The sequence below is a fragment of the Chanodichthys erythropterus genome, chromosome 4 (genome assembly GCF_024489055.1).
Source record: "Chanodichthys erythropterus isolate Z2021 chromosome 4, ASM2448905v1, whole genome shotgun sequence".
NCBI classification, from domain to species: domain Eukaryota; kingdom Metazoa; phylum Chordata; class Actinopteri; order Cypriniformes; family Xenocyprididae; genus Chanodichthys; species Chanodichthys erythropterus.
The window spans coordinates 19,923,579-20,067,757 of NC_090224.1; the positions used below are offsets into that span (position 1 = coordinate 19,923,579).

Sequence of the window (144,179 nt, forward strand, 5' to 3'; positions counted from 1 at the left end):
AGACGAGTGTGACCTGCAGCAGGCAGGTGTGACCTCTACAAGACACGTGATGTATGAAGAGAGATTTGTTTTCATAATGCCACATTGTTGTGACACACCAAACAAACGCATGCATTTTAACACTCTTTCATAGCTGAGAATGCTAATTGGTGATCTTGGTTATGTTTCATTGTCGTATCACTCTTGTCCTTATGAGAATTAAAAATAGACAGAAATGTGATATTTCTTGACACACAATAAGAGTACAGAGCTGTGAAGTGAATGTGGAACGCAGCTCAGATCATTTGTTCTTGTTACCGTTCACAGGTTTGGGGTTCGTAAGACTTTAAAACAGCAATATTGTCTGTTTGGATATATTTTAAGATATAATTTATTCCTGTGATCAAAGCTGAATTTTCAGCATCATTACTCCAGTCTTCAGTGTCACATGATCCTTCAGAAATCATTCTAATATGATGATTTGATACTCAAAAAACATTAATTTATTTGTTATCAATGTTAAAAACAGTTGTGCTGCTTCATATTTTTGTGGAAAAAGTGTACAACGGTACCATATTCATATACCATAGAAGGAAACCATAGAATCTGAAAATGGTGGCCCGACTGTAACATGTTCAAAACACTATGAATACTATTGTACACATCCAAACAGAAAAAGAAAGACGACACTATCATGGTAATGGTTGGTACTTTATTGTTAGTGAAGGAAGTGCAATTAATCAGTCTCATTCTCTCTCCCAGCATGCACCAGCTCCCTGGATCCGACCTCAGATGATGGATACCAGCTGAAATGTGTCCAGTTAAATCATTAGGACACACACTACAGGCCAGTCATTCAGAGAGGCAAGTAAAGTCAACATCCAGCCCTCTCAATGATGCTGAACTAATGCTGATTGATCACTGCTGGTCTGTGTGTGTGATCGGTTTCAGCTGTAAATCATATCAGCTTGTTGTTTGCTGTATCTTCAGATGCCTTTACCTTGTTTTGTTCTGGTTTGTAAATGTCGGCCTCAGTGTGTGTGCGCGCGCGCGTGTGTGTGTGAAAAGGCTTTATCTGCTGTTATCTTCGCCGGCCCGCTTTGCAGCTGCTCTCCACCTGTCACTCACACAGGGAGTGGTGCTCGTGGTCTGGGCTGAGCGCGGGTACATGCGCGTCTGTGAGTTACGGGGTCGTAGAGGGTTGCATTCTGTAATAAAATACACTGATGGAATGTATGCAAAAATTAATTAATACTGAAGATGTGTATTGCATGTGAAATTTCAAGCAGTGACATGATATACTTAATCTAAAGCTATTTTATCTGTATTTTTTTCTCATTCCTGTGCAAGTAATTAGTGTTTTTTTATTTTTATTTTTTTTATTATTATTTTTTTTTATGAGTTCATGCTGCTTGAGAGACTACATGGAATATTTATATTTAAAACATTTGTATAATATATATATATATATATATATATATATATATATATATATATATATATATATATATATATATATATATATATATATAATATATATATATATATATATTTATTATGTAGTAATATACTAATATACACAATGCAATATAAAATTATGCAAAGATGCAAAGATAATACTTATTTTACTGTATGTTTATGCAATTTCTTTTTTTTTTTTTTTTTTAAATATCCCTATCAGTTTTCACTAACAGCTTTTATACTAGATGTAAATTTAAAAAAATGTCAGCTATATAATTAACAATAGACAAGAACATTTATCATAAATATCAGGCTGGGGCAAGTTGTATATGTATTTTTTTATACAATTTATCAATCATATTACTTTTTCCTACCAGTTTTTCTAAAAAAAAAAAAAAAAAAAAATTGTACTGAAAGGCCATTAAATAACAAGCAACGTTTAAAATACAGATGTTTTACACTATACTTCAAACAAGCATATTCTTCTCCAATCAGTGTCAAAAAACAGCAGGTTCCTGTTGTGACAACTTGCCCCAGCATGAGGCTCAACATGTGGTAAATAACCATATCCCGCTCTATAACGGTGGAAAGGTCATTTAAAGTTTCAGTTGACCCACGGTGAGAAAATGGAGTACAAAATGTGACAACTAGCCCCGGGCTCTCATATAACGTTATCTTTAGATGAATTCCTGTCAGATCTGTAAGGCTCTATTTCTCATCTGTGAGGTGAGGCAGTTTGTGGACGTGTGCTTGCTTGTGTGTGTGTGTGTGTGTGTGTGTGTGTGTGTGTGTGTGTGAAGAGCTTATGACCTTTGGGAGGCGTCTGCATAACAGCAGTGTGTCTGAGGTGTTGCATTGTGGGATTTGGTGTCTATGGTGAATTCTGTAGAAAGTCCCGTGCATGCCGACACCAAGCAAGACTATTTTCTGTTTTCATTATAGTATTTTAAAAGAATTTCAACCATAATTTCCCTTCTTCCAGACTCTCAACCAACCCAGAGACTCCCACTATAAGACTTCATCTGTAACCCTGTATATTATCCTTATTACTGTGCATCATATAATGTTTAACAGATCATTCATTCATGGTGGTATTATTTTAATTATTCAATTTATTAATTTTTTTCTGATGTAAGATGATCTGCTAGTATTGTTTGGATAGTTTACAAGAGTTCTACTCCATTTTTAATCGCATTTTTAGCTTTCTAACTGACCGTTATTCTATTAGAACACACATTCCATTTAGTCTCTATATGATGTCAGAAATTCTATTGGAATTAGAAAAATGTTTCAAATAGTTTTAGATGAAGAATTGCATCAACAACCTCTTTACTATAACTATATCCTGGCCTATACTGCTGGAAAAGTCATTTAAAGTTCAATTTAATGATTTAAAAAGTACAAATATTCCATTTAGTTTCCATATGAGCACAAATTCTACAGGAATTAGAAAAATATATCAAACAGTTGCTCTGCTCTTCATTGTTAATAATCAGTTTGAGCTCGATTACGTCTCAGGATGTAATTAATCACAGACAAACAGACTGTTTTAGGTTGATGTGTTTTATTAAGTGCAGACGTATCTTGGTACAGAATCCAGTTTTCATTGTATAGATGACGGTGATGGTGGTGATGATGATGATGTACTTCTATGTGTTCACAGTGTCTGGGTTTCCACATGACAACACGCACGTCTCTGGTCTTCAGATTGCTGGAATGTCGCATCAAACGTGGATCCCATTTTGACTTTTTGGACTGTTTATTATTATTATTATTATTTTAAGCATTTTTGGACAAATAGCAACTGCAGAAACACACAAGCACTGAACACGTAAATCATAAAAAAATAAATTAATAAACGATTGTATCTAATGCAAGGTGAATTTCAGACTTTCAGCAGACGAAGAAACTGATCTTTAGATCAATAAACGAAACATTTGGCTGTCGAGACAAATTTCAAATCAATCACAAATGAATTAGGCAAATAATTTAAATAAAACATTTGAAATAAATAAATAATAATAACAATAATGATAAGATAAATAATCACAAACATATACACACACAATAATAAGAATAATAACAACAATATAAAAATTATTATCAGCAACTGCAATCCCTCCAACATTTACATGATTAAGGCAGTTTTACAGCATGTCGAGATCTAATTCAAGGCATTTCCGGCTACACTAAAGGGAGAAACCCTTGTCAGTTTTGAAAGCTACAGTCAAAGTCCACAGATTCACAAGCTCTATTAAAGCTAGAAACGATGGAAACGTATGTACAGCCTGTGAATTCAAGGCATGTTCTAGGATTCTTAGGTCTAAAAGCTAAAAGCACTTGTGCGGAGATCCTAGAAAAATAAGCGAACAGTCTAACCTGTTGAACCTCCTCCAGATAAACTACCTTACACTCTCAGAAACAAAGGTTCTGCATTATTGAGACACTGATGCTTCCATGAAGAACTTTAACATTCCACGAAAGGTTCTTTAGAATTTTGAAAGTGTTCTTCAGAGCAAAAAAAAAAAAAAAAACATAATAATAATGCTGGTTCTAATGCAAACCTCCTTAGGAACCTTTGTTGTTAAGAGTGTAGACTTGGAAAAATAGCAGGATTCGCAGTCAGTCTCATCCAGGTTGATTCTGTGGTTTAAGGCAGTGCTTCCCGACCCGTCCTCCTGTAATAATAGTCGTGTCAAATCCAAAATGTGCGCTGTTAGGGTTGGATTGGGGAGCACTGGTTTAAGGCACAGCGCTGTTCTGTTCAGCAGGCTGGACGCACCGGCATCTGAAGCAGGATGACCTGCCTGTTTTCCGACGGGTGGCATTTGTTGATGTGTCTCGTGAGTCCCGGTGAGCTGTAAAACATGGCGGGACAGTATTTGCACGGGTAAACCTGCGCCGAGTGCTGCAGACGGATGTGCCTCTCCTGGCTCATTCTGCTCGGGAAGTTTTCCCCGCACACCGGGCACAGGTGGCACTCGGAGGCGCTGAGATTCAGAGGCGCTTGGCTTTGGGATTTATCGCACGCTTCGTGATGCGCCGTCACGTGCTTTTTCAGGTACGCTTGACGTTTGAACTTCTTCCCGCAGTGCTGGCAATCATACAGGCCGTCTTCCGAGCCAGATTCGGAAAGTCCAGGACTAGGAGTGTCCCTGTCGCTGGAAGTCTCGTCTTTCTCGGGCGCGGGGGTCTTATTGCTTTCCGGGTTCTGCGGTTTGGGTTTGTGCCACCGCCGGTGCGAGGCCAGGTTCGCCGGGCAGCTGAAGAGCTTGTCGCATTCGGGGCACCTGTACTCGATCCGGACGATCCTGGAGCACTTGTGTTGGGCTAGGGAGAAGGGATCGGCGTACGCCTCTCTGCACAGCTGGCACACGAACTCGCCGAGCGGCTTGTCGCCGCCTGTGCACTGAGATCTGGGCTTCTGCTCCACCGGACCTTCTTTGATCTTCAAGCCCAGCACCGGGGAAGTGGTCATCTCGTCCTCAAACTGCAATTTGCGCATGGCTTTGGCTTTCTTGGACGCGGGTTTGCCTTTGCGCTCTGCGTCTGATGCGGGTCTTTTGGTGGCTACTGTGGTGCCGGTTCGGTTACTGTTGCTGGTGCCGATTTTAAGATCCACGGGCGCGAACGGCGCGTGATCGGAGCCATTGGGCGCAGCCGGGAAGGACTCCGCTGAAATTGGTGAGCCGAGATTGAAGCGCCTTTCCAAACACGCCCTCTCGTGCTCTCTGCTCACGGGTCGGGTCGGGCTGTACATGGATCGGTAGACTGTTTCGGGGTTCCCGAACTGCACGGGTGAAGCCGGGCGGCGCGCGCACAGCGCGTCCTGCTGCGCGGCTGGAAACGCGCCCTGCTCATCCTCCTCCGAGCGGACGCGGTAGGAAACAGGTGTCGCTTTCTTATTTCTTTTGACTAAAAATCCTCTGGGCATCTTCGCCAGCTGAAAGGCACTTCAGACGGGTTGAAATCAGAGGCACACCTGGTTTTACTATATTTGGACGCGTGCGGTGATCTTTCCATCACGGAGGCATAGCAGCAGTCTTTTTAAGCAGGAATGATGACATTGTTCTCGCCCCTCGCTGCCTCGTCCAATCAGATGGAGCTGGAATCCCAATGGATTTGGAGATGGGAGGGTCTGCAGATTGCTCGGGCAGATGTACCTGAGGTTTATTATATTAGGATGCTTTAGGCACACGCTGGTTCCTCCTCTTTTCACGCTTTGATGCTTCCCGTCAATGCGCACGTGCCCTGCCTTTGTCAGCATCCTTTAGGGTCTCCTTCACTCTTAGAGCATCAGAATTTCAAATTAAAAAGGGGGAAATGGCAACAAAGAACTCGCGCAATGTTCAATTTTTAATACTCGGCGCAGTTTTAACACAAATGTTTTGAAATCAGTTGCAAAAGGGCTGCGAGGGCCGTGCGTAATTTGTCTCGAAACTAATTAAATGTATAAATCAGACGCCTGCAGGCTTAGGACATGTGCGACAGTTGAATGCTGGACGTATTAATCACTCATTGCGCGCATACATAATTCATAAAAGAGGCTCCTCTCGTTTGCATCACAAAAGACACGCTTGCGCGAGCTGTGGGGACAGACGCACATCATCCTTCTGTTCAAACGGACTCATTCCTGTCTCAAACTCACCCGTGCCATCATCATCATCATCATCATCATTGCGCTCGTGTGTGATGATGTCATTCCAATGCAACGGTCTCGTCATAGCGGAATTTCGCGTAATCTCCATCAGCGCAATCATTCGGAGAGGAGCATCACATAAATGGCGTTATTGTAGTTCCAGAACAACACTTTTGAAGCACTCTGTCATTTCATAACTCGTTTTAGAGGAAACTTTTTTTAATTGTATTTCTACACACAAGACCAGATTGCCTAACTTGGACTAACACATTTGTTGCATCTGACATCTGATGTTTAAAATGAACCCAAAATAGGTTGAAAATCAGACATAATTACTAGAGGCAACAACAATAATCAAAAGGTGAACATTTATTAATAAGGAATTAAATGTTTATTATTTAATTATTATTCATTGAACTTATTAATGTTCATTTCCAACATATTTTGGGTTAGTTTTAAGCAAACAATACAGTCATTTTTTAAACAATAGTTGAGTTAAATGAAACAAAACGATCACTGGGTTTGTCCATTTTCAACCCAACTTGGGTTGTTTTTAACTTAGCATTTTTACTATTTCACTTGATTTGCATTTTAGAGAAACCTGTGTTTTTTTTTACTGCATTTTTTATTGTATTTATTTCCACAATCAAGACCCAGCTTTTAGAAAAACACATTTGTTGCATCTGAAATAGTTTAATTTTATTTAATTTGTTTTATTTTCATTTGTTGTTATGTTTAAAATCTGATCTGGTGGCATTACTACCCATACACGAGCTATGTGACTGTTGGATCATGCGTCTGTGATTTTCTGCCCCACGTTCATTATCATACAGCTGCTGCTGCGCTCCATCTTCACCCTCGTTCTGCTGCTCTTATCTGCCCCGCCGCACTGCCTTCAAGATCTCAGCATAATATACAACCCAGTACTGGATAACACATACACAGACTATTCAAAAGAGCAAAGTCAGATATTGTTAATGAATTGTCACTCAGTACACACCAAACATTTGCTTTTGACAAAACAAGAAGCTGTATTTATTTGCTCAAGTTCTTTGGCCCCCACCCCCCACAATGTGACATATGGTGCAGCAAATGTAAAGAAATAAAGAAACAAAAGAAGAAGTAGTGAATAAATGTAAAATGGATATTGATTAGAGCAGTCCCGGCCGGGCGTACATGGTCAGATGGTATCTGTTGTACTTCAGATAATCCAGAACAGTCTTTCTCAGGGCAGAATAAGCCTCGCTTTTCTGAAACACCTCGCTGAGACTCGTCGGCTGATCGGACTCTGCTTTATCGTCCACTATCTTCTGAAGAGCCTCTTGAATTGACACCGAACCACTCTCACCCTGTGGAGACAAGACACTATACAATTTTTTTGTGTTCCTAAGTGAGATGTTCTTCATAGTAAACAAACATTTTATTAAATCTTATAATCATGTTTGAAGCACCTTTTAAAGGAACCTGTCTAGTTTTCCCCCCATGTTTATTTCCATATTCAAGACCCAACTTTTAGCAAGATGCTTTACTTGCCAGACTTGGACAAACGCATTTGTGTTGCATCTGATTTTTATTTTATATTTTATTTTTAACATCTGATCTGGTTGCATTTCTGCCCACCGGAGCTACATTGCATTAAAATGAACTGTGCGTGTGGAACCATGTTACGTAATTGTTTATTTGACAAGTTTTGGAAAGTCTTTTCAGAGGGTAAATGATTCAAACATAGATGTAGATGTACAGGAAACCGACCTCTAGTTTGGCTGAGTCCATGATTTGGCGCACCTCCTGTTCAAAGTCAGCAAAGCGGTCGTGATAAAGAGCCAAGCACCAGTTCTCTCTAAAATAACTGCGGAAAAGAGGAAATTAAAAAGTTATGTTTGGATTTAAAGACATACACTTCTGTTTAAAGTCTGAGGTTGAAAGAAATTAATACTTTTATTCAACATAGATGAATTAAATGTGTCTAAAGTGACAGTAAAGACATTTATAATGTTAAAAAAATCTATTTTGAATAAATGCATCAAAGAATAATAAGGAAAAATTGGAAAAGCATAGCGCCAGATCACAATCCAAACAAATACTTATACATACAGCTTCTGGTGGTGCGTGGATCCAAAGATAACTCCAAAGATCCGCACACGAGAATGAAGTCAAAAAATCTCCAACAAATTTATTATCCAGAGGCTACAAAAAGTGCAAATTTGTTGGATATTTTTTGTCTTCATTCTCGTGTGTGGATCTTTCATTGTTTTGATCAAAGAATAATGCAAATTTTTAACAATTTCCATAATATGCACAAAAGGATCATGTGACACTGAATACTGGAGTAATGATGCTGAAAATTCAGCTTCGATCACAGGAATAAATTATATTTGAATATTTATTCACATAGAAAACAGATATTTTAAATTGTAATAATATTTCCACAATATTACAGTTGTTACTGTATTTTTGATCTTGGTGAGCAGAAGAGAATTTTCAAAAGCATTAAAAAAATCTTATCAACCCCAAACTTGTTGTTCACTCAGAATTCTATCATTATGTCTATGACTTGCTAGACATGCAATTTTTAATGATGTTTTTATGGTGTTTTGTCTTTTTTTAGAGCATATGGACACTGTAGAAATGAGATGGTCCTTTTGCACTTCATGAAAAACCACAAACAGGTGTGGAACGACATGAGGGTGAGTAAATAATGACAGAACTTTCATTTTTGGGTGAACTGTCACTTTAACTCTGGACACACAGCATGTTCATCTAATATCCTCCGTATAGCAGCACGGTTGATCAATTATGTTCACAGGTCTTGATGATCAGCCGTTCTCTGTAATGACATTGAGTGCCGGCCACATTCAGAGTCATGACAAAAGAGCAGTGAAGAATCCCATTTTGATAAGTGTGATCAGCACTGCTGGGTGGCTTAACTATTGTCTCCTGGTGGTGTGGCAAAGCGGATTGCACACCTGCATAAACAGATTAGTAATGCAGGACAATGGCTCTGGTGGTGAAGGGTCAGTGGTGGTAAAATTTTTGGAGCAGAGGTCACACTGTCGGAAATGGATCTTTATATAAAGTGTGACCACATGAGGACAGATATGATTAAGGTTTGAAGTGTCATAAATAATCCTGTGCATTAATTCAATTAGTTGTTAGGTTTGGTATTTGAACAATCAAACCTGGTTCTATAATGTTTATTATTTCCACCATGAATAAGGTATCAAGGTATTATGTTAAATAGACATGTTTTGAATGTCAATTAGATTGTAGTGTAGAACTTTCATTGTAGAATTTTTTTTAGATTTGAAATGAAGAGTTAGTCTTTGAAAGCTGTACATTGTAATTTAGGATCAGGCCTGACTTTAGCCCTGACTTAGTTCGTTTAGTGTGTAAATGCATTGTCTGACGGTGACAGAAAAATGAATTTTTTATGTGAGAAGGTTGGACCTGTACAAGTCATGGACCAAACCCTCGTGGTAGCGTGAGCAGAGATGATTCAGCAGCAGCTGGTGTTTCCCATAGAGACACAGGAGGTTCGAGACGGGAAGTGCATTCTTCGAGAGGCATGTGATGCTCTCCACCACATCATGCTGGCTGAGATGCAGATGAAAGTAGTTCCCCGTTTCAGTGCGGCCAGTCACCATGTCACGACCCTGCAGGACACAAATAATAAAGACAGACCTTTTTGGCTCCTAATGCAACACCTAAAGTAATCTACTACGATTGTTCTGTGATATGATGCAGACTAATATTTGATTTTGACCTGCAGAATTTAAACGTACTTTCTGAGCTGATGGAGGTTCATGTCCTTTGGATGTTGGTTTTGCGACACGGAGGTAATTGTAGCCGCCTGGTAATCTTCCCCCTGTGAATGTGAGTATTATTACAAGTTATTCCTATGGAAGCTTGTTCCCGCCATGGATTAAAACAATTAAAAAGATAATTGAGACTTTATCATATTTATATGCAAGATATAAACTCGCAATTGCAAGAAATAAAGTCAGAATTGTGAGATATAAACTTGCATTTGCAAGAAATAGTCAGAATTGTGAGAAATAAACTCAAAATTGCAAGAAATAAAGTCAGAATTGAGAGAAATAAACTCACAATTGCAAAAATAAAGTCAGAATTTTTAGATATAAACTCGCAATTGCAAAAATAGTCAGAATTGTGAGATATAAACTCGCAATTACAAGAAATAAAGTCAGAATTGTGAGATATAAACTCAAAATTGCAAGAAATAAAGTCAGAATTGAGAGAAATAAACTCACAATTGCAAAAAATAAAGTCAGAATTGCAAGATAAACTCACAATTGCAAAAATGGTCAGAATTGTGAGAAATAAACTCACAATTGCAAAAATAAAGTCAGAATTTTTAGATATAAACTCGCAATTGCAAAAATAGTCAGAATTGTGAGAAATAAACTCAAAATTACAAGAAATAAAGTCAGAATTGTGAGATATAAACTCAAAATTGCAAGAAATAAAGTCAGAATTGAGAGAAATAAACTCACAATTGCAAAAAATAAAGTCAGAATTGCAAGATATAAACTCACAATTGCAAAAATAGTCAGAATTGTGAGAAATAAACTCAAAATTACAAGAAATAAAGTCAGAATTGTGAGAAATAAACTCACAATTGCAAAAATAAAGTCAGAATTTTTAGATATAAACTCGCAATTGCAAAAATAGTCAGAATTGTGAGAAATAAACTCAAAATTACAAGAAATAAAGTCAGAATTGTGAGAAATAAACTCAAAATTGCAAGAAATAAAGTCAGAATTGAGAGAAATAAACTCACAATTGCAAAAAATAAAGTCAGAATTGCAAGATATAAACTCACAATTGCAAAAATGGTCAGAATTGTGAGAAATAAACTCACAATTGCAAAAATAAAGTCAGAATTTTTAGATATAAACTCGCAATTGCAAAAATAGTCAGAATTGTGAGATATAAACATAAGTCCAATTCTGAGGGGGAAAAAGACTGACTTTTTTTTCTCTGAATTGCGAGTTTATATCTCACAATTGTGTCTTCATATCACACAATTCTGACTTCATAACTCACAGTTGTGAGTTTATATCATGCAATTCTGAGAATTGCGAGATAAAAATTCCCAATTACCTCTTTTATTTTTTATTCAGTGGCAGAAACAAGCTTCCATATATTCCTCATAACCCCTTGTTTTTACAAACACAAAATTAATAGCATTTCGCCCTGAACACCACAAATATGATTATAAAGCTGTTTATCTCATATCAGACACTGTGTTTCTGTGTAACAGATGGTCCATTCTGCTATAATCACTTAGCCTGTGATTAGATTATGCAAATGAACTGTCAATAGTTTGGTGTCGGTCAGAATTAGATAAGGGGGGAAACTGGGTGACGCAACACATGCTAAACATTTTAACCACCTGCACCTGTACTGGGCTTGTGATTCAGAAATACAGAAGGAGAATAGTGACCTTGGATCTTGGCCTGACTGTAGAGTGGAATGAGGTGCTCCTGGTCAGACGGTGGGCCGGCGGGACGCTCCAGGGTCGGGTCACATAAGGGCAAGACAACAGATGCCAAACTCTGCCCCACCTCGTTAGAATTAAAGCAGGAATCGCTCCACTGGTCAGCATGGTAACGCCGGGAGTATTTGGTCAAAGGGCCAGCGGCGTATATGGAGGAGTCGTTGGTATGGGAGGTGGTATCTACCACCAAATGGCCATCAAACACTAAACAGGCATCATTGATGGCCTTGAAGGCGTCGCGGTCGACGGATTTACAAGAGAAGCTGAAAAACACCTGTGACAAACACACAGCATTTAAAGTGTTTTCCAAATCATGATGGGCTGAACATCACACAACCATTAAACGAGTACATTAAATGAGTTTCTGTTCCTAACCGCACACTCCAGTCGCCGGGTCGGACCGTCAGTGGTGAAGGACACCGATGTCACGGGATCTGTGGGTTGACCATCGTTGAGATGCTTCAACAGGCAGTCATGATGGATTTGGACTTCCTCCTTTTCCAGAGCCTGTTTCACTGCATGATCCACTGAGCCATCATGGAAACAGGAAGATGGGTCATCTTTCGGAGGATGGACTACATGAATCCGGCGGCCGCTGACACCGAGGCGCATGAGCGTCTCCACACAGGTGTACACGTCAATGGTGTTTCCGTATACCACAGCGTCGCCTATGACAGATTTGTTGGTGGTGAATACTTTACACAGTTCACATTAAAAAAGGCAGCCTGATTTGACAACATAAGACACTAGACTTCCTCCACATCCACACCAACGATAATTCATCGTTACATTCCCTCCAATAGAAAGATGGTTTACTTAACAGTAAAATAAACTTAATGCCATTTACCCTCCGCAAGGAGGAAGGGAAGCAATTTATTACGGCCATTTGGAGAGATAATATCAGTGACAATGAAACCGAGAAGGGTCACTTAGCAACCTGGAGAAGGTTTTTTTAGGTTAGAAGATGGGAAAGAAAGAAGGAAGAGAAGATGAAGGAAGTGATGTCCTTTCACTGCTGCATCTAAACAGTGTCAGAAACCCTCTTACACCATCAGTGCTGGATTGATTTAATTGAGATCTATTGTGAAGGAAGGTCTTTGATGTTAATATTAGTGTACTCAAGTATGAAAACTAATCAGTCGGAGCTCACATAACACCGAGTGAATATATAAGGCGCAAATGCATGATCCTGTATAATGACAGATGATTGGTGTGTAAAATCATCTTATACATGGGTATAAATACATGAATTTGGCTGTGTTTAAAGCATGATTACTTTGATCATATTGCTGTTATCATCAGTGCTCATTAAATAGTTCATTCATTTATCAGAATATAACATTAAAGCTACAGTCCGGAAGTTTTGCCTCTTTGCTGCAATCTCTGTTTGAAATCTGCAATTGCAGTTATATGCCGAATTATTCTCGTTGCGTGTTTTGTGCATTGGCGGATGAATCTAATGTTTGGTGTCAGTCACCACACCGGTGGATACTGTACTTCGGAAACACAGATTCTATGTCTTGGAAGTATGAACAAAATAAGAATTTTCACCAGAAAATGTCATCTGAACAAGTAACATGTCTGCCACTTTTGTTCTGACCAACTGAGAAAAAAAGCATTAGCTACAATAAATGAGCTGCCAATGGTGTTTAAATCTAACAATGGCTCAGCTAGGATCATGCCAAATTATGCAAATTATTATTACTGTTATACTTTGTTCTCAAATAGTTAAAGGTGCCCTAGGATCAAAAATTGAATTTATATTGGCATAGTTGAATAACAAGAGTTCAGTACATGGAAAAGACATACATTGAGTTTCAAACCCCATTGCTTCCTCCTTCTTATATAAATCTCATTTATTTAAAAGACTTCCGGAAACACGCGGATCTCAGCATTACACCGACAGTTACGTAACAGTCGGGATCATTAATATGTATGACCCCAATATTTGCATATACCAGCCCATGTTCAAGGCATTAGACAAGGAAAGGCAGTATTAACGTCTGGATATGTGCACAGCTGAATCATCAGACTAGGTAAGCAAGCAAGAACAACAGTGAAAAAAGGCAGATGGAGCAATAATAACTGACATGATCCATGATATTTTTAGTGATATTTGTAAATTGTCTTTCTAAATGTTTTGTTAGCATGTTGCTAATGTACTGTTAAATGTGGTTAAAGTTACCATCGTTTCTTACTGTATTCACGGAGACAAGAGCCGTCGCTAGTTTCATTTTTAAACACTTGCAGTCTGTATAATTCATAAACACAACTTCATTCTTTATAAATCTCTCCAACAGGTGTAGCATTAGCCATTAGCCACAGAGCATAGCCTCAAACTCATACAGAATCAAACGTAAACATCAAAATAAATACTTTACTCACATAATTCGAAGCATGCATGCAGTATGCATGACGAACATCTTGTAAAGATCCATTTGAGGGTTATATTAGCTGTGTGAACTTTGTAAATGCACTGTAATTTAGTCGAGAGCTTGTGTGGCAGGGAGCATGCGATTTAAAGGGGCGGCGTGCTGCCAAAATCAGTGTATAGTTAATGATGCCCCAAAATAGGCAGTTAAAAAAATTAATTAAAAAAAATCAATGGGGTATTTTGAGCTGAAACTTCACAGACACATTCAGGAGACACCTTAGACTTATATTACATCTTGTGAAAAAGCATTCTTGGGCACCTTTAATGTTAACAACATCAGCATTGCGTGACTATGTGTATTTAGTGTGTATTAGTGTTACCTGTAGATTTCAATTTCTGTAGCCACTCCACAGTCCGACGTCTTTTGCTTTTGACTACGGGTGAATCTCCAGTTGTCACTGATGACTGTCATCTAGATCTTTCTGGATTGCAATCCACCATCAAAATGATAAGTTTAATTATTTCAGCTTCTGTGAGAAAAGGCTATAAATGATCCGCTACACGCAGCATCCTCACATGATACAGCTACTAGCTTGGACTGACGTGATGTAATGATGCAAAGACGAACGGCTGCATGCTGAAATTTCCCACTGAAACCCACCAGTAACTCTCTTATTATAAAACATTATTACAAGCTTACCGTTGTGAATCAATGTAGTTTTAGATAGTTTTGAACACTGGCTGGTTATGTACTTGCTCAGAAATTGATTTTGGATAATTTTTAACTAAAAAAAGTTACGGACTGCAGCTTTACATGGGGACCTATTATAGCCCTTTTTACAAGATGTAATATAAGTCTCAGGTGTCCCCAGAATGTGTCTGTGAAGTTTCAGCTCAAAATACTCCACCATTCATTTACTGTATCATGTTGTAAATGCCTATTTTTGAGTGGAAGGAAAAACATGCTGTTTTTTTTTTGCATGTGTCTTTAAATGCAAATGAGCTGCTGCTCCCCGCTCCGCTTTCCAGAAGAGGGCGGAGCCTGTATAACTGATACCTCAGATACTCTGCCAAAAAGTAAAACATCTGTTTGGTTTTGATTACCATCTCTATCACGGTCATGCTCATGTGACACTGCAGTTTATTATTTGCATGCGTTTTAAAGCAGAGGTGTAAAGTACTTGAGTAAATGTAATTAGTTACTGTACTTAAGTATCTTTTTGGCTACTTTGTAGTTGTACTGTGTATCAAAGATATTTGCAACTTTTACTATCTACTTAAGTAAATGCACTTTTTACTCCAATACATTTGAGTTAAGTAATGCAATTACACATTACATATTTCATGGCACCTAACCTTTTCTGCAGCAGTCTGTTTATGCTATAAAGAAGCAATATTGCCATCTATGGGCATTGGAGATAATATATCTTGTGCGTTTTGCCCTTACTCACCCTATCTTTCAACAAGGCTACTTTACACGAATGCGAGTGCATTAGCAGGTAGTTGCTGAATCGCAGGTGTCTGATTTATGAAATGAGGTCATGCAGCCGGTGATGAGGCCGAAACCAGCTCATCCAGTGCAAGCAGTCTTTGACAATTTAATTTTACGTAACATTATTTTATTTTTCCGCTATATTGACGGGACTTTTTTGATGGATATTGATTGACTCATGGCCTTTTTGTGCACTTGAGCTTAAATGACATTTGAGAGTTTGTAGACGTTTAAGAGGCTGTTGTCAACCTTGATTTATTGCAATATTAAGGTGTTCAGTTTTAATTTGATTTTAGAAAATAAACATGATTTCTTATCTTACAAATCAATTGTTTCTTATTTTCACTTGCACGTCTCTTAGGTATTGAGGACTAGTGCAATTTGAGCCTACATTCAGTATGAGTAAAACACTTAAGTACTGTTAAAATCAGATACTCTATGACTTTTACTCAAGTCATTTTGGAACTGGTGAGTAATTTTCACTGTAAGGTATCTGTACTTTTACTCAAGTGTGGTTTTCAGGTGCTCTTTACACCTCTGTTTTAAAGCCACAACTTTTTAAACTTCTGATTAAATGTTTTTCTGAGTGCATGTAACTGGTTCTACTGACCCGCTACAGGTGGGATTTGAACTGTGGTCTCAGACGTGGGAGTCGGGCGCTCTAACGAGGCTAAAGACTGCAGTCTCTAGAGTGCCTCTTGAGATCAAGGGAATGAGATTTACACACACAGCTCTTATCGGCCTATGTCCATTACACTGACCCCCCCCCCCAAAACCTCATTCCCATCCGGGTCGGGTCCCAAGTCCGGCTCGGGTTCACACATCCAAAACACTTGCACAAAAAGCTGGCTGTCAGATGGCGCTTCCTGTGAGTATTAAACTGATTTCTCTTACATGTCTTATTACACCTGTCAAATTCTCACAAGGTTATGTCAAAAACACACGGAGTTCACAGGCGGTTAGAATTGCATGTATAGTGGATCTGTGTATTAAAGTGACAGTAGCGTAATACAGTACCTACTGCTTAGTAGCTTTAATAAGAATACTTTTCTTACTTGAACGCTGCTGTTAAATGCTCTTGTGAGGAGATAAACATGGCGGGATGTGTACAGCTCTCTGAGGGGCGGAGCTGAGCCAATAGGGCAGATCGTCACCAGTCATGGGCGGGGCTCTTACGTAAGAGTAGGGGGAAATCTGGAACCACTCATTTGGAGAGACTGTTAATGATTTATGGGGATTATATAAAAAAGGAGAGGTTGGATTTTTACCATTATAAGCTTCTTGTTGCACACTGTGGACACACTTCTGTGTTCAAACACCATATAAAAGTGAATTTTGCATAACCGGTCCGCTTTGATGTATACAAAATAATATTAAATGTGCATCAATATAAATGTGGTTTTGTCTTCTATTCATCTCACACATGCAGTTTTATAGCTCCAGATTTCTTTATGCCAGTATATGTTAAATAGGATTTTGTAATGGCGGTCATTTACATATCATCTGTGTGGTGAATGAATGTGCTTCTTTCCCCATGCAGCGCTGTACAGCTGAACAGTTTGAGAAAGCCTCGCTCAATGCCCTGTCCATGGTGCTGAACCACAGCCAGCACTGCACAACACTCAACCTCTGAGCACAGGGATGTTTTCAACCCGAACAGGATTTCTGCCAAAACTATTATCAGGTAATTTGTGTTGACAACTTATTCGGAGCCAGACCCAGAGAAGCCTCTCTGGTTGACCCAAATACAAATTCTCATGCCACTAAATTGATATCTTTCATGTGCAGACGGTATAATTAGCATTCACTGATAATTGCACTACTTCCTGGATTATTAAAGGAGGCTGTAATTAGTAAATATAATAGGCTTAATCAGACAGATAGCGGTGGCTCATCTCTGCCCGTGCAGATTAATTCTTAGCTCACCCTGCTAATATTAATATTCCCCTGTAAATGGATGGAAGGAGATTAGATTTCACTCACGCTAATTAGCTACTTGTTATGCTCTGACAGTTGGATGCAGCTTTAGAATAACAGTGGCTTGGTAAATGAGATTATGCATGAGAGAGGTCTGGATGTCACACTGATCTAGACTCAGCTCTGAAGAATGGCTAATAAAATCTTTATAAATTTGCAGTGAATGCACCTGTCAGTTCCACGAAGTTGTCCATGAGCCACTGGTGGACGTTTGAGCAGTCGTGCTGATCGTTGAGGGTGAAGAGGTTGGACGGAATGGGCCATGTGGATCTGTATCTGGGCTGATGTGGGTTCAGACTGCTGGTGGTCTGGTTAATGACGTCGATACTGGTGAGACTAGGCATCTGAAGTGTCATTAGAAAAAATAAATCTTGATCTCTCTTTCTCTGTATAATATGTATACATATAAATAAATAAATCATATCATTTTTCTATACTCTAACCACACTGTTTACTATCATTTATTTAAATAAAAATAAATCAATTTAAATATTAAATTGATATTAATATTATTTATATTAAATAATTTAATATCAATTTGTCAACAGAAATTACAGATACTTACTTTTATATATATATATACACGTACCTGTACGTACCTTTTATTTGTGTTGACATATTAATATTAAATTATTTAATATAAATAATATTATATGTTATTATAAGTGCTGTCAAATCAATTAATCACATCTAACATGAAAGTTTGAAAGTTTGTGTTTACATAATATGTGTATATACATTATTTTATTTTTATATATATATATATATATATATATATATATATATACACACACACACATTTTATGTAAACAAAATTTTATGTTAGATGCAATTAATCGCAATTGATATATATATATATATATATATATATATATATATATATATATATATATATATATATATATATATATATATATATATATATATATATATAATGCAAATATTTAAAATTTATTTAAATGAATTTCATATATTAAGAAATTTATTTGATATATTTCTAGCTTCTACATACTCAGTATTTGCAATGTAATACTGCTAAATGTATTGTCAGACTTTGCCAAATACAGCAGCATCCACACAAGCTGATTTCTCATGTGCTAATTATTGTGCTCTGCATGGATAACAAATTAGCATTGCATTAATTTGCAAACACTGAGCTAAGTTGGCTCATAATACATGTTTCATAATTCATAGTGACATCTTGGTTCACTGAATTGTGTTAATGTAGTGTTTGTGCGTCTCTGACCTGATACTGCAGGCCGGTGCAGAGGATCAGATAGTCATAGCTCACTTTACCATTCGCCATCAGTTCCACATGCTTGTGCTCGCGGTCGATGGCCTTCATCTTACCCGTCACCACACTGATCCAGGAGCGCAAAGACAGCTGGGCTTGATCCTGATCGCTGTAGCAGTGACTGTAGAGGAACAGAAACGGTATCTGTCTTACACAGCAATGAAAAGAGCAGTCTTTAAGTGCGGCCAGAAGGACATCAGGGAATCATTCAGTGTAACCTTTTCAGATTCTCAATGCTCAAGGTTAACAGACTCATTCACTGTTTTACGCTGTAATTGAAATGCTGAGAATCAAGGTTTCATGTGTAAGCTCTTCTCCAGAGCTCTGATACAGTGTCTTATCAGTTGTTTGGATCAGTGGATTGGATTAGATGTGCCAGTCATGCAGAACCACTAACAGACGTGATAAACAGACGCTCACTGGAGCTCAGTTCCTGCTTTCCATCATGAGCACCAGGAAGCGATGCCTTCGGTGAAGCCGCAGCTCAGGTAAGACCTCTTGGTCAGAATCTCTTGAGAGACCAAAGCAGTTTTAAAGTAATACTTCACCCAATTTTATCTTGATTTATTCATTCCAGTCAAGTATTATTTGTTCCTCTTTGAAGAAAAACACAAGATGCTCTGCCAAAAATGAAGCTTGTTTTCCAGTACAAATATTATTATAACATTCTTAAAGGCACAATATGTAAGATTTTTGGATTAAAATATCTAAAAACCACTGTATTTTGTTGACTTGTGTACTTACATTATCCCAGATATAAGCAATTTTAACCAGGACACAAATCGTGTCCATGTGTCGCCTATCAATACGTCAACCTCGAACCTTGATTTTATTTTGTAGAAACCATGGAAACACCAAAGACGCTTTTATATATTATGTGTTTTTATTAGACAGATGAGCTGTTTGGCTACATTTTTAGACAGAAAACGAATCATTGTTATATAGCTCAACTCAGTAAGTCTTGTTTAAATCTTGTTTTCTTGATTTACCATGAGTACCATGCTTTACCATAACTAATATCGATCTAGCTTACTACAGTGAGCAACAGGTGACTCATAGCAGCCGCCGAGCGAATGCACAGAGTAGCATTATACCAACTTTCAACACACAAACGTATCTAATATGATAAACAGTGCTGCTTTAACCCACACACACATGACCGGAAGAAGCGGAAGTGGAGACTATGGCATAATAAAAGCTCCACTGCTCTCGAGCCGTGTGTGTCGCGTTCGTCTCTCATTAGCAATCGCTCCAGCGGCATCGTTCAGCTCCAACGGCTTTCAGACACACCCTGCTTCATGCTGGCTGTAGACGTGAAGACAACAACCCCCATGATTCCTCGAAATCAAGGCATCATCAAGCTACGCCTTTGATTTGAATGAGCGCCCTCTAGCGGCAAAAAATTACATATTGTGCCTTTAAGTCAAGATACACTTACATATGAAGTAAAATGTGTTGTTTTCTGAAAAAAATATCAAAATTAAGTGAGTTTATACTTAAAACTGATTTTTTTTTTGTGTGTGTTTTAAGCATAAACTCATTTTTGATACAATAAGATAAATCTATATTGACAAATAAGATTTTGTAGACATTTTTAAAACAAAAATAATGAATAAAAAAAAAAAATCATGTTTTGCACTATATAAAAGCATCACTAAATCTCATTTGCAATAATCATTTTCATACTTTTTTCTTGTCTTTTTTGGAGCGGTGCAGTTCTGCTGTCTAAACTGGTCTTCTAAGAAATTATTAATAATGCTTATAATTAATTGACTTTATGGAATGCAATATTAAAATACAAGTCAATGTTTCAAGTTTGGACTCCAATGAGGGACCAGAACAGCTTTAATGTTTTAGCACCTCACATCTGTATGATAGAATGGAAATAACCATTTTTTTCCCTCTCTCATGAAGTAGAAATATGCCGCTTGGAGTCTAAATGCCTCTCGTTTGTAATGCATCGCTCACCTTGTAGCCAGAAATCTCATGTTATCATCAGAGCAGCGATCTGGAAGTCCGTGAGTGGAGATGAGAGTGAGATTGTTGAATCGAAGATGAGGACTGGTCAAATACAAGCAGGAGAGAGAAATGAGAGTCAAACATCTTTATCAACTTTCTGCATCTCGACATGATACGAACGAATGAGAAACACTGGTTTATACTCTTAATCGACTTCAGGTACAGAAAACGTGTTCTTTTGAAGAACAGATCCTGTGTAGGACAGATCTTGTCCATTTTGGATAATGAGGCTATTTTTGTCCAATTTTTTGTTCTTTTTGCTGTTCAGAAATGAATACCATTGAATGAAGAGAGGACAGTGATGACACCTGAACAAAAGCATGCGGAGTGTGTGAGGTTATTCTGCAAACACTCGACGGACAGATGCTGAAATCCCTTAATTTCCAGCGCAGCGCTGGCCTGCATTAAATCGCTTTCTTCTCTCGAACCATCACAGTAAAAGCCTTTCCTTTTGTTTTGTCTTTTTTCCCCCTCTTGTTTTGTTTCCTGTGTGTAGTGGTCTCCCCCTGTCGCCCTCCTCCCGTCCCCTCAGGAGTGTAAAAAGGTCTCTTGTCATGTAAATGACCTGTTTTGTATGTGCTAGAAAGACATGATCTCTATCTGTGGCAGGAGAGGAAATCAGGCTAGCGTGAGTAGAAAGAGGAGCGCGTGAGGCCTGTGGACCGTCACGTTTGATCAGACGGAGGACGCTGGACACACAGCCTCAGGTCTGCGTTCTAGCGCTCTAAGCAACGCAGACAGACAGTGCCGCTACTGTCATCTTCAGCTATCTGTCTTTTATTTTAGCTGTTTTTTCCCCACTTAACTCCTTCCTGCACAAACATTCACATGCAAATGTTTCAAAAAAATGGCAATTTTTAACAGCGCTTTGAGCAGCAGTGTACAACACAGGGTTTGAAACGTTAAGTCAATTTATTTATTTTTAACAAAATTCATTAAATATTCTATTGTCTATTTTATTTTCTATTCATTTATGAGGTTTTGAAACCTGTTAACAAAAATTTGGGACATAAATACAGTAAATAATAATAAAAAATGAATAAAGTAAAGAATAAATGTACTTGTGTGATTTTTATTTTATTAAATTAAAATTAATGTTTAATTAAGGTTTATTGCTAAAATAACATTAACATTTAAAAATATGTATCCATCAAATTTGTTTACATTTTTTGGGACATGCCTAAATACACTAAATGAATTGGTTTGTGTGATTTTTATTTAAGCCATAAACATTAATTAAATGAATGCATAATTAATGTTTATTGCTAAAATAACATTAAAATAAAGTTTAAAAAAATTGGTATACATTAAAATATTTATATGGGACATTGTAAATAAACTTCATAAATTTAACATAAATGTTTTTTGTGTGATTTTTATTTTATCTATAAACATTAATTACTTAAATTAATGATATTGCTAAAATAACATAAATATATTTTTTAAACATTTATACATATACATGAAAATATTACTAATACAAATAAAATAAAAATGTGGTTGCACATTTAGCTTAAATTAGCTAAATTATTGTTGTAGATATTGATAAACATAATAATATTTTTTTCTTACAATAATTGTTTTTATTATTATTTGTTTTAGCTTGACAAATTCAGTACACAATAGGGTTTGTGTAAAATTGAGAAATTTTGATTATTTACTAACTTCTTTTTTTTTATTTTTTTTTTACCATTTTTATTGCCATATAGAATTATTTGGAAAACAGAATTATTTGTCCATCCTTTATATTAGAAAAAAGAAATCCAGAATGTGTGTCAATGTGAAATGTTAATCTTGTGTGTGTGTGTGTTTTCTCTCCACAGGCTGTTCTTGACCACCAGCTCACAGCGTTCTGGCCTTATCAGCAGCTGACAGGCCTCTATTGTGACCAATGTCTGACTACTAAGTTTAGGGGCCAAGCAGAGGCCAAGCATCTTTATCGGTCCTCTATGGTCCTGCGTTTCACCCCATCCTCAGGGGTGATAAAGGACAAGAGAGCGAGCGTGAGGGGGGCCAACGGTTTTGGCTTGACAGATAAGCGCTGTCGGCAATGGCCTCCACATTCTCCATTAGTTAGGCGGCCTCTACAGGGGCTGACCGGCCATAAGTTTAGTGGACACTAACTGCCTCATTAGTCAAGTCATTAGCGACAGCAAACACCAATTGCGGCCTAGAGAACAGTGGCAGGGCTAATTAAAGGGCCAGCGCGTGACCTCCGCACACTGCCAGCTCTAGACAGCTGCGTGCCCGCAGTGCCTGCCAAAGCAGCAGGAGTTAACACACACACACACAACCGCAGAGCGACCCCTGGTTGCCAGGCAGTTATCAGCTTTCAGGAAACAAGAACGCCTTAAATCACAGCTTTGTTTGGTCAAACGCTCTGCGAGAAGCTGCAACTCCTGACATCTCCTGATATCCTTTCGATAAAATGACATTCTGAAAAGTGAAATCCTTCAGAGACTATACTAAACGTGTGTGGAAAAAAAGTTGTTTTTTTGTTTCGTGTACAATTCTGTTTAAAAATTTGGGGGCCAAATTAATACTTATATTCAGCAAGGGAATGCATGAAATTGATAATGCATGAAATGTATTATGGTTTCCACAAAAATATGAAGCAGCACAACTGTTTTCAACATTGATAATAATAAGAAATATTTATTGAGCAGCAAATCATCATATTAGAATGATTTCTGAAGGATTATGTGTGAGTAATGATGCTGAAAATTCAGCTTTGATCACAGGAATAAATTACATTTTAAAATATATTCAAATAGAAAACAGCTATTTTAAATTGAAATAATATTTCTCAATGTTACTGTTTTTACTGTATTTCTGATCAAATAAATGCAGCCTTGGTGAGCAGAAGATATTTCTTTAATTAAAAACTTTAACAAATCTTAACAACCCCAAACTTTTGAGTGGTAGCGTACATCAAATGTTCAAGAAAGACATAATGGAAAATTTTACTCTAGATGTGGCCATTTACAGTTTTTCTAAAGTGACATTTAAATGTCTGTTTAAATAACTTTTTTTTCCCCTCAATCTAGAATCACATTTTTTTTCTCACCAAAATATATGGACCTGATATTTAAGTCAAAATCTTTCCAATCTTTCCCCTTGGAACCATTGATGGGTTGGGAATCGCTGCTTAAAAATACTTTAATAAAGATAATCAAATATTTTATTTGAAAAATGTTTTTGAATTGAAAGAATCTGCTTTTCAAATTCAGCGCATTGGCTTTCTTTAGAACACAAAGAGATCTCTGTCCAGACCCAGAATACAGGTATTAATTGGCCCGTGTAGCGCTGAGTGTTATTATATAAAGCCCTAAGCTCAGATTTCATGCAATCTTTGTTTCGCTCAAATCCCTGAGGGTCACTCTCACTAATTATAATCACACTTGAGATGATGTCCCCCCACCCCCCAGAAAAAAAAAAACCTGTTTCAGATAGAAATATCTTATAAAGAAATCATAAATGCTATTTAGGGCTTCATTATCAGTGTTGACCATTTGATTAAAGTAGCATTTCTAAAAATGGCATATGCAGTACTTACCTGAATGTCAGTGCTTCAAGAAAAGCTAAACCCGTGTCGGATGCTCCCACTACCACGATTCTGGCATTGATGGTGACCTTCGGCTCCATGATGAGTTTTCTGTTTGTGTAGTACAGGGCAAAATGAGCCTGGAAGAAAGAAATGAGAAAAGATCTTTAGTTGCATCTAACCTATAGAAACGCTCACCGGTGTTAATTTCTTTTGAACCTTCTATTCATCAAAGAATCTGAAAAAATATATCAAGATTTCCACAAAAATAAACATCAGAACTGTTTTAACATTGATAATAATCAGAAATGTTTCTTGAGCAGCAAATCAGCATATCAGAATGATTTCTGAAGGATCATGTGACACTGAAGACTGGAGTAATCACAGGAATAAAATATATTCACATAGAAAACAATCACTTGAAATTGTAATATTTCACAATATTATTGTTTTTACTGTACTTTTGATAAATTAAATGCCTTGGTGAGCAGAAGAGAATTCTTGAACCATCAAAAAATATTACTGACCTCAAACTTTTGTACAGTGTGCAGTAGTGCAGACGTTTGAAAACAGACAATGCGATCATGTTTATGTTTTTTATATCTTACAAATGAAAGCATAAAGTTTGTGTGATATTGAACATCACTGTCTGATTTAAATATGTCTCCAAGATAAGATGAGGGTTTATTGAAACTGTGACGAAAATCTTGAACATATCACTTCCACAAAATTATAAACCAAGGATGCAAACAGGTAAGGGGGGAAAAAGGAGAGAACATTGCATGGGGCTGGGGCATGCTTTGCACGGAATTGTTTTTTAAAGATATTTGCTTTACATGCTCATTTGTAGTTACTTTATGTGATTTTTAAATTTATTTTTTATTACCTTATACAGTGGGTACAGAAAGTATTCAGACCCCCTTAAATGTTTCACTCTTTGTTTTATTGCAGCCATTTGCTAAAATCATTTAAGTTCATTTTTTTTTCCTCATTAATGTACACACAGCACCCCATATTGACTGAAAAACACACAATTGTTGACATTTTTGCAGATTTATTAAAAAAGAAAAACTGAAATATCACATGGTCCTAAGTATTCAGACCCTTTGCTCAGTATTTAGTAGAAGCACCCTTTTGATCTAATACAGCCATGAGTCTTTTTGGGAAAGATGCAACAGGTTTGTCACACCTGGATTTGGGGATCCTCTGCCATTCCTCCTTGCAGATCCTCTCCAGTTCTGTCAGGTTGGATGGTAAATGTTGGTGGACAGCCATTTTTAGGTTTCTCCAGAGATGCTCAATTGGGTTTAAGTCAGGGCTCTGGCTGGGCCATTCAAGAACAGTCACGGAGTTGTTGTGAAGCCATTCCTTCATTATTTTAGCTGTGTGCTTAGGGTCATTGTCTTGTTGGAAGGTAAACCTTCGGCCCAGTCTGAGGTCCTGAGCACTCCGGAGAAGGTTTTCGTCCAGGATATCCCTGTACTTGGCCGCATTCATCTTTTCCTCAATTGCAACCAGTCGTCCTGTCCCTGCAGCTGAAAAACACCCCCACAGCATGATGCTGCCACCACCATGCTTCACTGTTGGGACTGTATTGGACAGGTGATGAGAAGTGCCTGGTTTTCTCCACACATACCGCTTTGAATTAAGGCCAAAAAGTTCTATCTTGGTCTCATCAGACCAGAGAATCTTATTTCTCACCATCTTGGCAAACTCCATGCGGGCTTTCATGTGTCTTGCACTGAGTAGAGGCTTCCGTCGGGCCACTCTGCCATAAAGCCCCGACTGGTGGAGGGCTGCAGTGATGGTTGACTTTCTGCAACTTTCTCCCATCTCCCGACTGCATCTCTGGAGCTCAGCCACAGTGATCTGTGGGTTCTTCTTTACCTCTCTCACCAAGGCTCTTCTCCCCCGAAAGCTCAGTTTGTCCGGACGGCCAGCTCTAGGAAGGGTTCTGGTCGTCCCAAACGTCTTCCATTTAAGGATTATGGAGGCTCTGTGCTCTTATGAATTTTTTTTGTAACCTTGGCCAGATCTGTGCCTTGCCACAATTCTGTCTCTGAGCTCTTCAGGCAGTTCCTTTGACCTCATGATTCTCATTTGCTCTGACATGCACTGTGAGCTGTAAGGTCTTATATAGACAGGTGTGTGGCTTTCCTAATCAGTCCAATCAGTATAATCAAACACAGCTGGACTCAAATGAAGGTGTAGAACCATCTCAAGGATGATCAGAAGAAACGGACAGCACCTGAGTTAAATATATGAGTGTCACAGCAAAGGGTCTGAATACTTAGGACCATGTGATATTTCAGTTTTTCTTTTTTAATAAATCTGCAACAATTCTGTGTTTTTCTGTCAATATGGGGTGCTGTGTGTACATTAATGAAGAAAAAAAATTTACAACTTAAATGATTTTAGCAAATGGCTGCAATATAACAGAGTGAAAAATTTAAGGGGGTCTGAATACTCTCCGTACCCACTGTATGTCCAAAACTGTAATTTTTCATGAATACTGAGCTAAACTGCAAAACTGTTCTCAGACCTCAAATTCATAAAATATTACCCTTTATAGATGTAGTTTTTAAAGTAAAGAGTAAAGGAAACACTGTATAGTGCTTATTGAAACAACCAGTTATTTATTTACCCTTGTAAGTTCACAAGTACCCTTGTAAGATCTATGCAGATCCCATTGGTGACCTAATTTGATCTCAAAAAGGTGAGTTGTCACTGAAAGGTGAGGAGTTTGCATCTATGATAAACAAATCAGTAATGTTTTGTAACATATACCATAATTTTACCAGCAATACTGTTGCTTATCAATCTACAAGCATCAAACTTACTGAAAAATATAATGAAAAATGCGTGCTTTACTAACATGATAACAAGATATGTTGCTAAAACAGCTGTTTACCATATTTGTGGTGATTTGAACTACCAGCTCAACCGGGCCTTATTGTCGAACCCTGGATAATCTCATAAGCCTTTGCTTGTCAATGCTGTGAAATGGTCCTGTGTTGTGTTTCAGGTGAATGTTTGTCCTTTAACCAGTGAGTTAACAACTAACAGCTAAGCTCACTTAGCAGCTAACAATAATTGCAGTTTTCCTAAAAGCACTGCTGATGTCCTACAGACGGACTATTCCATTTGAAAGGGTTCCCCTGCATGACAATAGTTTAATCAGCGCGAGAGCGACAGTATGTTTCACTGAGCACTTATTGAGCTAAAAAGATACCAGCACAGCGAACAGGAAAAAGCATTTGCATTAGCGAACACTATAACTCATCTAAAATATTGAAATGTGCTGCGTTCCATTGAAAGAATAGAAGCCCACTCTATAAAAAACAGTGCAGACCACTTCAATAGGCTCTGCACCTAATATGAAGCATTGAAATGGTCAATTCTTAGAGCAGATTTACAGAAAGAGACATGTTTGGCCGTCTCTGAATCAATTCAAAGCGAACAGCTGCCGTGTTCTCCTAATCATTCTCTCTCTAGTTCTCTAATTGGCCCTTGAGCATGAATAATTTGAGGGATTTGTTCTGTGGTACACCTTATCTGATTTAACTTGGAAGAATAGAGACGCGGTGGACTCTGGGAAGGGAGAGGCCCAAATTGTCATTGTAATTTAAGGAAACGTAGCTGATTACATGGCCATCAGTGATTGGCTCTTCAAAGTCATTCATTAATTGCTGTAATCAATGGCAGGGACTGAAGGAGGTTTAAATTCTGGACATGCGGGGCCACTTGAAGGCAGAAATCAGAAAACGCAGGAATCGTGTCCACAAAAATCACACACACATCATTATATATATATATATATATATATATACACACACACACACACACACACACACACACACACACACACACACACACACACACACACACACACACACTCTCTCTCGCTCTCTCACTGGCCACTTTATTAGGTACACCTTGCTAGTACTGTGTTGGATCCCCTTTTGTCTTTAGAACTGCCTTAAATGGAGATTATGGAGCAATGGTTAGAGATTAATAGGAAACTAAAGCTTTATCCGAGCTGTGATATAAACAAAACTCTATTGGCTATATTTTAAAAAAGGGGGAGAAGCTGTTCGATATGTCCCGCTCTGTTTTTCTTGTTTCAGTGGAAATTACATCAAAACATTGAATAATGCTGCGCGTTTCAAGGCACTTCAGTGGGCCTTTAATTCTTTGTGGCATACATTCAACGAGGTGCTGTAAACATTCCTCAGAGATTTTGGTCCAAATCGTCATGATAGCATCACAAAGTTGCAAATCCCCCATTCCACCAGACCCCAAAGGTGCTCTATTGGACTGAGATCTGGTGACTGAGGAGGCCATTTGAGTTTAGTGAACTCACTGTCATGTTCAAGAAACCAGTTTGAGATGATTTGAGCTTTGTGACATGGTGTGTTATCCTGAAGCCATCAGAAGATGAGAACACTGGTCATAAAGGGATGGACAAGGTTGGCAACAATACTCAGGTTTGCTGTGGCATTTAAACAATGCTCAATTGGTACTAAGAGTGTGCCAAAAATATACCCATTATGCCACCAAAAGCCTGAACCGTTAAAGACAGGATGGATCCATGCTTTCATGTTGTTTACACCAAATGCTCAGGTAAAGCCAGCACAGGTGCGCCTGTCTCAAACACTCGTGGACATGCAGGACTTCTAACAGACATAATGCCCTTCGTAACACAACACTCTATTGACGAAGACCGAACAGGTGCTTTAACTCTGATTAATTCATCTGAACCGGACAGAGGATTAACGCAGTCATTGCGCTCTTATCTGCAGTGCTGCCTGGACACCGGCGTTGCTGCGCTACCAAATGGAGCTTTCTAATGTGGTCTGAAGGGTGACAGCTTGTGTTTCTTGCTAATGCACCACACACACACACAAAGCAGCATATGACACAGCAGCTCTGTTCCAAAACCTGAAGAGTGGCCTTGTTGTCTATTGCCTTTTGCTTCAGAGCCCAGAATTTACATTGGACTTTAAGTGGCGACTGAATTGTTTGTAAAGCAAAAGAACACAAAAATTAGCTAAAAATGTGATACCCTACACGCTAAAAAATTATGGGTTAAAAACATTCCAAGTTGGGTTGAAAATGGACAAACCCAGCGGCTGGGTCGGCTGTGCAGATTTATGTAACTCAGCTATTGTTTAAAATTATTCTATTGCTTGCATAAAATGAACCTAAAATATGTTGGAAATTAACATTTATTAATAAGTTTAATGAATAAACAATAAACACTTAATAAATCAAACATTTAACCCAACGCTGGGTTAGTCCATTTTCAACCAAACTTGAGTTGTTTTTAATCCAGAGTGTATTAAACATAAAAACACACAACACATTATCATAATTAAATATAGATAATTTCCGTATTTTGTAATGTTTTTGAAAGAAGTCTTTTATGCTCAAAAGGTCTGTATAAATCTGATCAAAAATATAGTCATAGAGTAATATAGTGAAATATTATTACAATTACAGTTATAAAACAAAGTTTTCTATTTGAATATATTTTAAAATCTGATTCAGCAGCCAGAACAATTTTTTTTAAATAATAAATTGCATTTATAATAAACATTTCATTAATGTCATTGTCGTCCACCATCTTGGATTGACTTCATAGCAGTGCATGCAGCGATTGGCTTTGTAAAGGATGATTAAGATGCAACTTTAGCATTTGAGATACCTTTTGTTCGGTTAATAATTGTTATGTGACCTCTTGGTGACATTAAGTAATAAGTGGGTCGTTTTACCTGTGAAACCACTTCCCTCCCTCCGGCAGTATATGTATGAATGCCCATTGTGTCACCAGAGGAAATGTCTTTCTCCTTGTGTTACTGGAAAAAACAACACATGAAATGCAGTTCCTCATGTCTGCCCGGTGATTTGATTGCCGTCGGAGGAAGCGTTACGCAAACATGTTGTGAACGTACCTATGATGCCTTTAAATGCTGTCTACTTACAAGCTTTTTAGCCTTGTGTCTGTAAACTGCCAATGCCAGTGGGATAGACAGCACCTAAAATGCCCTATTTATGCTCTCCTAAGGTGTTTTACTGAAGAAAACTGTGAAATTATGTGGGCTGAATGTGCTCTTTAATAACACCTCATGATTAATTTAGCTCGTTTAGATTGTATTGATGAAGAAACATTGTGTGAAGTGAAATCCCCCCTCTGGCTAGTGGGTGTGTGGAATCTCACTCAGGAGTAAACACACACACACACACACACACACATTAAGCATGTCTACAGCAGATGTTCGTTGTTCTGATGATAGCTGGATAAGAACGCTGCTGCTTTACCTGTTAGAAACCAGCGTAAACATTCACCGCCATCTGCCACCATCCATCCATCTGTTTCTTTACAACTAGACATACAATAACCTCAGGCAACAACGGCCCTGTGGTCGGCTTCACATACGGCTAACGATTCTGATACACAAAACGAATAATGAGTGGAATAATGCAGACAGCTATGGCGTTAATTATTGATAAATGTAAGTGTGAGGAACAAGATGTCATGCTGTCCCTTGACAGTTCAGGGATGGAGAGTTACAAGTGTGTCACAAATTGTGTGACAAGTGTGATCGTGGCACATTCATTTACTGCACAGCACCCTCTTGTGGCACATCATTTCCTTCTCAATGTTTGCATTGTTACTATTGCTCATACTGAGGGTTAGCGGTTTAAACAGACCCCTAGCCCTAAGTATTACAGTTCAGCATGTAACTGGGGCCAGCTGCATATACACAACCACTATGCTAAGACTGTGTCTTTCATGTTCAGCTTTCTTTAGTGTGTAATGTTACTGTTTGAGCATAAAAAATGTCTGCAAAGTTCAAAAGCACAAAGTCTCTATAGCTCTATAGCTGCGTCTCATTTCGGAGGCTGTGTCCTCCGGAGGTCGCATTTGAAGGCTTCATACATCATCAAGGATGTCTTATTTAAGAGAAGTAACTGCAATAAAATTGACTGTTATTCCTCGTGAGGTGTAAAATACTGTAATTTCTTTCTCATTTTCCAATCCAATCTTACTTTTCTCAAATGAGACCATCTCGATGATGCATGCTGCCTTCAAATGCGACCTCCGGAGGATGCAGCCTTCAAAATGCTTATATCAGTGTCACTGTTTCTGAACTCCCTGAAATGCCTCCATTGTAGTCTTGAGTTATCTTTTGGGAATGAACACGTCACAATATTCCCACCAAAGGCATATGTAAAATAAAGAGGCGGGGCCTGGTTGAGTTAGCAGTGTGTTGAAACTCGGGTAAACTATGGTAAGGCCATGATATTCCCCCTAACACATTCAGAGCAGTTGACCAATCACAACACACTGGTCCAGTTGACCAGTCAGAGCACAATGAGAAGCAGAAGATGGGGCTTTATAGAGACAGGAACTAAACAGAGTGTTACTGACAGACTGGGAAGAGAGGAGCTGCAACAATGGAGAATATGGGACAAATAAGTTTTTTTTTTTTTTTGAACATTCAAGCATGAAAACCTATTCCAGTAGAACCTAAAAACAAAATCAAGACATTGTAAAAGGGCACAATAGGACCTTTTTAAGAACACAATAGCCAAGCATTATGGCAGTGAGTTGCATGGAAAAGTCTGAACTAGATGCTCCCACAGTATTTAATTGTCAAATTGCTTTAAATGCTTAATTATGTTCATATTTCAGGAAGCTGGTTTCGGTCTGACCTGTTGTTGGGTGATCTGCTGGGACGGCGCGTTGATACCCAGCTCTTCCAGCGGGTAGATTATCTGTCGTCTCGTGCTCACCGGCACCATGAAATTCAGCACTGTTGTTAGAGATTGACAACTGACATTCTGAGAGCAAAGATGGACAAATGAAGAAGTGTTTATGAGCAGATAACGTGGTATGAAAAGGTCGCTGAATCAGAAATCCAGACTTTTGATTGCAGACTTCCCAAAATTTTTGTCAGCCAAATTCCTTAGACATTTAACGTTTACTTGAAGTATGCCCTGAGATTTTAAATTAATATTTCAGTAATAAAACAAAACATTTGTGGTTCTCTGATTTTGGTTAATGGTCACATGACATGCAAGTAAACAGATAAAATATATAAACTTTTTTTCAGTAAGTGTTTTAGTTTGATTGTTTTTATTTTAAAATTATTTATATATAGGGCTGTCCTTTTACAAGGTTTAATATTATTATTATTATCAGATATAAATATATTATTGTTGCAAATTACAATTGTCCTGTGAAATAAAAAAAATAAAAATTTGATAATTATAATAATTTTATGTCTTAAATTCTTCACTTTCAAACGTTCAGATCCTCAGGCTGTTATTTTGGGCAGAATACTGGTGAAATTCTGTATATTTCTACCCACAAAAATGTTGGAAATGATTAAATTTAATTTTTTAATCAAGTTAATTATTTAGTAGCTGCGACTCACAAACCCTCATTTGGGAAACCTCTGCTCTAGAGAACACACATGTGAGATTACTGTGGTCTTTTTTACAGGAGAAAATCTGACAGGAAGTCGACTTGTGCCCACCTTATGGCTGTAATGGGGTGGATGGAGAAGGTAATAAAGGCAGGACTTGTGCGCCAAGCGCAGCACCTCTTTGAAAATATATTTGGCGTGATGCTGGAAAATAGGGTTGAGGAGAAAGTGACACAGTCGACCGTGCTCCTCTCGCTGGTGATGGCTGAAGTACATGAACCTCTCGACGTCAAAGTTGGCTCGGATGAACTCAATGTCCTGGGAGAACGAAACACGTGACAAATGATTAATGGAAAGAAACGGCAAACGCCATGACACATCATTAAATATTTACCTCTTCATCTCTGATGATTATCAAGCCAATAACTCGCCCCTCGACCTGTGCCACAAATGCCTGAAGAGCAGTTCCATCCTGAGAATGAGAGACAATGCTCAGACATCACAAACACAGCTCTGTTGACGGTCTGAGACAGTCTAGTGTGTGGTTGGTGACAGACCGGGTCTTTTCGGGCCTGTAGGAACAGATCCAGATCTTCACTGATGGACTCCCGCTGGCTGAGACTCTCAGTCAAACTCTGGATTGCTGGGATATCTGATGACACTGCCACACGCACCTCCAATGTCCTTATGGACAGGAAAACATTAGTCTGAAACATGAATCCAAGCACTGCATTTTGTAGCCATTCCTGTCAGTATTTTGTAGAATATTTATTTTGGTTAACACTCTACAGTAAGGTTCCATTTACATTAGTCAACATGAACTAACAATGAACAGTTGTATTTTTATTAACTAAAATTAAAAGATAAATAAATATTAAACATTGATATATATTAATAAATATTGCTCATTGTTAACTAATGGGACCTTATTGTAAAGTGTTACCTTTATTAGTATTATTTCTTTAAAATGAATTCATTAATTTCCTAATGAATGAAGAAATGTTTCCATGTGATTATAAAAAGACTATCTTCCTAGAAACCTCTGAGAACAAATATGTTAGAACACACAGAACAATTGATTTTTCTTCAGTAGGACATCTTTTGAATCTGGCTTTATTCACAAGCAAGGCCACGATATTGTTCTGTTAGTGCATTGTGGTTTCAACCATGCTTTATTTTACAATTCATCTCCTAGAAAAGGAACTATCGATGCTTCCTTTAGAGATTGATTTAGATGTTGAGAGTGTGTGTGTACCTGAGCAGACCCCACCGGTGACACAGGTAGAGTTCCTGCGGGAAGATGCTGGTGTCACGAGGGGCGACTCTGATGAAGGACTGCAGAAGCGGGAAATCTGGAGTCAGTTTAGGCACTGAGATCACACAGAAGTCCCGATCCTGTGGAACACATGAACACCATTACAATAATATCATATTTATTACATTTATTACGTTACATGTCAGATGTCAAAAATGTAGGGGGACTGTTCACTAAAAAAATGAAAATTCTGTCATCATTTACACTACCATTCAAAAGTTTGTTCGCTTTTTAATGTTTTTGAAAGAAGTCTTATTAAGGTTACAAAATCACATTCACTTGATTCAAATGGATTAGTTTTCCAATTTCTTTATGAAGTTTTCAAAGTAGTCATCAAAGTAGTTGCATCAAAGTAGTTGCAAAGGCAGTCTATGGAAGGAATTCAACAGCATTCTGTAATCAAAAAGATCTTAATTTGTGTTCTGAAGATAAATTAAAGTCTTATGGGTTTTGAACGACACAAAGGGGAGTAATCAATGACAGAATTTTCATTTTGGGGTGAACTAACACTTTAATATTCATAATAATCTCTCACGCAAAGCTGTCATATGTCTTCAGAAGATTCGGAGTACAACACACAAATCATATTGACTACCTTTGGTACTTTTTGTAGGAAAAGAAAGTCAGAGCAGCTGGGTGAGTAATGGATGCAAATTTTCATATTGGGGTGAATTAATACTTCATTGTATTTCTTATTTGGGTGATTGCTTTAATAAGCTGATTTATGTACTCACCGGAAACAGTTTAAACAGGTACGGCAAGAAATCTGCTGATCTTTGAGGAAAGAAGACGACAACAGAAATGAATGCTTATGAGCATCATCTGTCCTGTAGGAGCAATGAGAAAGGCTGCCATGTTGGGCACTAGAAAGAGAGTGTGGTCTAGTTGGTCTCGCTGTCACTTTAAGCATTCTACTCATTAATTACATGTTCATGCTCTGTGGGTGGGACAGGCCTCCATATTCCACAACAGCTGGCCAATAAGGTGGCACACAGACCAGCTCAGCAGGAGCCAAATAACACTCAGAATGATTTTTGCAACAGCTCCTCACTGAAAGCCACTGGAGCTCGGCCAGACAGTTTTCATTTAACCAGTACAAATCCTGCTGACTTCTGATAGCTTACATACTAGCCATATTTTACACTTTTATAGCTTTTTTCCCCACTAGTCATGATTTCTTGCACCAAAAGAAAAAAAAAAAACCTGTCCACCTTCTCTCTGACCCCCTGAATTAATCTGGCTGTTCTGGTTATTGCTAGAATGTTGCTTTGCAATTTTGGCAAGTTGCTAGGTGGTTAGTGACACTGCAGAAAACGTATTTCAGACTTGTAAATAAAGGTGATAAGAGTATGTTTTACAAGAAAATACTATTTCTACTTCAAAATTTCATGTTTAATTCAATGTGTTACCATTTTCTTTGTCATTATTTGTGAAATTACTAGCTATTTGTGAATGAAAATTCTACACCAAATTATTTTCCCATGTGACATCCTCACCTCATTTCAAACTTCTTTTCCACGGAGAAGAGCTGTATGCAGAATGCATTAGGAGGTCCGTCTGGTTCAGAGTCCTCACTGGAGTCCATTGTGTCTTTGATGTTTGACTCAACATACTCTGGCTAGTTAGAAAAATCAATAGAAAGACAAAAATAAGCATTTGAAATGAACCACATTCCCAAATATAGAAACCATTATTAAAAAGCAAAATAAGTAAGAAATAGCTCTGACCTGAGATATATCAGTATGCTCATCTCCACTCTCTTCCTCTGCCGTCACTTCACCCTGTGAATTTCATTTGGGTTAGTAAAGCTGGAATTCATACATAAATGATCCCTAATGAGCACCATTAAACATGCTGAACGTGTCTTTTGAAACTCACTTCCACAGGTTCTTTGGTTTCAGAAGATTCCTGGGCATCAGTGACATGGTTGTCCTCCTCCAGCGGTTGCGGTTCCTCTGGTGGTTCCTGTTGATGTGCTGAATTTGTCTTTCTCAGTCCTTCAAATGCTCCAAGATCAAAGCACTGATTGAGAAGCTTCAAATCCAATTGACCACTCACAGAGACAAAGCCAACGACAGCTCCTTCACTCTGGGTAAGTAAACACACACACACACACACACACACACACACACATTAACAATTTGAATAATATTGCATTTTCTTGCATTACAATAAAAGTAATACGTTTTTAATCATATGATAATCATATGATTTGGGGTACAATAATGGTACTAAATAGGTTTATTTTTCTTAAAAAATATATAATTCCTTTCTATTTCTTTTTGATTTTGGGGTGAAATATGACCTGGACATGCTCCTGACAGATTTCATGAAATTCGCCTATTTATAATTTAAAACTCTCATAAAAGGCCTAGAAAAACAACACCTCTGTAATAATTTATGAATTTTCTCTGGAAATTTTTTTTTTGTAATCCTCCTGGGCAATGTAGTACAGTTGTCCCGCTGAATGGACGGGACATTCAGACAAAAGGCAAAACCGCTACAGATGTCTGGACACAATATGTTCAGTGTGAGTATGTCTTGGCAGGGCTTGAGCTCTCATCTGCCATATGTCGCATGAACACATGTCAGCATGCGCCGCAGGGGAGAGAGTGGGGCGATCTGCTGTCCTGTCATTCCTGAGAAAACACAAACTAACACAATTTCTGCCCCACTTTGCATAAAGAGTCTATGAACTAACTGATTACTGGGCTATTTTTCTCAATATTCAGAAGCAAGAGGCATGCAAAATTCTCCAGTTGTTCTCCATTTTGTTGTCTAAGAGAAAACCCTGATAGATAAGTAGAAATTAGATTTTTTTTCCTATGTGCACTTACAAAAAATGACCTTCTTCTTAAACCAAATGATCTGAGCTTTATTATCCCCCATTATATTTTTTTTTAGCTCTATACTACAGGATGCTTTAAGCTCCTAAGTGTTAAAAGAAAGACTAACTTCACAGACGGCTGCATGGTTCTCCTCGTCTTGGACCTCGATGAGCTCAGACAGGAAGTATGGCCCGTGGGACTCCACCAGTGGCGTGATCTGCTCCGCAAATATGTGCATGATGTCATCGTGATCCTCTACTCTGGGGAATTTGAAGTTATTGCATCGAGATTTTAATTCATTGCTGTGCTGCAGATGTCCTGTATAAACTGAATATTGATATAAACTGTGTACAGCAGGACAAAAACAGTCTAGACGTGGATTACGATCGGCTTTACACTAGATGAAATTACACATATGTCTGAGTGACTTTCACAGAAACATGGCTATGTCATATTTCAGCCCAAATTAGAAATTATATTTTGCACAAAGAAAATGAATATAACAAGATTTCTTTCAATTGTGACTATTTTTTTATGACAATTAAGCACATTTCCTCCATTGGCACTGTCAGAAAAAAGGTACGGCGCTGTCACTGGGGCAGTACCCTAAGGTACAAAGGTAAAAAGGTACTAATATGTACTTTTACAGTACTAATATGTACCTTTCAGGTACTAATATGCACCATTTAGGGGTAAGTAAGGTACAAAGATGTACCTTTTCACTTTTGTACCTTAGGGTACTGCCCCAGTGACAGCACCGTACCTTTTTTTCTGACAGTGTAATGTTTATGGATGTTTTACTTTGTAGTTCTTTGTCATTTTCAGTGTTCTTATATTGATGACTGACATTAGTTTCTCGTTAATGCAAGACTATTGAAGTGTTTTTTATTAAATACAATTTTAAATTAAAATCAGCATAATAGAACCATGATATTAAAATGCTTTACACACACACACACACACACACACACACACACACACACACACACACACACACACAAATATATATATATATATATATATATATATATATATATATATATATATATATATATATATAGTAAATAAATTATATATATATATATATATATATATATATATATATATATATATACTACCAGTCAAAAGTTTTTGAATGGTATGATTTTTTAATGTTTTTTTAAAAAAGTCTCTTCTGCTCACCAAGTCTTCATTTATTTGATCCAAAGTACAGCAAAAACAGTAATATTGTGAAATATTTTTACCATTTAAAATATTATATTTTAAAATGCAAATTATTTCTGTGTTGGCAAAGCTGAATTTTCAGCATCATTAAAACTTTTTTTAAAAAAAGAAATTAACTAAATTAATACTTTTATTCTGCAAGGATGCATTAAATTGATCAAAAGTGACAGTATTGACATTTATAATGTTGCAAAACCTTTATATTTCAGATAAATGCAGCTCTTTTGAATAGCAAATCATATTAGAATGATTTCTGAAGGGTCATGTGACACTGAAGACTGGAGTAATGATGCTGAAAATTCAGCTTTGATCACAGGAATAAATTACATTTTAAAATATATTCAAATAGAAAACAGTTATTTTAAATTGTACAAATATTTCACAATATTACTGTTTTTACTGTATTTTGGATCAAATAAACGAAGCCTTGGTGAACAGAAGAGACTTAAAAAACTTTTGACCAGTAGTGTATATATATTGTAATGAAATATTTTAACATTTATAATACATATTAATTAAAAACATAGTAAATATCATATATATACAAATATTAAAATGTATTCAAAAAATTTGCTTAGTTGTGAACAAAATGTCACAATGCAGTTAAATATGACCCAGCCATGTTCTCCTCCGTTTTCCATGAGATTCACCAGTCCATGAGAGAGTGAGAGGTGTTTGTAAACCTGGCTTTGCGGATGTAAAGTCGAGAGCAGTGACTGTGTCGATGACAAACGTAGGCCGAATACTGAACTTCCTCCATAACGGGTGTCAGTGGTTCAAAGATCTTCTCCAGTCCTGCCTCTGATATGAAGAGCATGACAGAAAAATGTGTTGAACAATGTTACTGTCAAAGGTAGCATACAAAAAATGTCCAAAGTAATATAAATTCTTACCAAGTGAGCCTCTGTGGGAAGTCAGAAGGCAGATGTGTTCCAGCTCCACAACGGCATTGAAAACTGTTCTAGAAGTTGCAAGGAACGAAGGAAATAAAAATATTTGATCATGAAATGTTATATAACATGATTGAGTGGATACAGGAAGTCATTGCTATACAGTCAATACAATTTGTGCTGCCTAAGGACATATTCACTCTAACCAAATAACAATAGAAAAATCTGTCTTGTTTTATTAAGTCAAATATAAATCAATGAGCAGACTGTGTGTATTCATGTAATAGGACCGAACTGTAATGCTTATAGTTGGACTTCACAAAATCTGTTCACCTTTACAAAGGAGTTTCATTTTACCTCACTATCTCTTTAGCGCCCCCTATGGAGAAGCCGGGCTGAGCCACAAATAGACGCAGGAAAAGAGTGTTCATGGGCTGGAAAAAAGAAAAACAAGACATCAGATGGCTGTTAAAAAAATATATGTTAAATATTAATGGACACCTTGGTTGATTTGCTTTGCTTACAGTGAATTTCTCGCCATTTACGTGTCTCTGAAGTAAATTCTCCCAGCATGCCTGATCCACTAGCTCTTCAGTGGGGTGATCTGAGAAAGATGCATGGGCGAGCACTTCATTCTTAGTGGTGCTCAGGGTCACGGCTAAATTGGCTTTCTCACTGCAATGAGAAATTAAAACAAAAATCTCCTTTATAATTGTCAAATGACAAATTGACACTATAAAGGTTGCACAGAAGTGGCAATTGAGTGTCTTTACACAGACTGTGGCATAAATGCATTTACACAGCAGTTTTAATAGTGTACTTTTATACTATTGAGGTTAAGGTGGATCAGAGCAGGCGTGATTTAGTCTGGCTTTTATGCAGCATTACACTACCGGTAAAAAGTTTGGAAACATTACTATTTTTAATGGTTTTGAACAAAGTCTCTTATGCTCATTAAGGCTGCATTTATTTCATAATAAATACAGAAAAAACAGTAATATTGTGAAATATTATTACAATTTAAAATTATGTTTTTCTATTTTAATATACTTTAAAATATAAATTATTTCTGTGATCAAAGCTGAATTTTCAGCATCATTACTCCAGTCTTCAGTGTCACATGATCCTTCAGAAATCAGTATAATATGATGATTTATTATCAATGTTGGAAACAGTTGTGCTGCTTAATATTATTTTATAACCTGTGATAATTTTTCAGGATTCTTTGCTGAATAAAAAGTTTAAAAATATCAGCATTTATTTAAAATAGAAATCTTTTGTAACAATATACACTACCGTTCAAAAGTTTGGGATCTGTAATTTTTTTCCCCCTTTTTTTTTTTGAAAGAAATTAATACTTTTATTCAGCACGGATGTGTTAAATTGATAAAAAGTGATAATAAAGATTTATATTGTTAGAAAATATTTATATTTTGAATAAATGCTGTTCTTTTTAACATTTTATTCATCAATGAATCCTGAAAAAAGTATCACAGGTTCCAAAAAGATATTAAGCAACACAACTGTTTTAACTGAGTATCAAATCAGCATATTACATTGATTTCTGAAGGATCATGTGACACTGAAGACTGGAGTAATGATGCTGAAAATTCAGCTTTGATTACAGAAATAAATCATACTTTAAAGTATATATAAAATATTATATATATATATATATATATATATATATATATATATATATATATATATATATATATATAATTTTAAATTGTAATATTACAATTTTTTTCTGTATTTATTATGAAATAAATGCAACCTTAATGAGCATAAGAGACTTTGTTCAAAAACATTAAAAATAGATTTTATACACACACACACAAATATATATATATATATATATATATATATATATATATATATATATATATATATATATATATATATGTGTGTGTGTGTGTGTGTGTGTGTGTGTGTGTGTGTGTGTGTGTGTAAATACAAAAATACACACTACATATACTAACTACTTTAAACTGACTAGCTCTTAACACTTACAGTAGATGGATGACATTGAGTCTCCCAAACACAGCAACAGCTGCAGGCCTGATCAGATTATCGATCTCTTCAGCATCTGACCATTCTGTCCTCCTCACAGTCACACTTTCAACTTTACCAGCGGATGAAGTGATAGTGCTCATTTTAAATCTAATACAATAAACAAATATAATTAGATACAGACATAAATTGTATTGTAGCTGTAAAAAAATCGCAGTTTGATTTTATGATTCATGTCTACGCTGCCAGTCAAACGTTTAGACACACGATGAATTAGTTTGAGCTTCGTCATTTGTACACAATAAATAAGAAAACAATGTTCATTCACTTACATTGAAGAGAAATATAATGTAAAGGCAATATAGAACAAACGAACACACATAGAATACTAAAAAAACAGTGTTTTAAAAGCAGTAATTTGCACGTAATCTTTCATCTGCAGTTAACACTAACCGTTAGTAGGCGTCCTGTAACCATGGTGATGAGACTCCGTGACGTAGCTGCAGTCAAAGGTTACAGCGCGTCACGACAGACGCGACTCGCGACACACGGCACTGAAACGTCGCTAATGCTTTAGCGGCTTATCGAAGTTTAAAAACTTAAATAACTACATAAAGGTTTATTGTAATAAAGTGACAGGAGCGTAATAATCATGGCGTCCACCGCGGCGGGTAAACAGAGAATCCCGAAAGTGGCGAAGGTACCAAATAATGTTTTGTGAGATAGCAACTTAGCATTAGCATGTAAACAACGTGAATATGTTGTGTTCTTCTGTAAACAACTACGATGTACTATTTAGAGTTGTGATTAAACGAGGTTTGTATTTGTATTTATTTTGCGTTATGTGTTCAGGTGAAGAATAAAGCCCCTGCAGAGGTGCAAATCACCGCGGAGCAGCTGCTCAGAGAGGCGAAAGAGAGGGAACTAGAGCTGCTGCCTCCTCCACCCAAACAGAAGATCACCGATAAAGAAGAGCTCAACGACTATAAACTGAGGAAGAGGAAGGTATGAGCGCTATATCTGTAGGCCTATGTGATCACGAAGTTGGTATCAAAGTAGTACCATGGTATTTGATGTATACCAGAGTGCTGTTTGGTTACTATTCGCATGCACCATGATATTAACATATCAGGCTATTGGCCAGAACATGGTATTACCATAGTACATGCCCAGAAAACTTGGTGTTATCATGGTATGTTCCTCAAAAACAGTGTTAGCAAAGTACATACAATAAAACATGTTTTTAATGCATGTACCATGACATTACTATGGTACGTGTCCAGAAACCATGATGTTTTCATGGTATGTACCCAGAAAAGCACAGTACATAAAACATGATTTTGCCATGGTTCATGGTTTAAAAACATGACATTACCATGGTACATGTGCAAAAAAAATATGGTATTACTATAATACATGTCCAGAAAACATGGTGTTGTCATGATGTGTGCCTCAAAAACATAATATTAGCAAGATACATACAATGAAACATGTTTTTTAAGCATGTACAATGACAATACCATGGTACATCTTCAGAAAACACAGTATTACCATAGTGCGTGTCCAGAAAATATGGTGTTGGCATGGTATGTGCCTTAAAAACATAATATTAGCAAGGTACATGCAATAAAACATGTTTTTAATGCATGTACCATGACAACATCATGACATTACCATGGTACATGTCCAGAAAACATGGTGTTTTCATGGTACGTGCCCTGAAAAGCATAGTATAAGCTAGGTACATGGCATAAAACATAATTTTGCCATGGTTCATGGTTTAAAAACATGACATTACCATGGTACATGTCCAGAAAAATATGGTATTACTATAATACGTGTCCGGAAAACATGGTGTTGTCATGATATGTGCCTCAAAAACATAATATTAGCAAGATACATACAATGAAACATGTTTTTTAAGCATGTACAATGACAATACCATGACATTACCATGGTACATCTTCAGAAAACACAACATTACCATAGTGTGTGTCCAGAAAATATGGTGTTAGCATGGTATGTGCCTTAAAAACATAATATTAGCAAGGTATATGCGATAAAACATGTTTTTAATGCATGTACCATGACAATACCATCTTCAGAAAACATGGTATTATACCATAATACATGTCCAGAAAACATGTTAATGTCATATAGAAAAATGTGACTTGCCATGGTCCATGATCTAAAAATTGCATTACCATCATAGTATATATATATATATATATATATATATATATATATATATATATATATATATATATATATATAAATTAAAAGCCAAAGAAATCAATAAAGTTAATTTTTTTCTCTCAACACAGGGGTTTGAAGACAACATCAGGAAGAACAGAACTGTCATCAGCAACTGGATCAAGTACGCACAATGGGAGGAGAGCCTGCAAGAGGTCCAGAGGTGAGTTTCTGTTCAGCACCTACTGAATGAATTGCAAACTGGAGGCGATTTCCCTAACTGTTTTTTTTTTTTTTTTTTTGTCTTCAGAGCTCGCTCCATCTACGAGCGTGCGCTCGACGTAGATCACCGCAATATCACACTGTGGCTGAAGTATGCAGAGATGGAGATGAAGAACCGGCAGGTGAATCACTCTCGCAACATCTGGGACCGAGCCATCACCATCCTGCCCCGTGTGAATCAGTTCTGGTACGCTTTCTCATCATGATTATGTTAGGGTTGTCATTTCACCAAAATTCCAGGTTCTCTGTAACAATTTTGGCAAGATAAGTTTTGGTTTATATATAAACATTGTTTACAAAAAAAAATCAAGTGGAAAATTAGTAATAAAATGGACAAAGAAACACATACACATTACATAAAACAAGTGTCAGGTCTGTTAGTTTGCATTTACACTCTAAGACTTAATGCATAGATCAATTTTGACATACAGTATCAGATTGTTTTGTCCTGTCTGTTGCTATGGTTATATCAATGTCAATCATTGCAGTTTCAGATTCAATCAAGCATTTCAATACAGTTGTAAATCCAGAAACTTTGCAATGTACTGATCAGCACGAAAAACTAAACTTCTATTCAAATTGTTAATGGGGGCTGTCAATCACTTAGACTATGTTCAGCACCTGCTCACTGAGATCTACATTCCTGCGAATCTCTTATTTACATCATGTTTACACTTTGTTGGTAATAATGAAAGGATTCGCGAACATGCAGAACTCTAAAGCACGGTGAACGAAAACTCCTGTGTGTTGAGCGGATTCTGACTAACTTAAGCGCCTCTGATTGGTCATTGTGTTCACACACTCAACATAAATGTCTGTGATTGGCTACAATGATCAACGCTTCAGAAACACGTTGTTAATAGAAACCTTTGATGCTCTTCACAGAGTGCTTACACAGATACACACAGAAGCATTTGAAAGCAGCCACCTTTTAGTGGGTGCCGAATATACTCTGTACTACCGGTACTGCAAAAAATCCTGGTATCACACACTTTTAATATCTCCGTACCGACTTAGTAACGCAGTACCAGTACTTTTGACAACCCTAGATCATACAGACAATAGTGTATTTAAACAACGATACTCTTAGTTTTTTCTTCTTGTGACTCATGTGTTTATACACCAGGTACAAGTACACCTATATGGAGGAGATGCTGGGGAACGTTGCCGGCTGCAGGCAGGTGTTTGAGCGCTGGATGGAGTGGGAGCCGGAGGAACAGGCCTGGCATTCTTACATCAACTTTGAGCTGCGCTATAAGGAGGTGGACAAGGCCCGGAGCATCTATGAGAAATATATCCTTTCATGAATCATCTTTTCACTCTGAAATATTATATCCAATGTTTTCCGGATACATACAGTACATTAACTTAAAGCAATATATACTATATAGCATATACTAATTGATTTATTTTGTTGCAATATGTAATTATATTATCATCAAGCTGTTTATATATGTATGTCGATCTTAAACCGCACACATACAGTAAACTCATGTAGTGCAATATACACTATATTCTATATAACATAGCTCAACTGTTTGATTGCTTGTATTGTTGCAAAATGTAAACAATATTATCGCCTAGCTCTAATCTGCTGTATGCGACTATTAAGATATTATAGACAATAACATCATGAATTTCTGTAAAGTTGCTTTGAAACAGTGTGTATTATGAAAAGCGCTTTACAAATACATTTTACTTGCCTTGAAATATGTGCAAATAAGTAAATGCATTTAAATCATGTTTATTATATAATTTCTCATTTGAGATTGAATGGCTGTTACGTAAAAAATGTAGTTACATTCCTTAACAGCAGAGCACTCGTGATGGTCCATCCTGAAGTGAAGAACTGGATCAAGTACGCTAACTTTGAAGAGAAGCACGGCTACATCGCTCTCGGGAGGAAAGTGTTTGAGAGGGCCGTAGAGTTTTTTGGTGAGGATCACATCAGTGAGAGCCTCTACGTGGCTTTTGCCAGATTTGAGGAGAAGCAGAAAGAGGTATGCCATCCTGCGTTCATGTCATCCAATAAACAAGATGTTTCCTGTTCACACGTGACCATTCCCTTTGTGTCTTTCAGTTTGAGAGAGTTCGCGTCATCTATAAATACGCTTTGGACCGAATCCCCAAGCAACAGGCCCAGGAGCTGTTTAAGAACTACACTGTGTTTGAGAAGAGGTTTGGAGACAGGAGAGGAATCGAAGATGTGATCGTCAGCAAAAGGAGATTTCAGTACGAAGAGGAAGTCAAGGTGCGTAAAGTTTGCTTATATTTATTGTTATTATATAATTTCCTGGTCAAGACTCACATTTTAAGTTATTTATATGTGCCTTTTGTATTGTTTTAAGTGAAATCTTCAGACAACTTCAGATATATATACAGTAGTCAACATTTGAAATGGATCAGATCCTTTCATCAAAGTTGTCCTGGAACCTTAAGACAACTTTGATGAACTTTGAATATATATATATGATTTTACATTTATTAAAAATTAATTTGGCATAGTACAATGTGTATGAATGCCTTGCAAACATTTTGTTTTGTTTCCATGTGAATTACTTCATATGAATGTATATGAATTTTACACTGTAAGTGACAACAGAAACAATTATAAATATTTATATGACTATTAATCCTCAGTCAAAATGTCATAAGTTCGGATTTTAAAAAACTCTTTGGTCTTTACTAAACCTGTTTGTAGTTTTAGCCAAGTTCATAGCATCAGTTTCTGGCTTAATGACTTAATGACTTTTTTTTAACATAATTTCCTCCTGTATAGGCCAGCCCACATAATTATGATGCTTGGTTTGATTACCTGCGCCTGGTGGAGAGTGACGCCGATGCAGACACGGTTAGAGAAGTGTATGAGAGAGCGATAGCCAACATCCCCCCCATCCAAGAGAAGAGACACTGGAGACGCTACATCTACCTGTGGATTAACTACGCTCTCTATGAGGAGCTGGAGGTCAAGGTATGAGAGACATCTGTCAGCTGAAGTATTCAGCATTCAGTAGTACAGTCTTGTAATAACATGTTCATGTTTTTGAGGCAGAGTATGATGTAGTAAATTTTGTTTAGGACCCTGAGAGAACGAGGCAGGTGTACCAGGCGTGTCTGGAGGTTATACCACACAAAAAGGTAAAATTTTCTTAATAGTGGTAAAAATATTATTTACACAACCTCATGTTATTTGTAGTAAAATAATCCTTAAACTTCATAATTCTGCTTCCTTGTGGAGAATTTGCAACCATTTCAACATCTGAAAAAAAGAAAATGTTGTGCTTGACGGTGTATTTTTTTCCTGTGAAAAGGTTTTACATTATGCTGTTGCTACCATTTCTAAGTTTAATTATTTTTAATAGTTTTCTAACTATATGTTTTTTTTATACTCAAGTTTACATTTGCCAAGATTTGGCTCTTATATGGGCAGTTTGAAATCCGACAAAAGAACCTCCAGAATGCTAGACGAGGCTTGGTAAGTTTTTCACTCTAAAACTGATTTATACTTTTATACTTGTTTTTTGAAAGAAAGAATTTAATAAATACTTCTACTCAGCAAGTATGCATGAAATTGATCAAAAGCGAAAAGTTTTCTATTTCAAATAAATGCTGTCCTTTTCAAAGAATCCTGAAAAAATCATATTTTCCACAAAAATAATAAGCATCACAACTGTTTTCAACATTGATAATAATCAGAAATGTTACTTGAGCAGCAAACCAGCATATTAGAATGATTTCTGAAGCGTCATGTGACACTGAAGACTGGAGTAATGATGCTGAAAATTCAGCTTTATAAAGTTTTAAACTATATTAAAGTATTTTCACATAGATAACACTAATTTTAAATAATAATATTTCACAATATTTCTGTTTTTTTATTGTATTTTTGATCAAATAAATGCAGTCTTGGTGAGCAGAAGAGACTTCTTTCAAAAATCACACTTTTAAATGGTTCAAGTTTATTATAAGGTATTGTATATGACCTCTGACCTTTGTCCTATCAGGGCACAGCCATCGGAAAGTGTCCCAAAAACAAACTGTTTAAAGGCTACATCGAGCTGGAGCTACAGCTGAGGGAGTTTGACCGCTGCAGGAAGCTCTACGAGAAGTACCTGGAGTTCAGTCCAGAGAACTGCACCACCTGGATCAAGTTTGCAGAGCTGGAGACAATCCTGGGAGACACAGAACGGGCCAGAGCTATATTTGAACTGGCCATTGGACAACCACGACTGGACATGCCAGAGGTCAGAACTTCACGGATCTCTTTCTCCTTCCAGGCCATTTTCACATTTAATTTTGATCAAAGTCTGGTTCAGACCAAGCAGTCGGATCAAGTAAATTCTTATGTTTACTTGAATATCCATACATAATTTTTTTAGAAGAAAATCATATTCAAATCAAATACAATCCATCAGGCTTTTGAGGAACATTTATTAGTTCATCTTTGATCATCATTGTATTCATTGCATTATATTTTTTTTTGAAGCAACGGAGCTTTGATCATAAAACTAGGCATTTAAATATCATCTTACTAAGACATGTTGTTGGGAGATATAGAGTGATTACAGATATTTATATTAATAAAGATCTCATTAATTTACAAGCTATCAAAATTTCATCTTTTTGGCCATGTAAATGGACTACTTGCACTGAGCCTCGTGATGCACATCCGGTTTGAAATATTACGGCTCAGTTGTTTCCGGTTATATATATTTTCAATGCGCCGTTATCACATAGATAACTAAACCCCTCTTAAAACGAGAGTCCTTGGGATGATTTTAAATTCCAGCCATATTCAGAGACAAGAGAAGTGATTCTGATGATTACCGTGTACAGACCTTTCCAAACTCAACGTAACTTTAAGTTTGAATCCAACATAAGCTCTGATTCTTTCACCACAGGGTGTCAGCGCTCTACTAGTGATTGCGACGCTGCTGTGAGAGACGTGATAAATAAGATCAGAATGAACATAATATTTTAGTCTCTATTCTGTGCCATTTTTGCTGACAACTATTTATGTAATTCACACATTTATGCCAAAAATCCTAATATTCAAGGTAGTTGCGCTGTCATTGCGTTATTCTTTAAGATTAATTAATAACACTGTTAAAGCAGTTATCACATTCATTCAACTATTTCAAACACTGGAATAAAAGAGCACCAGTGCAAGCAATCGTACAAAAATTAACCAGCATTACTACACTCTTACTACAGTAAAACGTTTGCCTTCATAAGTATTTAATTAATTATAATTATTATATGAAAGGTTCTTATTATATACTGTTGTTTAATCGTCAGCTTGGTTTGTTTGTGCATGTCTTGTATGCTCTTCTGCTCATTTACTTGAAATCACCAATGAAATCTGACAATAACTTTCTCTTAAATGTTGCTTCTAAACACTCGAATCATGACAAAAACTAATGCGCATGCGCAAGCCGGCAGCTGCCATCGTGATAATGCGTTGTTGTCACCCATCGTTACTACACTTACCATAGTAAAACAATGCACTCCCTTAAGTGTGTTTATCAGTCAAATTCATTTAAATGTAAATTTCACAGGTATGAAATATGATGACTAAGAGAAAAACACTGCTAATGAGAAGACGAGCACTTGACGGCGGAAGGTTACTGGGGAAATATATTTATTTATTATTCAGAATGCGCATTTGGAAGGGAAATATATTAATAAACATTTCAGCAGGTTGAAGATAATTAATGTTAATGCAGAGAATATAATTAATTGTTTAAAAATATGATTCATTGTTTGGGTTTTTTCCCTCCTAGGACTTTTTCCCAGTGTTAGCACGCTGGGTTTTTCTCCTAGGGTTTTTTTTCCACCCCTGGGAGTCAGCCGACATTGGCTTAATTTAGCACCATCTTGTATATGTTACATATTACCACGCTTGTTTGTACAGCTTATTTTTAACCACTTCTTTTTTTCTGTGCTTCTAATATGTAAAGCTGCTTTGAAACAATTACCAATTGTAAAAGCACTATATAAATAAATTTGACTTGACTTGACTTGACTTAAAAAACATATTGCAGCCCTAAAATGTAGTAATAATCTGCGTTTTCACAAGAAGCTCTCTGTATATAAGTGCGCTGAATGCTGACCGGAAACGCTTGAGCCGTAATAAGTAGAAAGCGGAAGTAGCTGTGCAAGTAGTCCATATCAGCAGCTGCACCAAATTGCCTATTTTTTCTCAGATTGGACCTCTGAATAAAACTGAGATGTGCTCTCCTTCAGTATGAGCTCTATATTTTCACTATATCATACTATAAAGTAAATAATATTTTAATAATAAAATAAACTATTTCATTTTATTATTATTTCGGACTGGAGTAAAGGTAATTCTTAACTGTTTCTTCACTGTATTGTTTACATCAGGTGCTGTGGAAGTCATACATCGACTTTGAGATCGAGCAAGAAGAATACGAGAACACACGAGGACTGTACAAGAGACTGTTACAGCGTACTCAACATGTCAAAGTAAGCAATCAAAATGATGGCAACATGGCATGCTCATTTTAAATAAATATCCTACTTGGCTGATTCCAATCTCTTCCAATTGTAGGTCTGGATCAGCTATGCGCAGTTTGAGATGTCCATTGACAGCGACGACCGCATACAGCGATGCAGACAAATCTACGAGGAGGCCAATAAGAGTATGCATGGCTGTGAGGAGAAGGAGGAACGTCTGATGCTCCTGGAGTCCTGGAGAGACTTTGAGGAGGAGTTTGGAACGTTCGCCAACAAAGACAGAGTCCGGAAACTCCTGCCTGAGAAGGTGAAGAAGAGGAGGAAGATCACAGCGGAGGACGGGGTGAGAGTCTTTTTGTGTCAATTTTGTGGGTGTATTTTCTTGCATCGACTAGTCGTAACTAACACGATGTCATTGGTTTATTAGTCGGATGCAGGTTGGGAAGAATATTACGACTACATCTTCCCAGAGGATGCTGCCAATCAGCCCAACCTCAAACTGCTGGCCATGGCCAAAATGTGGAAGAAACAGCAGCAGCAGGAGGATGAGGAAGAGCAGGAAGAAGAAGAAGAAGAACAGCAGCAGGTTCCTCAAGGGAAGGAAGCACAGGAGAGCTCAGAACCAGAGGAGCAGGAGCCTGTGGCCCAAAGGGAACAGACGGAAAATGACTATGACGATCGCGACGATGACGATGAGAGCAGCAGCAGCAGCAGCAGTGACAGCGAGAGTGATGGAGACCACAAAGACGACAAAGATAAGACAGAACAAACAAAGGCAGATGAGGAAAAACAGTGAACTGGTGTGGTCAGAACTTAACATATTATTTGTGTCTGTTTCTTTGTCCCTTTTCTTTTGTAACAAAATAAAGGTGTGAACCAAATATTCTTGTGCCGATTATTGTTTTTATATATATATATATAAAAAAAAACCTCTCGTTCACTTTAAAGTCGTGAAATGAAAATTCACCCTGTCTATTTTCTAAATGCATATTATCGATCTTATTGTGAACAATTAATCTTTGCATGTTTAATTAATGTTTAGTCAAATGTTTAATCAAAATGTCATAAATGGATCTTCCGGTGAAAACGAGACAAATCGGGTCCTTCCTCAATTGGGTATCCCAAAGCTGTCAGTTAATGATTATCCTAAGTATATACAAATGATAATTTAAAATATGCATAGCTTACTATATAATGCATACAAAAACACACTAGTGCATAATAAAACCAACTGAATGTCACTTAACACTTGATTAACTGTTAATTAATAAATAGACTAAAATGATATTATATTAATAGCCTATTCAGTGAATAATGAACATCATTAATTTGTTTTATTTATAACTTAAATATTTGGACACTTAATTTAACACATAATTACATTAAAGATGATTGTGAATACATGTAGGGTAAGTGCAAATGTGCGTATAAACTAAGCTATCAAGCTAATGTTTGCTTAACTAGTATATAAGCTTAACTAATACAGACATAAATGGTCATTATAGTTGAAACAATATCTTAACATGATTTTGTTGGGATTGTAATCAGGCGCTAAAGAGAGTACCTATTAAAAGCCATTTGAATCGCTTGGGGTCCTAAAGGAGACATGATTTGGTTCATTGTGACTTTGAAAAGGCATCCTCGAGCTGACTTGCGATCACAAGTGTTGCTTACATAGTAGTTGAAGAATCAGAGGGAATCATATCACAAATGTTCCTGTTATCCATGATGATGTGCAAATTATTTTGCTGTGGATCTACACTTAAATAATTTATACAATAAGAATGCAGAGGCAGAATACTGTTTATTGAATTTTACTGTGCATGGATGCATATTTACAGGATAAAATTTATTATACATTTTTATGTCCGTACAGTCTTCCCTTGTTTTATTTTGACTGCCTTTAAAGTATTAGGGGGAAAATGAGAGAAATTTCAGATGCAATCATAGAGGATATCAGAGGAAAAATAGTATATGACCCTGACCATTACTGTTTCCAGTATGATAATTAGGTGTCAACCTGAACAAACGTTTTATATTTTGTTAAAAAATACAAATCATCCCAGGTTTTCAATTTAACCTTTTTATTTCATGTAATTACAGTTCCAATGTCTTTTAGTTTCAGCTTTATTAACCCAATAGAAAACAATTCAAAGCAGTGACTCTCTGACATTTCAAATCAATATTGTGACACAAAAAGCAAATGTCTGTTTTCCCAGTTGGATGTTGATCATTTCAGAGAGCCACATATTAGTGTTATTCAATATCTTCTGGTCGGACAGGATGCGGAAGCGGAATTATGGATTTCTTCTCTGTGTCTCTGGATAAAGCCTTCCTCATGTCTGTCAAATGAAAGAACAGTTCGAATCAGTATTGTACATTTTCTGAGGAAAACATGAGTTTAGCTTTACCGTGATGCTAGAGGTCTCAGTGGGTTTTAGTTCACTGATAATGTGAAACAAGTGAAAAGCTCACCATAAGCATCTTCGTCAGGTTCACCGTTACTGGCAGAGTAATATTCTATAACCGTTCTGTACACGCTGTAGCCGAGCTGTTTGTACATATTCACAGCAACTTGGTTGGAAACCCTCACAAAGAGATCCACAAAGAATCCGCCCTTCCTAAACAGAAGAGAAACACAAAATAAGTCATTGTTTAGAATCAGGACACGGATATACTGTTGACAAAACTAATGTTTGATGTCATGTTACAGCTAATAATATGATTTCAGATTTGACTGTTCTGCCTGCTTTCATTTTTACACTTTTGTAAAGTTGGTTCTACCTTTCTGAGATCTCCTCTAGCATCTCCATGAGTTTAGCAGCCAGACCCAGTCGTCTGAACTCTGGGGCCACAGAGAGAGCGGTGACGTGCCCGTGCCACTCCTCCCTGGCCACGGATCCTTCTGCCTTTCCCATGACTACAGGATGACGATTGACATATAGGTTATATATATACACTCTCCAATCTGACTGTTAAAAGTCGACATGAAATCAAAATTGACCCTAGTTGCTGGTTGTATAGTGAACAATTCATCAGTGCATCTTTTTCTTAAGAAGAAAAATAATTTTGGATTAAAAAGTAATCATTTGCTCCACTTCTGAAACAACTTTCCTTTTCAGATGACATCATCAATCACTTATACTTTTCAGCCCCTCCCCTTTAACTCATTCTGGTATGTAACATCAATTATACACAATCTAAGCTTGTTGCATATTTTGTTTCTCTCAGGAATAAGAAAAATGGAGTGCTTTCATTAACAGTAATATGCTGACTTGAGTTAAAGGATTAGTTCACTTCAGAATAGAGGATATGCATGTGACATCACTGTCGACCGTTATGACTGCAGTTACCGCCACTGAGTGGCAGCATTGGCTTTCAGCATGAATACCACGAAAAAAACACACAAAACACACAAAAAAGCTTTGTGACTGACTGTACAAATAGCATTGCATTAAATCTTGAGAAAAAAGTCAAGATAAAATGTTGAGAATAAATTCATTAACGAATTTATTCTCGTAATTTAACGAATTTGTTCTCGTAATTTAACGACTTTTTTTTTTCGTAATATAGCTTTCAAACAAAATCTGAGGTATATTTTTACAGACTTTTTGATGAAAGCTACAGAAAAAAGAAGCAAATAGGTTGCTGCAATTCATAGAAACAGCTGGACTCCAGGCAAGGAAACATGTTTTGCAGTTATCATTTTGTGTCAAAATGTTGGATTTTGGGGTAAAATCATACCATATACATTGTATTGTTATATATTGTACGGAAGAGGATTGGGGCCAAGCAATAATAAAAAAATTAAACCATCTCGAGATTAAAGTTGTTACATTTTGAGAATAAACTCGTTAAATTTCGAGAAAAAAAGTCGAGATAAAATGTTGAGAATAAAGTCATTAAATTAACGAATTTATTCTCGTAATTTAATGAATTTATTCTCGTAATTTAATGACTTTATTCTCAACCTTTTATCTCGACCTTTTTCTCGAAATTTAACAAGTTTTTTCTTGTAATTTAACGAGTTTATTCTCAACATTTTATTTTGACTTTTTTCTTGAAATTTAACAACTTTAATCTCGAGATAGTTTTATTTTTTTATTATTGCTTGGCCCTAATCCTCTTCCGTAATATTGTGTTGATAACTCAACAATTAAATATTTACCATCTTATATTCTCCATAATTGGGTGTTTTTAAATAAACACTGACAAATTCTACACAAGTTTTAGGTCTGGACGATATGACGAAATATATAACATTGATATAATGATCGCTCCAATTTAGACCTACCAATATTGTATTTAAATAAAGCATTCACAGTCGATTTGCTTTATGTATTTCCCTGGCGTCGAAATCAGGCACATATAAATGTTAGGACACACGATTCCTGGCTGCATGCTAATATTCATGGATTAGGTTTCTTTGAAATGTTATAAGGAACACTTTCGAGCCCAACCTTTAGTGTAATCGTCACGTTTTCACAGTTTCCCCTATTAAATCTAGTCATGTGGCAGGTTATTTTGCCACTCGGTCCAGCTGAGGGAGCACGTTCCGGTGGGAAAGTGACGTCTATGCATACCCACTATTAAAATTTCCTGATAATTTCATCACCTCCATGTCATACCAAGATGTTTGTGTCTTTCTTTCTTCAGTCAAAAGGAAATTAAGGTTATTGAGGAAAACATTCCAGGATTTTTCTCCATATAGTAGACTTCAGTGAGGTTCAACGGGATGAAGGTCCAAATATCAGTTTCAGTGGAGCTTCAAAGAGCTCTACACGATCCCAGACAAGGAATATCTAGTAAAATGATCGGTCATTTTCTAAAAAAAATAAAAATTAATATACTTTTTAACCACAAATGCTCGTCTTGCACTGCTCAGTGATGCGCCGCGCATTAAGCTGGAAAGGTCACACGTGACGTAGGTGGAAGTACAGCTCCATCTCATTTTTAAAAATCGTCCGACATCGTTGTATTTTTTTTTTTTTTTATAGAAAATAACCGATGGTTTCTCTAGATAAGACCCTTATTCCTCATATGGGATCATGTAAAGCTCTTTGAAGCTGCACTGAAACTGACATCTGGACCTTCAACCCGTTGAACCCCAGTGAAGTCCACTATATGGAGAAAAATCCTTAATTTCTGTTCGACTGAAGAAAGAAAGACACAAACATCTTGGATGATTGTTCCTCAGTGCTTTCAATGTATGGAAAAGAGCAGCATGAGCATTCTTCTAAACATGTCTTTTTTATATTCCACAGAAGAGAAAGTCATACAGGATTGGAAGGACATATGAGTGAGTAAATAATGTCTGAATATTCAATGCACCATCAACTAAAATGTTAAACTGAAAACACATTTCACTCACTGTAGCCCATCAGTTCACCTCCTGGAGCTTCTGCTACTATGAAATACTCCGGCCAGTGAGCCAAATACTGAAGATAGAAGGGAATTCCATACTGTACAATGAATGAAAGTTAAGAATAATACACAAATATACGTGTAATAAAGAGTAAAACGACTCGTGACAGGCTGATAATCCACATAACAGCGTGTAATTGTTTTAAAGGATACAGTTTCTGTCAGGGGGTCCAGATTACTGTGGGATACAAACACACAAATTCATTTAAATATCACAATTTCATATATGATGAGTAGAATATAGACACAAAAATCAGATATAACATATAAATATGCTGACAAATACAATATTAAACTTATAATATTAATAAGTAAAGCTAGTTTATAACTAAATGTTATACAGCATGCACATAATTATCAGTATAAATGATGCATGTTCCTTGTACATAAATACATGAATGCATCTACTTTCTGTTAGTAAACTGTGCTGCATCATCATGTGGAATATGATCTTAATTAACATTTAACAACTGTAGCGGTACCATAGTACAAAGAAGGTGTTTCAGTAATACCATGGTACCGAAATTAAGGTATTAGTCTAGTAGTGCCTTCACTTTACGATGGTAACGCTAAAGCACATTTCTGAAATGCTAATTACCAGCGCTATTATATAATTTGTACTTCTATAACTCACATATTGTTGAATTTAAACAGATCATCGCACGTGAAAGCTCGTAATGTTGTCATTCTCTCGTGTGTGCAGCAGGACGACGCTCCGACCTCTCACCTCTGCGTCACACGTGTGACGTTACATTGTCTTTTTAAACAGCGACATCTGTCGGCATGATGGAGAAACACACATGCAACTTTTATTTTTTATGACTACATTATTAATTTATGAACAAAAAATGTTTGTTTGTTTATTTCCCATGAATTTAAATTCCACATTTCATTGCAACATTTAAGATTTGTTAAGATTCATTAAATGATTTCTCTTTGTTCTTCTCAAACATGTTATACAAGTCTTTATATAGGTCCCTTCATTGTCCGGTGAATGGGCTGTTATTCCCTCAGGTGTGTAGGTGGAGTGATGAAGGATCAGGTGTTGGATCGCTCTTTAAAAGCATCTGTTAGTCTTAATAGTTCAGTAAGTGCTTTCACTGGAGTGTCACACCTGCAAATGGAGTGGCTTCAGGTCTTTGGAGTCTTGGGATGTTTACTATTCTGCAGTGGAACTCTGACCACACCAAGGTTTGATACATTTCAGTTGTATTTTAGTAACATGTTTAAAAGGTGATTAATATGTTAAAATTCTATTTTTAATGCTCAGTATTCTAAATCTGTATCTTTTGTCTCTTGACAAGATTTTCTTCATTCTTCTTTATATTAACACACACTGCCATTTAAAAATTTGGGGTTTTTTGAAGGAAGTCTCTTATTCAAACCTAGGCTGCATTTATTTGATCAAAAAATATGAATACTTTGAAACATTATTACAATTTAAAATAGCTGTTTTCTATTTGAATACATTTTAAAATGAAACAAGAAACATTTCAGTTGTGCTGCTTCATATTTTTGTGGAAACCGTGATTCCTTTTTTTTTTTTTTAGGATTATTTGATGAATAGAAAGTTCAAAAGAACAAAATTTATTTGAAATATAAATCTTTTTGTCCTTTAAATGTCTTTACTGTCACTTTTGATGCATCCTTGCTCAGTAAAAGTATTAATTTCTTAAAAAAAAAAAAAAAAAAAATCTTACCAAACCCAAACTTTTGAATGATAGTGTATTTACTGTTTCTGATAATATAAGTTTTAAAAAAAAGAAAAAAAAAAGTTATTTATGTTTATCTGCATCCAATTTAAGCCGATTCACACAACAATATTCATAGTAAAAAACTAATTATTGAGAGAAATATATAATATGGAATATAATCACAGATATATTATGTATCTATCATAATCCCATGAAAATAAGACATTTTTTTTTAGTTTCAGCCCAGCACAGAAACCCTCCTACCTCATATCCGTCTCTGAAATTCTGCGCTGTGACGTTCCCACCACAATATCAGTCACCATTCTGTCAGATTATCCCATCAAAGTCACAGCTGAACTCATCCATGGAAACACCAGTGTGGCCCAAACACAGAGCACCATCCCAGCAGGTAAATCACCATCATTTACTGTCATCTAACGTTTATTATCGTCAGGATCATCTTATTGTATCCCTCATCTATCTATCTATCTAAGATGCAACGATTGCAATTTTCTTGGCCAATACCGATTTTTGCCAATTCCTATTTTCTTACTAAGAACTATAATTGGCAGCATATACAAACAAAAATCTGCTTTTCTTCAACGCAGTTTTATTTTCATAAGAAAACACAAGTAAAAAGTCAATCATAAAATAAGAACAAATACACAAATGGACCCTTTTCAACAGTCATCAGCATTGTAAATCTTGCAAAGTTATATATATATATATATATTATATATATATATATATATATATTTTTTTTTTTTATGTATGTACATTTACAACACTATACTTACTTAGTATATTATATTACCTTTGCATCAAATTACAAAAAACGACTTCTAATACAACGGCTGTGGGAGTGATTGTAAAGTTGACATCTTTCTCTCTTCTGACTCCCATTATCAATCTCTCTCTATTTTTTTCCTCTTTTTGACAGTTGTGAAAACACTGTCGTTGAGATTTTCTTTTGCTATTTGAGAACATGGGAACACACAGAAAATTTTCAATGCATTCTCTCCTTCACCGCCATAGAATTTTACCCAACTATGATGACTTTGCTTCTGAGAAACCGGGAAATGTCAAAAGGGTCATTGCAAACAACAGCACAAATAAATGCAATAGAATAAAGAGAGCTTTGAAACTAAGTTTTACAGGTTTAGTAGGTTTTTATTAATTATTAAATTAAAGTAATCAAATGTGAATTAACACTAGTCTTCATTGTAAAAATTAAATACAGATTCATGCTTACAATTAAATATAAAACGTATTCAGTCAAGAGTAGAGAGTGATTTTCTTTGTCACTGTTTTTGATTGACAGCCATGCAGCAGCAGGAATATTAGGCTGCTGTCACTTTAAGAGTTTATGCGCGGACCCAATATACTGTTGCACGACATGTGTTCTCTTTTTCTACTATTTAATGTTCCAAAACTCACTGTGTTTAACTAAATACTCACCAAGACAGGTGTTATGACATCATTTTGTATGTATTTGACCATTTATTCGCAGTAAGCCACATGAAACCTGACTATATGACTAAAATTAAGTGCAATGCACTATTTCACCAGAGCAAATGAGACAAGTGAGAGAGAGGAGGCAGGTGTGTGTCACTTTGACATCTCTCTCTCTCTCTCTCTCTCTCTGACTGTCTTAGTAGAACAACTTTGTTTCAGAAAATACAATAATTATTTTTTTTTCTCTCCAAAAAGTACATTGTAATTTCTGAAGGCACAATTACATAACATATAATCACATTTATTAATTTAGCCTGAACTGTTTAAATTTACACTGGAAATGACTTTGAAAGGCACCTTTATAGAATGACCTATTATATTATATACAACTCCACCCTGTTCAAACAAGTATTCATGTCTGTTCTACTTTGATTTTAAAGGCTCTACCAGACTGCTGTCTCTTCCACCTGTGAGTATCAGGACTGTAATAATTTCTATGTTTGAACCTCCAGATTATAAAAAGAATTGGTTGCATCAGTGGCTGTTTGTCTGTGACCTACATACTGTGTGTTTTTTTCCCTCCGCAGGTCTATTATGACGACTTGACCTACTGGTATCCATATCAGCTGTACGTTAAGGGGTTTGTTGGAGCTGCTCAAGTGTTTTCAAACTCCACCACGATGCACTTCAGCCCCAAGTGCATGTCCATCTTTATCCAGACTGACAAGAATAATTACCAACCAGGGCAGACGGTGAAATTCCGGGTTGTATCGATTACACCCGATGGAAAGCCGTATGAGGGTCAGATCAACATTTATATCAGGGTGGGTGTCTCAAGCTGTTTGATGATGATTATTTTAGCAGAAATGGCTAGAATATGAACAGATACATCAGCAGAGTCATCATGACAGGTCTGGAGTACTAAGAGATGAATGGATGAAACCTTACTTCATTGTATTTGTGTGTATTTAATGTGAGCAGGATCCTAAGGGGAATATGATTCGGCAGTGGCTGTCTGTGGACGGTTTTCTAGGTGTTGTTTCAAAAGAGCTGAACATCTCTAAGAACCCTCCGCCAGGCCAATGGAAAATTATAGCCAGAATCAATGTGAGTTACACCGCATAACAATACACTAGAATTCACAAAGAACACATTAGAAACTGCAATCAATTCACTAGTATCCATAATAAAAACCACAGACACCTCACAAACTGCATATGTCTTGTCAACCACCACCAACAGCCTAGGATTGTGCTCAGCAAGTTTTGCACAGGCATTCAACTCTCGCACAAATAGAAAAAAAAAATTATATTGATTTCATTTCAGCTTTATTGCTCTTCTAACACTGTTATTTTTGACACAGGATGTTGTACAGGAGAGATCGTTCATTGTGGACTACTATGGTAAGATTTCACATGATGATACTTATCTTTTAGGATTAATGTTTTGTCAAGACATGAATCTTGAAGGGGTCCTATAATGCCCCTTTTTACAAGATGTATGTGAAGTTTTTGCTTAAAGGTGACAGAGAGGATTTTTTCGTCGACTGAGAAACCAAAGACTGTTAGTGAGTTTTTTAAATGAGCGCATGCGTAAGAACAACCCCCCACCTTCACAGCTCATTTCAAAGGAGCGCCTCCCAAAACTCGTGCACGAGTACTGGAACACGAGTGTTTACCACCGGCATTCGCTGTATCGTGTTAGTGGATTCATTATGTCGGACTCACCGCAGGTAACTCTGTTATAGTATAATCTGCAGTTGTTACTCCTGTCTCCTGACAAAAACATTGCATGCGGCGCCTGTGGAGTGTGGAAAGTTACTGGAGCGCGCAGCCGCGCTCGTCTCTCACAAGGAACGCCACGGCAGTGATTGACAAGCCAGAGGGCCAATCGTTTACGCGATGATCGTGTAAACGATTGGCTGATGTTTTTAAGGCCCTACCTCGTGCACAGATGATGTATATTAATATTATTCCTTTCAGTGCACCTAATAAATAGTCTTTTATCAGTTAGTAAAGACAGTTTCAAGTAATATTGCAAAAATGTATAAAACAAAACATCCTATTTAGCACCTTTAAAATACCCCACAGATAATTTTTCTAGCATGTTAAAATTGTCACTTTTTGAGGATGAGCAAAAACACGCCACTTCTGTGTGTGTCCCTTTAAATGCAAATGAGCTGCTGCTCCCCGCCCCTTTTCAAGAAGAGGGCGGTGTTTCAACAGCTCATGTTAACAGCTCCGATTACCTCAAGCAGACACTAAGGGTGCTTTCACACCTGCCTCATTTAGTTCGGTTGAATCGTACCAGAGTTCGTTTGCCCCTTTGGTGCGGTTCGTTTGGGCAGGTGGGAAAGCAGCAATCGCACTCGGGTGCGCACCAAAAGCGGACCAAACAAGCGTACCGAGACCTGCTTGAAGAGATGGTCTCGGTACGCTTCCAAACGAACTCTGGAGCGGTTCGCTTGAGATGTGAAAGCAATCGACCCAGTTAACGGACCAACGAACCAAATTATATCATTTCATAACGGAAAATATGATATAAAAATCAGTAATGTCTGATTCTGTGAGTGAGCACATTATTTACAATATCTGAAAGCCAACGATCGCCTCTGGTGTGAAATTACACTTCTCCGTGCGAGAATGCTGTCCCGACGAAGTCTCAATTCCCGCTCTGCTTCATTATAAAATTCAAATGGTCTCTCTCGACAGACGGACAACAGGTCGCCTACTAGACAGCGCTGGGAAATCCAGAGATGGAGAGAGAGAGAAAGAGCGCAGGTTTGAATTTGCCGCAGCAAATATGAATTAACTGCGGGAGAGAGCTACATTTATAAAGTGTTTGTGTGTGTCTGGACAGTTACAAATAAAGCCACAATAAACTCATGGAGCGAACTTGTCAATCATTATTTTGATGGATGACGCAGAGAAAATTCTGACCAATAAGAGGACAGTTTTACTCCCATGTGACTTACCTTAACGCATTTTGGTACGCTTTGAAATTTTGCTATGTGAAAGCGAACCGAACCAAGAAAAAAAAGCAACATTGTAACCAATTTAGTCCCTGTTTCGGAACAAAACAAGCGATCCATAGGTGTGAAAACACCCTTACTGAAAATGTCAGAAACTGTTCAACCTTTTATGTTCAAAACGAAGTCGGACAATGATGGAGAGACTCAAGAAGAACTGACAACATGTAGAATGCAACTGGACGTTTCTAAATGGTTAGTTGTTGAATTTATGTAGCTGATGTGGAGTTAACTACTGTCATGTTAATCTATAAATCGCTCGTGTGGGAACTGTTGTAAAATGCCTACAGAGCCAGAGAATATATGCAGCATTAATAAGGAACAAGTGTAATTTAGTTTAATTACGGGTATAACTTATGTTGTCATATTGCCATATTGACACTACTGTATTGCAATAAATGCGACTCCCAAATGTGCTCTACTACAACAACTCTTCCTCTTCTCTAAAGCAGCCCAACATGGCCTAACTCCCTTTGTTGTGTGTTCTCAGTGTGTTCTCTGTCACCAACCCAGGAAGAAGCTTGTTGTAGTCCCTACCAGCCGTTTGTTGTAGTCCTTAAAAAGCGATTTCTGTAAAAGAAAATATCTCCCTTTGCATTGAACTTTGAGCGTCGTAACTTTGCAGATGTTGTTTATGATCAAACCGCAACATTACACACTAACTAAAGTTAAAGGGGTGGTTGATTATGGTTTCACTTTTTTAACTTTAGTTAGTTTACTCTTTATATGTTGTAGTAGAGTGTTGTTGACATGCCGTCATTTTACTCCGGACTGTTTCACAAACGAGGGTCAATTCAACACTGGATTTACACAAAAGACTAACATGACGGCACATGCTAGTGGATGAGCTGAATCAACTCCACAGCAACTACATTAATTTATCCACTAACCATTCAGAAACGTCCAGTTTCATTCTAAAATTTGTAACTTCTTCCTGAGTCTCTCCATCAGTGTCGACTCCGGTTTGAACAATGTAAGGCTGAACACTTTAGTCATTTTGGCTGCGTGAGATTCTCCAGCTTTGTTGTTGTTGAGTTGTTAAAGCTCCGCCCTCTTCTGGAAAGGGGGCGGGAGCAGCAGCTCATTTGCATTTAAAGGGACACACACAAAAACAGCGTGTTTTTGCTCACACCCAAATAGAGGCAAATTTTACAAGCTATAATAAATGATCTGTGGGGGATTTTGAGCTGAAACTTCACAGACACATTCTGGAGACACCAGAGACTTCTTGTGAAAAGGGGCATTATAGGTCCCCTTTAAAAAAGTGAAATCATATATGTGAATTTAAATGTATGTCTTTACAGTACTTCCTAGATTTGAGGTGATGGTGGACGTCCCCTCCGTCCTACATTATGAAGACACGCTGACAGGGACAGTCACAGCAAAGTGAGCACTTGTCCTAAACATAGTTTTATTATTCATTACGTACTAAGGAAGAATCCATTCTCTCATTTTATTCATTCTTTTCCTCATTTTGGTTAAATCGTAGCGTATTACTACAAAGTGGCCACCCTTTTCACAGACTGTGATGACACATTTTAACGGTCAAATATAACATAAATAACTTTTATCTTTTTTCTCAGATATTTTTATGGGAAGCCTGTTAGTGGGCTAATGTCTGTGACATTTGTCCACGCTTTTGATGGCCTTGCAAGGCGTTACGAACACAATAAAACTGTAAGTACCATTTGACGAGAAACATATAACGTTACACTGAAAACCTCATATATTGAATTTAAAGTTAGCATTTAATGAACTGTTAATCAGACTGGTATATCTGGTGTAGATTGACGGCTCTGCTGATATCACATTTGATGCGTCGTACTTGAACAAACTCTCTGCTGATTACGGAAGTACATATTATGAAGGATACGGGCCCAGAGAATATATCGACATTACTGTGAACGTCACAGAGGGTGTTACAGGTGCGTCCCGTCCTGCTTATGTAAAATTATTTTTTGCATATTAATAACCTACACAAATTGTGAAGACCCTTCAGATTTCATTTGAGCTGTTTTTCCATTTCTCTGCCTGTAGGTTTAACATATAACAGCAGCGTGAGGGTTTCTGTTGTGAATAATAAATATAATCTTGAGTTTCTGCAACATCCACAGATCATTAAACCCTCCATGAACTTCACTGCTCAGGTAAAGAAAAACATTACGTTTCGGGTCCATGAGTGAGTCATGTGATGTATCCACCCGAAAATCAAAAATCAAAATATTTTTCATAAAAAAATAAACCCTATTTTGAGGGAAATTAAGATTTATTAGATTATTATGACATTATTTTCATGGCAATTAACCAAAATTGTGTGATGCATCCTTGTTTCATTACTATAATGCAGGAATGTTTTACTCATAGCTTTTACATTATTACACAAAAAATTACTGTAATGAATTTTTAAAATGAAAATAATAATATATTTATTTTTCATATTAATGACCGTATTTAATTAATATATATAATTATTTTTTCACATTAATGGCAGTATTTAAATAATATATCATTATTTTTTGTATTAATGACAGTATTTAAATAATATGTCATTATTTTTCATAATGACATTTTTAAACAATATATCATTATTTTCATATTAATGACAGTATTTGAATAATATTTCATTATTTTCACATTAATGGCAATGTTTAAATAATATATAATTATTTTTCTTATTAATGACAGTAATTAAATATATAATTTTTTTTTTAATTAATGAGAGTTGGGAGGTAAATATTTGTAATAAAAATAATCACAATGCACAAACCTTACTTGTTCTAAAGAATATGCTTCATTTTCTTTAAACAAAAGAACTGACATTACAATAGTCATTATGCAAAAAATCTTGATCTTGAACCAACAGATTTTGTTAGATTCGTGCTTTCAAACTTTTTTTTTTTTTTTTTTTTTTTTCTGTATTTCTATTTGACAAGGTGAAGTTAAGCACTTATGACAAGCGGCCACTAACTGCTGAAGATCAGAGCAGAAGTGTGCGGCTGGCGGTGACCCAGCACGAGTTCAGCCCCTGGTCGTGGATGTGGAACGAGAAAGAATCCCTGGGGCCTCGCACGATGAACAGCACAATGGAGTCCAGCTTCGCTCCCATTTTCGATATTCCAGTCCAAGACATCGAGCTTCCTGTTGCTGCCGATGGGGTGATGTCATTTCAGGTTCAGCTCTCTGACAGCGTTGCCACACTTGATATAGAGGTGCGCACACTTCATCCACACTTTCCATGGCCTTGATATGCATAGTAGAAGTATGTAAATTGTGATGCAGCTTAGAACACTTCCTCCTGATGTTGGTTTCAGGCCCGGTTTGGAGACACAGTCCAGCGTCTTCAGGTCTACAGCAGTTATTCTTCACCCAGTAGATCCTATATACAGCTTCACAGAGACAGCGAGCCTCAGGTACTTCAGCTGTTAGTGTATATATTTTGCTGCGATTTTTGTTTTCACTGAGTGTTTTTACTGACAGGGTGACTTTTGCAGGTCGGACAGCCACTCTACTTGACTTTGGAGAGCAATTTTAACCTGACCAAATTCCACTACATTGTAAGTATTTTCCAGAGATAATATGTCCATGTTAAGCTACTGATAAAGACTGTATGAGAAACCTCTTTTTGTCAAAACATGATGTCAGCAAGATTAAATAATCATTTTTGATGGAGGAAATGTCATGATGGGGTTAAACAGAAAAAGCAGGGAAAAATTCTGAAATTTCAGTACAATTTATTTTACTGATATTATATTTTATTAATTTATTTAATTACATATAATGCAAATAAAGTTTTTTGCATATTATGTACTATATTTATTATATTATTTAGTATTTTCTGATTTTTACAAAGTGGATTTTATTCTGTAAAATAACGTAGGTTCAGTACCCTTTTGCATACTTTTGAAAAGAGGACTTATTACAGAAATAATTAATTTTAAATTAGTATACTTATATGTGAAGTGAATGTAATGTTTTCAGACACTTTATTGCATGTTAGTTGCAATTATATGAAAAGGTGTTATAGTTTAAATTTATATTAAATGCAATAAATTGAACTTTTAAATAAATTGAAGATTTTTTAAAGTAGGTTTTAAGTACATCGTTACATGTAATTTTATAATTACTTCTATTGTATTTGAAATATGGTTAAAGTGTATTGCCTAATGTACTGTACTGTATTTTAATATCAACTTGTTTGTCATGTATTTCAATATTTTATTAATTATATATTTGTAATGATGAAGTTGCAATTCAGTATATTTAAAATATATTAACTTTAAATGTATCATTAAATAACACACTACAGTTAAATCATAATCAAGTATGCTTTAGTGTTAGTCAGCATATGTGTACTTTAAAGCATAACAAAAGATTATTAAAACATAATGATTTTCAATTTACTAATATCATATTAGAAGTTTTATTTCAAAGTGAAACTTTATAAAGTTGTACTTAAGTGTGTTAAGAAAGTGTAATCTTTAAGTACACTTCAGTATTAATATCTGTGAGTACAGTTTAAAAAAATACTTTAAGATATAAAGAACACTACTGTACATTCAATTCTATTAAGTGCAATTCTATTTCACAAGGGTATCCTGTTAATGATATCAGTAATTTGGACGTTTCTGAGGATGAGCCTGTAGTTATGATGTGTTCTGTAGGTGATGTCCCGCGGTCGGCTGGTGGATGCTGGGACGGCTAATTCCTCCTCCTTCAGTCTGAACACAGATCACTCTTGGACTCCACTGGCTTGTGTGATGGTGTACTACACGCTTCCAGACGGAGAGATCGTGAACGATGCTCTACAAGTTACTTTCACACAAGTCCTGAGAAACACAGTAAGAATTCAGAACAACAAAATCATCAGGGATAACAAAGATGTACTAAACGGAAACGTTTTTCCTTTGCTTTATGTAAAGTTTTGCGCACAGACGACAGCGTTGTCAAAACAGTCACACGGCAAAATGCCTAAAAACTCTGTATTGCTCATGCCAGACCAGTAGTTGGCGATGTCACTTTGTAAAGAAACACTACACACCTGCGCACAAATGCATTCTCCAGTCCTGTTGTCCACCATTGTTGTTTTAGTTGTCAAGTACTCGCTCACGCCTATAGACTGAATGCGTAACACGCATGCGCATGACATCACTGTTTTCACAAATTTGCGTTTTTGTAGTTTACATGGAACCGATAACGATATAGTTTTCAAAAACTTGCACTTTAAAACCAATTTTCAAAAGTCTGTGTTTTCAGGCCCCCATAACGTCGTTGTTGTTGTTCCATTTTTTAGTTGAAAACGGTTTAATTTAAACGCCCTTTCATTAATATGATTTATTTTACTCTTCAATAAATTAGCTATTTAGTGTACGTTCACACGACATTGATGTACTAAAAACTGAAGTTTTTCGCATACAGACAACGTTGTCAAAAGATCCCATTCACACGAATCCACAAGAATGACTAAAGGTGCTGTATTATGCTGTCAGGCCAGTAGTTGGCGATGTCACTTTGTAACACTACACGTCTATAGACTGAACACATGATATGCACACATGACGTCACCGTTTTCACAAATTTGCGTTTTTGTAGTTTACATAGAGATGATAACGGTACTGGCTTTTTAAAAAACTTGCAATTTGAATGCCGTGTTCGAAAGTTTGCATTTTCAGGCCAATGAACTGCCAAAATGCATTTCCATTTTTAGTTGAAAACTGTGCTGTGTAAATTCCCCCTTAGTCATTGTGTTAGGCTACTGTTGTAGGTAATCTTAGCAATAGTTAGCACAGTAATTTAATGCTGGTTAATGTTAATATAATAAAAGTTACAGTAAGAAAATCAAATAACGATAGACTTCTTAAAAGTGCTTCATACTCAATTGCTGATGGATTTTCTCATTGAATATAAAATATAAAAGATATAAAAAAATAATCTTCGGAACACAAATTAAGTTGAAATCCGATGGCTCCGTGAGGCCTGTAATAAATGCATCATAGCATAAATTTATATTAAATGCAATTATTTGAACTTTGAATACCCTGTTTCACATTACAGAAGTAAAATGGGTTGTGGTGTAATAATGAATTATAATCATATATTATGTCATATGCAGGTATCTCTGAGCTGGAGTCAGGATCGTGCCGAGCCAGCAGATTCTGTGTCTCTCTCCGTTTCTGTGTCCGAGCCTGGATCTCTGGTGGGAGTTCTGGTGGTGGACAAAGCAACAATGGACTCCAACAAAGACAATGGCATTACAGAGAAGAAGGTAATATGGTCTTCTAGAGATTATAGATCATTTACACTCATAGAATAATTTGCGACATCAACACTGGGCAATATTGAGATCCATTGTTTTCCAACTTTCTCACCCGATGACTTATCTTGTTCAGTTTATTGAGGTTTAAAGTGTGGGAAATCATCTTTGGGATTTCAGACGATTGTTTCTTCCCACAAAAAGATCACATGATAAGTAAAGCCGGTCGTCCTATGTAACCAAACGCCAACACCACGCCCGGGTTTCACTTGTTTGACAAAAGGAAGAAACTGAGAGCAACTGTGTTTATCAGAACTAGGTGAACAGGTTTGATAGTGCAGACACTATTGTGTTGTTCAGTTTGTTGTTCTGGATGTGATTTACAACAATAGCTGGTTTGTGATATCCAAAAACTGACCCCAGAGCAGCTTGTCCTATTAATATGATGCTAGTCATCACAAAAACTTATCTAAGATCAGCAACATGATCTTTTGTGTGTGTGTGTGTGTGTTTTGCAGGTGCTTGAAGAATTTATGTCGTATAGCAGAGAGATGACCCATACAGATTACAGCAGCATGAAAATGGGAGATCCATATTCCACATTCATGGTAGATCAGACACATCAATGTTATCTCAGGAACAGAAATGTATCACTTTTTTGCACAGGGTTTACGGATATTGTTTCATTTTGCAGACGTGCGGTGTCACGGTTCTGACAGATGCCAGTCTGAATCCGGAGAAGAGTCAATTTTTCCCTGTGTTTCGTAAGTCTTAAGGCTGAACCTGCCCTAGCAACCCATCAGAGCACCTTAGCAACCTCATAATACACAGTAACCTGGCAACCACCCGAAACACAGTAACATCACATTGATGAGTTGTGCACTACTCAAATTTTCTAAAGGCAAGAGAAATTGATCTCAATATGATCTCAAACATTTTTCAAGTTTTTCCAAAACCAAATTATGCTATCCACATTAAAATTCCAGCTCATTTGTTGCACAAAAGTAAGGGCACGAGCAGCAGAATATTGTACCAGTTGCAGGCGATTAAGGAATTTAGCTGGTAGGCCACTAAACAAGGAGTTACAATAGTCCAATCTAGAGGTTATGAAAGCTTGGATAACATTTTCAGCATCTTTATGGTTAAGTGAAGGACATACTGTATGTGAACTATTGCAGATGTGGAGAAAACAAGATTTAACAAGCTGGCAGATATGGTTCAAAACATAATTTAGAATGAAACAGTACTCCCAGATCCTGAGCAGTGAGTGAATGGAGATCTGTCATGCTGGGAAGAGCCAATCGATTTCGGGCCAACTAGTAGAATATCATTTTTGTCAGTATTCAGTTTCAGGACGTTTTCCACCATATATGCTTTAAGATATTGTAGGCAAGAAATGATAAGCCGTATATCCAATGAAATTACCTGGTACAATTTGTCGCAGGAACTTTTTTTCCCAGGAACTTTTTTCCACCAGACCTGCTGATGTCTGTGTTTCCATCGCCAGTCTAAAGTACCATGAGGACTAGGCAAATTAGTTTGGTGACGTAGGACTGCGTGCGACTTTCCAGTTCCCACTGAATTTTGTCCTCAACATATTCAGGTGCTGGTCATATAATTAGAATATCATCAAAAAGTTGATTTATTTCACTAATTCCATTCAAAAAGTGAAACTTGTATATTATATTCATTCATTACACACAGACTGATATATTTCAAATGTTTTAATTTTGATGATTATAACTGACAACTAAGGAAAATCCCAAATTCAGTATCTCAGAAAATTAGAATATTACCTAAGATTAATACAAAGAAAGGATTTTTAGAAATCTTGGCCAACTGAAAAGTATGAACATGAAAAGTATGAGCATGTAGAGCACTTAATACTTAAGTATGAGCATGTAGAGCACTCAATACTTAGTTGGGGCTCCTTTTGCCTGAATTACTGCAGCAATGCGGCGTGGCATGGAGTCGATCAGTCTGTGGCACTGCTCAGGTGTTATGAGAGCCCAGGTTGCTCTGATAGTGGCCTTCAGCTCTTCTGCATTGTTGGGTTTGGCATATCGCATCTTCCTCTTCACAATACCCCATAGATTTTTTCGATGGGGTTAAGGTCAGGCAAGTTTGCTGGCCAATTAAGAACAGGGATACCATGGTCCTTAAACCAGGTACTGGTAGCTTTGGCACTGTGTGCAGGTGCCAAGTCCTGTTGGAAAATGAAATCTGCATCTCCATAAAGTTGGTCAGCAGCAGGAAGCACAAAGTGCTCTAAAACTTCCTGGTATACGGCTGCGTTGACCTTGGAGCTCAGAAAACACAGTGGACCAACACCAGCAGATGACATGGCACCCCAAACCATCACTGACTGTGGAAACTTTACACTGGACCTCAAGCAACGTGGATTGTGTGCCTCTCCTCTCTTCCTCCATACTCTGGGACCCTGATTTCCAAAGGAAATGCAAAATTTCCTTTCATCAGAGAACATAACTTTGGACCACTCAGCAGCAGTCCAGTCCTTTTTGTCTTTAGCTGCTTCTGACGCTGTCTGTTGTTCAAGAGTGGCTTGACACAAGGAATGCGACAGCTGAAACCCATGTCTTGCATACGTCTGTGCGTAGTGGTTCTTGAAGCACTGACTCCAGCTGCAGTCCACTCTTTGTGAATCTCCCCCACATTTTTGAATGGGTTTTGTTTCACAATCCTCTCCAGGGTGCGGTTATCCCCATTGCTTGTATACTTTTTCCTACCACATCTGTTCCTTCTCTTCCCCTATCTATTAATGTGCTTGGACACAGAGCTCTGTGAACAGCCAGCATCTTTTGCAATGACCTTTTGTGTCTTGCCCTCCTTGTGCAAGGTGTCAGTGGTCGTCTTTTGGACAACTGGCAAGTCAGCAGTCTTCCCCATGATTGTGTAGCCTACAGAAGTAGACTGAGAGACCATTTAAAGGCCTTTGCAGGTGTTTTGAGTTAATTAGCTGATTAGAGTGTGGCACCAGGTGTCTTCAATATTGAACCTTTTCACAATATTCTAATTTTCTGAGATACTGAATTTGGGATTTTCCTTAGTTGGCAGTTATAATCATCAAAATTAAAAGAAATAAACATTTGAAATATGTCAGTCTGTGTGTAATGCATGAATATAATATACAAGTTTCACTTTTTGAATAGAATTAGTGAAATAAATCAACTTTTTGATGATATTCTAATTATATGCCCAGCACCTGTAAGCTTAATAAAGCCTGAACCTCACTGTCAGTACATCTGTCATATTTTTTAAACTCCATTGTTGATTCAAATAGCAAACAACTCTTACTGCACGCATCAACTTTTAAAAATGGTCAATGAAATAAAATGAGTCAACCAATCAAAATGCTGCATGATCTTAACCAATCAGCATGTTCAGCACCCAAGTCTCACCACCCAAAGTTCCTGAACTTTGAAAAAGTACTACTTCATGAGCAGGGACTTTCTGAGGGGGAAATTTTTTACCTGGAACTTCCTTTAGACCCTAGTTGCTGAGGTTGAAACGCACAGAGTACCACCCCAAAGTCCCTAGTTCCTGGGGAAAGTTCCTGCGGGGGAAACGCGGCTATAGATGGGAGTGGAAAGATGGAATTGGGTTGGATAAGAAAAAAATGTGTGTATCTTTGGCATAACTATGAAAATTAAGACAATGATGTTTAATGATCTGGCCTAGAAGAAGCATATCAATTAGAAATCATAGTGGACCAAGGACCGATCCTTGAGGCACACCTCTTAAATGTGTATTTGGATGTTGTTGTTTTTTTCCATTAGTCTGAAAGAAGACATGTTATTGAAGCAGAATAGCTCAAAATCTCAAAATTGACAAGTTCCTAAAAAAACAATGGTTTTGCCTGTAGTCTTGTCTTAAGAAAATGTAAAATTCTGTCTCATAATCATTTTCTCACTAATGCTAATGTGTTCCACAGCAGGGGAGGGACTCTATCTGAATCAGATGGCCGATGCAGAGCCTAGAGAGCGAAAAGATTTTCCTGAAACCTGGATCTGGCTGGATGCTAATATGAGGTACGACGAGGAATATGTCTGTCCTTGAGCTGATTTTCGCTAGGATAATACCTAAGTGTATTAAAAATACTTTCTGAGCTATGAACAAGCAACTTCTGATCAATAACTTTTGTTTACAGTATGCAATCACTTAGGAATGAAAAACCACAAGTCTCTGAGATCTCTTTAATATCTTAATCATTTCTTCTAGAGAGCATTGAGATGAAATGTAGAGCAAATTATTACAGTCATCCTGTGGAGTTTCAGAAGACACCTCAACAATGTCTCAAACTGTGCTCATATTTGCCAAGATACAGTGAAACGTTAGATATCACAATATGAATTCAAATGTTTCTCATCAAAATTCTTCAAAGGTCTCTATACCCACATCCATTTTATGAAAGCAACTGACTCATTTATGTCTGTTTTTATTTCTTATGTTGCAGTAATTCTGCCTCGGCTTCCTTCCCAGTGACCGTGCCGGACAGCTTGACCTCTTGGGTGGCCTTTGCCATTGTGATGTCAGAGAATCTGGGTTTGGGCATCAGCTCTCCTGCAGAGGTGATGCATCGTGTACAGTTTACCTGTCACTGAATATTAATATATATAACTGATTATTAAAAAGGAGTTTGTCTCCCAGCTGACCGTGTTCAAAGATTTCTTCCTGTCACTCAATCTCCCGGCGTTCCTGATCCGTGGGGAACTGCTACTGCTTGAAGTCAATTTATTTAACTACATGGATGAAGATTTGGAGGTGAGATTTGTGTCAGTAGCCCAGCTAACAGGGAACGTTCTGGCAGTTATGAACAAACATTCTTCCAGTAACATACAATATTCGTTCATTTCAACATTAGCACAAAAATGTTATGTTATTACATCATTAATTTATACATTGAAATGGCTTGCAAATGCTGTTTCATGTTGACTTCAACCCATGTTACTTTAGGGTCGCTCTGTTGTAAATGAATTATAGTCTGCTGAATGCAGCTCTCTTCATGTCTTTGCCCATCACAGGTGCTGGTTGTTGTTGCAGAAAGTTCGGCATTTGAATTTGTGTCACCAGATAATAGAGAATTTTCTATGGGCAACGTGAGGAAAGTTTCAGTGTTGAGTCAGAACATTATGACGCTCCTGTTCCCCATCAGAGCCACAGCGTTGGGAGACATTCCCATCTCCGTCAAAGCCACATCCATCTACTCTTCAGATTGGGTCTACAAGACTGTTCTTGTCAAGGTGATTCAAGTCAGCATGATGTTACACCCCAAAATAAAAAATAAATTTAAAAAAGTTTTTAAAGAACTACTATTTTAAAGAAAAGTATGTTTGTTTTTAGGACCGTTATTTATTTATTTAGGCATATTCATGACAGTTAAGCCCATTTTGCTGCATAGATTCATGACTGCAGTGCATCTGGAGGTTGTTAGCTTTTTTGCTCATTATTTTTGATGATATTTATTTCTTTGAACAAAGCAATATTTGTAATACAATATGTTTTTGTTTAAACTGAAGACACTGCAAAAAAAAATGTATTTTGACATTATTTTCTTGACAGTTAAGCAGATTTTCTCCTCATGTTCATGACTGTAATGCATCTGGACATTTTAAGATTTTTTTCTCTTAATATTTTTGATTTTATATTTATTAAAGCTAAGCAAAATCTGTCAGACAATTATGTTTTTATTTAAATAAAGACAGTACAGCAATTTATTTTTGCAGTTTGACTTTTTTTCAATGCAATGAAATGAAAAAATACAACAATTTATTTTTTGCATTTTTATATTTTTTTGTGACAATGAAAATGAAAACATGCAGATTTTCGATTCATGTTCATGAGTATAATGCATCTGGACATTTTTATCTGTTTCTCAATATTTTTAATGGTTCTATATTTATTACAGCAAAGCAAAAAATGTAACAATTTTGCATTTTTACTTAAATTACAGACAGTACAATGATTAATGATTAATTTATTTTTGCATTTTTTTCATGAAAAAAATGCTGTTTTGCCTCATGTTAATGACTGTGATGCATCTGAACATTTTTAGCTGTTTTTCTCATTATTTTTGATGATTATATATTTAAAGTACAGCAAATACTCTTATAGCAGCCTTCTAAACTCTTTTTGTGTTGAATGATTTCTCTTTAGCCAGAGGGAATGGAGCAGTCGTCAACTCAAACATTGTTTCTGGAGTTTCACCTGAACCAGAACACGCTGTCTAGGGCGATGACGTTTATTTTTCCTGCAGATGTGGTTCCTGACAGTCAGAGGGCCACTGTATCTGCTGTGGGTATGTGTCCTTACTCTGTGTCTCTATTGTAAAAGAATTTCTGGCTGTTATCAGGCCTCTTTTGAGTGCAAACACCTCATCTAAACACCTCTTCTACATGTGTCAATGTTGAAGGTGACATTCTGGGCCCATCCATTGGAAATCTGGACTCTCTCATTGAGATGCCGTATGGTTGTGGTGAGCAGAACATGATCCATTTTGCTCCAAATGTTTATGTTCTCCAGTATCTAAGAAGTACCAAGCAAGCCGAGCAACAGACAAGGAACAAGGCTATGAGCTACATGATGGAAGGTGAGTGTTGTGAAGTCTTATAGTCCTGAGACACACAGCAGATGTCCTTGAGTTAACATGTGTGTCCTGTTTGATTGCAGCGTATGAACGTGAGCTTTCCTACCAAAGGATTGATGGCTCTTTCAGTGCTTTTGGAGACAGTGATTATTCTGGCAGCACATGGTATACATAAATAAATACATCACAGCTTAAGATCTACCCTAAAAACATAGTAAATTCTGAGTTGGGAGTAAAATTATGTAAAATCACTAATTAATATCAAACAGTTTCATTTATCTTTCCAGCTCAGTACTGACTTCAGAACCGATGGATGAAAAATGAAATGAAACACAAATCAAGTGTATGAGTGATGGTGGTGTGCTTTGTGATTTTCAGGTTGTCAGCGTTCGTGCTCAGGTGTTTCCTCCAGGCTCAGGACTTCATTTCCATTGACCCGATGGTGATACAGAGGACAGCATATTGGCTGTCAGTCCAGCAGGACCCTGACGGTTCATTCAGAGAGCCAGGTCGGGTCATCCACACAGAGCTCCAGGGCGGTCTGGATGGACCTGTGTCTCTCACAGCGTATGTCCTCATTGCTCTTCTGGAGAATGCTGAATACAAGGTGAGTTCAGACAGACGGATGGATAGATAGATAGATAGATAGATAGATAGATAGATAGATAGATAGATAGATAGATAGATAGATAGATAGATAGATAGATAGATAGATAGATAGATAGATAGATAGATGGATAAATGGATGGATAGAGATATAGACAGATGTTAGATGGTTGGATGGATGGAGAAATAGATAGACAGTTAGATGGATGATAGATAGATAGAAGGATAGATAGAAGGATAGATAGATAGATAGATAGATAGATGAAGAGATAGATAGACAGATGGATAGAGGGATGGATGGATGGATGGATGGGTGGATGGAGAAATAGATAGACAGTTAGATGGATGATAGATGGATGATAGATAGATAGATAGATAGATAGATAGATAGATAGATAGATAGATAGATAGATAGATAGATAGATAGATAGATAGATAGATAGATAGATAGATAGATAGATGGATGGATGGATGGATGGACGGACGGACGGACGGACGGATGGATGGATGGATGGACGGACGGATGGATGGATGGATGGATGGATGGATGAAGAGATAGATAGACAGATGGATAGAGGGAGGGATGGATGGATGGATAGAGAGATAGACAGACGGTTAAAAAAGTTGTGACATTGTACAAATTGTGAATAAAAAAGGAATGCAATAATTTACAAATCTCATAAACTTATATTTTATTCACAATAGAATATAGATAACATATCAAATGTTGAAAGTGAGACATTTTGAAATGTCATGCCAAATATTGACTCATTTTGGATTTCATGAGAGCTACACATTCCAAAAAAGTTGGGACAGGAAGCAATAAGAGGCAGGAAAAGTTAAATGTACATATAAGGAGGACCAATTTGCAACTTATTAGGTCAATTGGCAACATGATTGGGTATAAAAAGAGCCTCTCAGAGTGGCAGTGTCTCTCAGAAGTCAAGATGGGCAGAGGATCACCAATTCCCCCAATGCTGCGGCCAAAAATAGTGGAGCAATATCAGAAAGGAGTTTCTCAGAGAAAAATTGCAAAGAGTTTGAAGTTATCATCATCTACAGCGCATAATATCATCCGAAGATTCAGAGAATCTGGAACAATCTCTGTGCGTAAGGGTCAAGGCCGGAAAACCATACTGGATGCCGTGATCTTCGGGCCCTTAGACGGCACTGCATCACATACAGGAATGCTACTGTAATGGAAATCACAACATGGGCTCAGGAATACTTCCAGAAAACATTGTCGGTGAACACAATCCACCGTGCCATTCGCCGTTGCCGGCTGAAACTCTATAGGTCAAAAAAGAAGCCATATCTAAACATGATCCAGAAGCGCAGGCGTTTTCTCTGGGCCAAGGCTCATTTAAAATGGACTGTGGCAAAGTGGAAAACTGTTCTGTGGTCAGATGAATCAAAATTTGAAGTTCAAAAAGAGGACAAGGACAACCCACGTTGTTATCAGCGCTCAGTTCAGAAGCCGGCATCTCTGATGGTATGGGGTTGCATGAGTTTGTGTGGCATGGGCAGCTTACACATCTGGAAAGGCACCATCAATGCTGAAAGGTATATCCAAGTTCTAGAACAACATATGCTCCCATCCAGACGTCGTCTCTTTCAGGGAAGACCTTGCATTTTCCAGCATGACAATGCCAGACCACATACTGCATCAATTACAACATCATGGCTGCGTAGAAGAAGGATCCGGGTACTGAAATGGCCAGCCTGCAGTCCAGATCTTTCACCCATAGAAAACATTTGGCGCATCATAAAGAGGAAGATGCGACAAAGAAGACCTAAGACAGTTGAGCAACTAGAAGCCTGTATTAGACAAGAATGGGACAACATTCCTATTCCTAAACTTGAGCAACTTGTCTCCTCAGTCCCCAGACGTTTGCAGACTGTTATAAAAAGAAGAGGGGATGCCACACAGTGGTAAACATGGCCTTGTCCCAACTTTTTTGAGATGTGTTGATGCCATGAAATTTAAAATCAACTTATTTTTCCCTTAAAATGATACATTTTCTCAGTTTAAACATTTGATATGTCATCTATGTTGTATTCTGAATAAAATATTGAAATTTGAAACTTCCACATCATTGCATTCTGTTTTTATTCACAATCTGTACAGTGTCCCAACTTTTTTGGAATCGGGTTTGTAGATGGATGGATGGATGGATGGATGGATGGATGGATGGATGGATGGACAGATAGATAGACGATAGATTGATTGATTGTTTTGTGTCTCCTGGTAGAGTGCATATGATGGCAGTGTTTCTTCAGCCTTGAGTTTCCTGAAGTCTCGACTGTCTCAGGGCATCTCCAGTAACTACAGCCTGTCTTTAGTTACCTATGCGCTGTCACTGGCCAACAGCACCACCGCTCCATCGGCCCTCACCCAGCTGTTGAACAGAGCAGTAATTGTTGGTAAATATACCCTGCAAATGTGAATTGAAGTGAAAGTGACATGTGAAGGCCAAGTATGGTGACCCATACTCTGAATTTGTCCTCTGCATTTAACCCATCCAAGTTAGTACACACACATTAGGAGCAGTGAGTAGTGAACACACACACACACACACACACACACACACACACACACACACAGCGATTTGAGGTTAGGTGCCTTGCTCAAGGACACCTCAGTCATTTCCTGTCGGTATTGAGAATTGAACTCGCAACTTTCAGATTACCAGTCTGACTCTCTAACTATTGTCTGTGATAATCAACAGCATGCCACAGATGTGAAACATACATAAAGCTGAAAATAACCCATTTCTTTTACTTCCACACAGTGTGGCGACCAGCTGTACTGTTATGGACGAGCGTTGTACCTGGCACAGTAAAATGTGTTAAACGCTAATGTGTTTATAATAGTTGGATGGTGACGCTGCATTCTGGGTCTTTCAGATGGAGTGCCAACTTGGAGATCTCCAAGCGACATCTTGTACAATTCCTGGCAGCCACGTTCATCCGAAATTGAGATATCTGCATATGTACTGCTCTCCATGTACAGACTGAAAGTAATGGATGAAGGATTCGTTCTGATGAAGTGGCTCAGTCAGCAAAGAAACCATCTTGGGGGATACGGATCCACTCAGGTACATGTCAATCAGACGTTCAACTCGCGAAAGACAATAGAAACTGTTTATATAGGACAGAATGAACGTAGACTGCACTTTTAGGCATTCAGGCTCCTGAAATGAATGTCGACATTTTAGAAAGACAATTTTTTGAGGATTTAAAAGCAGAATTTTATCTTGCAATTTTTTTTTTTCTCTAAAACTAATTGTTCCTACTAAAATCATGTTAACATGCTTATTGTTTACATCTGCTGCACTGTTGAAACGGTGAGTATCTGAATGTTTGCAGATTCACTTCCATTGTATGTGCCTCAGGTTTTTGCTTGTTTTTTTAAAGAACAAGTTGAAATTAATTTGAAATCATGCCACAAATGAAATTAAACAGGCTTTGCATCTATTGAGGTACTAATTAGTGACCATGTGTTTATGATCACACGCATCTTTGATCTAACTGATTCAGAGAGATTTGTTGACAGGCCAATGTTTCAATTGGAAATCAAGATGTGCAAGAGGCCATTAAGATGAGATTATAAAATGTACTTTTAATTTTAAAAAGACCCTCATGACATTAACCCGGACGTCTGGCTCGAGACCGAAGGCCTGCGTTCTGTCAAGAACACTGACCTCAGTGAAGACTAGCAGTTTCTGGGCCGTGAGCTTTGATAATGCGCTGCGCTCATGTTGAAGGCCCTCGCTTTGACACCACAACTTAAATCCAACAGGAGAACATCTGACTGTGATTGCCAAGAGAGTCCTGGTGGTATTTGTTTGAGCATGTAAAGATTAAAGGACGTGTGGCTGTTTTTGTGCTCTGTTCTGCACATGTGCAGTTTTATTTTCCAGGCGGCAGGGATGATCAGATCTGCCTTTTACATATGAAATCAAAACATGAAACAATACATGCTTATCCCATTTTTCCCCTCGTTGAATGGCCTTTTTGTTGTTTTGATCAGTTCTGAGGCTTTACTATAATATCTGTGCTCTGTGTTTTTCTTTATCGTCAGGATACGGTGATGGCATTGGAGGCACTGTCCGTCTACGCCACCATCAACAACGGCGAGTCCATTGATCTCACCATCACAGTTAACGGTGCCTTCGGTGTTGGCGCCATATTCAACATAGACAGATCCAATTACCTGCTGCAACATAGCCAAGACCTCCCCGTATGTATATAATACACAGATCTAGATCTGTGCTGACACAAACTACTGCGCAAAAGTTTTTTTTACAAAGAAATCAATACTTATACTGAGTTAAATTGATCAAAAGTGACATTAAAAACATTAATTATGTGGAAAAAGATTTCTATTTCACATAAATAGAACTTTCTATTCATCAGATATTCCTCAAGAATGATGTTTTGACAAGATTGTTATATAACAAATGTTTCCTGAGCAGAAAATCAGCATGTTAGAATGATTTCTGAAGGATCATGTGACACTGAAGACTGGAGTAATGATGCTGAAAATTCAGCTTTGATCACAGGAATAAATTACATTTTAAAATATATTCAAATAGAAAACAGTTATTTTAAATGGTATTAATATTTCACAATATTACTGTTTTTACTGTATTTTTGATCGAATAAATGCAACCTTGGTGAGCAGAAGAGATTTCTTTTTAAAACTGAACAGTATTTTGAACAATTGAGTGATTGATTAAAGTGATAACTTTGGCATGTGTGCTGTTTCTTTTCAAAGTGATCATTAGAGTTAACTAGCTGACTGCTTGTGACCTTAGTAATTTGTCAAGATCTGCTAAGTAAGGCATGCTAATGTTTGCTTTGCCTCTGCAGATTGATGGAAATGAGAGCATTGACATTGAAGTGGTAACAGAGGGTAAAGGCATTGCTCTGTTTCAGGTATGTCTAAACTCGTAGTTAACATCTGCTAGTATGTTGTGATCAAAACAGATGTCATGCACAGCATATGCAGTGTGTGAAACTGGCATTAATGACAGATGCGACAGGCCTTTTAATATAGAAACTGCTGTTTGCACACTAAAACCCTGGTTGAGAATTTGTCCTTATATTCATTGTTAAAGGGTTAGTTCACCCAAAAATGAAAATTACTCACCCTCATGTCGTTCCACACCCGTAAGACCTTCGTTCATCTTCAGAACACAAATTAAGATATTTTTGATAAAATCCAATGGCCCAGTGAGGCCTGCATTGACAGCAAGATATTAAACACTTTCAAATGCCCAGAAAGCTACTGAAGGCATATTTAAATCAGTTCATGTGACTACAGTGGTTCAACCTTAATGTTATGAAGTGACGAGAATACTTTTTGTGTGCCAAAAAAACAATATAACGACTTTATTCAACAATATCTAGTAATGGGTGATTTCAAAACACTGCTTCATGAAGTTTCGAAGCTTTACGAATCTTTTGTTTCGAATCAGTGGTTCAGAGCGTGTATCAAACTGCCAAAGTCACGCCCCCCAGTGGTGAACAATTGAAATTTCGAAACACTTATGATGTAAAAAAGCCTCGTTTACTGAAATCACATGACTTTGCTAGTTTGATACATGCTCCGAACCACTGATTTGAAAAAAAAAGATTCGTAAAGCTTCGAAGCTTCATGATGCAGTGTTTTGAAATCCCCCATCACTAGATATTGTTGAATAAAGTCGTTATTTTGTTTTTTTGGCACAGAAAAAGTATTCTCGTTGCTTCATAACATAAAGGTTGAACCACTGTAGTCACATGAACTGATTTAATTATGTCTTAAATAATATCTGGAAGTGTTAATTATCTTGCTGTCAATGCATGTTTTCAAAGTGATCATTAGAGTTAACTAAGCCATCGGATTTCATTAAAAAAAATCTTAATTTGTGTTCCGAAGATTAACGAAGGTCTTACAGGTGCGGAACGGCATGAGGGTGAGTAATTAATGACAGAATTTTCATTTTTGGGTGAACTAACCCTTTAAGCATTGGTCTGGTACAAAAAAATAGTATAGCTACAAAACAGTAAAAAGTAAAACAAGCTGCTTGTTGAACAACAAGTGGACCGTCTTGACCATTTAGCAGGATCAAGCTATCACCTGTCAAACAGCAAGATATTGCAAATGAAAACAGGTTATGAAGGTTCGGCAGCTGTGAATAATAACTGAAACCCCCATAAAAATAAAAAGAAACGTAATGGCAAAAATATGTCATCGGCGGTCGGATTCTCATCTTTCTCAGTCCAGTGTGTAATTATACCTTTGATTGCTCGCCATGGAGCACGTAAACAGGCACAGACGCGGTTTTCTTCATCAGTGAGACACCAACAACATCTTGAGCCGCTTTGAGAAGCAGTAAAACAGTAAAATAGTGTCCAGAAGATTCACTAAAGCAAAAATGATCTATTTTTAAGTGATGTTTGTTCATTTGTGCTTCAGACGTGAATGATTCCTAATCATCTGACTTCTTGAGGAGAGATGAGCTGGTTCTTCACGAAGCTATAAAATGGGAAAACGAATCCCAAAGGCTTCTATAATTCGTTTTCTCTTACTGTTTCAGCTTACTGTGTTCTACAGCGTGATGAACCTGAGAAGGTCTCTCAGACGGCGTGATATACACACAGATGAGGCCTTTTATTTGTATATAGACGTAATGGACAATGAGAAGTTTCGTGTAAAGCTTCACATATGTTTCAGGTGAGTGGTTGGACTGAAAACACATGCACGGCTCGCTTTTTGCCAAGATTATTTCATCAGCACCAAAAAATGTGATTAAAAAGTCAACAAAACTCGATTATGGGAAAAAATCATGATCACGATTATTTTGGTCAGTATTGAGATCATGATTATTTAGCAAGATTAGGCATTTAACTTTTAACAGTGCATTTCCTTCCACTTTAACTCAACCGAAAAATAAAATATACAATAAAATATAATGTGTGTGTCTGTTTCTGTTTATACATACACATTTAAATAAAAAAATTAGATCAACAATTGTTTAATCTTGATTTTTTTCACAATCCCAAAATCAAAAATGAAAATAAAATAAAATTAATCACCCAACCAAAACAAGTTTATTTAATTTATTATTAAATAAATAAACAAAAAAAGTGTATGTACAAAGGGATGCTGTACATTAAGAAACATTGAAATAAATGTACGATTTTGCCTGACATTAATGGGAAGAAAAAAACACATTCAGCTCAATTAAATACAAATAAGTATCATGCATACCAATAAGATAATAAAAGTATAATATTAATAAACAGTAGTCGACATCAAAGCAACACACTTATAATATAATATGTATATTCTCTATCATCAATATTTACATTCATAAATTTAGCAGATGCTTTTTTCCAAAGCAAATAGAGAACAAAAGCAATTTATCAAAGAGCCATCAATAATCAATATACAATACCAGGTTTATTAGACAACAAGCAATATTACATTAGATAATTTATTTCTAATGCAAATCATAAAATTTGCATCCAAATACTTTTTGGGGCCACTGTAGATATTTATAGAATCACCTTTGAGTAGAAATCTGTCTGAAAGCATAATTTTTGCCATTTCTTTAAGGCTGAGGGAAGGCCAGGGTCAGACGGGAATGGCCATACTGGATGTGGGCTTGCTCACAGGCTTCAGTTTGGCCCAAGATGGTGTCCAGATAGATGATGTAGTCAGAAGAGTAGAGACGCCTTCAGGACGAGTTATACTTTATTTAGACACGGTGAGTTCCTCATAGTAACTTATTTACTTAAGGCTGTCCAAAAACATGATGATAAAAGTGTCTGGAGTCATATATTTTTTACTTAATATCACCAGTCATTTTGCTACTCAAGTAAATGTATCTTGATTCAAGAATGTTTAAATATTTATACTGGAAAACCAGACACAAATACTAATCAAGAATATCCATTTTTGCAGTGTATTTTTGTTCTTATGTTTTTGTGCATTATGCATCAGATGGTTCGTGGCTGTATCCAATTTTAAAAAAATTTCTCATCGCAGGTGACAACAATTGAAAAGTGCATTGAAATATCCACCATAATGGACTTTAAGGTGGCCAATGTCCAAGATGCTGTGATGATGATCTACGACTACTATGAGCCCCGTGAGACTCTTTAAATAATTGCTCCATACAATCTAATTCATGGTCCTTCATATGCTGTTCTGTTCCAGTACGTGTTTCAACTTCTTTGTTTCATTCACTTATCCTCTGCAGAACGGAGGACGGTGCGGTCCTACACGTCTGAGATAAGACAGCACATGTCTGTGTGTTCGCTGTGTGGGTCGGATTGCTCCCAGTGTGGGGCTCAAGACGTCAGGGTGACTAATGGGACGCCCCCCGTCAGCCAACATCCACTTCTGGCTCTAAGCCTGACCACAGCACTTATCATCCTTCTGTCTATCTTCAATTAACCAGTGTGTTCCATAAATCTCTACCATTTTAATCAATAACACTAATACATGCAAAGTTGTAAATTGTTCCAAAAAGTTCTGTAAATGTGATTTTCTTTTTTTTGTATGAAAATTGACATTCAATTTAGCGCAACAGTGAATGATTTTACAAACCGTTTAGGGAGTACTTTATTTAAATGACATTTCATTACTGACAACTTCATGAAAAATAAGTGATTAAAGTGATTGATTAATTAATTAATTAATTAATTAATTAATTATGAGTGAATAAGGGATGCTTTTGTCTTAGATTTTTCCAATGCAGCATTTTTTATTTTTTCATTTTGAGAATAATTGAAATAGTAATTCAGGGTGTAAAACTGATAAATTAACTTTTTAAATGTGAACACTGTGATTCTTACATTCCTTTTCACCATTATAATAATCCACTGCATAAAATGTGTCATGTTGTCAATTATCGCAATTACAAATTGCCCAGTAGCACACGTGTTCATGTCTTTTTTGATCTTGTAAGTTGAAACCTCAACTCATAATTTGGAAATCTTTTTCAAAGCTTTGACTTCTACCAGATTACTGTTGTGAAATCACTTAAAAAACTAAATATCAGAGGATAAATGGCTATTTCAGTCACATGTTTTAGATAATTATACCTAAATTTCTGATTTAATTTTGGCTGATTTCTTTGTTTTGTGTTTTCAGTTATGTTTAGCATGCTAAGCTAGCCTTTTTATTGTGCGGCCTAACAAACTCATCAACACAACATTATGAACATATTGTTTAGACACAACAAAATCATTTTGCACATTGTGACAACATATCAGACAAGACTCTTTTAAAACCACCATAACAGACCAGTTAATAAAGTTGGGAGAGTAGCTAACCACCTTGGATTTGTGTAAGCTGCTTTCCCCCAGCATTACCATAATAGTTATGCATAGGAATTACAATTCATCTAACTTATTCTGGCTCTTGTGAATAAATAACAGACACAATGAGCAGAGGATTTAACCAGCATGAAACGTTTAGCGCAAACTTTGACTCTACATCCCACTTGTTTTCATTCAGTGATGAACGCTTTGGCCCGAGAGTTGAAAACGAGACAAATGTGCTCCATAGTCAGAGCCAATCAAACACAGCACCGCAATTCAAGATGGTAAAACCACAGACTTAGTTGATCTTATGACGAGAGCAGAAGCGCTTGTAGTCACCCTGTATGAGTGTTTACGACAAAGTATCGTAATGAGCCCAAGATGTGTTTAGATTCATTAGCAGAGATCCATGAGTCTGTTTTACTGAGCACGGGAGGTTTAATCGCTTCCTTTCTCCATGTTCACATGATCGAGCTGTACAGGACATTCTTCCTGCCACCTCATTAGTGTGGCCCACATGGAGAGCTTTATCTAACAGGAAACGCATCATAACACGGCTCCATCCTGACCCGTAGGCCTGGGTTTCCTTTTGAAGCCCAAATCCTCCACCTTCAAGTTGACTGTTTATGCCTGTTTGTAAACAACGGATTTCTGATTCAATGTAAACACATGAATACTGAGGTGTAAGAGGAACTTGTTTGTGTGTCTTGTTTTTCTTTATTTAAGCCTTATCTGTCCAGCTAGATTTATTTTAAAAGGATGTTCCAAAATTAATATAATTCAGTTTGATTTACTTCACATTATGTGCGAGTCGTTATCTACTTACAAATAGGTGCTGTAATACAGTAATGAAAATCTTTTTTTGTAGTTAGATAAATGCACAAATTAAATTAACTAAAGATGCTATTTAAGTATATATATATATATATATATCATAAATATATATATATATATATATATATATATATATATATATATATATATATATATATCATAAATATATTTATTTTCATTAATATATTGCATTGCAGTAAGGAAATACTCTAGTGACTGATGCTAGAGACTGCGGTCTTTAGCCTCCTTGTTAGTCCGCCTCCCATGCAGATAGGCCCGGGTTCAAGTCCCTCTTAGAACAGGTGGTTCGAACTGGAGGGGCTATAATGGCATGAATTGGTGCCCTGCAAATACTCCTGCCATAGAAGTTGTGTAGTGCCCAGTCCCATTAGAATGGTATGATGAAATGGATTGTGTCATATCTCAAGGTCTCCAGTATCCTCTGGTCCCACCCAGCCTCAAGTCTCCTTTATTGCAGCTGGTCCTGCCCAGCCTCTCACTCCCTCCTCCCCTGACTACACCCTTCAGTTTCTTGGCCCCACCTTCGCTGGCTCCATTTAGCTCCTTGGTTCCTACTTCGGTGGGTTGGCCCAGCTGCCTGGATCCACCTTGGGCTTTTCCGGTCTCCAGCGGTGTTGATCCCCTGGCTCCGCTTTGGTCCTCTGAGCCCGTTACTCCGCCTCAGCCCACTGACCAGTTGGCTCCTCGCTCCCTCTGCTTCACCTGGTACCATCATCCTTCTGGCTCCACCAAGCTCCCTCATCCTTCCGGCTCCGTATTGGTCAGTTGTCACTCCACCTCCACCACGGACTTCCGGGCCTCAGGCTATGCCTCATCTCTCCACCCCATTAGCTCTGTAAGGCTCCTCCTTCCCTCCAGCTCCTCAGTTCACACTCCCACCGGCTCTACCTCAGTCTTCCAGTACCTTGGCTCCACATCGGCTGCTCATCACCGGGGCTCTGCCTTGGCCTCCTGGTCCTCCAATGTTGCCCAGTTTCTGGCTTCACCTTGGCTCCTCTCTCCATCAGTTCCGCCATGGGCCTTTGCTCTTCTCTGGGTTGCTCTCTGGCTCCTCCCTCCGTTGGTTCCACCTTGGTGTCTCCTCCTTGGTGTCACCTCGACCACTCATCAGCGGGGCTCTGCCTTGGCCTCCTGGTCCTCCAATGTTGCCCAGTTTCTGGCTTCACCCTGGCTCCTCTCTCCATCAGTTCCACCATGGGCCTTTGCCCTTCTCTGGGTTGCTCTCTGGCTCCTCCCTCTGTCAGCTCCTCCCTCCGTTGGCTCCACCTTGGTGTCTCCCTCTTGGATTCACATTTACTGTATGCTTACACATAGTTATTTCTGTCATTAAATCTTAATCTCTGCATACTTTACCTTTAAATTAAGTGATATTACTGCATGTGTTCACACTAAAAGTTTAGTTTGGTTAGCTAGCAGACTTGTGGAAAAAACTTCTAAATATTTTAAACAACATATATGGCTAATATTTCATTGTACATGATCCAGTGCCTACTATAGACTAAAAATGTAAAATGGACTTATTCTTCCTTTTCTGCTTGACGTCACCTTGACATAAGCCAGTTAGTGTTGTCATTATGCCAATTATGGAGCTTCAAAGTGATTAGTCACATGACATTTACAGTTTAGGTGCTCAAATAAACTTCTGTGTTAAATGAGTAAAGATGTCCAATCACATACTCCCAGAGCTGTGGGATAGCCAGGTAGGTGCCTTTGAGATGAATGGGAATGTTAACACATTGCTCTCTAGGTATCATAGACCTCATTGGTTCATATTGATTCCCAAATTGTTAAACCATCAGTATCAATTCATCATAAATTTAACTTAGGGAATATCTCTTGGGGTCAAGATGAATGTGACCTCCGTTTCTCCTTTGATGATAAATGTCATGAATAAATGATCTTACACAGTAAACACTTTGCTAGCAAATAGCAACAACCCACACTTTGACAGTCTCATTCTGCTGACCCGTTATCTGTTTTTATCTCAGAATACCAAGAATCAAGAATACCATTTTGTTTTATTTTATGAATCATTCAGGAAGTACTGTTAAGGATTTCCACTCATTTCCCATAAGCCGAATCCAGCATTGCTACTCCCCTTTCCAACAGTGTATTCCAAAGGAATAATATGTCAAATGATTTCACATTACATCAAGTTTTACTTCAGCTCATTGTAACTCTAAACGGAAGTGCTCCATTCTATATTAATCCACAGAGGCAGTGCGTGGGGCTTATGAAAGAGAGTACACCACTTCCTCCCCAGCGGCACAGAGGAAATGATTCAACGGCCTGCTGCATATCCACTTAATTCAGACATTATGGATGCTAACACAGTCAGATTGTCCCTAGACGCAAGGTGAATGGATTTAGGTTCCCACTAGGTGGCAGACATGGCTAAGAAATGCTAGATATGGTTACCTTGGTGCTTCTGGACTTGAAGAAACCTCACAAAGCATGTGTATAAGATATTTGTGAGTGTTTTCTATCTTCTCACTGTTCTCAGGGCATAAACTGACATGTAATCACCCCCAATGTGTGTATAAAGCTCTTAGCATCACAATGTCTAAACATCACAAACATAAAGAGACAGTTGTAAAAGGAGACACTCAAGAGATTCAGTCGCAGCAAAATAAGCTTATAGGAATAGTTCACTGTGACGCTATCATTATAGTTGTGGTGTGGAACGTTGCTATCCTTGTTTAATCAGAGCAATTGTTAAATCTTTATAATTATCATTATTTGTTATGATTATAGATAATAAGCGTCACACCGTGTTGAGTTCTGGGTAACTGTATTGTTTAGACGCCATATTAGGAGGACCACGCTGCCTTACTAGTGTGTTTAAGGCAATGTTTTGAATTTCTGTTGTGATTTTGAAAAATGTCGCCACTGTAGGTCATTACAGCTGCATCGAGCATAGTGACAGTAACTCTTCATAATTCAGGGAGAAAACTGAACAATGTAAAAACACTGAGCGCATCCTAGTTCAGTGGTCGGGGCACTAGAGTCGGCCATTTTAAGGGCTGTCTCAATCGTATCCCCGGGCATTACATAGATATTTGTCGAGTTAACATTTCTCCTATAGACCTTATTTTCCAGAGAAAAATGCGCGCCGCCATCTTTAGAATATTGTCTTTGAACTTCCGTTTTTGCGGTAGCCCTGTATATTTCTATGGCATCGCTGTTGAAGAATAATTACCTGGTGAAGTGGATTTACGTGTTGTAGAGTTAACAAAAGTTACCATGAGCATTGTAATGTTTAAAGCGGGTGTCTTAACAAATGTCAGTAGAACGGGAGGATTTTAAAATGAGCAGTTAATTATACATAAGATCACTGTAGAAATACAAGCCGGAAGTCAAAAGACGACGAGCGCAACGCTGAAAAGGGGCGGGGCTTAAATGTGCAATATGTAATATTTTGCAGTAAAATATTAAAAACCACTAGGCCAGTGTTATATATTTTGTTCACTTGAGTACTTACAATATCCCAAATGTTTCCAAGTATTTGTAAATCGTGAGAAAATTGCAATTTTAACCAAGGCTCCGGGACCGGGACATGTGTCTCTGTCAATCGCGTCGGTTTCCGGTTTTATTTTGTAAAAACCATGGAAACACCAAAGACGCTTTAATATATTATATGTTTTAATAGACAAGGGAACGACTGTTTGGTTACGTTTATAGACAGAAAACGAATTATTGTTATATAGCTCAGCACGTTTAGTCTTATTGTTTAAATCTAATTTTCTTGAGTACTATGCTTTACCATGCCTCAGAGAAAAACACTATTTTGTCAAGTAGCTAACATACCATAATCAGATGCAGCTTTATTTTTATTAACAGTAATACAGCATTTTCTAAATCATACAATATGTTTTCAAATTAATTGCATGCCATTTATCAACATAAGCCATCCAGCATTTAATATGATATTGTAAAATCGACTGCAGTGTGTAACAGTGTCTCACAGCAGCCGCCGAGCGAACGCACAGAGTAACGTTATAACATCATTTTCAACACTCTCAAATGTCTCTAATATGATAAACAGAGCTGCGTTACCTCATACTCATGACCGGGAAAGTGGAAGCGGCACCGGCGACTGTGTCATAATAAAAGTCCCGCTGCTCGTGAGGCGTGTGTTGATCAATCGCTCCAGCTCCTCGTTCAGCTCCCACAACACTCGCTCCTGCTCTGCTCCATACTACAGTAACGTTAATAATCACATCCATGAACATGATTTCTTCCTGAGTCCTATCCCGTTTTGTTTCCACCGGCTGTGATGTGAAGACCACATGTCCCAAGAATCCACGCTCAAACTTGGCGTCATCAAGCTACGCCTTTGTTTTTGTATAGGCCTCAAGTGACCTCTAGCAGACAGAAATATTACATGTTGCACCTTTAACCTATCATTTAGTTAGCTTTCCTGAGAAATATAAGAATAATTAAACTAGATTTAATTGCTAACCTTATTGCAACAGTGAGTCTTGTGGGTGGTTGCCAGTATGTTGCCATGCGATTGCCAAGGTGTTCTCAGTGTTTTAGATTTAGAAGTTTGCTACGTTGCTACAATAGGTAATCAAACAAAATGGCCTCCGCTGTGAGGCCGCGGCATTAACTAGTTCATCGTCTTTATTTAGTCATTCTCATGCTATCCCCACAATTCAATGCAAATCATTCAAATATCACTTTATTTCAAAGTTCATTTCCACCTGTTAACTGACACTTTACAAAATAAGTTGTTAAGAAAAAAGGACACAAGATTCTGCCTGATTTTCTTTATTTATAGTTTTCAGTTTAAGTACTCATCAATTTTGTGTATTCAGTTTTGTTTAGAGCATATGTTCCAAGCAAATAAAATTTAATGAAGATACATGCAATATAATCACTGCGTACTGTATTTTAATATGACAGATCACACTGTTGTACGGTCTGCTCTGCTCTGTGGATCAGATTCAGGGTTGAAGCGACCCCAGAAGATGATGCTCTTGGTGGGATTGTGCCGGATAAAGAATAAGAAGGGGTGGTGTGCCACGAAACTCTCTATGCTTTTATAACTTTGAGCAAATGACTTCTTCTTCACCTCTCCACCACTCAATCCCCGTATCTCTGTGCCTGTTTTATCCACCTCCACAGCAGACAGGTGCACACCACTGAAATTCTTAAACGGTCCAGGCCCCATGCCAGATAAGTCACACTTATCACTAAAGAGATCCCTTATGCCCAGAGCCTCCAGGGGATCCTTCAGGCCATAGGTCACCTGCAGGTTAAAGGGATACTCCACCGTTTTTTCATATTAAACTATGTTATTCCCTTTACTAAGACGAGTTGATACATACCTCTCTCATCTCAGTGCGTGCACTAAATCGCTCTGTCTTGCGGCGAAACTTTGTTAGCACTTAGCTTAGCCCAGTTCATTCAATAGGGGCCAAGCAGAGAAGCTACCAAACACCTCCACGTTATCCCCATTTAAATACAGTTACTCGAGTAGTGTAACTCGACCTAGGATGGTGACACAAAACAAAACGTTGCGCTTTTCTAAGCGTGTAAAATGGATAACTATATTGTATGACGGAATACCATAGCTAGTGCTCGGGAGCACTTTGACTTGGCGCAGTAATATCTTCACTCGTAAAAAGTCCTCTCACCGGCCCCCGCTCCCTCTCATCCTCCCTCTCATTTCCGTCAATAGAACCAACGTGACTTTTACAGGAGAGGGAGCGGGGGCCGGTGAGAGGAAAGATCCATGTTTTTGAAAAGAATCATGTTGTCCGGCTCAGTCCACTCCAGAAGCTTCTCATAAGTGATCGATTCTACCAACTTAGAGGAAGGGGAGAAAAATAAGAGACTTTTAATTGTTTCCTATTTCATGTAATACCAAACCTACACAACAATCCAAAATTTCATGCAGACTTTATCCTAATTATGCAGTTACAAGTGAAGTAAAAGCGGTAAGGGATTTTCAGTTTCTGTTCATGTGAGTGACTGTTTTACCTTTTGTGGCCCATCGCTCTTGTTTGGGAGTATAATGAGCATGCTCAGATCGTTTTTCGCATAAGGGATCTCCAGAATCCGAGCTTCAGCGGGAAGAAGGTGTTGTCTGTGTGGGATGGTACCCACATTAAAGTCATCGTTCCGATTCATCATGGGCCACTTTACTCTTTTATCCTGACATTTCAAACACAGACTTCATCATATACTACAAGTGAACTTAAAAGGATTAGTCCACTTTAATAATTTACTCACCCCCATGATATCCAAGATGTTCATGTCTTTCCTTCTTCAGTCAAAAAGAAATTAAGGTTTTTGATGAAAACATTCCAGGATTATTCTTTAGGAATAAGGTTCTTATCAGCACTCATGACAACGGCAGTGATGTCTAGCACTCATTGAAGTATATGCGCGAGACATCACTGCCGCTGTCAGAGCGCGATCAGACCTCACTAAACGAGTGCTGAACGCAGTTGGACATAGTGGTGTTTTAGAGGTAAACAATTATATAAATACTGTTCGGTTTCTCACACAAATCGATCGTTTCGTGTCTTAGGACATCAATGTGTTGTCACGAGCCGCAGGGTTTAATTTGGATTTGTCTTTGGAAGTGTTTTTGACTCTTATTGTTCGAGTTCCCGTCCACTGGCATTATAAAGCAATAAGGCACAAGGGATCATGCTTCACAGTGATTCGCCACTGGTAAGGGGTGTTGTTTGGCACGATGATAAACACAGCATTTCACAATGGTTTATATGTGGATCATCCAGTTTTAGCATTTTAGAGACATCCGTTTCATAAGTATCATTTGGCAGACAAAGCTGAATTGTCTTGACAAAGTTACCTTGTTGGTGTCAACAGGTGTGAAAGACTTGCCCCAGTCTTCCTTGAAGTACACCACGCTGATTAGAGCAAGACTCGTGTCCGCAGACACACCTCCTTGATCCAACAAATTCTCAATTTTATCTAAAATAAAAGGATAAAAACATCAATCAGAAGACTTAGAAATGATGAGAAAGTGGTCTAAAAGTCTATCTTCTAATAGTTGAAAACTAGTTAACAAAATTGGGCCTTTAATTGAATTACCTGAAGAATTAAAAGAAGAATTAGTTCTTCATCACCCAGATGTTGATTTTTTCTCTCGCAGCATCAGGATTAGTCTTGAAGTCAATATTTCTCATGCTGGCAAAACACCACTCCTCACATTCGTCAAGGAAATCCTAACATCATCAAAAGAAAGAGAGGGAACATGTCAGCATGGGATTAAAATAACATCAGTGTTCTGACCCAAACATCTTACTGAATGCTGCATTACATTACTGTCATTTTCAGGAAGTACATTAACCATTTGCTGTGCTTTCTCATACAACTCACATCATAAAAATGTAATGTGCTTTCTCCAAACATGCGATTAACCAGCTTCAAACTCCTGTTCCTCCCTCCTTTGTAGAGCGCCTCATACAGATCGTGGTATATAATTTTCATATCGCCAAAGTGGAGGGCCTTAAGAGAAACATAAGAGGAGATTGTTTAATATTGAATTTGAGACTGTAAAGTGAGGAGTGTTTTGAACAAAGCATTGTAAAAATGAATGTGTATTTCACAATGTAGAATCGCAGCAATCCATGAATTAAAGGGGACCTGTTATGCAAAAGTAACTTTGAATTCAATTCAACATCAAATGTGTCAGCAGTGTGTTGCACAACCATCATATAATGGTAAAAATCCACCCAATCCTTTTTTACTAATTTCCTATAAATCATAAAGTGTCTGAAAATTATTCTATAGATTGTGGCATAATGTAACAGGCCGCGCACGACTGCCGGAGTATCTGTATCAAGTATCTTGTAAAAAGAGGCACAATAGGTCCCATTTAAAGCATTCATAAACATGAGCTATAGAGCTCTTTGGAGGCGTGTCTGGTCTAAACCTGGTCTGAACTAGTTGATGCATGAAAACAACACCCTGATAAAGAGGTTGACTGTCTCAAAGTATTTTGAGTATTTTGAAAATACAAAAATGCTCATCTTAAATGTATTTAAATACAAATTACATTTGATTTTTTCCAAAGGCTTTAAAATACAAAATAGCATTTTGTATTTCAAATACGTATTTTAAATACATGTATCTGAAATACTGCCCATCCCTGCATGTAATATGCTTATTTGGTTTTACATCCATACTCTGCAGAAGTTATAGCCATCTGGTGAAAAAAAAAAGTTCTTGAATGGTTTTTATTTATCAGTTAACCTCAAACGAAGTGAAGTAACCAATTATGAAATGGAATCAATGTTTGTTGGCCTCTCCTTTTTTCTACAGAATAGTAGAGATAAGTTTGCTTGATCTGGAAACTATCTGTTATTAGCAGTGTCCAAAAAAATCTCACTTAATGAGTTGAACCTGAAATTAATATTTCCTACTGACACAGTAAAGCAGAATATATAAAATGACCATCTTAAGTCAAATGTTTTTGTGAAACATTTTACACCATACATGTATATCAAATCTTATTATTACAACAACTGTGTAATTCACAAGCTTCTGAAATACTTACTGATGAATAAAGTGATGATTCGATCTCGCCTTGATATTAGGTGCGTCTTCTGGCCAACTAACACAAGTCTCTCTCGTTTCCTCGCAGTTATAGAATTATATATAGTCACACACACACGGAAATGTGAGAAATCACCCCATTGTTGATTAGCAACTTCTCGTGAAATCAAAATCCTGTCAAAAGGTTTATGTAATTTCCTGTAAATACCTGTGTAACAATACAGCACTCTCTCCAGATCAAAGAACAAGATTCAAGAACAAGACTCCAATTACATCAATTACCGATTTTCCACATCATGCAACACCATCTTGGTGCTTGTTTACAAATCCAACTTATCCAATACAAATCCAATATTATCAGTGCACCAATTGAGACAAAATAAGACACAGATTTCTGTATGCCGTTAAAAACAGAAAAACTTTCCAGATCGAGCAATCATATCTATAATTGGTGCTGTTCTGTTGGCAAAGGATGGTCCAACAAACATTGACATAAAATAAAAGGATAAAAACATCAATCAGAAGAGTGAGAAATTATGAGAACGTGGTCTAATAGTCTATAGTCTAATAGTTGAATACTAATGAACAAAATTGAATTATTCTCAGTCTTGTATTGGATAAGTTGGATTTGTAAACAAGCACCAAGATATTGTTGCATGATGTGGAAAATCTGTAAAAAAGACAATCTGCAGGTTTATTTTGTTGCTTTATTTATTTATTTATTTATTTATTTATTTATCTATCTATCTATCTATCATTAAATGCTTTATTTTTGTTTTTATATGATGTAATTGGAGTCTTGTTCTTGAACCCATGCCAGCTCAGGTTATCTGGAAAAAGTGCTGTATTGTTACACAGGTATTTACAGGAAATTACATAAACCTTTTCACAGGATTTTACTCAGAATTTTGATTTCACAAGAAGTTGTTAATCAACAATCTTGTATTTCTTTACTGTTTTCTGTGCTGGTCTAAGCTGATGTTTAAAGTGAATTTCCTTTATTCTAGGCTGTATCATGAAACCTCTGATTGTGGCAACCACAAAAATTCCATTGACCTGTTCAAAGTGCTTTGTTAAGTCAACACAGTCACGGTGATCCTGATGAAGGCCTGTTTGTGTGAAGCACTGTAATTTCATATCATTTTAATCAGTGTTTTCTTAGCTTCTGAGGTATAGCTCACTATAAACCCTAACGCTCAAAATACTTAATTTGTTTGAGTAGGACAAACTTAAATTAAACAAATTAGTTCAGTTAAATTAACTGTAGTTAAATGAGTATTTAAAACTTTCTTTTACTTTGGAGTTCACAGCACTGACATATTTCAAGTAAACTAAACTGTTTTGCCCATGCTTTGCCCATTGCACTCGAAAGGAGAAGTAAATGCTAAAGTCTTATATAATGTTTTTTGTGCAAGATTAATGGTAAGGGAGATTTAGCAGTGATTAATGTTTTGTTATGCTAATTTAGAAGAGTTGGTCATGCACTGTAAAACTGAACAGTGAAATTAATTAAATGAAATTAGTTTGTTTCACTCAAATAATAATAAAAGTTCATTAACAGAAAAAAAGTTGTGTGAACTCAAAATTTCATTGTAGCAAGGTGAACTTAATATGATTGAGTTGAGTTGCAGCAGATTTCTAATTCCCACAAGCTTTGCATCAGACTGTATAAATGTTGAAATTTAGTGTTATTTTGTGTGTTTTTGCATAAGATTAACATAGGGAGACATAAGTTAGTGTTTAATGTTGTGTTATGTTGGGATTGACAGGGGGTTCTGTTCTGTTAGTTGTGTAGGGTTACCATTCTGGTGAAGAGCAGACCGTGTGGTTAGGTTGAGGATGGGCTGCAAAACTTTTAAGATCACATATACTGTATATTGTTTGATTACATACATGCAAGCAGGGCCGGCGATTGCTATAGGTGAACTAGGCGGTTGTCTAGGGCGACAAATATGTTGGGGGCGCGGGCGCGGGCGACCCTACGTTACGTTAGGCAAGTGCGCAGTTGATGAAGAAAATGAAGCGGTTCTAATAAACCCTCCGGTGCACAGGGACTAAAAAACGGAGGAAGCAAGAAGATAAAATGAAAACCCAGTAGAGGTAAATCTTCTCATCTCAGCCATTAGGCCGTGTGTCCACCAAAGCGTTTTTAGCCAGCTGGAAACGCTAGGCGCTCTGCTTAAAACTTTTTTTTTCCGTTGAGACGCTTTGTTGCTATGATACGGAATATCTGCGGCACTGTTACTTATAACTGATTTTGCAGGTAATTTGTTTCAAACTTAAAATGTTGACACAATGTGAAATTACTTTGCTATGTATTTTCGGAGACCAGCAATATTAATTTATCATCCATGTCTTTGTACAGTAAGAATGTTGTGACAGTTGGACGGTGTTGTATTTGTCCCGCCCCTCCTCCAATCTGATTGGACGGCTGGCTAAAGAGTGACAGTGATGAGCGCAGCGTTTTACTCAAAGTTGAATATTCTTCAACTCGAGACGACCAGTAAAAAACGCCGAGCTCTCAGCGCCTCGTTACGCTCTCGGCGTTTAAAAAACGTGGCGTTCCCATTGAAAACAATTGAAAAAGTACGCTAGCAGCTGGAAAAAATAGCGGGGGCAATCTCGCCTAGGGCAACCAAAGGGCTAGAGCCGGCCCTGCATGCAAGTATATATTGATAGTCTCTTTGATAGTTATAATAACATGTGTTTTTTGCTAACTAACATTTAACCAAGATCTGAATGTGATGTTTATGTAAATTAACTATATGTACTCAAGTGGGGTGAGGCTGAGAACTGTGGGAGCGAAGGAATGCCAGTGATGTGATTGTTAATGAGAAACACCTGTGCACCACACTAGCATTGCTCCACTTCAATGGCTCTCGGCCCCGCCCACTTGTCACAAAAAAATTAATTTCAACTATCTAAAAATAAGTTAGTTAACTTAAATGTTATGAGGTAATACATATCCTCAAATGTTTTGAGTATTCTGAACTTGTAGTGTAACCGGCTCTACTCCACCCACTCTGAGCGGGATGTGAATCGTGGTCTCCGGCGTGGGAATAGCAGTGTGGATGGATTCAATTCAGTTCAATTCACATTTATTTGTATAGCGCTTTTCACAACATATATCGTTTCAAAGCTGACAGATGTGGGCACACTCACCAACAATTGACATTTGTCAGAAGGAAACCTTTAGAGACTAGAAACTCACAAAGACACAAGTCTCACCATGTATTTAAAATCTGAGAATGATGAAATTATTTTTAGATGATGCTATGTAATTTTTTTAGATGAGACTTTCTTCTTGTGTAAAGTAAACCAAAGAAAACGTCAGGTATGAAGTGAAAAATCTAGTTTGTTTCTGCTGGTGCTGTGAAGGCAGAATTTTCAAACTTTTGCCTACTGCTCAAATCTAACAATGAGCAATTTGCAAATAAAATTTATTTTGTTTTAGATTTAATTTGTTAAATATTTAAGTACTACTTCAGTAATTTATTTTTGTTGAATCCTATGTTGACCTGTTATGATTAAATTGAATGAAGTAAGTTTTATAATTATGACTTTTATCTTTTCAATAATTTGCCCACACTTTGAATATCAGGTAGGCTATTGTTTAATTCAATTCAAATTTATTTCTATAGCACTTTTCACAATTTTGCATGGTTGCAAAGCAAATATACTTACAAAAAATAGTTACAAAAGTAAATATTTGTAATTATGACAAATAAAGCAAACAACATAGTTTGAAATGTTGAAAGAAATTCATGTATCTGATCAGAAGTATTATTACTTTAGTGTATTTCTAATGCATTCCAATGCACTGTAACACACTTTTCCCATTAATGCTATTTTATGGCCCGTTGCACATTGAAATATGAACTGCAGCCCTTTGGGTTGTCCAAATATTATTAATTATTAAGCGAATTATTAAACTGATGCTGACCAGTCCTCCAGAAAAGTTAACTGCATGAAAAGTAAATAATTTTAATTCATGCATCACATTTAAATCCACGGCGTAATGCGAGATCGCCAATTCATTTAATTGCATTTCACGAGTTCACACTTACAAGTCAGGTAAATAAATTGGTAAATGTATTTGGCGTGCTGTCCAGGGAGAGGGCTCCGAGCTCGGTAATCGGCCTGAACACAGAGTTTTTAAACACTTGCAGTCTGTATAATTCATAAACACAACTTCATTCTTTATAAATCTCTCCAACAGTGTAGCATTAACTGTTAGCCACGGAGCACTATCACATCATTCAGAATCAAATGTAAACATCCAAATAAATACTATACTCACACGATTAGACATGCTGCATGACGAACACTTTGTAAAGATCCATTTGAGGGTTATATTAGCTGTGTGAACTTTGTTTTTGCAATGATAGAGTCAAGAGCTCAGGAGGGGGTGGAGACGGGAAAGAGAGCATGAGCATTTAAAGGGTCAGCAGTCTGAATCGGCTCATTTCTAATGATGCCCCAAAATAAGCAGTTAAAAAAATTATTAAAAAAAAAAAATAAATCTATGGGGTATTTTGAGCCGAAACTGCACAGACACATTCAGGGGACACCTTAGACTTATATTACATCTTATAAAAAACGTTCGATGGCACCTTTAATTCTTAATGCATTATATATTATAACGAATGCCTGCAGAGGACGGCAAAAGCCTGCTGATTTTTGTTGTTAGACAGCACAGCACGATCAAATCCACGATCAGCCAACCACCAAGATTAAAAATATATTATTAGTTAAATAATAATATATGGCCTAGGGCTGGGCGATAAAATGATAATGATATGTATCGCGATAGACACGTGATCGATATCAATAAAAAATATGTTCGATAAAACGTTCGATATTTTTTATTCCTCGTCGGAAGAAAACAGAGGTTGCAAAGCAAGTTTGGTTGCATTAACAAAGGCATTCGATCTCTGGTAACCTAGCAACATAGGGAGTGACACGCTAGGCAGATAAATTCACAACTATTACACTATATAAATATTGATTTACATTTGTTGGCAAACTTGGCATATGGGCCGATTAATGTTTCTGCCGGTGGGTGCCCACACTATAATGTTGCGCTTGTGGCAACATTAAAGGGTTAGTTCACCCAAAAATGAAAATTATGTCATTAATGACTCACCCTCATGTCGTTCCAAACCCGTAAGACCTCCGTTCATCTTCGGAACACAGTTTAAGATATTTTAGATTTAGTCCGAGATAGGCTTGTTGCGATAGTCGTTGTTACGGGTGATACATGGTGTTTAACCCACCTACCGGTCATAGCACTTGACCACCGGCACCGTCCCCATCGTGTTGAAGTTTTAGCCTATACCAATAAAGCACTTAATTCAGTTAGTGACTATGTAAGAGCCAATTTGATATGTCAATAACTTTTATATTTTGTTTGTTTAAAGTGTTGATAAGTAATAACAAATGTAATTGTGATTTTCTTTGAAATGCAATTCTGATATTTCCTGTATCATTATTATTATTTCTTATGTTTTCTGTATGTGTAATTTATGTTCTGTTTCTTTAACTGCCACGCCCACTTGGTGTTACGCGAGACTGAACGGGTTCAGGCAGAAAAGGGAGAAACAGTTTTCTTACCGTTGCTGTCTTTTATGGATAAAACTTGTGTTTAAACGTTTAAGGAAACACAAGATAAAGGTTTAACAAGTGTTATATTCTAGGATACAAGAAGAACCAACAAGATTTGTGTATATTTTTGTAATTTTGATTAAACTCGAACTTTTTCACGGACTTTGGACTGACTGTGATGAGTAAGAAAGAACCCATTTTTTGCATGGTGTGTTAAGTTATTATTCATTTTGCAATAAAGATGTGTGTAATACAAGCGACTGTCTTATTGTTTTGTGTATTTTTATTAAGAATAATTAACCCATGATTAATTCAAACAAATGCTACTGAATTGCCGCTAATTAAAGTGAAAGTAAATTGAGACGTGTGCACGTCTGCACGACCGCATTTTCGGCCACCCGAAATCCCCGACACGCAACCCCGGTGACACCGGGATTACCGTTTTTTTTACACGTCGATTAACTGGTGGAAAAAATCAGTCACCGCAAAATCCCTAGTCCGAGAGCTTTCTGTCCCTCCATTGAAAATGTACGGTATACTGTCCATGTCCAGAAAGGTAATAAAAACATCATCAAAGTAGTCCATGTGACATCAGTGGGTTAGTTAGAATTTGTTGTTAGTTAACATTGAAAATACATTTTGGTCCAAAAATAACAAAAACTACGACTTTATTCAGCATTGTCTTCTCTTCCGGAATCATTTCCATTGAATTGATTCAATTGAACTGATTCCATCGAATCCTTTCATCTGTCGGCGTTGGTAATGCACTTTTACGTTGCCGTGGTTGTTTTTGGAGATTAGTACATCCGTGACATTTTGAAGCATCGAAAATACATTTTGGTCCACAAATAACATAAACTACGACTTTATTCAGCATTGTCTTCTCTTCCGGGTCTGTTTTCAATTTGCGTTCACGACCAGTGCCCAAGGAAGTCGACCGGAAGTTGAAGTCGGCCGGGTGCCGCCATCTTGTAGCAGAACTTCACTTGCGTTAGCATCCCCATTGACTCCCATTCATTTTGGCGTCACTTTGACAGTGAATAACTTTACGTCTGAGGCGTTTAAAGACTCCATTTGTCCATTATTTATTTCCAAAGATACACGACAATGTATAAAGGGCTCCATTACCTTCTATGTTACATTATGGCCCCGTAGAAACAGTTTTTGTAAAAATAAGCTAACGATTGCGTCATAACCACTCGACTCTCTGTCGCACAGAAGAGAAGTTACCGTACAGACAAGAAGAGAAGCTCGCAGGCAATCGGGCAGACGTCAAGAGAGAAGCCTACTGGCGTTACATTTTAAAATACTATACAAACTAATTAATCAGAATACTTACTCCTTCTCACTCACGCCAAAGAACTCCCCGCTCAAGCTCGCCGTCTCTGCAAGATCAACGATGGCAGTTTGCACGAACAGCTACTAGAAGATTTACATCTGTCAGACAGGTTGCTGACGTCATCAAGCTTAGTTTGAGTCTGCGCGTCAGAAAAGGAAGTGCTAAAAATCGCTAAAAATGGGCTTCACTTGTCTCAATTGAGTTCCAATGGGGTCGCTGTGTCCATTTCTTTTACTGTCTATGTTCACGACTCCACTTCTTCTTCTTCTTTCCTGTTTTACGGCAGTTGGCATCCAGCTTATTGGTGCATTACTGCCCACTTCTGCTCCGGAGTGTGGTTCACGACTCCGCAGTGATGCTGCTGACGTGTTATCTAGTGCGCCAGAGCTTCATTTACAGTCTGAGGGAGACGCACGCTGAATTCAAGCTATTCTACATTGTTTGTATTTTGGTATTGCTATATTTTCTAAAATGGTTCGTAAGTGTGCATGTTGTGAATATCCTAATCACCAAAAACAACCATGGCGACGTAAAAGTGCATTGCCAACGGCGACAGATGAAAGGATTCAATGGAATCAATTCAATGGAATCAATTCAATGGAAAGGATTCCGGAATAGAAGACAATGCTGAATAAAGTCGTAGTTTTTGTTATTTTTGGACCAAAATGTAACTAACCCACTGATGTCACATGGACTACTTTGATGATGTTTTTATTACCTTTCTGGACATGGACAGTATACCATACATTCATTTTCATTGGAGGGACAGAAAGCTCTCTGACTAAATCTAAAATATCTTAAACTGTGTTCCGAAGATGAACGAAGTCTTACGGGTTTGGAACGACATGATGGTGAGTCATTAATGACATAATTTTTTAAATAAATTTTTGGGTGAACTAACCCTTTAAATCCTGGAGAGAAGACAATTCTAGATTCACGGCTGCACATGCAGGAGGACAAAAGTTCGAGTGTGCAGATGTGATATCTGAGCAATAGCGCGCGCGTCCAGTTTTGTGCAAGGGAATCCGCCTGTGAGTCATGAGATTGCTCGCGCATTTGATGCGCTCTCGACATTTTTCAATATAATAACGCCATAGAACCCACATTAAATGCAATATTAACGTGAGAAGAAAGTAGTGTCTGAATTTCGCAATTTTGTATTGGTTAAAACAAATGGAGAATATCTCGTTTTTCTGTAGGTGCTCGACCATTTCCGTGTGTGCCGCTTGATTGCCGTTCGTTGGAAATATTTAGCATCAAGATGGATGATTACATGCTTTAAATCATCGATTTGGGCAGCTTTGAGCAGCACTTGAGGTTCTTATCCAGTATGAAAGATGAAATCCTTGCTGGTGTAGTTGTGTTTACTGACTTTGATGAGGCTTGCTCTTTGCGCTGTCCACTCAGTTGACATCAGTGGGAAAACCTCTCTCTATGATTGCGCTGGTTGGTTATTTTCACAACTAGAATATGACGGCTGAACAAAAAGATTTTTAAATGCTGACAGTTTTTATTATATTTCTTACTGTGGTATTGTAATTTCAGGGATGAAAAAAATTACAGACATAAATGAAATGCGGGACACTAAAGTCTTTCGGGACAAAGCTCCTAATTTCAGGACTGTCCCACAAAATGCAGGACGGGGGTCACCCTACTTTAGACTTATGTTTACATTTTAATTATTTGAGTTTTCCATGGTTGTTGACATTTCTGTCTTAATAACTGAGGGGATTATGATCAGAGGAAGGTTAAGTTTAAAATAAAAATGTTTAAATGTAATATATTTTTTTCCTGGTCCTTATTTTAAATGGGTCATAAGAAATATCAATAATTATCGATATCGGCCGATATGAAACACTGATATCGTGATACAGTTTTCAGCCATATCGCCCAGCCCTAATTCGGCCACTTCTTTGTGACAGAAATGCTACAGCCAACTGTAATTTCTTCAACAAGAATATGTGGACATCAAACATGCAAAGACAGCGAGGGTTTAAACTTTTTTTGATGTATTATCCTATGTAAGCGTAGATTTAAGAATATCATTTTGTAGCTAATGCTGTGTTATGATTTTTAAATTGTTTTAACAAATTATGCATCCTTAGAAAACGTCTCGGGTTACGAGTGTAACCCCTGTTCCCTGAGTAAGGGAACGAGACGCTACGTCAATGACGTGATGGGAACCCTCTGCATTTTGTGTTCGTGAAGCATCTCTGTATCCAACCAATGAGGAAACGTGACGTCAGAGGCGGGTGACGTCACGGACCAGGAAACTATAAAGCATACCCAGGACAAAGAACGCTAACTTCTGGAATATGTCTGAAGCAAAGCGCTCCCAGGTATGTAGGAGGTACGGCAACGCGACGTAGCATCTCGTTCCCTTACTCAGGTAACAGGGGTTACACTCGTAACCCCTGACGTTCCCTTTCGTGGGAACTATCGACGCTACGTCAATGACGTGATGGGAACGCTGTCCCAACTACGCCGTATCTTCAAGTACCTGGCTGCTATCTTGCAAGACCAGAGAACCTGGAGTAGTGTTTACATCAAGATTATAAAATCTAATAAATGTGTGCTGGGATGACCATCCAGCTGCACCACATATTTCATCCAATGACACTCCTGAAAGTAGAGCTTTAGAAGCGGCCATACCTCTTGTGGAATGAGCACGAATAGCTAAGGGACATGGCTGTCCCGAGGCTTTGTAGGCGAGTGAGATGGCCTCGACCACCCACTTGCTCATCCACTTGCTCATCCTCTGCTTGGATGCTGGGCCCCCCCTTCTAGGGGACCCATAACATACAAACAACTGATCTGTTTTCCTCCACAGGGCAGCTCTGTGGACATAGGCATCCAAAGCCCTCACAGGGCAAAGCAGATTACGTTTTTCCTGATCCGGATTTTTGAATGGAGGAGGACAAAAAGCCTCAAGTATAATGGGACCCGGGACCCTAGTGGGGACCTTGGGCACATAGCCAGGTCTAGTATGCAGGAAAGCCTTGATCATACCAGGCGCAAATTCCACACATGATGGAGCGACTGAAAGCGCTTGTAAATCTCCAATCCTTTTTAGAGACGAAATTGCCAGTAGAAACACTGTTTTTAGTGTTAGAAACTTATCTGACACTTCTTCTAGTGGTTCGAAGGGAGCCTCAGCTAGCCCTTGCAATACTATGGCTAGGTCCCAGGTCGGAGTTTTTGTACGCACTGCAGGCCTCAACCTCAGTGCACCACGGAGGAAGCGTATAACCAGGGGGTCTCGACCCACCGAGGAACCCCCCACAGGAATATGATAAGCCGAGATGGCTGCAATATAAACCTTCAATGTTGAAGGGGTTAAACCTTCTGAAAATTTTTCCTGAAGGAACTGTAGAACAAAGCTGATAGGTGACTGGACAGGGTCCATATTACGTTGACCATGTAGAGAACAATTTCATTTTATACATATACAACTTCCTCTTGGAGGGAACTCTGGATTGAAGAATGGTCTCCACAACCTCAGTTGGGAGACCAGAGTCTATGAGCCTTGCCCCCTCAGAGGCCAGGCCCACTGTTTCCACATTTCTGGGCGGGGATAGAGAATCGTGCCGCCTGCTTGTGACAGGAGATCCTGTCTTATAGGAAGCTCCATGACGGAGCCATGAAGAAGCGATGTCAGGTCCGCAAACCATATTCTGGTCGGCCAGTAAGGAGCCACCAATATTTGATCGACCCCCTCCAGGCGCACCTTCTCCAGAACTCCCGGGAGCAATGAAACTGGGGGAAATGCATACAGACGCAGCCTCGGCCACGTCTGTAGCATAGCATCCAGCCCAGCTTCAGAGAGTACCACAGAGGGCACTGAGTTAACTCCTCTGTGGCAAAGAGGTCGACTTGAGCCCGACCGAAGATTTTCCATATAAGCTCCACCACCTCGGTGTGGAGTTTTCATTCCCCAGGTCTCGCGCTCTGTCTGGGCCCACAGGAGGATGCGCCTGGCCAGATTGCAAAGTAGGCGAGACCGCAAGCCCCCCTGGTGGTTTATATAAGAGACCACCGTCGTGTTGTCCGTACGGACCAGGAGAGCTGATGGTCCTCCCATAGACCCTGAGCCGAGCGACCACTCATGATCGCCCCCCAGCCCATGAGGGAAGCATCTGTCATAAGCATTACGCGACGACGAGGAGTTCCCAGCACGGGTTCCTGGGACAGGAACCATGGCTTTTTCCACATGACCAGAGCACAAAGGCATCGCTGCGTGACTTTGATCATGCGAAAAGGATTTCCCCTCGGGGAAAACCCCTTGGTCCTGAGCCACCACTGTAAGGGTCTCATGTGCAGAAGGCCAGTAGTAATCACGTTGGATGCAGCTGCCATCAGACCCAGTCTCTGAAACTGTTGTACAGTGAGTGACTGGCCTAACTTTACCCCATTCACGGCTCCGAGAATGGAATTCACACGAGCAGGAGACAGCTGCGCCTGCATCGTGGTAGAATACCAGATTACTCCTAGATAGTTTGCAATCTGACTCAGAACCAGCACACTCTTTTTGGCATTGAACCTCAGCCCAAGCTTTTTTCATGTGTGACAGAACAACATCTCAATGTTGAACTACCAACTGTTCTGTTTGAGCTAATATCAACCAATCGTCGATATAGTTCAGTACGCGGATGCCCTGGAGTCTCAGTGGAGCCAGCGCTGCATCCACGCACTTCGTGAACGTGCGAGGTGATTAATCATAGGCCGAAAGGAAGAACCCTGTATTGGTAAGCTTCGCCCCCGAAAGCAATCTGAAAGCAGTATGCATCTTTAAGATCTATCACCACAAACCAGTCCTCGGACCTGATCTGTGGGATAATCTGTTTGTGTGTAAGCATTTTGAACTTCAACTTCCTTACAGATCGATTTAACACACTTAAATCTATGATCGGACACAACCCTACAAGAACCCCATTGAACTTGGGCGGTGAGAACCGAACTGAATTCTGTAACCCTGTTTATTCCATGAGCAGCACCCATTTTGAAATTTTTGGGAGGCATTTCCATTCTTCCACGTATTCTACTAAGGGAACCAGTCTCTCGAGACTGGTCTCTGGTGCTTTTTGAGCACTTGGCTCGTTCATCTGACGCAGACCCCCGATGCTGGGGTAGTGACCTTGTGGGAAGGAAGCGCTCATCCAGTTTACTTTTGGGCTTAGTTTCACTTTTCTCTGCGGGCCAGTCTATTTTTAGTTCATCAACTGCCCTGGTCACTACCTCCAGCAGCTCCTCATAGGCTGGAGATGAGGATGGCGGTTCCTCATTTCCACCTTCGACACCCTCCACGTCAACCTCCTCAGAGGAAGAAATGTTGAGTGTCGGTGTCTCCCTCCGGGGGGAAGAAACCACAGCGCGTGATTCCACCGCCAAAGGAAAGACACTGGGTCTGGCAGGTAAGGGGAGCGATAGGGCTGGGCCCATCTCTCCCCCCTCTGCCAGATCCATTTGGGAACCCTATGAGTGCAGCCTTCGCTGTGCCTCGGCAGCAGCAGGACCAGACCCGCGGGGAACACTCGCCGCAGCGCCCCCCTCAAAGAGCGCCCGGCGTGAACGCAGCACTCTGAGAGTGAGCCTTTCACAGTGTACACAGACAGCTCCCAAATCTGGCCCGCCAGGGATTTCCATCCGGCCCCCAGAATAATACTGAATTCAGGAATAGCCTTATAAGAGGAAAAAGTTTAGGGCTGGTCCGAATACCATTTTTTGAGCTTAGAAGCTTCGGTAGTAATGAACATCGACTCTTCGGAGAGAGGGGCTGAACATATTTTCCTCTCTAATAAAGGCAGGAATCTGTGTCTGTATGTCCGTTTGCATCTTTATTATTTCGGGATCCAATCGACTTCAAAGGGGGTGCAGTGTCGCATTTGGTGCAATATAGATGGACACGCGAGATGCGACACATTCAGAATTAATAAACTTTTAGTAAACTACAGTCAGAACAGCGTGAGCGGGAAGCGGCGCACCTAACACGGGCAGGGCTTATGCTCCAAGAACGGACACTGCACTAGTGATATAAAACGCACACACACAGGTCTGTTAAATTAAGCAATACTTTTAAGGTAGTCTAATATTTTCTGAGTAACAAATTGGCACAGTAAGGGTAGATTTAAATAAAGAAAAACGAAATTTAATTAAAGAAAAAACAATATTTAAATAAAGAAAAAAACGAAATTTAAATAAAGAAAAACAAAATTAAGTTAAATTAAAAATGAGATTAAATTAGATGGATAATAACAGGTAAAAATGCTAATACATTTTGTTTCTATTATTCTATTTTCCACAATGTCAAAGCAACAAAACACAAGCTCAGACATGCACTTTGGTCCATACAAACTCTGCTGTTCTGCGCTGTAGCCAGAGAACACTCCCGTTGCTGGAACACGCATTGGTTCTATTTCTAGCATGCACGCGTTTTTCGCGTGGCTCGAGCGCGCCTGAGACGAGTGTCTCAGTGTGCAAACTCCAACCTGTTACATATGGGAGCCGAAATAACAACGGACACGCCACGCAGCTGAGACGCTCACGCAGCCAGTGTGTCACTGGCCTTATTCAAAGGGGAATGAGAACCGTTTCGCGGGGGATCCCAGGTGTACGAAAAACAAAACAAAAAAACCCTGAATATTCGAATGTCAAATTTTCAAATCGAATACCAACCCACCAAACGAAATTCGAATATTCGGGTCCGTTCCATATTTATTTATTTTTAAATCTAATGAAAAAAAAAAAGCCTTCTGAAAAGTAGCTTGTGCCATAGCCTGCCTTCAGTCAAGAATGACAATAAACGCATTGCTCTCATTGAACATCTCTTATTGTTTCACGTGCTCATTTTTTCACAAATGTCAAAATTTTCCTTGCCTGGGATTTGCGCACAATTACGTGACAGTGATGGACAGCTTGACAGCCTCACAAATATGAAGCCTAAAATATCGCTTTCACCCCCTGGTGGCTTGCTGCTGTACAGGTAATATGTAAAAAATAACATAAATTTGGAATTAGAATTAGTGTATCAAATAATAACATATTAGGATACAATTCGAATTTTATTTTTTATTACGAGTATCTGGCCCTTACAGTGTCTGCAGAGAAAAATTCTGGCCCTTGGACAAATATAGTTGATGACCCCTGCTTTATAGTTTCCTGGTCCGTGACGTCACCCGCCTCTAACGTTACGTTTCCATAGGCAGATGCGTTGATGGTGGTCAAACTATTAATGCACCGTTAAATGTATAAATAACCCTTAAATAGCCAGAACTTTCAGGTTTGTGAACATAGGCTAGCCTACCTGAAAGAAATGCAAGGGATGGATCGACCTAGGGATTTTTTCTTTTTCGCTTCTCATTGCCAGACAGCAGTTGCATTTTCGCGGGAATAGTTGTCACAAGTTTTCAGCCAGAAGCAAACACGAGGTTAGGAGGGGCGGGGCGCGCGAGCGTGCGGGCATGAATGGCGCGTCACGGAGTGAGGGCATCTGAACTTGACAAAGCCGACCTGATATCGTTTTTTTTTTTTTTAAATTTGTTTTATTCAGTAAATATATTTGTTTGACAGGGAAGCTGTGCACAAACAGGAATATATATTAATTTATTAAAAATAATAATAATAAAAAAAAGCACCCCAGAAAAAAAGGACACTTTCTCTCGAGGAAGAAAAATGGCAGGTGCTCAAGCCCCTTTTTTGTCTATGTGTGTACGTGCCTGGTTACAGATGGTGTTATTCCATCTGCGCGCACTGAAACAAGCAGTTTTATTTCTTCAACAGTTTTCTTGTTATATACAGGCCGTCTTCATTTAGTCATTCTCACGCTATCCCCAAATCATTCAAATATCATTTTATTTCAAGTTCATTTCCACCTGTTAAACAACTTATTGTGTAAAGTGTAAGTTAAGAAAAAAGGACACAAGATTCTGCCTGATTTCCTTTATTTGTAGTTTTTCAGTTTAAGTACTCAACCATTTTGTGTATTCAGAGTTTTGTTTAGAGCATACGTTCCAAGCAAATCAATTTTAAATGAAGATACATGCAATATAATCACTGCGTACTGTATTTTAATATGACAGATCACACTGTTGTACTGTCTACTCTGCTTTGCTCTGCGGTTCAGATTCAGGTCATGGGGAGATGAAGCGACCCCAGAAGATGATGCTCTTGGTGGGATTGTGCCGGATGAAGAATAAGAAGGGATGGTCTGCCACGAAACTCTCTGTGCTTTTATAACTTTGAGCAAATGACTTCATCTGCACCACTCCAACAATGCCTCCATCTGCTCCTGTGCCTGTTTCATCCACCTCCACAGTAGACTGGTGGCGCACCACTTTGGACAGCTTCAGCAGTCCAGGCGCCATGCCAGATAAGTCACACTTATCACTAAAGAGATCCCTTATGCCCAGAGCCTCCAGGGAATTCTTCAGGTCATATTTCTCCTGCAGCTTAAAGATGGGTATTTCAACATGCAGGTTTTTGAAAAGAATCATGTTGTCCGGCTCAGTCCACTCCAGAAGCTTCTCATAAGTGATCGATTCTACCAACTTAGAGGAAGGGGAGAAAAATAAGAGAGGCAGGGAGAGACTTTTAATTGTTTCCTATTTCATGTAATACCAAACCTACACAACAATCCAAAATTTCATGTAGACTTTATCCTAATTATGCAGTTACAAGTGAAGTAAAAGCGGTAAGGCATTTCCAGTTTCTGTTCATGTGAGTGACTGTTTTACCTTTTGTAGCCCATCGCTCTTGTTTGGGAGTATAATGAGCATGCTCAGATCATTTTTCGCATAAGGGATCTCCAGAATCCGAGCTTCAGGGGTAAGATCATGTTGTCTGTGTGGGATGGTACCCATATAAAAGTCATCATTCCGATACATCATTGGCCACTTTACTCCATTATCCTGACATTTAAAACACAGACAGATTGGTCATTAGTGATGTTGATGTGTTAGCACTTGAACCTGCAGTGTTAGCTGTGCTGCAATTTCCCTTCCCTTACAAAATATAAGTGTACTTAAAGTTCATCTTTAATAAGTTTAAGTAAAGTTCAAGTATATTTTAAGTATACTATGTAGTAAGTACACTTATAGCAATAGTAATAGTAGTAAACTTGTAAGTGTATAATTTCAATACATTTTTAGTGTATAAAAGTATACTTTTAAGTACACTTTGGACCCCCTTTTAACTATCTAAGTGCATAGTCTGAAGTGTGTGGTGCACTTATGGCGTGTCCAAATCTTCTTTTGTTTAACATTTTTTTTTTAGAAAAAATGGTCTCTTAATAAGTCATGGTGTGTTTTGGGCGTAATGTGTGTAAACCAATCCGAGTCTCATCTCCCATTCCCCTTTTAAGGCTAGTTGCGCTTGTACCATGGCGGATTCACTATTTACATGACGGAATTTGCAAGTGGAAAGATTGAACACTTCTCCAGAGAGGAATTCTTTTATTTTTAATATTTGGCATGTTTGTGTGCTGCTGCGTGTCCCTGTTTGTGTAACAAGCAGAGTATATTCATCCTGTGCATCCGCCTATTGACACATATTACTAACGCACGCTTTAAATAACAAGAAAATACTGCGACATTGACTTTGCGTTTTTGTTGGTCAATGCCGCAGTCGTTTTCATTTGCCTCAAAATAGCAACACACCAACAATGCGCCTGAACACACCTTGTTTTCAGACCAGCACGCCCATGGGTAAACAAATGGGTGCGAGTGCATTTGCTGTTTAAATAAAGGATGTGAAAATGATAACTGCATCAGGCTGAAACTAGCAAAAAAACACTTGCGTTGTGCCTGGCGTCACATTGCGCCGGGTGTGTGATAGGGCCCTTTAAGTGTAAAACTAGTAACTTTGAGTACACAACTAGTTTACACCTGCTTTTTTTTTGTTTGTACTTAATCATATACTACATATACATATAATTCTTTACTTGCAAGATTGACAATATTAGAGAGAAAATTAAAAACATGTAACCGTCTACAGTTTCGCTTCAGACAGTGCACTGTAGTGTCCCTGAGGTAAAACTAGAATCATTCGCCGCAATAGGAGAGGAAGAATTATCTAAACTTATCAAATCATCAAAATCAACAACATGTATGTTAGACCCAATGCCGACTAAACTGCTGAAAGAAATGCTTCCAGAGGTCGTAGGTCCACTTCTTGATATAATTAATTCATCTTTAACACTAGGATACTTGCCAAAAACCTTTAAGCAGGCTATTATTAAACCTCTTATTAAAAAACCTCAACTAGATCCGAGAGATTTAGTAAATTACAGGCCAATCTCGAATCTACCTTTTCTGTCAAAGATACTAGAAAAGGCAGTTTCAACACAACTGTGCTCCTTTTTAGAAAGAAATGGAATCTGTGAGGATTTCCAGTCAGGATTTAGACCATACCATAGTACTGAGACTGCTCTCGTTAGAGTTACAAACGATCTACTCTTATCATCCGATCGTAGCTGTATTTCTCTATTAGTGTTATTAGATCTCAGTGCTGCTTTTGACACTATCGATAACAACATTCTTCTAAAAAGACTTGAAAACTATATTGGCATTAGTGGAATTGCTTTGGCATGGTTCAAATCGTACTTATCTGACCGTTATCAGTCTGTAGTAGTTAATGAAGAGATGTATCGATCACAGGTTCAATATGGAGTACCACAAGGCTCAGTACTAGGACCGTTGCTTTTCACTCTTTACATGCTGCCCTTAGGAGAGATAATTAGGAAGCATGGTGTTAGTTTTCACTGCTACGCTGACGATACTCAGCTCTATATTTCCTCGCGCGCTGACGAAACCTACAAATTCACAAAACTAACAGAATGCATAGCTGACATTAAAAACTGGATGACAAGAAATTTCTTATTATTAAATTCAGAAAAAACTGATATCCTAATCTTTGGACCAAAAACTTCCTCACGAAAAAACCTTGAATACTCTCTAACACTTGACGGGTGCTCCATTAAATCTTCATCCTCAGTTAGGAACCTGGGTGTGCTCTTTGATACCAATCTTTCATTTGAAAGTCATGTTTCCAGTATCTGTAAAACCGCCTTCTGCCATCTAAAAAATATATCTAAATTACGACATATGCTCTCAATGACAAATGCGGAACAGTTGGTTCATGCATTCATGACCTCAAGACTAGATTATTGTAACGCTCTACTGGGTGGTTGTTCTGCTCGGCTTTTAAACAGACTACAGTTGGTCCAAAATGCGGCAGCTAGAGTTCTTACTAGAACCAGAAAGTATGACCATATTAGCCCAGTTCTGTCAACATTACATTGGCTCCCTATTAAACATCGTATAGATTTTAAAATCTTGCTACTTACTTATAAAGCTCTAAATGGTTTAGCTCCCCAGTACCTAAGTGAGCTCTTAATGCATTATAGTCCTTCACGTTTATTGCGATCTCAGAATTCAGGCCAGTTGATAATACCCAGAATATCAAAATCAACTGAAGGCGGCAGATCCTTTTCCTATTTAGCACCTAAACTCTGGAACTCAATCTTCAATCTTCCTAGCATTGTTCGGGAAGCAGACACACTCTGTCAGTTTAAATCTAGACTAAAAACACATCTCTTTGCTCTTGCATACACATAACACATTATCAATACATTAACATTTTTCAAATCCGTTAAAGGATTGTTACGCTGCAATAATTAGGTCGGCCGGAACCGAGAACATTTCCCATAACACTAGATATACCTGTACATCAGAACAAGAATGGCATCTACGCTAATATCTGTCTCTGCTTAACCTGAGGTTTGCCGGGAGCTGGATCCAGGCTGTATCCAGATCAGATGGAGAACCTGTGTCTGGACCTGACTACAACGTAGCCCAGGAGACAATGGGCCTACAGATCCAGTTCTGGCTGCATCTATAATTCAGATTTTTAATCCCTGTATCCGCTTACATATATTTATATATAATCTATTTTTAATCTCTATAATAAAAATGTATAATTCAGATTTTGATCTCCATATACATTTACATATATATATCTTCCAAGGGGTTTTTTCCCTCCTAGGACTTTTTTCCCAGTGCTAGCACGCTGGGTTTTTCTCCTAGGGTTTTTTTTCCACCCCTGGAAGTCAGCCGACATTGGCTTAATGTAGCACCATCTTGTATATGTTACATATTACCACGCTTGTTTTTACAGCTTATTTTTAACCACTTCCCCTTTTTTTTCTGTGCTTCTAATATGTAAAGCTGCTTTGAAACAATTACCAATTGTAAAAGCGCTATATAAATAAATTTGACTTGACTTGACTTGACTACAAGTGAACTTAAAGACACTCCACTTTTTTTGAAAATAGGCTCATTTTCCAACTCCCCTAGAGTTAAACAGTTGAGTTTTACCGTTTTCGAATCCATTCAGCTGATCTCCGGGTCTGGCGTTACCAATTTTAGCATAGCTTAGCATAGTTCATTAAATCTGATTAGACCGTTAGCATCTTGCTCGAAAATGACCAAAGAGTTTCAATATTTTTCCTATTTAAAACTTGACTATTCTGTAGTTACATCGTGTACTAAGACCGACGGAAAATGAAAATTTGTGATTTTCTAGGCCGATATGATTAGGAACTATACTCTCATTCTGGCGTAATAATCAAGGAACTTTGCTGTTGTTCCATGGCTGCAGCAGGCACAATGATATTACACAGCGGCTGTGACCCGCTGCTTGCAACCATGGAGACGTTTGTGAGAGACACTGCATAATATTATTGCGCCTGCTGCACCCATGGTACGGCAGCAAAGTTCCTTGATTATTATCGATATACTTTTCTGTATATGTCAAGTATCCAAAAGTGTAATTTTAAGTTTACTCCTGAGAAGTACATAAAGTAGACTGAAAGTATTTTTTTCTTATTTTAGTTTAAAAGTATACCAATAGTATACATTAGAATAAACTTACATTGAGAGAAGCCAGATGAGCCGATTAAAAACACTAGAACAAAAACAATAAGGCACAACCCAGGAGAAAAAAAAAAGTACATTTCTATAATGTACTTAAAGTGCTCCACTTTCGTGCACTAATTTTGTACTTAATATACTTCTTCTTAAGTACTTCTTAAGATAATCTTAAGAACATCTAAGTGTACTTAACTTTGCTATTTTGAGAAACCATGAAATATGAACTAAAATGTGCTTTTGATATACAATCTCTGTATTAAAAAAAAATTATTTAGTTACCACTTATAGTACACTATGGGTTCAAATATACTATAAGTAGTATCTAAATACATCTTTTAAATACAGAGATAGTATATTAAAAGCACATTTTAGTTCATCTTTCATGGTGTCTCAAAATAGCACAGTTGAGTACACTTAGATGTTCTTAAGATGATTTTAAGTATTACTAAAGAAGAATTTTTAGTATATTAAGTACGAAATTAGTGCATGAAAATAGAGCACTTTAAGTACATTTTAGAAATGTACTTTTTTTCACCTGGGAAGAGATCATGCTTCACAGTGATTCGCCACTGGTAAGGGGTGTTGTTTGGGATGATGATAAACTGAGCATTGCACAATGGTTTATATGTGGATCATCCAGTTTTAGCATTTTAGAGACATCCATTTCATAAGTATCATTTGGCAGAGAAAGCTGAATTGTCTTGACAAAGTTACCTTTTTGGTGTCAACAGGTTTGAAAGGCTTGCCCCAGTCTTCCTTGAAGTACACCACGCTGATTAGAGCAAGACTCGTGTCTGCAGACACATCTCCTTGATCCAACAAATTCTCAATTTTATCTAAAATGAAAGGATAAAAATATCAATCAGAAGAGTGAGAAAATATGATAAAAGGGTCTAATAGTCTATAGTCTAATAGTTAAATACTAATGAACAACATTGATTTACTCTCAGTCTTGTTCTCCACCCAGGTGTTGATTTTTTCTCTCGCAGCATCAGGATTAGTCTTGAAGTCAACATTTCTCACGCTGGCAAAACACCATTCCTCACATTCGTCAAGGAAATCCTAACATTATCAAAAGAAACAGAGGGAGCATTGCAGCATGGGATTAAAATAAAATCAGTGTTCAGAACCAAGCATCTCACCGAATGATGCATTTCTTTACTGTCATTTTCAGGAAGTACATTAACCATTTGCTGTGCTTTCTCATACAACTCACATCATAAAAATTTAATGTGCTTTCTCCAAACATGCGATTAACCAGCTTCAAACTCCTGTTCCTCCCTCCTTTGTAGAGCGCCTCATACAGATCGTGGTATAGAATTTTCATATCGCCAAAGTGGAGGGCCTTAAGAGAAACATAAGAGGAGATTGTTTAATATTGAATTTGAGACTGTAAAGTGAGGAGTGTTTTGAACAAAGCATTGTAAAAATGAATGTGTATTTCACAATGTAGAATCGCAGCAATCCATGCATTAAAGGGGACCTGTTATGCAAAAGTAACTTTGAATTCAATTCAACATCAAATGTGTCAGCAGTGTGTTACACAACCATCATATAATGGTAAAAATCCACCCAATCCTTTTTTACTAATTTCCTATAAATCATAAAGTGTCTGAAAATTAGTTGTTCACGAATTCTATAGATTGTGGCATAATGTAACAGGCCGCGTCCACGACTGCCGGAGTATCTGTATCAAGTATCTTGTAAAAAGAGGCACAATAGGTCCCGTTTAAAGCATTCATAAACATGAGCTATAGAGCTATTTGGAGGCTTGAACACACCTTATACATCTGGTCAGCAGTTTCGCCCTTGGCACCCAGGAGGACCAGGCCCAATGCAGAGGAGATGCTCAGGGGTGAGAATAACACATTGTCTGTGTTGCCCTTACAGAACACTTTTAAAATGTCAATGGAGAATTTGGAGTTTGCCAAAATCACAGGTTCAGTATCTGGTTCCATTTTGTTTACAGCCTAGAAAGAAGGAAATTCACTTTAAACATCATATTAGACCAGCACAGAAAACAGTATAGAAGAATAAGAATGAAAAGATCAGAAAACAAAGTGTACATCCTGTTCAAGCCACAGACAAGCAACATTAATTTCACCTGATGTGCTCTCCTAATATGTGAAAAGTCAAATGTGGAATTTTATATACAATCAAAACAACAGAACAGCCCAAAGACAGCGTTTTAGTTAAAATAAAAAGAAGAAGCACTGAATGAAACCATCATTTCCTCTCAGTGAATTTTTTTTGTTTTGTTTTGTTTTGTTTTCATCCTGGTCTACCACACATGTAAATGTAATATGCTTATTTGGTTTTACATCCATACTCTGCAGAAGTTATAGCCATCTGGTGAAAAAAAAAAGTTCTTGAATGGTTTTTATTTATCAGTTAACCTCAAACGAAGTGAAGTAACCAATTATGAAATGGAATCAATGTTTGTTGGCCTCTCCTTTTTTCTACAGAATAGTAGAGATAAGTTTGCTTGATCTGGAAACTATCTGTTATTAGCAGTGTCCAAAAAAATCTCACTTAATGAGTCGAACCTGAAATTAATATTTCCTACTGACACAGTAAAGCAGAATATATAAAATGACCATCTTAAGTCAAATGTTTTTGTGAAACATTTTACACCATACATGTATATCAAATCTTATTATTACAACAACTGTGTAATTCACAAGCTTCTGAAATACTTACTGATGAATAAAGTGATGATTCGATCTCGCCTTGATATTAGGTGCGTCTTCTGGCCAACTAACACAAGTCTCTCTCGTTTCCTCGCAGTTATAGAATTATATATAGTCACACACACACGGAAATGTGAGAAATCACCCCATTGTTGATTAGCAACTTCTCGTGAAATCAAAATCCTGTCAAAAGGTTTATGTAATTTCCTGTAAATACCTGTGTAACAATACAGCACTCTCTCCAGATCAAAGAACAAGATTCAAGAACAAGACTCCAATTACATCAATTACCGATTTTCCACATCATGCAACACCATCTTGGTGCTTGTTTACAAATCCAACTTATCCAATACAAATCCAATATTATCAGTGCACCAATTGAGACAAAATAAGACACAGATTTCTGTATGCCGTTAAAAACAGAAAAACTTTCCAGATCGAGCAATCATATCTATAATTGGTGCTGTTCTGTTGGCAAAAGGATGGTCCAACAAACATTGACATGAAATAAAAGGATAAAAGCATCAATCAGAAGAGTGAGAAATTATGAGAACGTGGTCTAATAGTCTTTAGTCTAATAGTTGAATACAAATGAACAAAATTGAATTATTCTCAGTCTTGTTCTCGGATAAGTTGGATAAGCTCTCTTGTATTGGATAAGTTGGATTTGTAAACAAGCACCAAGATATTGTTGCATGATGTGGAAAATCTGTAAAAAGACAATCTGCAGGTTTATTTTGTTGCTTTATTTATTTATTTATCATTAAATGCTTTATTTTTGTTTTTATATGATGTAATTGGAGTCTTGTTCTTGAACCCATGCCAGCTCAGGTTATCTGGAAAGAGTGCTGTATTGTTACACACATTCAAAAAAAAACTGATTCTAGCTGCTTGTTCAGTTTATTTAAATAAAATAAGCTGAACCAACACAAATCTTTAGTTTTTTACTTAACTGGCATTTGCACTCATTTGTATTATGTTAAATGAAATTAATTTTGCAAAATGTTAGGTTAACCTAAACCATTTGTGTTGGGACTACATGAATCATTTATGTTGCATTGATTGAAACTGGGCAGTAGATTTCTAGTTCCCAGCATGCTTTGCGTAGGGAAAGATCAGGACAGTAAATGTTGAACTTAAGTGCTGTTTAATGTGTTTTTTAGTAAAGGGAAATACCTTTTAAAGTTTGATGTTCAGTTATATTTGGCATGTTTATGTTTATGTTATGTCGATTTTTTTGAGGTTACCATTGCTGAAATGTAGACCTTGTAGTTAGGCTATGGGTGGCTACATGAAATAAATCTATGTTGTTCTCAACAAGCTTTAACTGTGCTAAAGCCAGTGATGAGAAGTTCTTTATCTGATCATCACTTGCATGCTATAAATGTTACTTTGCATATGAAAAAGTATTATTTTAGTTTAGTTTTAATAGAAATATAAATAAATTAGTATGAGGGCCAGCACATAATTTACACAGTCTACATATGGTCATCAGCTTTTCATAAGGGCACCAGTCTGAATTGCAGTAGCACTGTTTGGATCAACAAGAGTGAATTATGATCAGGAAACATTCACAGAATTTGTCAAATGAAACTGGTGTGATCTCATTCAATTAGGATGAATTTTACTCATCAGTACAATTAACCTAGCTTAAGTTCAAATAAATCAGTTCAACTGTGTGGAAATAGGTGTCATAATTGAATTAAGTTAGACCAACAAGTTATTTTTTTGAGTGCAGGTATTTACAGGAAATTACATAAACCTTTTCACAGGATTTTACTCAGAATTGATTTCACAAGAAGTTGCTAATCAACAATCTTGTATTTCTTTACTGTTTTCTGTGCTGGTCTAAGCTGATGTTTAAAGTGAATTTCCTTTATTCTAGGCTGTATCATGAAACCTCTGATTGTGGCAACCACAAAAATTCCATTGACCTGTTCAAAGTGTTTTGTTAAGTCAACACAGTCATGTGATCCTGATGAAGGCCTGTTTGTGTGAAGCACTGTAATTTCATATCATTTTAATCAGTGTTTTCTTAGCTTCTGAGGTATAGCATTGTAAACCCTAACGCTCAAAATACTTAATTCGTTTGAGTAGGACAAACTTAAATTAAACAAATTAGTTCAGTTAAATTAACTGTTATGAGTATTTAAAACTTTCTTTTACTTTTGAGTTCACAGCACTGACATATTTCAAGTAAACTAAACTGTTTTGCCCATGCTTTGCCCATTGCACTCGAAAGGAAAATTTAATTCTAAAATCAAGTGTTATATAATGTTTTTTGTGCAAGATTAATGGTAAGGGAGATTTAGTAGTGATTAATGTTTTGTTATGCTAATTTAGAAGAGTTGGTCATGGTGACAAGTAGTGTAACCGGTTCTACTCTGAGCGGGATGTGAATCGTGGTCTCCGGCGTGGGAATAGCAGTGTGGATGGATTCAGTTCAGTTCAATTCACATTTATTTGTATAGCGCTTTTCACAATATGTATTGTTTCAAAACTGACAGATGTGGGCACACTCACCAACAACTGGTTTAGCTGTACTTTTTCTTAACAACAGAACTCTCTGGAGTGCACACTATTGGAAATCTGTGTTGCAGATTTTGGCACATTTGTCAGAAGGAAACCTTTAGAGTCTAGAAACTCATTGTAGCTAAAGACACAAGTCTCACCTTGTATTTCAAATCTGAGAATGATGAAATTATTTTTAGATGATGCTATGTAATTTTTTAGATGAGACTTATGTAAAGTAAACCGAAGAAAACGTGAGGTATGAAGTGAAAAATCTAGTTTGTTTCTGCTGGTGCTGTGAAGGCAGAATTTTCAAACTTTTGCCTACAGCTCAAATGTAACAATGAGCAATTTGCAAATAAAATGATTGAATTTGTTAAATATTTAAGTACTACTTCCGTGATTTATTTTTGTTGAATCCTATGTTGACCTGTTATGACTAAATTGAATGAAGTAAGTTTTATAATTATGACTTTTATTTTTTCAAGAATTTGCCCACACTTTGAATATCAGGAATGCTATAGTTTAATTCAATTCAAATTTATTTCTGTAGCACTTTTCACAACTTTGCATGGTTGCAAAGCAAATATACTTACAAAAAATAGTTACAAAAATAAAAATTTGTAATTATGACAAATAAAGCAAACAACATAGTTTGAAATGGTGAAAGAAATTAATGTATCTGATCAGAAGTATTATTACTTTAGTGTATTTCTAATACATTCCAATGCACTGTAACACACTTTGTCCATTAAAGGTACAATTTGTGATATTTTTTTCCGCTAGAGGTCGCTAGAAGCCTATTCAAAACAAAGGCGTAGTTTGATGACGCCAAGTTTTAGAGCGGAAACTTGGGACATGTGGTCTCCATCTCAATGGACGGTGCAAAAGAATAGGGATTGGAGTCTGGAAGAACTCATGTTCGTGGATGCGATTATTAACGTTACTGTAGTATGAAGCAGAGCAGGACCGAGTGTTGCGGGAGCTGAACGAGGAGCTGGAGCGATTGATCAACACACGCCTCACGAGCAGCGGGACTTTTATTATGACACAGTCGCCGGCGCCGCTTCCGCTTTTCCGGTCATGAGTTTACGGGAGCTGTCCTTGTCGACAGAACCAGCGGCAGATGGTAAACAGTAATTATGTTCCATAAATAAGTAACACAATCCAGCATAAAACGTGCAAAAAGTAAATAAGGAACTGCTTGAAGCAAGCTAGTGGTTTGCTGGACGCTAGACACTACTTCCGCATTTGTCATGTGGTTTCTACGTCAGTAAAGGCGGTAACAAAGGCGGTAACTGACGTCATTGACAGGCGACTGCACTGCCCGTCACTGTTTAGAATGGGAATTTTCTCATGATTTACAAGTAGTTGAAAACATCAGAGATATTGTTAGTAATCAGCTGGACAAAATATATAACACTAGCCTAGTGGGTTTTGGATATTTTACTGCAAAAATTTTACATATTGTACCTTTAAAAGCGTACATTTTGAGGTTGAAATCATCTTGTTTTTCAGAGATTCTATCTCGCAGTAGGGGCGTGTCATTGTCTTTTTGTATTTCCATACTGGAATCGGATACGCCGGCTTTTGTTTCTTTTGTTATTGCCGTCGCCCTCCAAGGGAAGCGTGGCTACTTATTTATGCAGCGCTCTGGCCGGCTCTAGCTGATATCAAAATTTAATGAAGATGGACGCCGCAAAGAATATCGCAGACGAGCCGAACCGTGGCCGTTACACCGAAAATGTTTTGAAGTACAACATACGGCTGGATTCTTTAGCTGCGGAAAAAGAGTGGCAGGACATCACAACTTCAGAGATGGTTACATCCACAAAGGAGACCCCGACAAAGAGAAAGTGTGCCCGAACAACTTATTTCATTGGAGGCAACAAGATCTTTTCTGTTTCTTATGGGGTGAATTTCCATAAACATCAAAGTTTGTCGTTTTGTGTTCATTCTAAGAACACGTAGGCTACACGTTATCTCATGTGTCTATTGTTATTAGCTAGCTCAGGAATGTCGTTTTAATTGTAATCGTTAGCATCGTATCACTTGCCAAAAAAACCCCATTACTATAATGGGCTTTTAGATGGTAATGTTAGCATGTTAATTTGAATAACGCTTCAACTGCTTGAATTGACTGGTGTGAATGATTTAGCTCATGTAAACCTTACTATTCTTGAATTGAATGTGACGCTAATAATTTTAGCCAGTTACTACATCTTAACAAGGATTTACTAATGTAATAGTAAATGTATCAGATTAAATTCCTACGTTAGTAAAAGTATAAAGTATCTGTAGCCGTAAAATGTGCGTTATAAGTCAAAAGTTAAAGTATTGAAGAGTTTAATGTACAGGATTTTTTTAATCCTTTGACTCAAACCAGGTCTAACCGCTAACTGAGGTCTAAACCAGGACTATACAGTTAACACAGAATCCTGTTCAAAAAGTCCTAATGCCAAAAAAGATAAATTACTGACATTTACAATGCACATTATCATTATTATTAATAGTATGCAGTCTGATTTTCCCATCGTGTCTGTCGTTGCTATGCAACCATGCAGCTTTACAGGGGGTATGGCTTATCTAAATGAGATGTAAATGAGCCCTATTGTCACTCCCAGCAGGTGAGAACAGGCGAGAAGTGCAAAATCTTTAGGTCATTTTTTGCCCTTTGAGCTTTTTTCAGTGCCTACCTTCAAATGACCAAAACTTCTCCAAATATTATCAGATTTCCATGTGTTACACATCGTTGGAAAGCTTGGAAACTACACTTTCAATCTGTGAATAATTCAAAATGCCCCAGAACAGACTTGTGTCCCTACTTTCCGTGACTGGTCACAATTAATTTTTTTAACTGCCTATTTTGGGGCATCATTAACTATGCACGATTCAGGCTGCGGCCCCTTTAAATCAGGCACTCCCTGCCCCCTGAGCTCTCAACTATAATACAGTGCATTTACAAAGTTCACACAGCTAATATAACCCTTTAAATAATATAACCCTTAAACCCTTAAATCTTTACCAAATGTTCGTCATGCATGCTGCATGCATGCACCTTTCCATGTCCGTGATGGTTAGGGTGCTGAAAATAGTATGCAGAATCAAGGAACTTTGCTGCCGTTCCATGGCTGCAGCAGTGCAATGATATTACGCAGCGCTCGTGAGCCTCTGCTTGCACAGGGAACGTGCTTTGCAACCATGGAGACGTTTGTGAGAGATGCTGCGTAATATTGCACTGCTGCAGCCATGATACGGCAGCAAAGTTCCTTGATTATTACGCTGGAATGAGAGTATAGTTCCTAGCCATATCAGCCTAGAAAATCACAACTTTTTATTTTCCGTCGGTCTTAGTACACGATTTAACTACAGAAGAGTCAAGTTTTAAATAGGAAAAATATCAAAACTCTTTGGTCATTTTTAAGCGCGATGCTAACGGTCTAATCAGATTCAATGAACTATGCTAAGCTATGCTAACAGTGGTACCGCCAGAACCGGAGATCGGCTGAATGGATTCGAAAACGGTAAAACTCAACTGTTTAAATCTAGGGGAGTTGGAAAATGAGCCTATTTTCAAAAAAAGTGGAGTGTTCCTTTAAGGTACTTGAAGTGAATTGAAATACTGCTACAGGTGCTGTATATGGATCAAAAGTGCCCACAATGTGCATTTTACACTCATATTTAGTTCACCTTTTTTTAAGACCCAATTATATTTAATGAAAATCTTATAAAATTAAAAGCACACTTATATACAACAAGCCAGATCATTTGAGGAAAGATTTGTTCACATCATTAACTTTTAAGTCTTAAATATAAGCTATAAAGCAAATAAATTAGATGTAGACATGACCTGTGTGAGCGATGGCCACTATAGAATACATTTTTGCTCACTGTAAAACTCAATAAGTTCAGAATACTCAAAACATTTGAGGAAACTTATTACCTCAAAACATTTAAGTTAACTAACTTATTTTTTTTAAGTTAGTAGAACTTAATTTTTTTGTGACAAGTGGGGCGGGGCCGAGAGCCATGGAAGTGGAGCAATGCTAGTGTGGTGCACAGGTGTCTCTCATTAACAATCACATCACTGGCATTCCTTCGCTCCCACAGTTCTCAGCTTCACCCCACTCAAGTACATAAAGTTAATTTACATAAACATCACATTCAAATCTTGGTTAAATGTTAGTTAGCAAAAAACACATGCTATTATAATTATCAAAGAGACTGTCAATATATACTTGCATGTATATAATCAAACAACTTACAGTATATGTGGTTTTAAAAGTTTTGCAGCCCATCCTCAACCTAACCACACGGTCTGCTCTTCACCAGAATGGTAACCCTACACAACTAACAGAACAGAACCCCCTGTCAATCCCAACATAACACAACATTAAACACTAACTTATGTCTCCCTATGTTAATCTTATGCAAAAACACACAAAATAACACTTTATTTCAACATTTAGACAGTCTGATGCAAAGCATGCTGGGAATTAGAAATCTGCTGCAACTAAAACAGTTTAGTTTACTTGAAATATGTCAGTGCTGTGAACTCAAAAGTAAAAGAAAGTTTTAAATACTCATAACTGTTAATTTAACTGAACTAATTTGTTTAATTTAAGTTTGTCCTACTCAAACGAATTAAGTATTTTGAGCATTAGGGTTTACAGTGCTGAATAAGGTCCTAAAATCAACATGCATATAAACACACCCCATCTTTCTGAAAGAGTGCGTGTTAATGTTGCAGGCTTTATGACTGAAACAGACAGAGTAAGAGGATCTGTAATGATGTCAGCAGGACACAGCGTGTTTAACTCATTATTGTTCTAGGGTTCTCTGTGAATGTCATGGAACATTCCCACTGCCAACTTATGGAGTAAAACCTGATGATTCCCTAATGTAATAGAAATGATGTCTAACACTTTCAGACCTTTGAATGAATCTATCGCCCCCTGGAGTACTAATGTTGTTACTGGCACAGTAGCAAAAAACAACAAGCACTTTTTCTTTTCTTAATGCATGCTTTGGTCTTATAGTGCAAGATTTTTTTTAGTGCATGTTAAAGTGTTTATCTTTTTAAAGTGCAACTTGCTCTGCCCTTTTAAACAACTCTCTTTTTTCCACTGACATCACCAATCCCTCTTAAATGTCTTCATTCTACTATGAAACGGCCTCTTAAAATGATCCAATCAAGCAAATCAAATGTTTTTGTTCTTGACAGTGTCATTGGAAATACGTCACATTACGCAAGTAAAAAGAGTTACAAACTGCGGTTCATGTTGATGCATGTACAACGGGATCACGCGCATTCAATCGTGTAGGCCAAACATTCGCATCTGTGTTTGCATTTTTTCTGACCTCAACCATTGACAGGATGTGATTTGTATAGTTTTCTGAAGTTGCTCAGAGCTGCTGGCTTTTGTTTTCCTACTTTTTTTTCTGCAATCATAGAAGACAATAGTGGATTTATAGATGTGGAATTCCAGACGAGATGGGTCGTTATTGATGGGAATTATTAACTGCTTCAATGGGCCATAACAATTGCTACTAATGCTTTGTTGTTTTCCCATTTCAGTAATTTGCTATGAAATCTTAAATAAAGCCAGTGGGACCATGACCCTACGAAGGGTCGCAGGTTCCGTGTTATATTTCAGCTGGAATATATTAACAAGTTATCACATCAACACAGCATTTTCATAGCTTACATTCATTATCTTGTGCAAATTAGATTAGTCATCATGGCTTGGGCGATTTGGAGATTTGGCGGTGTCACAGAGATGATGTCATAGATCATAGAGTAGCCAGTAGGAAAGTTCTCATTTGTTTCAGACAAACAAGCAAACATAACCTTGCACTGGCCCGCGGTGATGATGATGTGTTCTTCTGGCAAAGACAGCTCACCCTCTCATGGGGAGTCATGGAAAAACCGTCTGGTGTTGTCATCCCACCCAGAGATTTTATTTAAACAAGAACGCCCGCACATACCTCCGTCTGGGGGTCCAAAAACCGAGAGTATCATGAATGACCCACATTGCTACTCTCTCTCGCAGCTGCTGCTGCACTGGAAATTGTGAACAAAGCCTGGCAATGCGTCATTCTTTGTAAAGCTACTGCTATGATAATGTTTATTTTAATATGATGATAAAATATGTTTATATCTCAGTCGGGGCCCACTATGTCCCATAAATACCACTGATGTCAAAATAACTTAGCATGCATGTCACTCCTAAACTTTTAAATGCCCCATCGCTAGGATGCTCTCGCTCTAGCAATCCACCGCGAAATCCTTGCAACCAGCCAGAAGACTCCAATGCACAGCAACATATTAAAAACCAGCTAGAACATTCTAGCAACACCATAGCAACATTTTAAAACTGCTCTGAACACACTAAATGCTCTAGTAATGTGCCATGACACCCTCTTGCAATTACCCAGAACACCCTAGAGCAGCTGTGAGTTTCAAACAGCCCTCCCGTTGTCTCCAGAACATGTTGAAATCTAATTGAGCATTGTTTCTTTGTCTATAAGGGCTTCATTCAGGAGGAGGTCCAAGACCATCTCTGACTATCATTTAGCTCAGAAATGATGTAACCATGACAGTCAGGTTTGATTTATAGTAAGACCCAAAACCAGGGGAAAGAAGGGGAATATTTAAGAGGTCTCAGACGTGTCTCTGCTGGAAAAAAAAATGCAGCTCTCCTCGGAGAGGGCAAGAGAGGGCAAAACCCTCAGGGGTTTGTTTCCTGCTCCTAAAGAGAGCATGCTTTGGGAATCCATGGCGAGTAGTCCAGTAACTGATCCTGAACAGGCTAAACATGGCTAGTTTATGAGTACTCAGACAGACAATCAGATGGTCTATCTGTATAGATGGCCTCTGTTAGTCTGGAAATACGCTGCGTCATACATGAATGGCCGAGATGGGAATGAAAGAATCTCTGTGATGAATGAGCACTGATCCCACTAGTGAATATCTCTTGATCGGTGCAGTGTACAACCTGTTTGAAAAAGTTGCTTACATTACGTAAGACTTCTGTTAGAGGTTTGTTTTTGGCTACTTTCAGATGTTCATCTGACATCAGTGAGTAATAGTGTGCAACAGACGTGTTGCTGAGGAAACATTAAAGATCCTTATGTTGATCCAAGCTTTTGTTTTTTTCCAGGAAAAACAAAAGGAGGATTTATTTTCTTTCTTTCTTTTTCTTTCTTTCTTTCTTTCTTTCTTTCTTTCTTTCTTTCTTTCTTTCTTTCTTTCTTTCTTTCTTTCTTTCTTTCTTTCTTTCTTTCTTTCTTTCTTTCTCTTTCTTTCTTTCTTTCTTTCTTTCTTTCTTTCTTTCTTTCTTTCTTTCGACATTTATGTTTCATGGAAAATGTAACAGCATACCAGTTTTGAATGACAAAATAATTACAGAATTGTCATTTTTGGGTGCATTATTCATTTAATCCTACATTTTAATGCAGCTTAGGATTTGTGGCGAATCTGGCGATGTTCAAAAATGATTGTGATGAGTCTCAAGCATGCCCAATAAAAGCACATATCATGCTTACCATGATATTGCAAAGTATTGAAATATCTTTTCCAGTGTGCTTATTGATTGATTGTTTTTTGCCATGTCTGGCGTGTACAGATATTACCGGATGTAGTTCAATACGTGATTCTTCACTGGCCCATGTAGAGTTCAAACCCGACTCAGCAGGAGCTTTCATTTGTAGATTTAGACAGCTGAAAGGACATAATCAAAAACAGACAACAATGTTATTTTTTTGGGAAGTGCCACTGTCTCACCAAGAGTCATTTGAAAATGACAACAAATGCTGAAGATGCTTCATGAGATGCTTCAAAGCTGTAAGCTGTATTCTGCTTTATTGTATTCTATTTCTCACTAGTATTTGATTCAAGTATTTATGTCTATTATGCTTCTGACGATTTCAGTGACCAGTACAGTAAAACAAACACATGTGCATTTGGTTGTATGTTGTCCAGCCACATAAAAACAATGTTTGAATTGAAACATCTTTTCAGATGTTTCTCCTGAGCGATAATATCTCACACTGCCCTCAGATAGTCAATATTTTAAGTTGACTGAGGACTCTCAAGCTGTGCGAGTTGCAAAAGCAACCTCTGAGCAATAAACTTTCCCTCTGCACTGGTTCATTAGACTTACCGTTGGTCTTTCATTAAACATTCCCAGGGGTGATGGGCGAAGAACTGAACACAGACCAGTTTCTTTGAAAATTTCGGAAAAAGATGTCCTAGCATTTGTTTGTGATCATCTCTCTTTCTGAGAACTGCCTTGGTATCTTGTCTTCTGCTCAGATGACTGAAATGTTTGGCATGGACTGACTTAAATCTGGGGTTTCACAGATCTTAAGAAAAGCAAATATACAACCATTTTATTACTTTAAGGGGATTGAACAATAAACCTTGAATCTCTCCCCGATGTCTCGGCTTGCATGCTTATACTAGAAATAACTGAAAGAAAAACAGCCTTTAAGCTAGTGCGTTTAATCCTCAACACATTTGAATGATGGTTTATTCTGAGAGCACTAAAAGAGATTTACTCCACCAGTGAGTGGCCCTTTCATTTGATTTCACCTGATGGTTCAAATTGAAACAGTCTGAGCTCCAAGCACTCAATGTTGTCAGTGATTGATTAGGTGAGCGCTCAACCAATCTGACCTCTTGCTTATTTGAACAAGAAGCTGTAACCCAATACAGTATGTCAAGAGCTGAGATCACCGGGGAGCTTGTGGGTGGTGGTAGCTCGGTGGTTAAAGATCAGGGCTGGAAGCCCAAAGGTCCTGGGTTCAAAGCCCAGAAGGGGTTTGAGTTCAGAACAGGAGGGTTGCTAATTTCAACTTACATCATCTAGCCTTTGAGCAAGACATCTGAGGCATGAACCATATTATTGCATACAAGTGAATGCAAACGCTTCTAGCAATGCAAGTTCAAATTCATGAGGTAACAACAGCTAAATAGCTGAAAACCACATTTACTTGCTTTTCCTTTTCTTACAAAAATACACACACACAGGCTTGTGGCTATGAACAAGAAATCTGACTCAACGTGGAATCAATTTCTGTATTGTAAATTTTCCAGTGACTGGCACAAACGTTTGGCATGTAATTGCCGGATGAGGAAAGTAAAGACGAAAGGACGAAAATGTATTTCATCATGGGTCAATGGTAGTCCTCTATTTGCAGTTCACCAGTTAACTCCCAAAAACTAATCTTTTATTACAATGATGAGAGGTTTTAATTCAAATGAACAAAAGTACAATACTGATTCAAAGCATGATTCACCAGTGTATGAATTAGTCATAAAATAAAAGTTGCTCTACCAAGTAGGAAAGATTAAGTCGAATTCTTTGTCAGCTTCTTCATATCAAGATTTATGGGGCAAAGTAATGGGGACAGCAATGTTAATGTCTACAGGAGACTTTGCAAGCCTTTGTGTAGCTGTTACACATGGTGTATGTGATGTAGAATGATTCAGATTAGATGATTATTGTAGTGTTATCTTATTCAGATGTTTGTCAACGGTTCCTGTTTGCATGAACATGAGTTCTGTGGTGTAAAAATGTCAAAATATTAGCGACAATTCATGCTAATTATTTTGTTGCTCTGCTGATTACCCAGCATGCTTTGTATTTGTGTAGTGAATTTGATCTGATGATTTGCTAGAGCTGTGTCCGAAACAGCTCCCTTTCCACTATATAGTGCACTAAATTGGGTGTCGGCCATTTTGTAGTGGTGTTCGAATTCTGAGTAAGCAACTACATTCGTTCACTCATTTATAACAATTATGCACTCTGATTTCAAGTGTACATCTGATGTACACTAGCCTGATGAGGTCATACTCAATTCTAGTCAGAATATGAGTCTGATACTGCTCCATTGGGCTTTGATTATGGGGGTGTATTTCAACCAGGAAAGACCTCAATTGGATAGACCTACAGCCAATCAGAGCTACAGAGTAAGTGATGCATGTTGAGCGACGCATAGTTGTCAACAGAACTCAACTGCACACATGCTGGAACTAGTAAAAGATGAGCGTAAACAATCTTTGCCGGTGTTGTAAAAAGAATTTAAGTATACACTGAGTACTTGCCAATGAATGCGCTGTCCATATCTTCTATAACGGACGCGATGGCGGCATCTACACATCTCAGTTCTTCAACAACAGCCATCATTGTTGTAAACTAATTCAACCGACGTGGCTGATTACGTTTCTGGTGATAATCTGTCAATCATCACCCTGACAAATTTGATTGGTCCGAACAGTTTCTGTTTGGGCATAATTACTCCTCTACGGATCGAGTCCAGACCGAACTTCCCGACCTAACAATGTTGTGGGCGGGGCTAGGTTCGGCTGGCATCCAGGCTAGATGTACACTGGCTTAAGCACTATTTCCCAAAATCCAACGTGGATAGGACTGGGAGAGAGCGAATTTGATCAAAAGATGCACTTTCCAGCTTTCTTATTGCTGGTTCTAGTTTTTACCTTTTTTCTATTAATCATTCCTTAAAGGTGCCCTAGATTGTTTTTTTTACAAGATGTAATATAAGTCCTAGGTGTCCCCTGAATGTGTCTGTGAAGTTTCAGTTCAAAATACCCCATAGATTTTTTTAAATAAATTTTTTTAGCTGCCTATTTTGGGGCATCATTAACTATGCACTGTTTTTTTCAGCACGGCCCCTTTAAGAGATGCGTTCCCTCTGCCCCACCAGCTCTCGACTATATACATCGCATAAACAAAGTTTACACAGCTAATATAACCCTCAAATGGATTTTTACAAGATGTTCGTCATGCATGCTGTATGCATGCTTCAAATTATGTGAGTAAAGTATTTATTTAGATGTTTACGTTTGATTTTGTGTGAGTTTGAGGCTATGCTCTGTGGCTAAAGCTAACATTACACACTGTTGGAGAGATTTATAAAGAATGAAGTTGTGTTTATGAATTATACAGACTGCACGTGTTTAAAAATGTAAATAGCAACGACTCTCGTCTCCGTGAATACAGTAAGAAACGATGGTAACTTTAACCACATTTAACAGTACATTAGCAACATGCTAATGAAACATTTAGAAAGACAGTTTACAAATATCACTAAAAGTATCATGATATCATGGATCATGTCAGTTATTATTGCTCCATCTGCTATTGTTCACTGTTGTTCTTGCTTGCTTACTTTGTCTGTGCACAGATCCAGCCGTTAATACTGCCTTTCCTTGTCTAATGCGTCGAATGGGCTGGCATTATGCAAATATTGGGGTCATACATATTAATGATCCCGACTGTTACGTAACAGTCGGTGTTCTGTTGAGATCCGAGTGTTTTCCCGAAGTCTTTTAAACAAATGAGATTGACATAAGAAGGAGGAAACAATGATGTTTGAGACTCACTGTATGTCTTTTCCATGTACTGAACTCTTGTTATTCAACTATGCCAATATAAATACAATTTTTAATTCGAGGGCACCTTTAATTAAACATTAAAATAAATAGAGACAAATGGCCTATTATATAGGTGAAATTTAAAAATAAATGACATTATATAAATAGGGTTAAAAAAAATGTTATTATTAAAATATATTATTTAGACATAAACTCAATGTGTTTTACTAACAGCTAAGTATTTTACTAATTTATGGTTTTCTACATAAAGACGTCAATTTACTTCCATTAATTTTACTTTATTAAATAATAGTTCAGGGCTTTTTACTTCAAAAACAAATACAAAAAAAAAAAGAAGCTTTAGAAATGAGAAACAATCATGCAAAACAGCATGTGCATGAGGTTTGGTTCATGTCTGTTGAGGTACATCCTCCCCGAAGGAAGGTTCTCCGAATCATTTGAAGCTCCACCCCAAGTTTTAAAGATTTACATCTGATTCCCAACTATGGGATGCCACATTTGCAGTCCGCCAGATTTTACAGAATTATGTGCTCAGTGGAATTTCCGTTCGATGGCTCACTTCAAACATCTGAGCTGCACATGAGGCCGACAGCATGGGAAGGCCGACCTTTCAGAACCTTCACACAAAATGAAAGGGCCGTGGAGAATTTACAAACACCTCATTAGAAGTCAGGGACCAAGTGCAATTTCTATAACAATTGTTAATGTTGGATGAAAGTCTAAGTGCTAACCTCGTAATATACCCCAAGTGAGACTCACACCCTGAACCTGAAGTCCACAAGCCTGTTTTTGGAGGTCCATGAGTGGTCGGTGATGAATGCTTCAAAAAATGATTTTCTTACTCAGTATTTTTGCCTTTTTTTTCCAGTATGCTGCAAAAAATATCTGCGAATGGTGGAAAAACTTAAAAACTTAATTAATATGGAAAACAAGGTTTATTTTCTAACCCCATTGGCAGATATTTTTTCTTGTTTTAAGCAAAAACTATCAGAAGAGAATTCTTAATTTCTTAAGTCATTCTGCTTCTCAAGTAAATGTAACGTTTAACTTAAGAATATTTTGATATTTGTACTGGAAAAAGTACTGTTGTACTCCTGGCTGGTTCTGTGATTTTGCATAAACTTGCTGACTTTCTGACCTGCCTAATGGGGCTTTGAGCCGAACTAGCGACGTCAACTCGCAAAATACACAACAGTAAATCAGCAGAGGTTGTGGTGAGCAGCAGGACATGAAACAAGGCTCAAATCAATACTACATCCAAGGAATGAAAATCAGAGGTCGGTGTGCACTTAATTTGAGTGCTCTTGAAATGTTTTTCATATCTGCTGTCTGCAGAGACATGACATGACGGACTGTAATAGCATCTAATTGGTGTGTGCGGACAGGAGCACAAGGTGAATGATAGCGACGGATGAGAAGAGCGGCGCTCGAGAGGTTCGGCCATGTTTTGAAAAGCCTGCTCTGAGGTTTGGCAAGCTGATTAGGGGTTATGACATCCAGACGCAGTCTAAGCCTGCAGGTTTGGATGAGTGATAGCAGACCAAACAGGCCTGATTCATGCTAATCTGGGATCTTAAGAAACATTTTGTCTTCTGTTACAGTAGAACACATTTAGCATCACATTTTCAGCCAATGCACAGACACACGCCATTCAGAATTAAATTCTGCAGAATTACTATTACAAAATGTGGTTGAAAATTACTTATATCATGGTAAAGATTTTGTTTGAAAATTACTTATATTCTGGAAAAGGTTTTGGTCACATCACCCACCTCTAATTTAAACAAGGAGGAGCTAGAAAGTCAACACATGATTTAATTAAGTTCTAAAGATGAACTATGTGACTCTTCTTGCAATTCAAATTCTGTCGTCCTGAACATTATGCAGACACAAAAACATCAAACAGACACGTTCTTGAGCATGGCAGTGTGCACGTGATCTTGTGCTGTTGCATGCTTGAAGACAAGTCAATTTTGGTGCACATCTGCCTGTGGGTGTGTGCTCATGTGACTTTTGTATGTGCATGTGCGTGCATGCATGTGAACTTGAGTTGACTTAATGGTTAAGTAAGCTAAGCTAAACGTCATGTTATGCCCACTAAAAGAAAGACTTTCCAGTGGCTTTTATTGGAGGTTAAATGATGATATAGTGGAGGTGAACTCACGGCTCTGGCATGTTTCTGTGGTAGTCAGTTTTTACGCATACTTGAGCGTGCCCTCTAAAAGCCACCCTACTAGTAACCAAATACGATAATGTAAGCCTAGAATGCACTTGTTTAGACACCATTGCCTGTATGGATCAAAAGCGTTTCATGTTCTGACGCTATGCAATGGCTTGCAAACCATTAGAACTCTGACCTATTACAGAAGCTTTGGAAAACAGATCCATGAGCTCATAGCTTTAAAACAGAAAGTTGAACGCAGGTTCAGTAATATTCTTTGTTCTGAATGCACTTGGATGGCAACAGCCTGACACAATTATGAATTTAATGACCAGCAAAGGAGTACACATTGCAGAATGAGTGTCCTTGTACTGTTGTCAGTGATTTGTCAATCTTACCTCATTCCTTATATGAGGGCACTTCTCCAGTCTGCTGGAAAGTGTGAACACTGTGCAACAATTAATGTTTTAGCCCTCCAAGAAACTGCATATTGTGCTTGGGTTTGTTGCAGGGGCTTTTGAAAGTGGTCAGTTATCTCAATTACCTTATTGAAATTAATAAATAAATTCACTAATATATACATACACCAATCGGGCATGACATTATGAGCACTGACAGGTGAAGTGAATAACACTGATTATCTCTTCATCACGGCACCTTTTAGTGGGTGGGATATAGTAGGCAGCAAGTGAACATTTTGTCCTCAAAGTTGATGTGTTAGAAGCAGGAAAAATGGGCAAGCATAAGGATTTGAGTTTGACAGTGGCCAAAATATGATGGCTAGACGACTGGGTCAGAGTATCTCCAAAACTGCAGCTCTTGTGGGGTGTTCCCGGTCTGCAGTGGTCAGTATCTATCAAAAGTGGTCAAAGGAAGGAACAGTGGTGAACCGGCGACAGGGTCATGGGCGGACAAGGCTCATTGATGCACATGGGAAGCGACTGGCCCGTGTGGTCCGATCCAACAGACGAGCTCCTGTAGCTCAAACTGCTCAAGAAGTTAATGCTGGTTCTGATAGAAAGGTGTCAGAATACACAGTGCATCGCAGTTTGTTGCGTATGGAGCTGCATAGCTGCAGACCAGTCAGGGTGCCCGTGCTGACCCCTGTCCACTGACGAGCCAACAGTGAGTACATGAGCATCAGAATTGGATCGTGGAGCAATGAAAGAAGTTGGCCTGGTCTGATGAATCATGTTTTCTTTTACATCACATGGATGGCCGGGTGTGTGTGCATCACTTACCCGGGGAACACATGGCATCAGGATGCACTATGGAAAGAAGCCAAGCCGGCGGAGGTAGTGTGATGCTTTGGGCAATGTTCTGTTGGGAAACCTTGGGTCCTGCAATCCATGTGGATGTTGTTGACACGTACCACCTACCTAAGCATTGTTGCAGACCATGTACACCCTTTCATGGAAACGGTATTCCCTGGTGGCTGTGGCCTCTTTCAGCAGGATAATGTGCCCTGCCACAAAGCAAAAATGAAAATAGTGGGAAAAAAAACATTTTAAAACATTCTGAAGAATTGGATTCTGGAGAATTCTGGAAAAATTAGTGAAATACCTGGTTTGGTTAAGCGATCAGAGTATACCATTATAAACTTGCTCAGGTGCAGCCAATCAACTTTCAGATCAAACACCTGGCCAAATGCCCCACCTGACATCAGTTGAAGTTGTTTTGATTACTTCAGAATAAAACCAGCTGTTTCTTGAAGAGTCCACTGTTCATAGTGCATGGTACTGCAAAGAATTCACCATGGTTGGGAAAATGCTTTCAAAAGGCCTCCGGAATACAGCTGTAGAAAGGCACAAGTTAAAAGAAGGCTACAAAAACATTTAACTATCCTGTTCAGAGCATCATTAAGAAGTGGAAAGCGTATGGCACCACCACCACATTGCCTAGATTAGGCTGTCCGTCCAAACTGGATGGCCAGGCCAGGAGGACCTTGATCAGAGAAGCTACCTTCTTAGGACTTACAAGGCTTTATGGCTGGGACAAGTCAGTCTGTGCATGTGACAACTATCTCACAAGCTTTACACAAAGCTGGCCTGTATGACAGGTGGCAAGAAAGAAGCCTTTTCTAAAAAAAAGTGGCACATTCAGTTTTGTTTGTGTTATGCAAAAACACACCTGGAAGACTCTGATGCCAAAGGTGCCATAGTCTAATGCAGGGGTGGGGAACGTTGATCCTGGAGGGCCATTGTTCTGCAGAGTTTCGCTCCAACCCTGAAAAAAACACTCACCTGCCTGTAACTTTAGTGATCCTGAAGACTTGATTAGCTTCAGGTGTGTTTAATTGCAGCTAAACTCTGCAGGACAATGGCCCTCCAGGATCAACATTCCCCACCCCTGGTCTAATGAGACCAAAAATGACCTTTTTGGACTGAACTCCAAGCACTATGTTGGGCGAAAAGCAAACATGGCACACCACCCAAAACACACCATACCTACTTTGAAGCTTGGTAGTGGCAGCATTATGTTGAGGGGGTGTTTCTCTTCAGCGGGGACTGGGTGATTGGTGAGGATTGAAGGGAAAATGGATGCTGCCAAGTACATCCAAATTCTTGAGGAAAACCTGCATTCATCTGCTAGACAGCTGAAGATGGCATGACATCCTAAACATACTGCCAAAAGAACAACTCAATGGCTTAAGGATAGGAACGTGAATGTCCTTGAGTGGCCAAGTCAGAGCCCTCACTTTATCCAATAGAAAATCTGTGGATTGACTTGAAGAGAGCAGTCCAATGCCGCTCACCACGTAATTTGACAGGACTTGAGCAATTCTGCCAGGAAGAATAGATAAATATTCCACAATATAGATGTGCAAAGCTAGTACAGACATATCCAAAAAGATTAATGGCTGTAATTAAAGCAAAAGGTGGCTCTAAAAAGTATTAAATCAGGGACTGATGACTTTTACAACCTTGTTATTCTTGTTTTTAATTTTTTTTTTTTTTTGATGGGTGATTCTTTTGATTTCAGGCTGTACGACAAATAAAGTAACTATTTCAAAGTACCAAGCCTCATATAACTAGTGCATGCTTCACTTGGGACCAAAAAAAGATAGCAGTTACCGTATCCAAATAAATAAATGACATTATTTAAATTATTATATATTTTTATGTTAAAATGTATCATGCTTAAGAACATCAGGAGATTTTACAAAGACATGCATATAATGATCCCAAATGAGAACGATTTATAAAACATTTGTAAGCAGTTAAAATATGCATATAATTACATTAATGCATATTGTGATTGCTTATATCTTTACATAAACAATGTTAATTCAATTAAATTACTGGTAGCGATAAGAGTGCCAGAAATTTTGTAAGCTATGCATACAAACATTTTCACATCACTTTATAATATAAATTATTTTCTATAGGCACTGTAGATGATAAAATGATATAAATGGTACTATACATATTTTTTTCCATGTAAATACCAAGCTTCATATAACTAGTGCATGCTTCACTTGGGACCAAAAAAAGATAGCAGTTACCGCATCCAAATAAATAAATGATATTATTTAAATTATTATTTATTTTTATGTTAAAATGTATCATGCTTAAGTAGCACATGCACTGTATTGTATGTCAAATTATAAAACAGTATTATCATTATTATTATTACTATAATCAAAAATGGCAATACTGTGGTTTTCTTTTCTTTTTTTCTTCTTTTTTTACATTTACTACCATTCACATTCATAGAGTACCATGTCAATAACGATAGTATCAGGTACTTATATTTTTTAGTATTTGATGGTATTTTTCCATAATCTGTAATATGTGTAACAGCACTTTTAAATGCTGTGGCCTTTTGTCACTCTTTTGTGTCTTTTTCTTTCTCACATGCAGACTATTACGCACGCTCTTGCACACCGCATTGCTATTTACGTTTTTCATACCATCTTTATTGCTTGTCGAATGGGATGTGTCCAACAGCTGGAAGGGCTCTGGAATACTTTCCGAGCCAGATATGTGAACATGGCCCATGGTTCTATTTTCCACTTATTAAAAAACAAGAGCTCACTCGTCATAAATCCAGTGTCATCTCGGTGTTGCTCACTTCTGGAGGTCCAGGAACCACTTGGCCGTCAACATAGTGTATTTAAAGCAGGAGGTTAATCGGGTCTATGTTCACGTAATACCCTAGGGACCACGCCGTCACTTGATAAGAATTTTTTTTTTTTTTTTGGTCTTTCTCATAAATCAACATCTTCTCTTCATGAGGAGCAGTGGAGTGTTGGACATCAGGAGGTTCGTTTACAAAGACATGCATGTAATGATCCCAAATGAGAACGATTTATAAAACATTTGTAAGCAGTTAAAATATGCATATAATTACATTAATGCATATTGTGATTGCCTATATCTTTACATAAACAATGTTAATTGAATTGAATTACTGGTAGCGATAAGAGTGCCAGAAATTTTGTAAGCTATGCATACAAACATTTTCACATCACTTTATAATATAAATCCAGATTTGTTCCTCACGTTTGACGTATGTTTGAGATCTAATCTAATTGTATGCATGTTTTATAAAGAGGCCCCAGGTCTTGAGAATCCCGATGAGGCCATTTTTATAATTCAGCTAATAGCAGATGACTAAACAAGCATCAATATTATTGCTCCTACTTAGGATAGGGATTTGAACACACCCATAACTGGTTATAGTCCACTGATACATTAACCCTTGTCCAGGTTCAAGACATGTCCTGATCCCATTTCTCCTGCTAATTATTTTCTGGCACTGTTGCCCGCTTAAGTAATCATACAATGAGAATGAAACACCCCTGGGTTGGAGTGAATGAACTGATTTTTTTTTTTTTTTTTTTCAGAACTAGAAATTACAGACAAAAGCAAATCTTGAAATTGAGTCTGAGCCATTAACAGGAAGAGAAATCTTTGAAGCAGCATGATATTAGGTATGACGGTGCGCCCCGGCGATACCACAGATTTCTCCCACAAAAAACTTTGCATAACCCTTTTCCTTGTGATTCACCCGTGCTCTCCGATTCGCCATAAGTGTTTGTTTGAGCCGAGTTTCCAGGCACAACAGCGAAACATTGGTTACAGTAAAACAGGTGGATGAACTGGTTGGAATCGTGGAATCATAGTGAATAACTATTGAGAAGAGGAGGCATGCAACCCCCCCAAAATAAAAACAGAAATCACAATAATTAAAACAATAATGCAGAGAACTTGATGAGAAAAAAAAAAAATCTTTAAGACTTTATTTTACTCTTATTGCAAAATTTGAGGTGAGGGGAACAAGAACAAAACAAACAAAAATGGTCAACTCTAAGGCCCACAGACTTTTCTCATTGGATATTTTGTTGAAGATGGTCACCTGTGTATGTTGTTGTTTTGTGGAGTGAGATGTGTCCATTCTGTGGAGATGCACCGGGAGGAGGATTCAGGTTTGGGCATGAAAAATCCTTGCCCTGCAGTCAAAGAGCTTATATAAGAGTGAGAATAAACACAGATGTGATGCTTTAGCTTCTTATATTGCACACTGCTGTTTTTTGAAAACAGTTTGACTTCATTCATTCAGAAGAACTGAATTAAGACTAATCTTGCATGATGCATTCACATCATGATGGAATTACTGTAATTACATATTTCATCTCTGAGCTGGTCATGTCCTTGGATATGGAAATGTTCATAATGATAAAAATGGATCCATATGCAGATTTATTGTTGATAATGCCAAAAACCCTTTTATTTATTTAGTAATTATTTGCCAAGTCTTAAAGAACAATGAAAGTATGTCATATATACCACAAGGGATCGTAAAACTAATCCGTATGAATTGAGTGGTTTGGTCCAAATTTTCTGAAGAGACACGATCACTTGATGAACAGATTTAATTTGAACCTTTTGAAGCATCAAAGTGGTTGTTGTGTAGTTGTCAATGGAGGGACAGAAATCTCTCCAATTTTATTAAAAATATCTTCATTTGTGTTCCGAAGATGAATGAAAGTCTTACGGGTTGTGAGTAATTAATGAGGTTCCACATATTGGGAATTGTTTTTCTTAACATAAAATTACTATGTTGACTCAACTCAAAATGCTAGAAAGCGAATTGAGTAGCAATAGCACACATTTTCATGCAAATTTCACATACATTTTTTATTGAATGTATGAGATGAACAAGACGAGAAACGGATCAACGTACTGACTTTTGTACAGTATTTGCTCAGTCCATGGTAAGTAGAAAAACTTCAACCTTTCTTTCGCCATCTCTGGCTACCGTTGATCATCGTATCAAAGCGGATCAGATCTAGACAGAAACATTTCAAACAAAGCATATATCAGAACAAAAATGCCCTCTAAACAATTAAGAATCATATCTGCCGTGTGGTTCGGGTTCAACAGGTCAAGTCAAGTCAAGTCAAATCAAGTCAAGTCACCCTTATTTATATAGCGCTTTTTACAATGCAGATTGTGTCAAAGCAGCTTTACATTGATAACTGGTATATAATTTTTTCCTTTTAAAGAATAGTGTCAATGCAGGCAGACCAAAAGCACTGTTGAATAAATGTCAAGGATACTGTTGAATATCAAATGTCAAATTAAATTAAATTAAATTAGGGCTGCACGATTAATAGTATATTATCACGATAACGATATCTGCTTCTCTTGATTGATTTTAAATAATCGTCACGATATTGGCCCGCTCTATGAAAATGAACATAATTTGGAAGTAATATTAGGAATTTCGCTGTTTTATCTTTTGAAGTTCCTAAAGGTTTTACCAGTTTTCATAATGTTGATCAGCTAGAAATGATTTTTCTTTGCTTTACGAAATTGCCGGGCAATTTGAATCTGGTTTGTCTTATTGCAAACAAATTGTGTTGCTTTAAAATCTAATGTGAATACATATTACAAAGCGCTCACCAAAACCATGTTTTGTATTGATTTACCATCTAACGAAGTTATCATAGTTGGTTAAATTTAAGTCTTTGTGCCACCTACAGGCCTTTTGGGTGAAGAGTAGGTTGGTAAAGAATTAGCAAAATAGCCATAGTTTCATTACTCTCAATGTAACGACGGTTCGTTCAGAACTGTCCTTACTAAATGCTAGCGAGCCGCGTTTTTTAAAAAACACTATTTATTGTAGCAACAAGCTGCACCCAAACACGCGATAAAGTAGCCAGCCCTCTTTCTGTGTTCGGATATGACGTAGGTGTGGAATTTCCCACGGGATCAGACCCGACCGCTCGAAATTTTAAAGGTGCCCTAGATCTTTTTAAAAAAAGATGTAATATAAGTCTAAGGTGTACCCTGAATGTGTCTGTTAAGTTTCAGCTCAAAATACCCCATAGATTTTTTTTTAATTCATTTTTTTAACTGCCTATTTTGGGGCATCATTATAAATGAGCCAATTCAGGGCTACTGGCCCTTTAATTCTCGTGCTCTCCACCCACGGAGCTCGCGCTTGCCTTGAACAATGCATAAACAAAGTTCACACAGCTAATATAACCCTTTAATGGATCTTTACAAAGTGTTCGTCATGCATGCGGCATGCATTTATATGTGAGTATTGTATACTGTTATATTGTTTATGTTTGATTCTGAATTAATTTGAGGCTGTGCTCTGTGGCTAACGGCTAATGCTACACCTGTTGGAGAGATTTATAAAGAATGTTGTGTTTATGAATTCTACAGACTGCAAGTGTTTAAAAATGAAAATAGCGACGGCTCTTGTCTCCGTGAATACAGTAAGAAACGATGGTAACTTTAACCACATTTAACAGTACATTAGCAATATGCTAATGAAACATTTAGAAAGACAATTCACAAATATCACTAAAAATATCATGATATCATGGATCATGTCAGTTATTATTGCTCCATCTGCCATTTTTCGCTGTTGTTCTTGCTTGCTTACCTAGTCTGATGATTCAGCTGTGCACAGATCCAGACGTTAATACTGGCTGCCCTTGTCTAATGCCTTTCATAATGTTGGGAACATAGGCTGCAAACATTATGCAAATATTGGGGCATACACGCCGACTGTTACATAACAGTTGGTGTTATGTTGAGATTCGCCTGTTCTTCGGAGGTCTTTTAAACAAATGAGATTTATATAAGAAGGAGGAAACAATGGTGTTTGAGACTCACTGTATGTCATTTCCATGTATTGAACTCTTGTTATTTGACTATGCCAAGATAAATTCAGTTTTTCATTCGAGGGCACCTTTAATGTGTCAATATATATGTGTGTGTGTGTGTATATATATACTTTGATTTTGATTCATTTGCAAGTTATTTTTACGTAAAATTAAAATTACAAAAAAAATTCAGATTTCTGTTTAATTTTATTAAGATAACTAGTGCTTGTCAGTCAGCATATAGTCATGTGACCATAACATATTACTGTTTAAAATATGTTGTGGATTAATGCAACTTTTTTGTGTTTCACTTTGATTTTTAAAACATAGCCATTTACTGTATGCAGGTATGGTGTGTATTTCACAGTAGGACTGTAATATTCCATTCTGAGTCTTCGGTCAGTTCCCATTATGCACGGCATCTTCTTCCAGTGTGCAGCGTAACCATCCCAAAATGATTCCCAAAAATATGAACTCATTTCTCAGCCATGAGGGAAAGACTGTTTCATATGATGAGAACCGTACTCCAAACCAGGCGATATGGAGTGTGCTGCCACTAGATGTCAGGCTTGTTGTGTAAAGGAATCCATAGGTGACACACAACAGCGCAGCATAATGTTTCTTTCATAATATCATTTCTGTCTTGTCTCTCTGTCGGTCTGTCTGTGTCTCTCCCTAAAACATTCTAACAGGCTCGTCAAGGAAAGGAGGATATGTTTCCACTGCCACATTTCACCCCAGATCAACCGCGTCTGGAAACTCAATAACTCACATAAAGAGGTGGTGAGTCAGGGAACGAGAATCATGCCTCCCTACAGCTACCTATGCTGCTAAAACAGCTCTGCATTTATTGCCATTATTAGTGTTATTGAGGAGAGGTGTTCTGTTACTTTTTTATATTATTTACACTGCCTGGTGGATGATAAAAAGGCAACAATTCTCACAGACTTGGCCTACAGTACTTGTGAAAGAGACCAGAATATGATAGAGACCATGGAATGAGTTATTTTGATTTAGACCAGTACGAAAACCCCCTTGCAACCACCCAGAACTGAAACTTAATGTAGCTGTCATACGTAATAATTACAATTATAATATCCCACACAGTTCAGTACATGTAAGATGAAATAGTGGAATCCATCACGGAGAATAACGACAGCCTTCCAGGGAAGATTAAACATGCTTCACCCTTCTGCATGACTTCATTTATCAAAACACACACAAAAACGATCTGAAATTAATATAAAGCCTGTTTTATACATTAGATACTTTAAGTATAACCCAGAGCCGTTGTAATTTGTAGGTCTTCGGAGTAGCTCCTCATGATTTCTCATGGAAAAGGGAGTTATTGGAAAAAATAACAGACAGTGGAGAACTTTGAGGAATTACATCTCGGCTCATACAAAACGTCTTGTCGCGCATGGAAAAACTATTTTGGATGGATGTGTGTCGGTTCATCAGCATGCTTTGTGGGTTATGCAAATGCCTGGAGTTTCCCGTAATGGGAAGAAAGGGAATTCTGGCTGCGAAGTGTCTTTGTTCTCTATATGCTAAAGCATTATGGGATAGTGCAACAAAAGTAGGTTAGGTTAATGCTTTTCTTTAAAGTGGAGGTAATGAACCAATCAATGGGAATGCTGTGAACTCTAATTATGTTTGTGAAGAACATCTAATGTACATTTTCTTTCATCACGAGTCAAGAAATGTCATTCAGACATCCAATTTTGCGAATATTCGTTTACAGAATATTTTTGGGGGATTTTGAGACATGCTGAATGCATTTTGTAGATAAAATGTGCTATCCAGTAACATAAAACGCCATGTTCTGCTGTTTGAAGCATTTCGCATTCTTGTTGTATGACAATAGGTCACGAAGCTCATAGTGAGTGCATTGCATTCTGGGATATATGTCCCATGTATTGTGCCATGTTGTATACTATTCTGTATATCCATGTAGTAATGTATCCAGATATTCTAAACAACGTGCATGCATACCGGAAATACATTAGGAGTAGTATGTCATTCTAAACATACACTATGTGTCACTAGCACTTCATTCCCTCAACAGCCTCTGATGTTTAGATTGTTTAGTGTGTGTAAATGTATGTCAGAGAGGGTGTGTCTTTTCGTGAGAGCGGTTGGGAGGTGATTAGTAATGCTGTGTACATTGATGGATTCTCCTAAGAAAGGTTGTATTGTCAGTCTGCCTATGGAAAATATCAGTATTTTTGATGGTGTTACGATGATTTATAGTTTATAAGTATTAGTTCACTTTACAATGAAAATCACCCTCAAGCCATCCTAGGTGTATAAGACTCTCTTCTTTCTGATGAACACAATAGGAGATATATTAATGATGCATCTGAGCTTTATAATGACAGTGAACGGGACCAACGAGTATGAGCTGAAGAAAGTGCATCCATCCATCATAAACGTACTGGGCATAGGACATATCACTGCCATTATTAAGCTCGGATGCGTCAGGATTTTATTAATATAACTCTGATTGTGTTCATCAGAAAGAAGAAAATCATATACACCACCTAGGATGGCTTGATGGTGAGTGAGGTGTTTCTTGCGTCACACTGCACTCTCTTTCTTTTCACATAAAATTTCAACTCACATAAGAGTTTTATGACAGAAAGAATCCCTTTGATTTGGGTCCTGATCATCCTTTAAAAATAAAAGCATAAAAAATTTTGGATTATTACATGGAGTATATTATCAGCTTTTATCAAAGGATAGTTTTCACATCCAATTTTTTTTTTTTCATAGAAACCTGTTGAAGCATAACCAATGGAAGAAAGATGGGAGACGTGCTTGAAAAACCTTGTTTGAAAACTGTCATTAATTTCACAAACCCCTTTGGTACAGCAGAAATTACACAATATTTATCTCTAGTCCTCCTATTGGGAGTGATATATGAATGCACTAGTTTCTGGGTCATTATATATGATTGTACAACTCGCATGTGAACATCACTTGAAATATATTCCGTGCGTTTCGCTTGGATTCCCTTGTGGATATCTGTTTTTTCAATTTTTTTTTTCAGTATATTTTCCGTAGCGCTTCTCCGAGCTTTCTAGTAGCAGCACAGAAGGCTTCCATCATTGGCCGTCTGCCGAAGGCATCACTCTCTGACAGGAAGAGAATATCTGCGGCTCAGCTGTCATCTTCTAGACATAACATACGCTTGCTCAGATCTGTCTGATTGGCTGACTGAAGGTCACAGTGACTCCATAGGAGTTCAGGGTTTCTTCTCCACCCGCCGTGCGCTCGAAGCGCTGAAAGCACATACCTCCCCCATTTATAAACACTCCTTACGGAGATCTACCCAGTGGCTATTTCCTCTGTCTGTTTCCAATGTAGAGCGGATCTGGTTAATAACATGTATTGTTCTTTGCAACTCACTGGCGTGTGGACTCACCTTACTGGTGATGTTTCTATCATATGCAAGCAATTTTCTGACTTCAAGCTCTTTCTTATTGAGCTGCAAAGACTTTTATGGTACATTTGTGAGTCAAGGATTTAACATGATCAGCTGTTCTTGCTTTACAAATGTAGGCTATGACTGATCAGTATTGATGAGGTCTTGTTTAAGTTTCCTAAATGACAATTTTGCAGCTGTTGCACCCAATATATCCAAAAATAGGCTATATGTTCCGT

At 37.7% G+C, this 144,179-nt stretch overlaps 5 protein-coding genes across 6 annotated transcripts; 2 read left to right on the plus strand and 3 right to left on the minus strand.

Moving 5' to 3' along the window:
* Positions 1 to 2,998: 2,998 nt before the first annotated feature.
* insm1a (insulinoma-associated 1a) lies at positions 2,999 to 5,442 on the minus strand. The gene has a single exon (XM_067383297.1). It carries the CDS (start codon positions 5,372 to 5,374, stop codon positions 4,205 to 4,207), a length of 1,170 nt encoding a protein of 389 aa, XP_067239398.1. The 5' UTR covers positions 5,375 to 5,442; the 3' UTR covers positions 2,999 to 4,204.
* A 1,456-nt stretch (positions 5,443 to 6,898) lies between these two features.
* Positions 6,899 to 41,584, minus strand: cfap61 (cilia and flagella associated protein 61). The gene is made up of 26 exons (XM_067384431.1): positions 41,459 to 41,584; positions 41,006 to 41,155; positions 39,517 to 39,667; positions 39,350 to 39,426; positions 38,996 to 39,063; positions 38,786 to 38,903; positions 37,006 to 37,138; positions 35,929 to 36,138; positions 35,778 to 35,831; positions 35,547 to 35,668; positions 34,785 to 34,824; positions 33,991 to 34,130; positions 33,293 to 33,419; positions 33,130 to 33,207; positions 32,847 to 33,053; positions 32,020 to 32,148; positions 24,313 to 24,440; positions 20,706 to 20,798; positions 18,690 to 18,858; positions 17,613 to 17,787; positions 11,976 to 12,268; positions 11,547 to 11,874; positions 9,862 to 9,944; positions 9,527 to 9,732; positions 7,832 to 7,928; positions 6,899 to 7,428 (listed from the first exon to the last, which is right to left on the minus strand). Exons 2-26 carry the CDS (start codon positions 41,146 to 41,148, stop codon positions 7,231 to 7,233), a joined length of 3,567 nt encoding a protein of 1,188 aa, XP_067240532.1. The 5' UTR covers positions 41,149 to 41,155; positions 41,459 to 41,584; the 3' UTR covers positions 6,899 to 7,230.
* crnkl1 (crooked neck pre-mRNA splicing factor 1) lies at positions 41,528 to 50,833 on the plus strand. Its single transcript, XM_067384432.1, has 14 exons — positions 41,528 to 41,705; positions 41,858 to 42,010; positions 43,330 to 43,421; positions 43,509 to 43,667; positions 44,607 to 44,773; positions 45,302 to 45,480; positions 45,561 to 45,731; positions 46,260 to 46,451; positions 46,559 to 46,618; positions 46,875 to 46,955; positions 47,485 to 47,724; positions 49,868 to 49,969; positions 50,055 to 50,303; positions 50,388 to 50,833. The coding sequence occupies exons 1-14, from the start codon at positions 41,658 to 41,660 to the stop codon at positions 50,754 to 50,756; spliced, it is 2,262 nt and encodes a 753-aa protein (XP_067240533.1). The 5' UTR covers positions 41,528 to 41,657; the 3' UTR covers positions 50,757 to 50,833.
* A 920-nt stretch (positions 50,834 to 51,753) lies between these two features.
* On the minus strand, positions 51,754 to 56,127 carry naa20 (N-alpha-acetyltransferase 20, NatB catalytic subunit). Its single transcript, XM_067383298.1, has 6 exons — positions 56,019 to 56,127; positions 55,538 to 55,562; positions 55,332 to 55,422; positions 52,745 to 52,880; positions 52,436 to 52,581; positions 51,754 to 52,302 (listed from the first exon to the last, which is right to left on the minus strand). Exons 1-6 carry the CDS (start codon positions 56,069 to 56,071, stop codon positions 52,217 to 52,219), a joined length of 537 nt encoding a protein of 178 aa, XP_067239399.1. The 5' UTR covers positions 56,072 to 56,127; the 3' UTR covers positions 51,754 to 52,216.
* A 377-nt stretch (positions 56,128 to 56,504) lies between these two features.
* cd109 (CD109 molecule) lies at positions 56,505 to 83,819 on the plus strand. 2 transcript variants are annotated; one of them, XM_067383299.1, is made up of 33 exons: positions 56,505 to 56,575; positions 57,321 to 57,487; positions 58,974 to 59,002; positions 59,121 to 59,357; positions 59,515 to 59,640; positions 59,897 to 59,936; positions 62,866 to 62,947; positions 63,145 to 63,238; positions 63,348 to 63,486; positions 63,599 to 63,708; positions 64,495 to 64,770; positions 64,873 to 64,971; positions 65,053 to 65,115; positions 66,223 to 66,399; positions 67,671 to 67,823; positions 68,330 to 68,419; positions 68,506 to 68,575; positions 71,764 to 71,860; positions 72,286 to 72,400; positions 72,480 to 72,593; positions 72,854 to 73,072; positions 73,986 to 74,127; positions 74,242 to 74,418; positions 74,499 to 74,580; positions 74,794 to 75,022; positions 77,274 to 77,445; positions 77,929 to 78,119; positions 79,106 to 79,264; positions 79,897 to 79,962; positions 81,609 to 81,745; positions 82,631 to 82,781; positions 83,063 to 83,165; positions 83,277 to 83,819. In XM_067383299.1, the coding sequence occupies exons 1-33, from the start codon at positions 56,505 to 56,507 to the stop codon at positions 83,471 to 83,473; spliced, it is 4,374 nt and encodes a 1,457-aa protein (XP_067239400.1). In that variant the 3' UTR covers positions 83,474 to 83,819. The 2 variants fall into 2 exon arrangements, with proteins under 2 accessions (XP_067239400.1, XP_067239401.1); XM_067383300.1 differs by lacking the exons at positions 56,505 to 56,575; positions 57,321 to 57,487; positions 58,974 to 59,002; ... (1 more) ...; positions 59,515 to 59,640; positions 59,897 to 59,936 and adding an exon at positions 61,561 to 61,626.
* Positions 83,820 to 144,179: the final 60,360 nt, after the last annotated feature.

Excerpts from the sequence above, each read along its gene's own strand:
- crnkl1 (XM_067384432.1), top strand. The coding sequence starts at position 41,658 with ATGGCGTCCACCGCGGCGGGTAAACAGAGAATCCCGAAAGTGGCGAAG. Across the intron at positions 42,011-43,329 it reads ATAAACTGAGGAAGAGGAAG|GGGTTTGAAGACAACATCAG; the intron begins GTATGAGCGCTA and ends CTCTCAACACAG. Across the intron at positions 49,970-50,054 it reads AGCGTACTCAACATGTCAAA|GTCTGGATCAGCTATGCGCA; the intron begins GTAAGCAATCAA and ends TTCCAATTGTAG.
- cd109 (XM_067383299.1), top strand. The coding sequence starts at position 56,505 with ATGGAGTGGCTTCAGGTCTTTGGAGTCTTGGGATGTTTACTATTCTGC. Across the intron at positions 59,358-59,514 it reads AGATCAACATTTATATCAGG|GATCCTAAGGGGAATATGAT; the intron begins GTGGGTGTCTCA and ends TAATGTGAGCAG. Across the intron at positions 63,709-64,494 it reads CCATGAACTTCACTGCTCAG|GTGAAGTTAAGCACTTATGA; the intron begins GTAAAGAAAAAC and ends CTATTTGACAAG.
- naa20 (XM_067383298.1), bottom strand. The coding sequence starts at position 56,071 with ATGACAACATTACGAGCTTTCACGTGCGATGATCTGTTTAAATTCAAC. Across the intron at positions 55,563-56,018 it reads CTGTTTAAATTCAACAATAT|TAATCTGGACCCCCTGACAG; the intron begins GTGAGTTATAGA and ends TGTATCCCACAG. Across the intron at positions 55,423-55,537 it reads TGGACCCCCTGACAGAAACT|TATGGAATTCCCTTCTATCT; the intron begins GTATCCTTTAAA and ends TTCATTGTACAG.
- insm1a (XM_067383297.1), bottom strand. The coding sequence starts at position 5,374 with ATGCCCAGAGGATTTTTAGTCAAAAGAAATAAGAAAGCGACACCTGTT.
- cfap61 (XM_067384431.1), bottom strand. The coding sequence starts at position 41,148 with ATGAGCACTATCACTTCATCCGCTGGTAAAGTTGAAAGTGTGACTGTG. Across the intron at positions 33,420-33,990 it reads CACCGGTGGGGTCTGCTCAG|GACATTGGAGGTGCGTGTGG; the intron begins GTACACACACAC and ends CCTGTCCATAAG. Across the intron at positions 33,054-33,129 it reads TAATCATCAGAGATGAAGAG|GACATTGAGTTCATCCGAGC; the intron begins GTAAATATTTAA and ends TCGTTCTCCCAG.